Source organism: Mytilus edulis, chromosome 9 (assembly GCF_963676685.1).
Source record: "Mytilus edulis chromosome 9, xbMytEdul2.2, whole genome shotgun sequence".
In the NCBI taxonomy this organism is placed as follows: domain Eukaryota; kingdom Metazoa; phylum Mollusca; class Bivalvia; order Mytilida; family Mytilidae; genus Mytilus; species Mytilus edulis.
In genome coordinates, this window is record NC_092352.1 from 7,854,386 (window position 1) to 7,998,564 (window position 144,179).

Below are 144,179 nucleotides of genomic sequence, written 5' to 3' on the forward strand. Positions count from 1 at the left end.
ACAATACATAAACACTTGATACATTTCGATATATAACATGTATTTGTTTGCAAATTATGCTGAGTACTATCAATTGAAAATGATAAATATTACTCACAGCAATGGAAAATAGATTGCGTGTTTTGTTGATCTTAGTGTTTCACATTTTTTATGTCGGTACCATTTGTAGCCGACTATACTGTATGGGTTTTGAAAGCCGTACGATGACCAATAATTGGTCACATATTCCTCATTTGAAATCTGTTAGATATTTGTCCCATTGTCAATCACACCGAATATTTTCGATCATTAATAATGTCATACTAACAGTACGTGTAGATTTTCAATCCATTTCCCCATCAAATATATATATAAATAAAAGATATGGATGAATCAGGATTATTAACACTCGTCTATCCGTGACAACGTTTATGTGTTTTTAAGAATGGTTGTGTTACAAGTCATTAATAAAAAATGACAAAATCTAACCAAAAAGCTCGTTGTTCGATCACATCTAGATTTTCAAATAAAATGTTATGCATAGCAGTCTACTAATAAAAAAAATCTTCTTAAGTTCAATATATCGTTATCAACCAAAACATTCAGATTCTGTCACACTACCGAAAAATAATTAACAACTCGAGATATATGATTTGGGAAACTATTCAATGTGAAGTCTACTGAGTAATATCAAATAACAAGTTGTAACTATTGAGATTGGATGAACACAACGGGTTAACCAGTAGAATATGTTCCTCTAATGATTATAGAAAACTATTCATGTCTGTTAGATTTGTTTTTGTTAACTGTTTTGTTTTTAATCTGGTCGTTGGTTTTCTTATATAAATTGTTTCAAATAATTTTAGATAGATGGCTTTTGTAGCTTACTATATTATGATGGTTTTCTAAAGTTGCTTTCGTCATTTTGGCCTACTTATTTTTTTGTGATCCAAATTATTAATTATAAGTGTAGAATACATTCGGTGTATTAAAGTTGACGTCGAGCACACATGTATTCTGATAACAGATCTGTATAATTGATATCTTCAGCGTACATATAAATATTTATTTATCAATAACTATGTGTCATTTATTCATTAGTCATTTATTTATCCAAAATATCCCTTTACATAATTACCAAAGAGGATTGAAAGGATTTTTAAAGTCTATATATAAATGAAGATTTTTATGTTTTCTGGATTTACCTTCATAAGGAATGCACAAACTTAAAAAAATATGAAAACTAGGGATTTATAGAAACTTAGGATTCTAAAAGGTTATCAATTTAACACTGTAAAACATTGTTTGAATATTGTTTTTATTGGAATAAATTTGAATATTGTTTTTATTGGAATACATTTGAATATTGTTTTTATTGGAATAAATATTGATTTTGTAATCAGTAAATTAAAACCATACTAAATTTATTGTTATACACATTTGCACTTTCACGGTTCTACAATCATCTGTCGATACCTATAGTTTGGCACCGGACAATTTCATGTTTTCTTTGACTGTTGATGTCTTTACACTAAATGCATTTGATGTTGACTGTGTACTTATAAATATTCTAGTCTAAGATAAATGATTGTTTTTATTAGTTATTATTTGCTTCGAACTAGCTGTGTGAATTGCGAGTACTCTCAAACTTGTACTTCGCACTTATATTTTGCTTTTAAAATATACAATTATGCTGCCACGTCCGGCCTGCTATTATTATATGTTATTTTGCTTTGTATCAATATAATGAGTTTAACCCTTTTCAACTGATTTGATAGTTTGTTCCTATGTTGTGCTGTAACACAAACATGTTCATTCCCACTTAAAAATCACTTTATTTGCCTGTCCCAAGTTAGTCTATTATTATAGGCTACACGACCTTTGGTTATTTTCGTCGTTGAGTTAATGTCTCACTGATGTACATCCAATTTCTATCCATTACTATATTTTTGACAGAGTCATGTAAAAGTGCATTTGGTAAAGGTACCGAACTGTAATTGTTGCAACGTAACATTAAATTGCTTTCGTAACATTAATAATAATCCATTCAGCCAAAAAGAAACAATCGTCGAAGTTTAACGGTGACAGTTTGTTTCTGCGTTCTTGATGAGTGCCTCTCGGACGGATTCAATTTATAATGTGCTACTTTCATTTTACACAAAAATAATTTTAATCGGTTAAACTGAAACGTTCATGACTTATAAACATTTTTACTCTAAAGATATTCACGAACGTCAGTCGGATAACCGAGAGATTGGTCGGTTAATCTATATTGAGTATGCGGCTATATCTGCGGGTTGGCTAAAGTCTGTTAATCAGGTGTTATCGAGAAAATTATTGCAAGTTTGGTATGTTTTATTGTATAACTTTTAAAATATATTTTTATCATAAAAAGTATTCATGTCTGACAAAACAGTTCAGTGTACAGAATCCAATGGTGTAATTTTTTTTTCTAGCTTCGATAAACGATCTATGAAATAAAACTGAGGATTACTCATTAATAAATTTATACACATTTTACACACACAAAATGTACAAAAATTACAAGTTGGTTGAATTTACTTACATGCAATATTTTGAACATCGAAAAAAGACAAACATTATGTTTGTTAACCATATTAATATCATTGTATGAAAAATCTACACGAAAATCTGTATTTTGGTGACAGTAATCTTTTTTTTTTAATTAAAAACCTGGTCTGTTAATGGGTCGGATGTATAAAAACCGGTCTTTTAATGGTCTGTTAAGAGTTATGAATGACAAGAACTGTATAATTTGATTGCTATATGGGGTGTTTTGGGATCAAATAAGTAGGCTCAAGAGGAGTGGCTAAAATATACGGAAACAAGACATGAACAATGAAACATAAATTAAGACAACGGAAATTGAAATTTGATAAAAATGGTTTCAAAAAGTGTAATATTAAAGTAATATTAATTTCATCCAAGAATGGGCGCATATATTATGTGGATTCTGTTGTGTTGTTATGAATGACATCAATTTGCGATCAACATTGGTAACCAGTATATAAATCAGAGATAAACGTTGTAATTTTACTAAACAACAGTAAGTAAAATATATTGGGATGCTAAAATATAATGAATAGAGAAAGAATAATGAGTAAAATAAATAAAATGTAGAGAAAGAGACATTACAATTTAAAGAATACAGAAATAAACTACACCCCCAATCCGGATCCTCATGGTATACACGAGAATCTGGATGGAGACGCAGAATATAGAATAATAGATATGGACAGTAAAGAGTGATGCATTGCTAAAAAAAAAGACAGAAACAAAATTGTTTAAGAATACAGACACGAAACACCCCTTTTCCATATTAGACCCTCGAAGATGATTGTTATAACAGTTTTGGCATTTATTCCACATCTCCTTATTTTTAGATTAATATTTGTACGATATTTATGTATATGCTTTGCAATTTTATCAATGTATATCACTTTATTTTACTTAAGACTGATCTGATAGCTCAGTAATTATTGTAAAGTGCAAACAAAACAAAATTTCAGGAACGGGGGGGGGGAGTGAAACAGTAACGGATTGCGTTGTACTCAAATTGGTGACAAATGCTAGAAGTTTATAGTCTGAAGTTCTCCTCTGCACTTATGTAGAAAGGAATTAAACAGAATAAAATTAATTTAAACTTAAGATAACAAAATGTAGCTGCATTCGCTCTTTTCCATTTACTTCTTTGGAACGATTTGTAAACAAACAACATATGATTAAGTAATAGAACAAAAGAACCAATTCGATGATGCGGAGGAATTAGGGTTTAACTTCCAGTGGCAAATATCATGTGACTATGAGAACGACAACACGTTATGTGTACCCTGTGTTGTATTAAACAGACACGTTCAGTCGGATTTAAGAACGTGCTACTTTGAACAGACACAAAAATTAAGGCTGATTGAAAACGTTAATAATAAATGCATGCATATTCCAGCGGCCAATCCATATCACGCTATATTGAAGTGACACACCCTTCAATAAAATGCAAAGAAATTCAAAATAAAATGTTCTCACAAGAAGGATACTGTTGCACCGTATTGTAATTTTTTTTACTCAAGTACTTTTCATTCTGAACTTTTTCAATGGGAAAATATAAAGGTAGCAAAACTATTGTCGTGGCTAAATAACTCTTAACTGACACAATTTTTTGTCCGACCCATTAACAGACTTGTTTCCCCTAATATTCACTGAAATGTGCTATTACTCACGTTGTATTACAATTATGAAATATTTACTAATGTCAATTTATTTTTTAGAACCAAAATACTATTTTGTGTACTTTAAATGATATCTAAAATTGTTTGTTTCGCCTTTTATTAAAAAAATTCTATGCGTATAAGCATAAATACCACATACTTGCGCGACGCCTTTTAGTTTTACTGAAAATTGCGAAGACTATAAAATGTTTTTACAGCGGGAAAATGTTCTATGATAGATATAATTTTGTCAGACACTTTTCTTTTTTGATTTGGTTCTTATAATATGCCAAAAATCTGTATATTTAACAGAGTTTAACATAAAATTGTGCGTTTTACTCTTAACAGACCAACCGCCTATATAGCCGCATACTCAATATAGAATAACCAACCATTCTCTCGGTAAGCCGAGTGTCGGCCGTGATATTATGTGTAAATCGTGTAATCGTTAGTAATCTAAACGGAGTAAGACTAAAACAGACTGGGTATTTTATGCTTCAGATCGCTTGATATCTAAATATTATAATAAAAACAAAAGTTTTTTTAACTCTGGGGAACGAAATACAACTCTTATTTTCTTTAAGAACATATATAAATAAGTGAAGTCATTTCGTTCTTAATATGTAAATTCTGGATAGTTCAGGTTTATTATACAGTTTATCTCAAACACATACACTAGGCGATATGTTGGTTTTAAAGTAATACATCTATGTTAGATATATGAAGGTGTAGGAACACTTCTTATATCAAATGTATATATTATTTATTAAGTTGTTACAGTTCGGGTTTATAAAAACAACAACAATACGAATATAATTTATTCAGCTATTCAACGACATCACTACTGATAATTCATTTCACATCTTGTTCAGCAAGTCAAAGACAAGACTATACAACAGAGAACTTATATTGGTAAAATCAAAATTTAACGATAGCTACTACGGATAGGGCAAAATAGAAAAAAACCACTTAAGTTATTAATAACTTGTCTCATTTATGGTTATATGACATTCAACATACGAGAAATTATATACAAAACTTTAGATTATTTTATGAAGGGATGAAATTTTGTTACTTATATTCATTAAAAAGCGAAATATTCAGAAGAGCAAAAGATAACAAACACGAACTAATAAAGAAAACAATACATATCCACATGAAACGGATATCGACTTGTGATTGGATTCCGTACTTAATAACATAGTCTTATATATACAGCCATTTACCACCATCCTTCCGAGTTTCCTAGCTTCTGACTTGATTTATCCGATGAAAAACGTATACTTTCAATATTAATTGATATATCCTCATTCCATAGGTATTTGTTTTGCCTTTCTTTCTCTTTAACATCCTTTGATTCTGATTTATAGGATGCCATAACTGACCCCGACGGATTTATCAAAGACACTCAATAGGATATCTGTAAAGCCATATTGTGATTCAATAAGTTTGTTTCGAACTGACATTATTCCGACATTCAATGTTGCATTCAACATTGTCATCAAAATCTATAATAAAAATAATACAAATGGAAATTAATAAACTATACCAGTGACCGGTTTTACAACTGAATGGAAAGTAACCAAGGTATTTGTTTATGGAAATAATTATAGTGGTCGGTATTACAAGAGCATTTAGTCTTTAATAAATAATGACAACATTTAATCTAACAATTTTAATTTTTTCACTCGAAATCTGTTTTAAGACAAAATTAGCTCGGTGTTAATTTCTAATAAGAAAAACAGTCCACTAATGGAAAAGCATCTGCAGTTCAACATATGGATATCAACAAAAAGCATTTAAATTCTACCACACTACATAACTATAACTATCAACTCGAGAAAGTTGAGTTTTCAAACTATATATTGTGAGGTTTACCAAGTACTATTCAATAACAAGTTGTAACTATATTGAGATTGGAAGAATTCGATGGGCTGAGACTGAGAATATATATTCCTCAAATGATTATACGAAATATTTTTTTAAATATATGATTTCGCTTTTTTTTCTATAAATACACTTTATCCTATACCTTATCGAAAAACAAAATAAAAATATGGGGTCACTGCCTTCGAAAGAATAGATATAGGAAGATGTGGTGTGAGTGCCAATGAAACAACTCTCCATACAAATAACAATTTAAAACGTAAACCATTATAGGTTAAAGTACGGCCTTCAACACGGAGCATTGGCTCACACCGAACAACAAGCTATAAAGGGCCCCAAAATTACTAGTGTAAAACCATTCAAACGGGAAAACCAACGGTCTAATCTATCTAAGCATGCATTTTTGTTAAGTTACTTTTTTTCTGTTGAACTGATAGGAGAAAAAACGGTAATATTAAAATAAAAAATGAACTAACCTACAGAAATTGCTTAAATTTTACAATAGTTTAGTTTAAGTACAGCTTATGTGAAAATAATGATAAAAATTATAGGTCACCGATGAATTAAAAAACACATTTCAACTTTAATACAAAAAAATGGCATTTTCACCAAAGGCAGATAAATTGGAGTTTTTTCAATGATATAAACATTTTAAAAGTCATCTGGTGCCAAAAGATATTGATTTTGGTAGATTTTGTACCTTTTGTACCATATCATAGTGTAACAACTAATAATGTAATAAATAAAATTTGTAATGAAAAAGAAAAGTGTCCATTTTTTTGTTAATTTTTTGTACTTTCGAGCCTACTTAAGCGCTAAAAAAAAACAGGTTCAATCCACCGTTTTCTTCATTCGAAAATGCCTGTACCAAATCAGGAATATTACAGTTGTTGTCCATACGTTTAATGTGTTTTATTATTTGTTTTTGCCATTTGATTAGGGCCCCAAAATTACTAGTGTAAAACCATTCAAACGGGAAAACCAACGGTCTAATCTATCTAAGCAATAAATAAAGCCATTAGTTTTCTCAATTGAATTGTTTCATACTTTTTTCATGTCCTTTTATAGTAGACTACATGATAGGGGTTTTGTCCATTATCTATGGTCGTACGATTGCCTATAGTTGACCACATTCACTTCATTTTGCAATTGGGTGGATGATTGTCTCATTGGCAATCATACCACATCTGAGTGTTTTTATACAGAAACATTTTAATGTTTTATCGCCATAGGAGTACCATATAAAGGCGAAAATGCATTTAAATAAAAAAAATTAAAAAAACATAATTGCATGTGTTATTAAACTCATCATAGATACCCGGATCAAAATTGTGTATGTCACACATGTGTTTCACCTATAAAAGACTCACCGGTGGTGTTCAAATAAAAAAAATGAAAAGCAAAATTAAGTTCAAAATTGAAGAGGATGAGGACCAAATATTCCAAAAGGTTTTGCCCAAAATCACCTATGGTAATCTATTCCTGTGGTATAAAATCCTTGGCATTTCGAAAAATTTATAGTTTTATTCTTGTATCATGGCATAACATTAATTTCCTGTCAATTATTGATGACTACAGCACCTTTGATTATTTTCGTCGTTGAACTAATGTCTCACTGATGTACACCCCATTTCTATTCATTACTAGGTTGCACTTTGTAAATACAGCTGATTCTCAAAACACGCCTCTTTTGGGGAGTAATTGAATATTCATAGAAAATTGATTTTGTTTACATACTGGTTCCCAGTTATGCTCTCTGTGTTCCATATCGCAGAGACAGAACTTGGGAATGTTACCAGTAAATAAACACGTGCATATTGTTTACATTGAAATCTGTGGTAACCTTTCATTCGAGGTAGGGGTAGTTAAGAAAATTAGTGTAAGTTTAAACTCTGAGAAGTTCAGGGCATATAAACGTTGAAAATATGCCGCACAGCCCTATATTTTGACCTTTGAAAAAAAAATGTGGTGCATATGAACTTTCAATTCTAGGATAAGATTTTTTTCAAAACTTCATAGTAAAAGTGGTACAGTTTTAGCCGTAAAAGGAGTTCCTATGGGAAATTGCATTGTCAATATTTACAGAAATGCAACCTACTATATTTTTGACAGAGAAATGACCAAGTGCATTGGATAAAGGTGCTTATCTGTAATTGTTGCAACGTAATAAAATTTGCTTGTATAGATTCTGCGTACTGACGTTGTTTATCATCTTAACAACGTGTTATATTGTTCTTTCATTTGTCTTTGTTCTATTATTAATATTACTTTTACTTTTGGATTATTTACTGTGATATCCATTTAACGTGGCTCGGTACTTATACATCCCGTCAATGTGTTTGTATTATCTTCCATTTTTACTGGTGTGTTTTGTATATGCCACTTTTTGTGTTTCTTTGGTTCTAATGGCATGACTCTGTACTTTAATAGATCCTGTCAGTGTGTTATAATATGTCATTATGTTATATTTCTATATAAATTTAAAAATACGTTGAACCACAAACGTCAAAATTATTTAATCACGTAGTGGAATGAACCATTTGTAGATGCTACCCTGTATGCTATCATTGCCCATATCAAATTATAAAATTGTTTGTATAAACGTTGAACGACAAAAATATGTGACGCATAAAATTTTCTGACTTCAGACACGCAAAGCAATTGTTTCTTTTAAAGTTGTAACACGATGATGAGTGCTGTACCCATATTTTGACTATTTTATTTATTATGTATTCACGCATCACTGTAAATATAACGGAACTTGATAAGACTGTCATACAAAGTGAGAGGTTTAGCGCTATAAAACCAGGTTTAATCTTTCATTTTCTACATTTGAAAATGCCTGTACCAAGTCAGGAATATGACAGTTGTTGTCCATTCGTTTTTGATGTGTTTTGTAATTTGAATTTTGCCATGATTAGGGACTTTCCGATTTGATTTTCCTCTGAGTTCAGTATTTTTGTGCTTTAACTTTTTTGTAACTTCACTAATAATCCATACATCAATAAAGAGACAATCGTCGAAGTTTAACGGTGGTATGTTGTTTCTGCTTTCTTTCTTTCTTGATTAATTTTTGGTGTTTTAACGCCACTTTTAAGCACCGCATTTAGGCTATTTCGTAGGGGCCAGTTATTATTGGTGGAGGAAGCCGGAGTGCCCAGAGAAAACCACCGACCTTCAAAAGGAAAATTGACAATCCTATTCAATTAAGATTGGAGTCGAGTGCACCCACAATAGCGGGTATCAAACTCGAAATGTCAGTGTTGACTAACCAGTGATTTCAATACATTAGTAACTACTTAGCTCATTCGGTCACCAAGGCCCCTCACTTTCTTGTAGAGCACTCTTCGGATGGATACAATTTATAATGTGCTACTTCTATTTTATACAAAAATACCTTTAATCAGTTACAATTAAACGTTCATGACTTACAAACATTTTTTATTTGAAAGTTATTATGTGAAAATCGTGAAATCGTCGAATCTCAACTGAGTAAGACTAAAACAGAATGGGGATTATATGCTTCAGATCGCTTGATATCTAAATTTTAAAATAAAAACCAAAGTTTTCCTAACTCTTGGGAACGAAATAAAACTCCCATTTTCTGCAAGAACAAATAGCAATAAGTCAAATCGTTTCTTTCTTAATATGTAAATTCTGGATAATTCAGGTTTATTATACAGTTTATCTAAAACACATAAACTTGACCATATGTTAGTTTTAAAGTAATACATCTATGTTAGATATATGAAGATAATTTGTGTTTTGATGAAAACATATGCAACTATAAGACCACTTCTTATTGTATATGTATGTATTATTTATTAAGTTGTTTGAGTTCGGGTTTATAAAAAACAACAACAATGCGAATATAATTTTATTCAGTTATTCAATGAAATCACTACTGTTAATTCAATTCACAACTGTTTAAGCAAGTCACAGACAAGACTATACAACAGAGAACGTATACTGGTAAAATCCAAATTTAACAATAGCTACCAAGGATAGGGCAAAATAGACAAAAAATAACATTTACATTATTAATAACTTGTCTCATTTATAGTTATATGACATTAAACCTACGAGGAATTATATACAAAACTTTTTATTATTACATTGTTTGTATAAAATAAGGGTTAAGGCATATCATTTAGAATTCATATGAACTCATCGTTCAGTTACAGATTACTAAAGGGCACATGTTTTTTTTCTGCTTCAAAGGCACTGACTGAAAAAAAACACCATACTATATAAAACAACACTGCTATATAGCTCTTTAATAGTAAAAACAGTTTAATTGTAGTTATCTCAATATACTTTCGTTGATAAATTATTCAAACTTCAGTTCACCTTAACTTTGTAATGGCTTCAAAAACGTGTCTACTCATTTGCAGCAGAATATGTTTTGCAGGGAAAGGAAGCAAAATGATTACAGACAAGAAAATTTCAAACGTTTTTTTTTTAACACACAAGCATAGATAATATTATGAAAAGAGGAAATTGTGTTTTTTATATTCATTAAGAAGCGAAATATTCTGAATAGCAAAAGACAACTAACACTTAAACTAATAAAGAAAACAATATATGTCCACATAAAATTGATTACGTTGTGTTATTCTACTGAACTCAATGGAAATTAAGATAGTCTTATATATAAAGCCCTTTACCACCATCCATCTTGGTTTTCTCCTAGCTTCTGCTTAGATTTATCTGTAGAAAAGCGTATACTTTCAATATCAATTGATGTATCCTCATTCCAAAGGTATTTGTTTTGCTTGTCTTTCTCTTTAACATCTTTTGGTTTATACGATGCCATAACTGACCCGACGGTTTCACCAAAGACACTTAATAGGATATCTGTAAAGCCGTATTGTGATTCAATGTGTTTTTGTCGAACTGATGTTATTCCGACATTTAATGTAGCATTCAACATGGTCATCAAAATCCATAGTAAAAATAATACAAATAGAAAATAATAAACCCTACCAAGGACCGGTTCGATGGAAAACAAATCATTTATGCTGTTTCTACCAATTATAGCATTGATCAAAGTTGTCGATGACACGAACAAGTCTTTGTATGTTTCCAAATATCTACCGAAAAAGAGATGTCCGGATAAAATAAATGCAGTATATACCAAAAATGAAATAACGAAACATCCACAAAGATCTCGGCTAACATTGGAAAGTACATTCCCCATTTGATTTATTCTTTCATTGTAGCTAAGAATTCTCATGACTCGGAACGTTGTCAGACATATTGTGAATGCCAGGAAAACATTAAATATCTCATCCCATGATGCTATGTGACTGAAGTTTACAAATTTGTTTTTATTTTTCTCAAATTCGTCCATTGCAGCATTGATCATAATCCATCTTACAATGTACATTATACTACATATAAAAAATAAAATTATTATTAACATGTCAAGGATGTGCCATAAATCTCTATAAGACTTTCTCCAATGCTGACAAAGGAACACGATTTTCCTTATTGCGAAAACAACCATACCGATCACAAGAATTATTTCACATATAAAAACGAACAGACCAAGACTTCCAATATGCTGATACGGCCTGAACGGTTGAATTGTAAAACTTGTGATTACGCCTCCAGTTTCTGGGAATTCGCTCAAAAATGTTACATAAGTAAACACATTATCATTGGCGTTGTACAATGTAAACTCTGTAAATATAGCTCTCGTCTGACGGTCTATCCAGGTGTATTTGTATAAATCCCCGAGAATTACTCGTGAAATGTTGTAATTGACAACAAATTCTGCTATATACCCCCCTCCACTGTAATAAGAATGTAACCCATTGACAGGTAATCCCCATATGTCAGCAGACGATACAAACTTCCATGCAGCAAACGACATATTGTAGACGGATTGACCTCTAACACATGGAGGTGACTCCCATCCAACACAGTAGCTGTGATCGTCTTCTGAGTGGATAGAATACTTCTCAAAACAAGTAGTAATATTATCCCATAATTGTGTCTTGCATGATTCTTAAAAAAAATATATTCAATATATTTTAGCACTAATAGTTTAAAGCAAATAATGATAAATTGTCTAATATGAAAGTTTTGACGTCTTTTCTTATATATCAATACTTTGTCGTCGAATACATCAACATTAATACGTTAAGTAAAAGATATTTGACGGCCTGTTGAATATTCACATTACGCTTTTCCATGCTATAAAAATTTACTTTAAAGTCCCCATTTTCCAGACATTTATAAAAAAGCAATGCTTGTTTAATTTCTATAGCTAATACGCCCAATTTAGTATCGAGTTCTTTTCAAATTTTACACCTTATTTCAAAATTAATAAATAGTATTTCATAATCCTTTGTTATCCATTCGTTTGATGTGTTTGAGCTCTTGATTTTGCCATTTGATTATGGACTTTTCTTTTTGATTTTCCTTGGAGTTTAGTATTTTTGTGATTTTACTTTAAACATAACAAACGGAATTTTTAATCAACACTGCAACTAAAACCCACCTCGAATCCCTTAAATATTATTTATTATAAATTTTTATTACAAAGTTTAAAGAAATAAGATGCAACACACATTTTGTCTTAAAGCTAACGATATTTAACGAACACTTATGATGCAAACAAAATGCATAGATGTGAAAAAGTTGAACTAAACTTAGGTACCGTTAAAATTACCATGTGTATTCCTACTAATTCACTGAATCAGCAGTTTTGCTTCTAAGCAGAGGATAATTTATATTTTCAAAATTAAAATCGTCTCGATTGTCACAGACTTTTGTTTTAAGATGACAACTATAGTCAAATTTGACTAAACAGTCATTGATACCATAGTACATAGTAGAAAAACCTTGATTATATCATGGTAATGGAAAAGCTCATTTCTTAAATGTTTTTTTTATTCACAACTTGCCTATTAACTATAACATTTCCGATTTTTCTCTATTTATGTGACCCCATACATCCTTAAGTATATAATGTAGAAGAGGGAGAATGAACAGAGTATTGCGAAATTTCTTAATTCTTATTGTAATAATTTCGGTTTTTTTTTTTATTAAAATCAGTTGTCAGTACACTGTTCTCCCAGCTTGTAAAATTATCCGAAAAATCCAAAATCCACAATCTATTATATAATTTATTGACACACTAATGTTCTCGTAGTGTTCGATTCTCATTTTTCATTTAATTCGGTAGAAATTGTCCAATTCAAACGTTTGCATTTGGAATACAGAATTGACAAATATTTGAAGAGCTAAAATGTCCTGTACCAAGTCAGGAAAATGGCTATTGTTATATTATAGTTCGTTATGTGTGTGTTATATTTTAATGTTGTGTTTCAGTTGTGTCGTAGTTCTCCTCTTATATTTGATGTGTTTCCCTCAGTTTTGGTTTGTAACCCGTTTTCTCAATCGATTTATGAATACGAACAGCGGTATACTACTGTTGGTTTTTTTCATAACACAAAAAAAATAATGGATGTAACAGATAGCAAAAACGTTTGAATTGGGGATTGATTGTAACGATGTCAAACCTGAACACCTCTAATTATTCAAATATATACAAAGCTCATGGCTCAAGCAAAGCCATTGCAGAATGCATAAAATATTAATATATTTAGTAAATACAAGTCTTTCTTACCTTCAACTGTCCTAACTTGTCTCAGTCTCATAGGTCCAATTCGAACATTATCTTGATCTTGCAAAAACAACCTTTCATTGGCAGTCAGATGGTATCCATTAATTTGGTATCGAGGAAAAAGAAATGGAATAAGTGTCTGATCAACCCAGGCATAGAAATCTGATGCGGTTTTTACCTGAAATTTACAAGCACTTTAAAAGTTTGTCATAAGTTAATCATTGGTTATTGACTGTCATGACCTTTGATCATTCATGTAATGAAATTTGGCTTAGTAGTCTTTCCAATAGGTAGTCAGCAACATTTTCGGTCACAATGATACTGAAAAAATTATTGATACTGGAGGAAACAAATTTTGAAAAACCAAGAGAACAAAAAGAAATAGCCAAATCTGCACAAAGAAACTAAATTATTTTTGAAAAAGATACAGTTTTAATTTGATGATTTCCAAATTTAAGTTACAACCAATTTCAACAAACCAATACACGTATTTCTATACAAATACATACTTGACTGTTGATACACTATCTAACAGCAGATGTTTGACCATTTTAAAAACAAATCTTTTATCTCGGTTCTACCTCTTCCGACAAGAACATTTCTCTTGTTTAAAAGAACATATTACGGAACTTTTAGACTTGGTGTTATCTTCATTATGACATTTCTATCTAAAAAATGAACACCAATTTATTGGCTCAAAAATATTGTTATAATACAATGGAAGCATTATAATACCTGATTGAACATAACTGTTCCGTCCCCAGCTGATACATTGAGTGGTGTAACAAGTTGTTGTTGTAGATGTTGGTTGATGTTGTACCACCCAGTATCCCTGTTACTGAAACTGACGCAATACAAAACAGCCAGGAAGATCATATACAAAACTAGCTCAATGAATTTCTTTTGGATTGTTAGTCGTTGCTGTCTTTCTTCCTTCATTTTTGCAATTACTTCCGATTTCTGTGGAACAATATTCTTTTTGTAGATGTCTAATAAGATAAGAATAAAATAAAAAATAGTGTCAGTGAACCTAGTTTTCTCCGGAGTAAAGCATAGCGAATTATATACATTATTATAACTATACGTTTACAAGTTATTCACATCCATTCATCATAACATAAAGAGATTGGTTTTTTTAAGGTTTATGTACCCTTCTGTAGCCATTTTTGTACGAACTTTTCAAACTTCAATTGTATCAAAACTACAGATATAATGAATAATAGAGATAGGCCATTTTGTACATATTCCAAGGGGAAACTTGATGCATAGCATTATTTTTTACTGTTCCATTGCATTTAATAGAAAAAAGAGGACTTTGTGGCAAATAAATCAAAATTTTTATAGAAAATTCACAGCCTTTATCCTTGTACTCTCATATTTGGCAATTTGATGACTGATATATATAGGATTATTGCATGCAGTGCTAGCATTGATTTCCTTAAAACAAGTTTATAAATGTAGTTATTGGTTAACACAAGTATAAATTATGGCCAAAATCAAGTACACCTTTTAGGGTGCGCTCGACTTTAGTGACTCAGCACGAGGTGTTTTGGAATTTACAGGTTACTTAGAACTTTTTGTAAAAAATAAACACTAGCACATCATAGAAAATCAAGTGAGTAATTTATGTTTCAAATTTTATAACAAAAATCTGTGTATTAAAGGCTGTGGATTTTCTATAAAAATCTTGATTTATTTGCCACAAAGTCCTCTTTTTCTATCAAATGCAATGAAACAGTAAAAAATAATGCTTTGCATCAAGTTTCCCCTTGGAACATGTACTAAATGGTCTATCTCTATTATTTATTATATCTTGAGTTTTGATACAATTGAGGTTTGAAAAATTCGTACAAAAATGGCTACAGAAGGGTACATAAACCTTAAATCAAAATATATTAATTAATATGTATAAGCAATCACAATAATTGATGCATAGATATATCTATATTTATTCCGATGTGCATGTGTGTTTTTCTATGATGTGCTCGCTATCATTATTTACAAAACGTCATAAACAACTTGTAATTCAAAACACTTCGTGTTGGGTCACTAAAGTCGAGCGCACCCTACTTGAAATTGTCCATACTTATGTTTGTTGTAACCCATATCTAAATCTATAAACTTGTTCTAAGAAAATCATTGTTAGCACTTCATGCAATAATCCTCTATCTATTAAGCACCAAATTGCAGAATACGAGAGTACAAGGGAAAAGACCGTGGATTTTCTATAAAATTTCAAATTGTTTAGCATTAAATAATGACAAGGGTACATGTACATAATCCTTAAGTTATTTCAAAGACAAACAACGTCATGTAGCAACTGAATCGGTACGACGCAAGGTAGTGAGGAATTTTCCCTCACGTAAAGCTTTAATTGTTTGTGTGCGTTAAGCTTCACTTGTCTGTCCTTTTTTTATTTATTAGTTGTTGCAAAGTTCATACAAAATGTTTGTTACGTCACTGATGAAACCTTTGAAGCAGTAGTATTTATAATGTTATTACCTAGCAGATATGTCACTGGTGTTGCCGTGTGTCTTTTACTCTCCAAAAGAACCTTTTCTCTGTCGTATTTGATATAACTTTCGTTGTGACTTTTGAAAATCCAGGATAATATGACTGATATTACTATTATCTGTAAGCACATGAACATAAGTCTTATGATGCTTGACAATCCGATTGATTTTTTCGCCATATACTTGTCTGTATTTTGGAAACTTAACACTGAGGATTCAGAATTTTCAATTACTTAACTTTTACGGGAGAATAATAATACTATTTTTTAAGATAAAGCTCATTATAGATTTGTTCCCTGTGTATCTAGTTTAAGTAATTATTACGTCATAATTTTAATGTATTGTTTTATTTCGTAATAAAATCCAAAACTTCCGTCCTGAAAATCTAAAATAATCAAGAATTTGTTATGTCAATGCGTTTTGGTTAATTATTTCCTTCACAGTATATAGATTATTTACTTTCATTTTGCTGTGACAAATACATTGTACTTGATATTCTTACCTTAATATCTCATTTATTGTTTTAAAATTTTATATATATATTGATTTCGTTAATTATTACCTGAATGATTGTTTACGATTTTGAACTACTCTGTTTCACATATTTGTAAAATACCTTAAGTGGATCAACAACGAACATTGATTCGAAGAACGACAAGAAGAAGGAAAGCAGCCATTGCTCTGACTTTGTTTTTCCCCACTCCATACTGTAGAGAATAAGAAAAAATCCAGACACTATCACTGCCGCCGTCACCATAAACCATGCAATATATCTACACCAAAATGGGAGGGATGCATTAACACCATGTACTATTAAGTCGTCTGTTCGCTTCTCATTCACTTGTTTTTGCGGAGGTTCTGACTTCTCATTGCGTGCCTTGGCGTCTCTATTTCTACTCATTTGTCGACATTTTGAATTTTTGTACAAGTACGTCACCAAAAATATTGGAGGAGCAGCTATTAGCGCACTTATAAATGAAATATATATTCCAGACAATGAAAGTTCAATCGGTCCCACTGCAAAGCTACCTCCGGTATCCTGCCCATAAAACATAGCATTAGAAATCATTGTCAAAAATAACAATGTCAAACAGCATGCCAAACGTTCTATACGAGTAAAATTACTGTCTTCTGGTCTGATGGCCACCGACAGCCACATATGTTTATCTACTGTGTTTTCTCGCGTCCGTTCGTAGAACAGAGACGAAAAACTACTTGTCTCTGAATTATTAGTAAGAGGAATTGAACAGTCGATGCATCCGTCATCATGGTCCAAAGACAGCCATTGATTGCACATGAAAAGGTACCTTAGAAATAATAGTAAACATATCACATCTGAGTTTACCATGTTTACTTGTAAATTTACTGTTATGGAATGACAACCGAACTGTCCATGAAACTGTCACATTACTTTTTATGTATAGGGAATCCATTGTTTGAAACTTCTGTCCTTTCATGTTCAAATTATATTATTGCTTTCGGGTTTTTTTCTGTATATTGGAGAAAGTATTGTTGTTCACTTTCTACATGTTTAGTGGTCTTTTAAATTGGTACCAATTTTTCAATTATATATAACTCGGTCAGTTTGCTACTGCAATATTGCAAATTGTTTAGGGCATCATCTACCTAGCAGCCATTTATTATTATTTATCTGAAATACTCAAAATTTTTGTGTTCAATCAATCTTATTAGATTTTGGTATCACATAAACAAGACGAGTGCCACATGTGGAGCAGGAACTGCATACCTTTCCGGAGCACCTGAGATCACCCCTAGTTTTTGGTGGGGTTCGTGTTGCTTATTCTTTAGTTTTCTATGTTGTGTCATCTGTACTATTGTTTGTCTGTTTGTCTTTTTCATTTTTAGCCATGGCGTTGTCAGTTTATTTTCGATTTATGAGTTTGACTGCCCTCTGGTATTTCTCGTCCCTCATTTAAATACATACGGACGGTAACAAATGTAAACGACGAAAATAAATAAAATTTGTAGGAAGTTCGCAATAACATCAAATTAAATTTCGATCAATTTGTAAAAAGAGTTATCCATTTTATTATCTGGAATAAGAAAATTTAGAGTTTCCAAAAATCAAATAACATAACTCTGGAACGTTTAAAGGGGAACTGAAAACAATAGAATTTTACTCGTGTTTAGCGATCGAAATCATTTAATTTAAAACATGAATTGGAAAAAGCTTAGATTGATGGCAGGTTAGAGAGATGGTTGTGCACTCACATTTTTTATGTGCCTATCCCTAGTCAAGTGCCTGTTTTTCATTGGATATCTTTGGTTCGTATTTGTATTTCGTAAACTGTTTTGTTATAAATTATTTTTTCTTAATTGATTTGCTTGATATTTCTCATATATGGGTCATTTATAGCCGACCATATGGTACAGGTTTTTTCTTATTTCAGAAAGCCGTACGGTTGCTTAATATAATTGCTTACATCAACTTCATTTGAACTTTGGTGGATATTTGTCTCATTGGCAATCAAACAAAATCTCCTTACTTTTATATATTTGAATTGTTGAATCGCGGAGTCAAATATCGGTCAATGTACAATACACAAAGATAGTTATTAAGATACATAATGAGCACCATATTAAAGTCCTCTATTTTAAAAACTATATCATTGAGGTTCTATATCTAAAAATAATGAAAAATAGTTTCATTTTAATATACCTTACAATTGAATTAGATTTTTTTTCTTCATTTTTCAACAACGTTCACTGTACTCTTGTTGAACATTTTCAATGTTACTAGAACACACCCGTGATATCGCGGGTCCGTGACTGTATTAAAGTATATAACTATGCGCAAGCCTTATCTTAGTATAAGTACTGTCATCTGATAAAGTCATGCCGATTATAAGATACACAATTTTCTCTGCTTTCAAATCTTTCTGTTTGAACCCGTCGAACTGGAACTTATCAATTATTGGTAATATTAATTATTTGGAAAACAAAAGGTCCTGGAATGGAGTATTTTTTAATCAACAGCATTGTCCTATATTAGTTATAAATAAAGTTGAATTCTTTGATTCGCTGTTTTACGTCATGCCCGCTAACAAATTGAAACTTATTTTTAGTCCAGATTTTTAGTATTCGTATTGTTATCTTAGAAAGTCTTATGGATTAAAATACTACAATAGGTAACAATTTGACAATTTAGTAGTGTCAACCCTGTGTTATGACCCGTGTATATAGCATATTAATCCTGAATACACCGTTTGGTGGTGCGCCTGTCAGATGCGGAACGTACAGATAAGGTAATAGGTAACAGGTGATTATACTATTGGTCTCGGTATCGGACTCGACCCAGAACTTCCTAATTATTTGCAATATTAATTACGTGGAAAACAAAAGGGCCTGGAGTGGTGTAATTTTTAATCTACACCTTTGTACTATATTAGTTGTATATAAAGTTGAATTCTTTGATTCGTCGTTTTTACGTTATGACGGCTGACAAATTGGACCTCGCAATTTTGGTATTATTGATTTAATGTACCTTTCGTCTGTTTGTAAATCCTCTATTGTAATCTTATTAAGATACCATGATGCAGCGTTTCCTTGTCCACTGTTGTCATGCCAAATCCTTAATGCAGATGGATCATTAATTTTACTGGTTGCACTCATTACAAATTTTCTAATACTCCCAACTCCAAAGCCCTAAAACATTGTGAACTAGTTATAGAATTATAATTGGTTACCAATTTATCAGAAAATCAGCAATGGACAGGAATTTGCAATAGCAATTTGATAAAAAGAAAATAACTAGCAAAACTAAAGTAAAAAATGAAAATTTTAAAATTTGTATTCACCATGTTCTTTAATTTCTGAAAACTTTTGGTGGCTAGCTAGAAATGTTTGCCACGCTCATAAAATTTCAAATTGCACTATTTGTAAAACGACAACAGACATCTCACGTCTTTGAAATGTAAGAGGAAATGAAACCTAAAATACAACAAAGGCAACAGTAGTATAGTCAAAAATCGATTAAACAAAAATAAATCCGGGTCACCAAAATCAAGGATAACACATCAACTATAAGTGTCTGTTTATTGTAATAAACGTAGGGTTTTACACATGTTCCATAGTTTAATGTTGTTGAGTACATGTATGTATGATTATTGCTATTTTACGAAATTTTCCTATCATCTTACTGACTGATAATTTTCTTTCTCATTGGAGTCGAGTGATATGAAAAAATGTTGCCAGAAACAAAAGGGACACGTGGCGTTGTCAAGGAAATTGACATGAACTTGAAAACATCGTCATACCCAAAAAAAAAAAAGAAGAGATAAACAGTTTATCATTGGTCATCTCAACGCGATTGCTTTTCTCGCTCTCGGCGTCAAGCGAGAAAATCATCCCAATGAGATGGCAAACGATAATTTTTAAGTATACACTTTTTACTTGATATAACATGTTTTATGCTTACTTCATGTTTGCCGTCGTCTAAGGTTCTAGTCTCTGTAGAGACATGTTTCTTGGTGGCAGGATCACCATCAATTATCTGAAAATGAACATTGGACTTTGTTCCAGCATGCCTATGTAGACCTGTGTACACAGTCAGAATGTAGAGATATTCATCATACGGTCCATTATCTATAAGGTAGGATAAAGCCCACTGTAAGTAAAATGAAATGAAAATACATTTCAAAAAAGTTAAAAAATGTCACCGGTATGGTCTACAATTATCCATCAATAAACAATAATTTTCCTTATCTATTACATTTTTTATTCAACAGAAAGTTTGTTTTTTCTGCTTTTCTCAAAATTACTGTCTAATTTGCTAGAAATTACGCTTTCTGATCCCTCTGTTTGCTTTAGATAAAAGTAACAGTAGTATACCGCGAGCTGTTCAATAGTCATTATTCAAAATCAAATTGTAGACTAGCAATGTCAAGGTCAATCATTTCTTTCAGAATCAAGATATAAAGACAACTGTAATGTTTTACCTCGCCAATTAGTCCTTTCAGAATCTAAAGGACTACGGGTGATATCATTGTTCGTACACCAAAATTAAAATGACTTGCGTCATTTGTTTAATTTCCATTGTTTAGAACGTTTTAAACCAATCACAACGTCTTGGTGTACGATTTCGAAAAAAATGCAACAGATTCTTAAACGGCGAATTATGAAAAGTGAGCGAAGTTAAGTATAACAAAGGAAAGAAATACTGCTTCTGTTGCGTCATTCGATAAGACATTTTTGTGATTTTACTTTTAACTCACATTGAAAAGCTGAACACGTGTCATATTTCATTAGATTTAAGAAAATAATAATTTACCCTGTGGTGATCCGCTCTGTCTTGCCTATATGCCCATACACAAATCAAAAAGTAAACAAGTATTAGAGATATAACAGTTGCAAAAACGCCAGAGTTGTTTTTCAAATCGATTTTGTTGAATACGCTACCAAAGTCAATGGTATTTGGTGGAACATAAAATGTTGTGGCGAAACTGTTTCCTGGTGGATTGGAGCATTCACATACTGTCTCGTTAATTGTCGACGATGACGAAAGCTAAAACGAGAACACACGTTTAATTATAAACTATCAGAATACTGGAAACAAGGATTATCTTATGGTTATATTTGATTAAAAAACTAAAAATGTGTGTATGACTGGTATTTTCTTCAAGAACAGGTTAAACACTTTGACATGGCTTTTACTAACTGTAAGAATTCTTCGAAATAAAATTTACTTAATATTTATCATAATGTTATATGCTGCCAATTTAAAGATGTTTACCATACTTTCTCATATATACATTTAAATGATCTGAATATCTAGCTATAGATTACATGGTATTGTTGAGTGCTTTAGAATAGTAAGCACTATCATAATTCAATGTAAATATTCCTCGTCAGGAATCTCGTTAGTTGTTGTCTATATTTTTATTTCAGTGTTTTACTTCCTTGAGGTGTATTGAAGACTGTTATTGGTCTCTTAAATATAAATCGATATGACTTGTATTTTGCGTTGTGGCAAAAATGACAATACTGTAGAGGTTTATATGTTCCTTTCATAATGGTTTAATATTGACATGCTTCAAATAAAAATTCTTCTTTATAAACCATATATATAATACATTGTGTCAATGATTGTGCAACAATTGAGAATTCCAATGACCATTAGTTCATGTGGTGTATTGAAGACTGTTATTTATCTCTTAAATATATACATCTATATGACTTGTATTTTGCGTTGTTGCCAAAATGACATAAACCTCGTCTTTATTTTATATCAAAACCATGAAAATACGTTACAAACGTATATTGCAATTTTGATTTAGGATTTTGGTAAACCATAGAAGTATAAAATGCATTAACCTGGTTCACATGATAATGTAGACAATGTAATTGTGACATGAAAACCTATCTATTTGTTGTATTCGTCAGTATCACTAACCAGCAATTAGTAATGAACAATTCTTACCTTGCAAGATGATTTATCCCATTTCTCATTTACAGTATCCCAAACCCGACAACCTGCCGTGGCGCCAATCATTTCATATTCTACAATGGTTGTAGTTAACGCTCGCCGTTTTCGTGTTGATAGGTCACTTTCTGGAGCTTCTAAAACACGCAATTAAACTCAAAAGTAATACACAAAAGTAGAAAACTATGAAACACCGCACCGAGGGTATCACCAGCCCAGTAGTCAACACTTCGGTGTTGACATGAATATCAATAATGTGGTCATTTTTTTTTTTATAAATTTCCTGTTAACAAAAGTTTAAATTTTTGAAAAACTAAGGATTTTCTTATTCCAGGCATAGATTTCCTTAGTATTTGGCACAACTTTTTGGAATTTTGGATCCTCAATGCTCTTCAACTTTGTAATTGTTTGGCTTATTAATATTTTGATATGAGCGTCACTGATGAGTCTTATGTAGACGAAACGCGCGTCTGGCGTACTAAATTATAATCCTGGTACCTTTGATAACTACTTAAAAAAGGCGAACAGCCAATTTTTGTCATTTAGCCATTTGTTGTCAAATTTAATGTTAACAATAATTCAGAACGAATAATGTGTTTTTTATAAGAGGTTAGATCTATTTTGTTCTTCTTATACTAAATTTTATTTTCACATATTTGTTCCTAATGTGTTGACTGGTTATGCTGCATGTCAGGAAGACGTTGTATGTTTGTTCTTACGTCGTTTTAAAGTAAAAATGTGGAATGTTATTTACATATGGATTTTTAACCGCCCTTATTTGATACTTTGTGATCGTTTGCTGGTGTTTTACCTTTTTCACCATTACTGTCTACTTCCTCCAATGTACGATCTCTTAATCGTCTGTTTGCTTTACATAAGTACAATAGTAGTACACCGCTGTTCAATAGCCATAAATTAATTGAGCGAAAAAAAATCCGGATAGAAAACTGAAAACCAAGGGAAACACATCAACTATATAAGAAAACAACAGAAGAGCAGAAACAATGAAGTGCAACACAACAAACACAAACATATATAGAAACTGACTATTTGATAACAACTGCCATATTCCTGACTTGGTATTGAATATTCTAGGAATAACGTTTTTGTTAAACCTGTTTATATGGCTTTAGAAACCTCCTGCTCATATGGAAATGTTTAAAATACCACTTAAGTACAGATAAACCCCGAGTTACTCGACTAAACTGACAAATACGACATATCGGAAATATATATAAAAAGTAATTTTTTTTGTAAAAATTAGGCCATTAGTTTTCTCGTTTGAATTGTTTTACATTGTCATATCGAGGCCTTTTATAGCTTCCTATGCGGTATGGTCTTTGCTCCTTGTTGAAGGCCATACGGTGACCTATAGTTGTTAATGTCTATGTCATTTTGGTCTCTTGTTGACAGTTGTCTCATTGTCATCATACCACATCTTCTTCTTTTTTATTTATACCATACATGATAAGACAAAACACGATATCCGCCAACACTTGTAAACGAAACATCATAACTAAATACATAGATGCTGGATCAATTAAACATTGATGATGGAAATGTAATGGGGAATATGTCAAAGATACAACAAACCGACAAAGAGCAGATAACAGTCGCAGGCCACCAATGGGTCTTCAAGGCAGTGAAAAAATCCCGCACCCGGAGGAAGGCCTCAGCTGGCTCCTAAACAAAAATGTGTACTAGTTCAGGTAAAGGGGACACAATTAACTCCAAAATATATAAATGAAATAAAATTCAAAAAAAAAAACCAACTAGACTAACAAAGTCCAGAAGCTCCTGACCTAACAAATGCGCTAAGGTTACTACCACTGGGTCGATGCCTCTGCCGGTGGACTATAAGTCCCCGAGGGCATTACCAACCCAGTAGCCAGTACTTTCGGTACTGGCATGAAAATACGGATTTTTTGTGTTATTAAAATTTGCTGCTACAAAATGATAGAAATTATTATAAATTTAGGAATGTATCTCCCTCATGCAAAGCTCTGATTTCTTTCACGGATTTGGCTATACTTTTGGGACCTTTTGGATTATAGCTCTTCATCTTTTATATAAGCTTTGGATTTCAAATATTTTGGCCACGCGCATCACTGAAGAAACATGTATTGTCGAAATGCGTATCTGGTGCAAGAAAATTAGTACCGTTAATTATATTAAACATAGTGAGATCTTAACCCACTTCCGATACCTCTAGCCAATGTAGAATTTAAAAAAATACATACAGCAATATGCAAAGTAAAACGCAGTTTAAAAGAAGTTCGAGTAATATATCACTCCTTGAAAATAAATGTGCAATAAATAAATACATCCATACCTAAATATACACGAACTCCGATATATACATTAAACGGTTGTGTGTAGAGTCCATCATCAAACACAATTTGTATTTCGTCAGTCGACACCCAGTCAACTGGTTCTATGGATTTCTTCAGGTCATACGTGTCTTCTGTTGGAGGAGTTTTACTCTGAATATATACAGTGTGGCTCAGGTGATCAACAGCTTTTGTAATACTAAATATAAGGTTGTCTGAAGGTGTTTTCCAGAACATTTTATACAACAGCATCTGTGATGTTGGTTCAGTTTTATCAATTGGAATTGCGATTTGAATAGATTTCTTTGCTGGTAAATTATTCTGTAGTTTGATTTTGGATGGTATTACAGCGTTATTTGTGTTATCATTACCAACTGATACAGATACTGTTTTAGATGTTATGAATTTCGATTCCTCATCCCATGAATATGGTGTATGATCATATACTGTAACCTATAATGGAAAAAAATGTATGATACTCAATAATTAATTACTGACTAAACTTATATAAAGTACATCCACGTACATTAGCGTTGACAGACAAAAATCGCAATTGAGTTGGCTGGCATTGCCCGTATCACCACCAGAAAGCCTCACTTCATTCGACAGATAGAAATAATAGTGTATCAGCTTTCCTGGCAAATTAAGACTAAGATACTATATAGTTTCTATAGTTTATAATTTGAATGCACTCTATAATCATTTAATGACAATACCTCAAAGTTTGGTACGAAAGTCCGAATCTTGTGGAATAGGACCCACATTTTTTTAGGTTTCGATACATAGGATTTTTGGGTTTGATTTGTACTGGTGAACAACGAATTAAGATGTTAAATGATTTACAAATTTGTACAGACTTCTATGCAGACTGCGGCAAATCTGTGAATTCAAATACCAACAAAATTTAAATTCTACCTCAATCCAATGATAAACTAAATGAGTATATATATGTGTGTCTCAAAAAAGATGATGAAAAGATATTGTGACTATACACACTTATTGTATATCTACTTTGATAAATGTTTTAAACTTTTTATCATAATACCTGTACGTTCTGTTCTTCGAGAGACCTTGACTTGGATTCAGTAAAACTCAACTTTACGTTATCATGATTTAATCCATCCTTGATCAAGTCACCAATCAGCTTTTTGTCCTGAGAACAGTCAATGTTTCCCATTTTGGTACTTACAGGCATTTGTTTACGATAGTTCAACATTTGTAATACCTTTCCAAGCTGTGAAATACTTTCTAACAACACGGTTATTTCAGTTTTCACCTGTAAAAATTATATCTAAGGATTAAAAGAACCACGTCACCCTAACGAACTATTAGAAAATTTTAGTACGATATGTAAATATCAAACTATACAACGTTTCAAAATCTAATATAAAGTTAATCTTATTTTTTACTAATTTTGAGATTTCTCTTTTCAACAGTTTAATTGACTGATATGGGTTTTTTTTTCTATCTAATTTTTTAACATTTCGGTTACAAAGCAGGTACCACACATGGAGCAAAATATGCCTCCTCTGATAGAGTACCGTATATTAACTGACGTTTGAATGAAGTGCCCGTTACCTTTCTGTTTAGTTTTGTTTCGTGATAAGCAATTGTTTGTTTCTTTCCTTAATTTTGATTGTGCAGTAGGTATCTTCAAACCTATTTTGTATGAAAATGACGACAAAGATAGGTTTTGTTCTCACAGCGTAGCACTACATATATTTTGACGCATGGGTATTATAAACTGTTTACTTCCCTTAAGTTCGAAACGGCAGATCTCCTTATCTACAATTTCGTTACTTTTCTCGTGGTCTTGCTTGTGCATATCTTATGCAATATCTCTACCTTTTTAACATTCTCATTCCTAATTAAAATTGTGTGGTACACATCGTAAAGTCTACATTTTATATTATAATAAAACTGAAAAGCGGGATGTAACAAATGCTTATAATTATCATCTGAGATGTGTCATTAGGTCTCTCATTTAAAATCATACATATCTCCTTATATTTATATAGTAATTACTTTAACTTACAACATCATTTCCTATTTCAGCATCCAATTCATTCTTTAGAGCAATCTGTGAGGCAATAAATGCTCTTTCAGCAGGAGTAAGATCAGCATCATTAGGTTCAGCGAATTCTTGTCTGCTGGAGATATCCGACATTATAGTATATATGTCTAACTGGCTTGGTGTGTCAGCTGCAGTCTTGGGTAAAATGGCCTCTAATGCATTATTAAGGACTCTTAAAACAGCTATAACAGTAAGTTATAAGTTAATTTCAATAATATTCAAGTTAAGTGATTGATTGAAACTAGTGGTATGCATAATAAATATCAAAGGTACCAGGATTTTAATTTAATACGCCAGACGCGAGTTTCATCTACATATGACTCATCAGTAACGATCATATCAAAATAGATGTAAAGTCAATCAAGTACCAAGTTTAATCATATAAGAGGTCATCCAATAGTTATCAAAGGTACCAGGATTATAATTAAGTACGCCAAGTCATGGATATTACAAATAAATCAACCGAATCATCAGGGAGATTATAAATCAAATTCTGCTACATGTAAGGCAACTATTACTGACTTTCATACCTCAAATTATAGATTTTGGATTTTAGTTCATCTTCCATTAAACAGAACACGTCAAGGAGCGATACTTTTGATGGGCAAATACACCAATATTTATTTGCGACTACTTTTGTTGCTTTAAGTTAAATTATCGGGTCTAGGGATTTTACTTTTCAAGCTAAATGAACTCGCAAAAGACCCTTGTACACTTGTTTCGAATTTATTTTTAGTTTAGTGTCATTTTAAACAAATATTGCTTTGAAAAGTCAATAATCCGGCTAAGTTCCAATGTCAAAGAAGGCGACATTAGTTTACCTGTCTTTTCATGATTTCTACAATGAAATTATAGTATGCCATTATGGTTTAGTAAAATAGGGGCGAAAGATACTAGAGGAACAGTCAAACTCATAAATCGAAAATAAACTGAAAACGGCATGGCTATAAATGAAAAAGAAAAACAGACAAATAATAGTAAACAAGAAACAACATCACTTAAGACTTTTCAGTAAAACGTTAAATCCTGCCACAGTTACCTTGACATGTTATAATATAATCTTCATACTTTGGATAAGTGTCATTGTCAGCTAACTTAATCAGCTTGTCCAGAAGTAACATATTTCCTTTGAACGCAATAGACTGAAAACATAAAATGTAGTTTGTGTACTGTAATATCGATCGGGAATTGTAGTGACACCATTTCCCTCCCTTTCAACTTGTTTAAATTGCCTGAACTGCACGATTGCATGAATTTCACCCTAAAATATACTCATCTCTTTACTCTGTTGCAAGGGTAATGTTCCAATCTAATTAAAAACAGATCTCTCATCGCTCCCGTTTTCTAATATGTCGCATGGGAGATCTAATGAAACCCGCTTTGAGGTCACATGTGAGTGACCTCGTAGGTGTGTCTTTTTCGGCCAATGAAATTGAGTCTTCCATGATCATGAAAGTTTATCATAAGGCAAAGGGATGTAACTCATTTTATTTACGACGAAATTGTCAGTCAAAATAATTCATAAACTTTTTTGATTGGCTTATAAATAGGTCGTCAACTCATTTGCATATCGTTATAAATTCATAACTTCTAGTTCACTCACATGTGACCTCAAAGCGGGTTTCGTTAGATCTCCAACGCGACATATCAGAAAACGGGAGCGATGAGATATCGGTTTTTAATTAGATTGGTTATAACGATCAATCACGCATTTTTATTTTCTTTCATTTTTACTAATATGCTTTGTCTTAATGCCTTTTTGTTTTTCTTTGCTGCATGTTTGTTTGTTTCTATAGTGATTACGATTATATCACAGTTTTGACTGCTATATCGCTATTTTTGACCTTGTTACCTTTTATGTCTGTTTTGTTCATACATTGTTGTCAATATAATGGAATTGTTTGCGACAGTCATTCAAGTGAGAGGTTTAGCTAGCTATGAAACCAGGTTTAATCCCCCATTGTCTACATGAAAAAAAAATCTGTACAAAGTCCGGAATATAACAGCTGATATCCATTCATTTAATATGTTTCAGTTTTTGATTTTGCCTTTTGATTTCGGCGTTTCCGTTTCGAAATTTTCTCTGAGTAAAGAATTTTAGTTCTTTTCTTTTCATAACTTATGTATATTTTCTTTGAACTTCTTTATCAGCATTGCAATTATTGAAACAGAAGAAATACAACCTTAACTTCGAATGTGTTTTCCAACTAACTTACCGCAGTGTTGTTGATAGTGAAATCTTTATTGTCAATTATTGTTCCAATACTGTAAGCAACTTGATCTAAATCCACAGAAGACGATCCACCAACTAAATCAGAGGCTTCAAATAATATAGTAGAAAAGTTCAGTAGTTTCTAAAAAATGTAATATTTAGAATTGATTATTCATCATACTGATAATTTGAAATCATACATATGAGAAATATATCAGTCATTTCTGTCGTTCGGTTGCTGTATTATTATTGAATACTTCACCTATCTTTTAAAGGCGCACTAACTGTCAAATTCGTGTTTACCGATTTTAATCAAATTCTCATAGTTGATTTATAACAATGTAAAACATTTTTTCAAACTATTAAAAGTCTAAATAAAACAATAAACAAGACATAGGCATGAAAAATTCGTTTCGTGTGTATTTGAGTCTAGACGCCATCTAGTTATTTATCGAGTTGACCTCTATAGTCATCGGATGACCATATAAGCGATGTAAACATAAATATAGATATAATTAGATTAAGCTAACACGTGCTGTTGAATTATTCTAGGTCTATTTAATTTCATATTATAGATAAAAAATAAATGTTTTTCATCGTTTTTACCTATTTTAGAATGTTTATTTGTGGATTGAATCAGCCAATCAAAAGATGTACATTTGCTTCTCTTTCAATGTTGACATTCTCTTCCTTAAATAACTTTACACATACAATTCACGTGTTATCCATCTCAAGATAATGGGTTAAATTAAAGTTCACATGAATACGGATTCAATGAGGTCGAATTATTCACTTGCAAGTAAATAATTCATAACCAATGTTTTTTGGCTTATTTTGACAAAATTGAACCTTATTAGCTACTAAAAAGGAATTAATATTTTACTATTTGTATTTCATTACTGATTGAGCAAAACAAAATAATATATTAGGTTTTTCATATATCTCGTAGCTAGTGCCTCTTTAAATACTTAAAATTATATTCATATCATGAAATACTACTGATTGTATAAGACAGATCTTGTTACATCTAAATCAGTACGGGATTCATTTCATGACTGGAATTCTTTTTGAAATAGCTAATGAACACCAGTGGGATTTGAGAGCAAAGCGAATTTGATAAAAGGAAAAACGGAAAATTGCAAACATAGTCCTGGCAAAAAGTTTCTGGTTAGAAATCTTCTTAAATAAATGGCGTACAAGGAGATGCTTAATACGTTGATACATTATATCAAAGCTTCTTTCGAAGGTTATTTGATTCCTTAGGTTTGATTTCGAAATTGTACCATAATGTCTTCTTTTTTCCAAATAAAAAGAGGTTTGAACATAGGTAAAGTTGTGTTGCCTAAATTCACCGATGCACCGGGCTACCCTAGCTCCGGGAGATCTATGAGAGAAAACTAAATCACTCGGTAGTCATTTGTTAACGATTAAACACATGTTTTCGATATTTATCTGAAATAAGTCATTTGAATTTTGAACCCTAATGGATAGTTTTAATATCTCCTTTTCTTGTATTAGTAAACATTTTATCTCACCTGCATTATTTCATTGTGAAGTGAAACATTTCCATAATCCGGATGTTGATACATATCCCATAATTCATCAAATGTTTTGGTGATATTTGACCCATCGTCACGTGTTTCTATACCAATACTTCCCCAATCAGCTGGATCGGTATCAAAGATAGTCCCATTCGATTTGAAAGTCTTAGAAGAAAACTAATATTGATAAATGATTACTGTGGTAAGTTTGCTTTAAATGTGTTGTATTATCAAATATGGTTTATTTTTATTATAAATATAAGATTTCTTTGTTAATTTTATTCCTAATATTTTAAAAATATGTATACAAGTTGGTATTCGGTATTGCATGAGATGGTGTACGTCTTGGTACTGTTTATGGAGTTCTTCCAATTTACAGCATTTAATATTAAAGTGGCCAACAGTATGATTTCTTAACTAGCAAAATGAGTTCTGTTAGTCAGATTCATGCAATTTTGAGAATCTTTTGCATATTATTCATATTATTATTATTTAATGTGTTTTGTGAAACGTGTACCTGTTTATTGTAATATTTCGGTGGGATTGTTTGTTGTGCGCACTTTTTTATCGGAAAACCAACGTAGTGGGGAAAAAATAGAAAGTATGCTATTCTTATGATTGAATATTTGTTTTATGTTGCCTAACATCCAGATGCAAACATTTAATCCACGTTCGGAATGAAAGTCTTCTATGATCACAACTTAGTGTCAATAAAATGGAATTCTATGCAATTGCCATACAAGATGTTTACCTTGTTTAATTCACAATTTTCTACATAAAGAAATGCTTGGAAGCCAGAAATATGATCGTTGTTTTACATTCTATCGATGTATTTGAGCTTTTGAGTTTGTCATTAGATATGAAGGACTTTCTGTTTCTATATTTCATTGGAGTTCGGTATTTTTGCTATTCAAAAAAGGCAACAGTAGTATGCCGCTGTTCAAAAGTCACAAATCAATTTACAGAATATCAAATTAAGGGTACAAACTTAAACCGAGGAAAACACATCAACTATAAAACAACAAAACGCTGAAGCAAGCAACAAAGAACAAACGATACATCAGACTCGGACTTCTCTTGAACTGAATTTTAATGTGCGTATTGTTATGCGTTTACTTTTCTACATTGGCTCAAGGTATAGGGGGAGGACTGAGATCTCATAAACATGTTTATCCCCGCCGCATTTTTGCGCCTGTCCCAAGTCAGGAGCCTCTGGCCTTTGTTAGTCTTGTATTATTTTAATTTTAGTTTCTTGTGTACAATTTGGAAATTAGTATGGCGTTCATTTTCACTGAACTAGTATATATTTGTTTATGGGCCTGCTGAAGGACGCCTTATGGTATGAGTGTACGGACCAGTAACATGTGAACATTTGCCTGAATTTGGCATCACATTTCATTGAAGTAAAACTTTGATGTTGAAATATTAATTTACACTGTCAACAAAAGAGAGATAACAGTGTTGGTTTCTTTTCATAAATATAAAACGTAAATCTACTGTCACAAATTATTGTTAACTTAGCATCATCAAGGATAGTAAATAGGCTAATTAACTCTTCTACGATAAACTAATGACGTATGGCAAGTATTTTGTATTAACAATCTTGGAAAATTTGGTTATTTATTTCAACAAACCAATTCTTTCATAGGTGTTCCAGCTACTTCTGTATTCATGGCTACTTGTTTGACATTTCCAATCTTCCGGTAATATTCAATGTTATCAGATGAAGAATACAGATATGCTGCCACACTGGGTTCATCATCAGTTATATAGCCAGGTAGAATCTAAAAAAAAACAGTTCATTTTCATCACACAAGTATATATAATGTTTGATAATATGTTAATTGATTTTGAAATGCTTTACTAAATGCGACGCAATAGGAATTGGAAATGAATTTCCAGAACACAAACCAAGTTTGTTAGTACATGTTGTGTTATTGAATCTTTTTAGTGAAACGCTTTATTGAAACTTTATGTATTTTTTCTATTTTTTAAATCTTAAAACAGGTATTTTTTATTCCTAATAAGTGTTCATTCTAATTGAAAGGTATCCAATCGTATCAGAAACGCGGTTGCAATACGTATCCCGGGATATACTAAAATAATATGACCACGGGTAGAGGTTCATGTATTTTTATGGAGACAAATGCACAACAAACTTGGGAATTTCGGAAAAACTGATAAATTTGAAACTGGTTTGATTTAAAATGCGTTACTAAATTTGCTAATTGCAAAAATGGGACAAAGGGATAGTCCGATAGAGACATATTAGGTTCCAAATATTAAGTTCATAATTTGCAAACGAGAATACTTGAAGTTGATGATTAAGTATTAAATGTAAAACACTAATAGTATTGCACAAAACATCGCCAACACAAATCCTGACAAAAATAGTTTAAGTCTCTATGAAATAAAAAATATTAATAAGCACCATTCAATTTAAACTCTGGATCAAAGGTTGTTTTCGGATATAAAAGATACGTATACTTCAACGTAGCTGGTACTAGTGGATAACCTGACCGACCTTTATTTATGTTAGTATAGAATAAAAGGAGTCAAAATGTTATCAACATACCGGACCTACGTTGACCGTACATTCTGTATAATCAACGAATATGTCGTAGATTTGTACTTTAACTGTAACATTGTAATCGTCTTTCTCTTTACCAGGTTTAAGTCGTATATAATTATCTTCTTCCGCTTAAATGAAATAAAACCTGTAAGTTACTGATACAACTACACTATTGTTATATGTCTTGAAGAAACGCATTGCATTAAACAAAAACTAATACACCAACAATAATATTATAAATATGCTGAACGTGTTGAGTTTGGTGGCTTCATATTTCAACAGTCATACGGTATTTTAATTGGTAATTTTGCACCCTCACTGGCCAAATTTGGTTTCTTCTTATATGAAGCAGAAATAATACATAACCTTCTCATTGAAAAGAAATTATCCTGCAAAGTTCTTTAATTTACCTTCACAATATATTGATGATGTCTTATCACTCAATAAGCTTAATTAAGTGAGTGTTTGCAACTCATTTATCCCGGTCAAAACGAGACTTACGATGTTACCGTAACTTAAAGGTTTGGTATTTAATATTTGTTATATGGTGTGTTAGTGACCTAATACGATACGTATGGGGTCAGCAAATTCCATATTGGGTTAGAGCAAAGCAAGTTGGATCGGTTCAAGCTCAACTACCTCTCTTGGTATAAAGTAAAATCACAAAAATACTGAACTCAGGGGAAAATAAATTTGGGAAGTCCATAATCGCATGGCAAAATCAAATAACAAAACACATCAAAAACGAATGGACAAAAACTGTCATATTCCTGATTTGGTACAGGCATTTCAAAATGTAGAAAATGGTGGATTGAACCTGGTTGTATAGCGTTAATATTTTACTTTAGACTGATTCAAGATTGATTCAAAGCATTCACATCTGACTTAATCGATCAACATTTTTACATCAATTATTATAGGTCTGGTATTTAATTTGAATTTTCAGCTGTAATTTTGATCATATTTAGCACTTACTTCCGTAATAAAGTAAAATTTCCTTTCCATCTGATGTCAGCTCTACTATTCTAAAGTTTATCTGTTCTTTCCAATCATAGTTAGAATCTTTGTAACTTCTGTAACCCTCGTCCTTCCATCCATCTGTTGTAACTTTCTTTTCTCCTAAATAAAGAAAAGATTGAAAATAACCGATAAGTCCATCGCCATCCTACACGTTTGTTTAAACTTTGTTTTTACTCCCATAAAAGGAAATTGTTGTTTCTTATTTATTATTTATAACTGTTGATGTAAATGTTCTTTGGTTTTATGAGTCTTTGTTTACAGCTTGGTTTTGTTTGGGATTGTCTCTTATCTCAGAGAAAACCATATAAAATGGTGCAGGGGCAAAGTTGTACAAACGCCATCACGAGTTGGTTGACCGTTATGGAATAACCGTTTCACAAATGATATCGGATATGTTCCTTATGTCGTAACTACAATCCCCTTCCCTTTCATGAATATGACCTACCGAATTAGACTATTTACCGGATTTGTAATCACTTAAACAACACGACGGGTGCCACATGTGGAGCAGGATCTGCTTACCCTTCCGGAGCACCTGAGATCACCCCTAGTTTTTGGTGGGGTTCGTGTTGTTTATCTTTAGTTTTCTATGTTGTGTCGTGTGTACTATTGTTTTTCTGTTTGTCTTTTTTTATTTTTAGCCATGGCGTTGTCAGTTTGTTTTAGATTTATGAGTTTGACTGTCCCTTTGGTATCTTTCGTCCCTCTTTTATATAAATTGGACTGTTAGTTGCCGCATGATGAAATTTTAAAATGGAAAAAAAAAATGTTTTTGCAAGGAGTCCATTCACATTACCCCAGTCTGCATCCTCAGCTTCACAAGATCCACCATAAGGAAGTATATTGGTCTTGACTATCCAGATACTGGTACTTATCTCTCCTGATGCTAGCTCCATAAAACTCTCGATAAGGTATCCAGTGTTCTCTGTTAAAGCATTGGCTTTCATAACAAATTGATTTGTGTTCAACTCTGAAAATTTTAAAAATAAAACTAAATTAACTAAATTAGACTTTTCTCCTTTGCATAAATTATACGATAGTTTGCTAATTTTTTCAAACTTTGAAGATCTTATAAAACATTTTTTACGAAATAAGTGCGGAAGAATCGTGCTAAAATATTTTGTGAATCTAGTTAACTATTAATCTACTATGATCGCTAAACATTTATTACTACCATCTCGTGGATAGCCATTTAGTAGCTTACTAATTACCAGATAACATCCAGGATTGCCAATTACTATTATTTGTAGATGTTTTAGTGCTTAGATCGAAATTTTTAACATTCCACCAAAATTTGTTTTCTATCTGCTGTTGAAAGGTACATGAAGAACAAGTAGCTCGTAGCGACAGTAAAGATGTCAGGGATGTTTTCTCCATACAGTTCAACCTGCATCTGAAATCGTTAATCAAATATTTATACTTCTTTATAAAGCACAAAAATGTCAGTATTCACCTCAGAAGCTAACAAAACCTTCAAATAGACTTATTAAGAAGGGATATAGTTACGATGCTGTTGTCAGGTTATTAAAGATTGCATATTTTGGCGTTAATATTGATTCACTTATATGGTCTTTGCATCGGAACTAAACACTATTAATAAACCAGTTGTTGGCATGACACGGGTTATGTTCTTCTCATATATGTTATGATGGTATGATACTAAACCCCTCATGGGGAGGATTGTGCCTGATATTCATATGATGAATACATAATTTTTCAATCAGTTTAATTGAAGTCCGGAGCTGGCATGTCAGTTAACTGCTAGTAGTCTGATGTTATTTATGTATTATTGTTATTTTGTTTATTTTCTTTGGTTACATCTTCTGACATCAGACTCGGACTTCTATTGAACTGAATTTTAATGTGCGTATTGTTATGCGTTTACTTTTCAGCATTGGCTAGAGGTACAGGGGGGGTTGAGATCTCACAAACATGTTTAACCCCGCCGCATTTTTGCGCCTGTCCCAAGTCAGGAGCCTCTGGCCTTTGTTAGTCTTGTATTATTTTAACTTTTAGTTTCTTGTGTACAATTTGGAGTTTAGTATGGTGTTCATTATCACTGAACCAGTATATTTTTGTTAAGGGACCAGCTGAGGGACGCATCCGGGTGCAAAATTTCTCGTTGCATTGAAGACCTGTTGGTGACCTTCAGCTGTTGTCTGCTCTCTGGTCGGGTTGTTGTCTCTTTGGCACATTCCCCATTTCCATTCTCAATTTTTTCTCCCAAAATTCAGCCAATTAAATTATATACGTTGTCAAAATGCAATTGATAACTGTCTATAGTTTTAATAAATTTAATCCAATAGGAATAGTCGATTATTATCGATCGATGACAATATCATTCACATGGTAATTATAATATAAACCTAAATAATCTGATCGGCTGAAGCCTAGAATAACGTTTCACGAAGGTATTTATGAAATGGACGAACAGATGATTACATGCTCTATGTCTTTTAACAAAGTGGCAATTTATCGTCTATACTTTTCATCTTATTTTTTTTTGTACTTCAATACCACAAAAAAGTATTTGAAAAACAAAATAAACTGAAACACCACAAGAAACGAAAACACTTTCATATAAAAAAAAAAAAAGATGTGGTATGGTTGTCAATGAGAAAAGTTGAAACTCTTCACCAAAATCCGAATGACATAAAAGCAACTTTATTTATGAATTAACTGTTTGCAAAATTTTGAAATTTTGTTAAATATTCATGCTTTTCTACCTCAGGCATAGATTACCTTAGCTGTATTTGGCAAAGGTAAATTAGTAATTTTGGTCCTCTATGCTCTTCACTTTCGTACTTTATTTGGCCTTTTTAACTTTTTTGGATTCGAGCGTCACTGATGAGTCTTTTGTAGACGAAACGCGCGTCTGGTGTATAAATTATATAATTTAGTCCTGGTATCTATGATAAGTTTATTTTCAACGATGATCAGATTCCATACAACAATTCTATCGGATGCCTTATGATCATGTGTTCGTGTGGTATAAAATTGTTAAATATTCGAACCAGTGCAGATTATTTCGTTCATTTGTACTTAATAATCTTTAAAAAAATTTAATTGAAAACAAAAAGATTTCTTAAAACGTCCAAAAAGCATTTCAGCTACTAAACCTGTCACTCACCAGAGGTCGTCTATGTCCGATTATAATCTGACAATGAAGAGGTTGGTACGTTTAATGAAGTCCAGACATCGGCCTACTGTTAGACAATATGTTGTCGTCTGTATATCTAAACGTTTGTAGGTTTTTAATTTTTTTTAGCTTTTTGTTGTCATGCTTCTTATATTATCTTTATTCATTCGTTTGTTATTCGCCAAGCATAAGTCATGCTTTGACAAAAGATTAAAACAACAAAAAACAATAACAAATTAAAAACGTTGACGCGAAACACGAATACAAATCTCAACATGTATGTTTACAATGAAATGAAATACAGAAGTCAAGTTTGGGTTTTATTTCTAATGTTGGGGGTCTCTTCACGATGATACCTTTCCTTAAGTCATACTCACTCTATTTTAACCTCCTGTACATTTCCCGGTATTGACTGAGCATGCTGTATAAAGTAACTGATAGAATGGTCGTATTCCACTCTTATATAAAGTAGAAACCCCATTCCGTCTAAAACATCCTGTGACGTGACAGTTAGATTTCCATGTCCGTTATCAGAACCATTGAAAAGCGGACAGCTGCTAGCTTCAAATATCTCGTCCCCTAACCATTTCAAGTAGAACAGTTCCTGCTCTTTCATATCGTGCCATCTCATGGAATCTATTGTAATAAACCCGTCAAATATGTCTCCTAAATAGTCTAAAAGACATTTTCCCGAATCGTCAATTTTGAGTTGGAAAAACGCTTCTATACCTATTATGTCTACTAATTCTATTGCTCTCATGATGTGTGGCTGAATTATTTTGAAATCACTAATCAAAGTGAGTAAGTTATCTGATATAGACTTTGACAGTGCCGCATTCTCAAGCCAATGATTTAAATCTTCAAAAAACGTAGCATTAGCGCTTGGCGGTAATCCCGGTAAACCACCGACTTGAAACAAACTGCTGAGTGTTAATGAACTCTCCGAGAGATATTTAAAAAAGTCAATCGTGTCCAGTCGAAATATTTCAGAGTCTTCGTCGTACAATGATGCAAGAAATTCTAACATTTCGTTCTTCACAAGAATACTTTGTGTTTCAACAGGAATTACAGATGCTGTACTTAGTTCTCGTCTTGGGTTTAACTCCATTTCATACATATAGTCTATATCATAAAACTTTGTGAGAGGTTTTAATTCATACAGGGGAGCCAATGTCGTTGTCAGTATATCACTAGAGTTGTTATATGATACTGTGGTAGTGAAATCACCCAAAGTTTTGTTTTCAGGTAATTGACTGTATACCTCCGTACTAATATCATGGCTAGGTGCCTGGCTTGTGTATCTATCAAGTTCAGTTTTTACATAAATATGTCCTCCTAGTAAACATGTAGTGTTTGCATTTCTTAGGCTTTTAACAACTGAATATAAGGTAGACCCGTTGATGAAAGCGACTTCGTCGTCTATATACTGTATATAACTAGTTTCGTACCATTTCTTTTTATATACTTCTGATGAGTCGTTAAATGCAGTAACAGGATCAAGATTAAACTGTAGTAAATTGTATAAGTTGTCCGTCATAAAACTGAGACATTTCCATTGGAAGGTTAGTCCCGTGGGATTACCGGGACCTTTATCTACACTGTACGACACTGAGTTGGCATCGAAATCCAAATCTCCTTCTCCAATGGTCCTTCCGTCGCCACCTTTTATGAAGGCGTGTGGTGGTGGATGGGTTATCTGAACAAACATTGATTCTTCCATCCAGAAGGCCATTGCCTCATCAGGGTATCCGATTCTTGCATACAAACGATAAAAACCTATTTCAAGTTCTCCTGGTTTAAAAACGAACTTTAGATTCCATTGTGTTTCTCCAATCTGTGTTTCTGTGGTTTCGTTATTTATTTTATATAATTCGTAATAAGTGTGGATAATGGTTTCCGGTGCACATTTGTTTAGAGTACGTAAATATATGTCTACTTTTGATGACGTATAAATCACCATTGGAGATTCAAGGCGTAAAAATTTCTTACTAAACATCGGATAATTAAAACAAGGAGGTACAACTGAAGATATAAAAAAGATCACATTAAAAGGACATATTATATTCACAACCCTTGTAATTTGTATGCTGTCTTTTAGTAAGTTTGTTCGTATGTTATCCTTTTTGTTTTTCATGGTGTCAGATGTTTATCCCCGTCAATTTTTAATTCGGCCGTTTTTAAAGTCAGTAGCCATTCATTTATAGTAGTAGTAGTAATGTTGCTTTCTGGCACACATTTGTATTATTTTGTTTTTTTGTTATTTTGTTGTCTTTTTTTTTTTTTTGGTTGTGCGATGAATTATTGTACTACACAGGTAAATTTCACTCACATGGATTTCACGTGAATTTAAATTCGTGTGAATCTTACAAGCAAATCAACTGAATTCTATCTCATCCGAACTTATACGTGAAACTCACATATAATCAGTTTATGCGAAAAAAAACTCATCATAAATACCAGAATTTGAATCTGAGTCCCAGCTCGAAAAATGACAATGACTGGACACGATTAAATCCATAAGTTTTTTTGTTTTATAATCATGTTTGCTTCATCTGGTTAATTTAAGTTTACTGCCAGAAAATGTGTGTCATGATGTAGACTTAATGTGCTCCATTTCTATTGTTGATTTTTTCCTTCATCGTTATGATCCACATACAATAGCAAAACATCATAAAGATCAAACAGTAATACGACTTAAAGTCCATCAATTATCAGACAAAAAGTATAATCCATGTTTGTTTTTAAAATATCAAATAAAATTGACCTTTTTCAAACTATTTTACTAAAAACCGAAACAAAATGTTGTAAATATAATGGAATAATATGCGACTGTTATAACTGGATCTTCCATCACTGTATTGGATACATAAACTACATAAGTGTCTTTACAAACAACGGTATATTGCTGGGTCTTCCAAGTGCTTCACGAAACCTCTTTCTAAATTATTTTAAAACATCTATTTTATCTGCAATCAAAGACGGGCTTCAAAGTTATTGTGACCACAGATCTTTTAGAGTACATACAATCTAACTCTCTTTCATCTTGTAATAGTATCAAAACATTTGACTTTTCTACTCTTTGCGCAAGTTAAAACACATTCCAAACTAAAACACAAATTGAAAGAATTGGTATTGCTTTGCTTCATAAAAAAGAATGGCCAACGGAAATACAAGTCTTAGGGAGGGAGAAATCCTACTTTGTAAAGAATCCCTCTGATTCAAACAAAACATTCTCTGAAACTAACATTATCAAGATGCTTGATTTCTTGTTTGACAACATATTTGTTACGTTCGGAGGACGTGTTTTTCAACAGACTGTCGGAAGTAGCAACATTCTAGAAGCACCTGCACAGGGGGTATATATCTCCCAATTGATAAGATATTCCCGTGCTTACATTTCCTATTATGATTCTCTTGATAGATGGTTGTTGCTCACAAGGAAGCTATTAAACCAAGAGTTCAAAATGGTGATGTTGAAATCATCCCTTCGTAAATTTTACGAACGCCATCACGAGTTGGTTGACCGTTATAGAATAACTGTTTCGCAAATGATATCGGATATGTTCCTTATGTCGTAACTACAATCCCCTTCTCTTTCATGAATGTGACCTATCGATTTAGACTATTTACCGGATTTGTTATCACATAAGCAACATGACGGGTGCCACATGTTGAGCAGAATCTGCTTACCCTTCCGGAGCACCTGAGATCACCCCTAGCTTTTAGTGGGGTTCGTGTTGCTTATTCTTTAGTTTTCTATGCTGTGTCATGTGTACTATTGTTTGTCTGTTTGTCTTTTTCATTTTTAGCCATGGCGTTGTCAGTTTATTTTCAATTTACGAGTTTGACAGTCCCTTTGGTATCTTTCGTCCCTCTTTTATGCAAGAAAGAGGTTTGGCTAGCTGTCGAACCAGGTTGGATTTACCATGTTCTACATTGGGAAATGCCTGTTGCAAGTCAGTAATATGTCAGTTGTTTACCATTCGTATTAGGATTTATAATTTTGCCATTTGATAGATTTTTGTTTAGAATATCCTTGGAGTTTGGTAGTTATATTCTTATATCACCCAACGTATCAACACAATTTATAATATAAAATAAACATCATTTTCTTTCCTACTATTTAATGACTTTTCATTAATGACACGTTGATTCATTTTTATGGAGTTTAAATATGATGAGATGATTGTCTATGAGGCTTCCCTATACTGATTAAACGTGTTTTAATAATGACATTTTAACGAACGTAGCAAAACCATTACATTATTTTTTTCTCACTTTCCATGTACTGATTTTTATTGTTATGAAGAGTAATTGTTTTAGAGGGACTCCTTGGTGTTTTTCCATATAATACAATGTAAAATATTTTGCCCCATAACACCCATTTATTTTTTCATATAAGTCTTAATAGCTCATGAAAGGTCATTTACCAAAATTTTAGAAGATTCTTAATTTTCTTTCTTTTGTTTTGAGACCTAGTAATACCAACGCAAATATAAGGTTAAAGTCCGAGTCAGCCTTTTCCCGCCATATTTTAAATCTCAAATATCTCGAAAAAGAGGTCCTTGTTAGCTTATTTTTATCATTAATTGATGCTCTACCAGCGTATAGTATCAATTTTAACTTCTTGATTTATTCATTTTCACCTGACCTCACCTAAGTACATCCTTAAAGTGCATTTCACAGTTGTCGTCAACTTTGTGCACGCCATCTTACCTCTACAGTTTTCATTTACCATACTATCACCGATACAGTAGTCTCCATCACATATAGGACTGGGAGCTGTACAATGTCGATAACGTTCATGGGTACCAGTTCCAAAACCACTGACCCCTAGTGGCATATGACAACTACCCCAAGATCCCCATTCTGTCCATTGTCCTACTATTGGTACTGATGATAAAAGTGAAGATAAACTATATCAATCGTATTTATCATAATATGAATATACAGTCTTAAATTTATTCACTACAATTGTCTCCGTCATATAAACCTACCAATATGCCAGAAATGGTTTTCTTCCAGACTCGTTTCACAATCTTCCGTTATAACTTATCGGCCGTTGTGATTGTGCAATCATTTCCCGTCACAACTAACCATCACCTGTCGCGAGTTTGCAGTTGTTCTCCGTTATAACTAACCGTTATTCCTAGTGAGTGTGCAATAATTTTCAGAACAAACTTGCCGTCATTCGTCATTCAAATGCAATAATTTCCCGCTATAACTAACTCATTAACTGTCATCCATCGCGATCGTGAATGTGCAATCGTAATTTTTAATTATTATGTCTGTTTAGTTCGCACATCATTGTAAATACAACGGAATTTGACGAGACTATGGACTTTCCGATTTGATTTTCCTCTGAGTTCTGTATTTTTGTGATTTTACTTTTTCCTGTTATAACTACAGTCATCCCTCGTGAGTGTGCAATCATTTTCCGAAACAACTTGCCGTCGTCCAGCATTAAAATGCAATTATTTCCCGCTATGACTAATCGTCATCAGTCGTGAATTTGTAATCGTTTCCTTTTACAACTAATCGTCATCAGTCGTGACTAATCATTTCCCACTATAACTAACCACAACCCCTCGTGAGTGTGCAATCATTTCCCGTTATAACTTACCGTCATCCCTCGTGAGTGTGCAATCATTTCCCACTATAACTAACCGTCATCAGTAGTGAGTGTGCAATCATTTCCCCTTATAACTATAACCGTCATCCGTCGTGAGTGTGCAATCATTTCCCCTTATAACTAACCGTCATCCCTCGTGAGTGTGCAATCATTTCCCACTATAACTAACCGTCATCCCGTGTGAGTGTGCAATCATTCCCCGTTATAACTGACCATCATCCCTCGTGAATGTGCAATCGTTTTCCGAATTAACTAACCGTCATCCGTCTTAGATTTGTTTGGTTTATTCATTCAAATGTACGTTCCCTAATTACCTACCACAGTCCTTAGTTAGTGTGTCCCTCCCGCGATCGCTACAATCTTTCCCGCCATTACATGGTGTAGGATCATGACATGTTCTGTATCTCGAGGTTGTTCCATAACAATCATTTGAACAATCGTCCCATTCGCCCCATGCCGTGTAACCGCCATCTACTTTAACTATCAAAATATCATAGTAATGTAATGTCACATAGTATAACCAGTTTCTATCAGTAAAGTAATGTAATGTCACATAGTATAACCAGTTTGTATATCTATCAGTAAAGTAATGTAATGTCACATAGTTTGATTTCGTTCATTTCTAAAATTAGTTTTTATGTTTGACTTCTGTTTGAATTTAAGATCTGTATTGATTTTTACATAAACAATGTTTAGTTAATCCGTACCCTAACTAAGTTTTTATTATTATCACAGTGTAGATACTATTCTGTACGCTATCCGGGAGTCGCGATTTTCGAAGCGAGAACTTTTTGGATCACATTTTAAATTTGATGGGTATACTGAATTAAACGTTAAGTTGATCATCTGTTCATTGCTTAGTGATTAATTCAGGCGACATCGATATTCTCAAATGGTTTAGAATTAAATTCCGCACATTCATTATTCGTATCTTTGCCTTAATCAAGAGATTTTCAAGTGCATCACTAAGAAAAATCAGTCGGCAAACCTAAAAACAATCTTTTTATCCTCTTAGTGTACAAATTAACGTAAAAACCTGACTTAATTAACTAAATGAAGTATATTTCAAGTAATGGTAAAAGTTTCAACCAGATCTTTAAAGCCAGAAATAAGAAAATTACACTTGTTTGAATTTCTCACTGTACGATCAGTCTCGCTTGTATATTTTAAAACTGTATGATCAGTCTTTATGTCACTGTATTCTAGTGGTGGTTTCAAAGTTATTTACGATACATTAGAAGGTGGCATTTTTCTAAGTAACACAAATGTATTTCAATACATTCACATCCTGAAAACTTATGAAACATTTTTTAGCTTGATAGGGTGTACTCGACTTACTACATTAAGTATAAGGATGTTTAAATGTTGCTAAAATAAGAGGAAGGTTTGATGTATACTGGTATATAAGTTTCAGAAATGTCCTCCGTTATACTTAAAATTGTACAAACACACAGATTTAGTTGTTATATAAAAATGTATGTATTTACACACATTCGAGGCCGTACTGTAGCCTATAATTGATCACAGTTCCTTCATTTTATTTAAGATGTAGAGCTGTCTCTTTGACACTCAATTGTACACCACTTTGTCAAGCGGGGGTTATAGTGATAAAGAAGTCCGTCTTTTCGTTCGTTCGTTGGACCGGTACAATATGTTTCGCCGGTTTTGTAAGCGCATCTCCTCATAAGGTAGCACTCCACAGTTAGAAAATAAAATTAAAAATGAGCCACAAAATGTTTTGTCATCTCCTATTCCTGGATTTCTAATACATTAACCTAACTGTTTGTGTTGTACATGTGCATATGTATGTAATCAGTATATTTCATAGATTTGATTTTCAAAAGTTAAAAGAGTGAAAATTAATTCCTTGTATGTGTATCCATGGCAACATTCTGCATTTATTTACCATAAAATATTGCAAAAAGGGGGGTGGACATGTCACATACCCCCCCAAAATTTTGATCAAACTAGAATTTCAATGCCTTTGAGTGATACCTTTTTAGAAATTGTTTTCATAAATCTTCCTAATGATCAAATAAAAAATGGGTGTCTTTCGCCTCATTTTTTCGTAAAATCCAATCACAAAGTTCGTGCGATAAAAAGTTGGAAAAAAACATTGCAATAATTGCCGGACCAATGTATGGTAGGGACATGCAAATACGGACTGTCATACAGAAAACAGCCTATATTACATACATTACATAATCATGATGTTCATATAAACCCAATACAAAGGCTATTTTAATACTCAGCTATCCAAAAATGAATTTTATTGCACACTAGCTCTCATATTTAAAAAATCCACAGGGGCCCAAATGCAAAACTACACACCTAACTGTGGAGTGCTACCTTAAGGTGAAATTTTTCCCCTACTGCCTCAATTTTTATTATATTTTCTGTGTTCTACTAGCTGTTACGATGAAAATGGTACCTTAGTTTTTAAAATTGGTTCAGTAATAAAGATTTTATGAAGGTTAGCAGTTGATGTTGAAACGCGACAAAAAGTGATTTAAATATAAATGCTGGATCATAGTGAAAAACTTCAAGTCTGTCTCATTTTTGGGGTAAATTTCTAAAATTGTTCCCATTATCTTATTTAAAATCATAAAATTACCTTCAAAGAGGACAAATTGTACAATTTTCAGGTATTTGAAAGCACTTATAGGTCAATTTTGCTGTAAATAGTATACTGAACCTTGGTTTAGAAGCTCTCAAGCAGGGTATAAATTTCTAGCAGTACTGGCATCATAAAATTTAATTAATGCCAAATTATAATATAAAATCCTGCTAAAAATGTTTATTTGACTTATTCGCAATCAAAAATATAAAGCGATACATTCTGAGGATATCATATAAAGCGCAATATTTGATTACAATGGTGAAGCTAACTGAGTACAAATTTAAGACCGCAACATGTCTAAGTGTCAAAATGTGTATGTTTGGTTGCTAAGGACAGTAAACAATAAAATAAACATAAATTGCATTCCTAGCAGATATTTTACCTTCAGAACTAAAACAAGAACATAAAAGACTAAAGATTTGTGGTAAATTTTATCTTAAAAAGTTCTTTTCTGTGCTTTCTGATGTGCCATAAGGTAGCACTCCACAGTTAGAAAATAAAATTAAAAATGAGCCACAAAATGTTTTGTCATCTCCTATTCCTGGATTTCTAATACATTAACCTAACTGTTTGTGTTGTACATGTGCATATGTATGTAATCAGTATATTTCATAGATTTGATTTTCAAAAGTTAAAAGAGTGAAAATTAATTCCTTGTATGTGTATCCATGGCAACATTCTGCATTTATTTACCATAAAATATTGCAAAAAGGGGGGTGGACATGTCACATACCCCCCCAAAATTTTGATCAAACTAGAATTTCAATGCCTTTGAGTGATACCTTTTTAGAAATTGTTTTCATAAATCTTCCTAATGATCAAATAAAAAATGGGTGTCTTTCGCCTCATTTTTTCGTAAAATCCAATCACAAAGTTCGTGCGATAAAAAGTTGGAAAAAAACATTGCAATAATTGCCGGACCAATGTATGGTAGGGACATGCAAATACGGACTGTCATACAGAAAACAGCCTATATTACATACATTACATAATCATGATGTTCATATAAACCCAATACAAAGGCTATTTTAATACTCAGCTATCCAAAAATGAATTTTATTGCACACTAGCTCTCATATTTAAAAAATCCACAGGGGCCCAAATGCGAAACTACACACCTAACTGTGGAGTGCTACCTAAACCACTTAATATACATTGGGGGTTCCGGCCATTTTTAAATGGAGAGGGGGTCCAATCCAGGAGAAAGGGGGATTCCAAATATATGTTCCCATACAAATGCATTGATAGTTAAAAAATGGTTTTGAATCCGTCACTGATATAACTATTAATTAATCTTATTGGGTTTTCTTATCATAAATGATAATGACTGTATTGTGCACCGTCTATTTCGAATTTTAGTAAAAATCTTTTATGGGGTTACTTTATATAAGATACGGACTTGAACATTGCATTATATGGGGGCACCCATCATGTATTTCCAACACCTCCTAAACCAATCATTAAAGTTTTCTGAAATTGCTCCATTTTTACTCGATTAATGCATTATGGACCTTCTATTTCTGTAAACTTAACAAAATTATATCACATGAATTATCCCCCTACGCAAAGCTGTCTTTATCCATTTTTTGTTATTTTAAAAGAGACAGGCTTGATTTATGTTATCATCAATTGGTCAACGGCGGACGGTGTAAATAATCTTTAAAAATGTAATAGCTAAACAGATAACTGTAAAGATACACTATTACAACGTCCACAAACGAATCATGTATTACTTTTTAGGCATTTGATTTTAAATAAGACTGATGGAACAAAAATACAATTATTTTGCCGTCTAAAAAATTCATCAGAAATATATTTGTATTGTCTGATGAAAGTATTTACACGTTATAGAACCCTGGATAGTTCATCATATCACATATATACACGTATATACCTTCAAATTGCTGTTGTTTTTTCTTCAAAATCACGACTGGTCATACAGTCAAAAAATCTGAAATCGCTTCTAGAATACAGTCAGTTCTAGACTGATCGTACAGTAATTTATTTTGGGATCCTCAAGGAAAACATATTTTTTATGGAAAATACGAATATTTTACTTAAATACGAAAAGAATATTGAAACAGTATATATTTAACTGTAAACTGATGCAAATATTTGCAATAAAAGATTATTTGCTTTGTACTACGAGAGCAAAATTGTCCATCGATTTCACTTTTTTCTACCAAGTTGATGTGATGCACACGTATATTTTATATTCTAATGCATGTTTTTGTTACAGTTACTTATATTTATGATGCTATATTTACCTTGAAGATGTTCAAAGCACTTTGTAGATATAGGAGTAAACAAATGATGAGAAAAGTTACCGTAGGCAAAACCGTCCTGTTAGCCAGTTGGAAATCATCGCTTCGAAAATCGCGACTTCCGGATAGCGTTTAGAATAGTATCTACACTGTGATTATGGTGTATTGAGTATGGTGTATTGTTGAAGGTCGTGCGTTGATCTTTGATTGTGAGATGTTCACTGCTTTGTCCTTATGCTATTTATTGATTTGATATCGCATTGGCGTTTATTACATACCGTTGCTTGACACATTATATGACTACCCTTTTTTAAGAGCGAATGTTTAAGAATTAATTCGTTCATATCTTGCTCTATGCTCATTTAAACATGGGTAGGCATACGTTTTCTTAACTGAATTTCTGCATATTTTTTTCATTTCGGGGCGGATCTTTCTCATTGTTGAAGGCCGTACGGTCCCTTTTTTTCAATTTGTCAATATATGTGTAACGAGCGTAAGCGAGGTGTAAAATGTTGACAAATATAATGCTTTTCCAAGTCAAAATTAGCTTAGAGCATGACATGATAGAATTTTCGATTCTAATTCGTATGATAATAATTTTAAAAAAATGAACAGATACTTGTATTAAAATGTACTTTTAGAATTATTTTTATCTTATTTCCTAGCGATCAACACCAACACGAATGTCCATTTTGATCGCCAACAATGTTCAAAGTCTAACGCTTAAAGTTTTACCGTTAAGGTGGTATGGGAGTCTAAAATAAAAATGATAGAATTTGTTCATACTTTGCCAAAACGTCAATCTAATTAAAAACCGATCTCTCATCGCTCCTGTTTCTGATATGTCGCGTGGGAGATCTAATTAAAAACCGATCTCTCATCGCTCCTGTTTCTGATATGTCGCGTGGGAGATCTAACGAAACCCGCTTTGAGGTCACATGTGAGTGACCTCGTAGGTGTGTCTTTTTCGACCAATGAAATTGAGTCTTCCACGATCTTGGAAGTTTAACGTAACATTTTATTTACGACGAAATCGTCAGTCAAAATAATTCATAAACTTTTTTGATTGGCTTATTAATAGGTCGTCAACTCATTTGCATATCTTTATAAATTCATAACTTTTAGTTCACTCACATGTGACCTCAAAGCCGGTTTCGTTAGATCTCCCACGCGACATATCAGAAACAGGAGCGATGAGAGATCGGTTTTTAATTAGATTGCCAAAACGTTGTATCTATTGATACATGTTGAAAAATATAATAAAAATAATAGTTCACCGCGCATTATCTCAAGCTACAGGACGGGACAAAATGACACATTTTGTATGGATTATACAGGAAAAAACACCATTTTGTGATTAGAAACTAAACAAAATGATAGAATTGTGAAATACTTCAGGAAAAGATAGCTTTCAGACACTGCTTTGAGAATATCAAATTTAAAGAAAATATAGGGTCACCGTACGTTTTTTCCGGCTAAAATACAAAATAGGAAAATTCCATACAGAATCTATCAGAAAATGCACCTTTTTAGAGTTACCTCCCCTTAAAATGCCAATTTAAAAAAAAAAAAAAAAAAAAAAAAAAAAAAACAATTAACATTTGCAAAAATATCAATATTTAGAAGTTATATTCTTATAAATTGGTACTTTTGAATGAAAATGTACATTAAACATCTGCATTCCTGCATCAAATTTTGCTAACTTCATGGAAAATCTGGACCTTTGATTCTCTGTTTTTTACAATCCAAGATGGAGGAAGACACCCATACCACCTTAAATGACGTTGTGGTATCAAATATCTCTTTGTTGTTAGATCGCTGTCTTATTTACGAATGTTCATTTATATGTGCAAAATATAACAGCATTGTACCATTAGACAACCAGATAGTACTTTTGTCTGATATATAAATAATGCTTACCAAAACAAGTACCAATTATAGTTTATTAAACTTATTAAAAAATATTGTCATGTATTTTCAAAATTACAATAACTGAAATTTTACTACACAATTTCAGATGACAATACCTGTAGTTAAAAAACAATCTCTAGATTCTGAAAAACTTCTAACTTCCTCTCCCTTTTTGTTTGTCTCTCTTCCATTCCTTGACTGCGTCCCCAAACATGTTTTGTCTAGACTTCCGTGCTTACGTTGACAATTACCCCATTCGTCCCATGTGATTGTGGATTCTTTACTAAATGCCTGACCTAAAACAAAAATGATGCGATACACAACCTTATTTAAAACGTGTTTTTCTTTCAAATAACACACAACAGCAGTACAAAATCATTTATTTAAATGTGAATGTCTCTGTACATCAATATCTTCTGCAAAATACTACGGAAGCGTATTAGTGCCACACAAATTTTTTAATATTTCTTCCTATGTTTGCGTTGTAACACAGGCGATATAACGCAAACCTTTGCGGTATAACGCAGACTTTTGCGATATAATGCAAACCTTTGCGATATATAACGCAAACATCTTGATTTCAATAATTCATTAAGTTTTGTATACGTGTCCGTCTGTCACTAATTTCGGTTGTGATTACTAGTATATAAGAAAAAAAACATGACAATACCTGTAGTTAAAAAACAATCTCTAGATTCTGAAAAACTCCTAATTTCCTCTCCCTTTTTGTTAAATAAATACATGGCCAAATTTATAATAAATATGCATAGGAATAAGGGAATACTTGAAGAGCTATTATATATAAACTAAGAATGATTTGTGCATTAGAAAAGTATCAGTCTATAGAAGAAGCGATTCGATAAAAACTTTCTTATATCAACGAGCGATATTGTCTTATATCAACGAGTTGCATCGTGGGAAATTTCAGACGAATGTTCCCATTTGTACGAAGAGAGGCATATTTCTCGGCATAAAGTAATGACTCTTTTCTTAAAACAGGGTGACATTTAACACGACATACGTCTGGTGTATAATTTCCATGAATTATTTTATGTAATAACAAGCAAGGTGTATTGACATCGTTTTAACCACGTTTTTCAGCAGGACAATGTCCTTTGTCACGTGGCACACATTTCGATGACCTTTTTGGAGAATAACCATATTCATGTGTTGCCTTGGCCAGCAATGTTTCCAGATTTATCACCAATTGAACATCTTTGGGACGAACTTGGACGACGTATCAGAAATAGCCAAAATCCACCGGAAACGCTAGCCCAACTCCAAACAGCACTTTTCAGGGAATGAAACAACATCCCTCAAGATTTTATTCGACGTCTTATTGATTCCATGCGACGGAGGTGTCAGGAGGTCATAAATGCAAGAGGTGGTCATACAAGGTATTGACATGTTAACCCGAATTCTTTACTCGTCCTGTAAAAATTGTCCGAAAATGTGCAATATTGTTTTCAATAAAAAAAAAAATCTTCTAATTGTTCTTCTCAAAATCATGTTAGCTAATTATAAAAAATTTAAATGATTTTATAAGCATGTAACGTTTTTTTTTTTTTTTTTTGCCTAGTATATATATACTAGTAGTATTTTTAGGTCTTTATAGTTTGCTGTTCGGTGTGAGCCAATGCTCCGTACACGTGTTGAAGATGGTGATTTTCATATTGGCATTCATACATTTACCACATCTTCTTATATTTATTATTCTGCCTATTATTAGTCAATGATCTGTTCTAAATCTTCAAGCATTTGACTTTCCAATGAGTACAAAGAAGGTGATAAATTTTAATATATACAGTCTCCTCCTTTAATAACTGTTGTTTCCTTTGAGTCTTAAATAAGAAATAAGATAAAACAAATGTTCCGTTATAACGCAAACATAAGAAGAAACATTAAAAAGAAAGTTGTGTGACGCTAATACACTTCCGTAGGATACAATTTCATTATCGTGATCGATAAAATACAAAGGTTGTAGCATCTATCACACTAATATCTAGTCAGTGATTAAATATGGTGCTCATCGAAACATAACACAGTTTCATATTGAAAGTATGTTTTTTGTTGCGTTTATTCTCTGTGTTTGTAAGTAAGAGTTGTTTAATGCAACTGAAAATGGTAATGGGGAATATGTCAGAGCGACAACAACCCGACAAAAAAGCATATTACAGTCGAAGACTACTAATGGGTCTTCAACACAGCGAGAAAATCCCGCACCCGGATGTGGGCATCAGCTGGCCCTTAAATAAAACTATGTACTATTTCATTGAAAATGGCTAGAGTCTCCAGAGTTGGAACAGGTTCAAAAATGCGAAGGGTAAAACTTTGACATTTTAGTGAGAATTCAAATATCTCCGTATAACTCTAGCCAATATAGAATAAAAACACAGAGTAGTTTAAAAGAAGTCCGATGTCAGAATAGGTAATAAATGAAACTAAGCAAAATAACAATGATACATGAATTGATATAGACTATCAGCAGTAACGGACATGTCATGACAGTGGCGGATCCAAAGGGGGGTCCGGGAAGTGGCGGATCCAGGGGGGGGGGGGGGGGGTTCCGGGGGTTGGAACCCCCCTTTTTTTTGGCCGATCAATGCATTTGAATGGGAGCATATAGTTGGAACCCCCCCCTTTTTACTCTTGGTTGGGAACACCCCCTTTTTAAAATGGCTGGATCCGCCACTGTCCGGGGGTTGGAACCCCCTTTTTAGACGATCAATGCTTTTAAATGGGAACATACGGGTGGACCCTCACTTTAAATATGGCTTAATCCGCCCCTGCAACATGTTGAAAAGTTGCGAAAATTAGTATTGTACTCAAAAAGTAAAATAAGATATCTTTGAGTGAAATAATGTTTTTTGAATGATAATAAACCGACATAATTTTTAAAACTTTTATACCTTGTCTATTGATATTTTAAAATCTAATTCATTTGAAAAGTGAGCTAAAATTATCCACACTTTACCTTGTGTCTTTTTCTTTCACAATGTAGTAACTATCTAGAATTTATTTTTTTGTTATTGTTTTCTGATTGATTTTGTTAAGGATGTACTTAGGTGAGGTTTTAGAATTTGTGTCAAATGTTCGGATTCCTTGGTTTTTTACATACAATACAATATAAAATATTTTGCCCCATATAACACCCATTTACTTTTTCATATAAGACTTAACAGTCATGAAAGGTCATTTACCAAAATTTTAGAAGCTTGTTGATTTTCATTCTATTGTTTTGAGACCCAAATAATACCAATGCAAATATAAGGTGAAAGTCTGAGTCAGCCTTTTCCCGCCATTTTTTTAAATCTCAAATATCTCGAAAAGGAGATCCATGACCTATCAATATTTAAGATTATCTTTATCCTTAATTGATGCTCTACTAACTTATAGTATCAGTTTAAATTTCTTAATTTATGATTTTTTACCTAACCTCACCTAAGTACATCCTTAAGGCGGGTGAGGCATGACGAGTAAAATTTTTTTTTTTTTTTTAAATTTAACAGATTATGATTATTCATGTGTATCCGAATGCAAATATTTATAAGAACTATAGAACGATGATTTAAAAGGTTAATTTTAAATACTCGATAATAAATAATCCTTATTTACGTTAGTGTGATTTTTGTGGTATTTTTGGGAACGTCGAAGAACTTAATGAAATGGCCATGACATAATGTAGTTAAAACTGACACCGGTAAATCATAAGTATGTAAATTTACTAATCTTAAAAGTGTAAACAAAGTAATAATAAACCAATAACAAAGTTTTCAATAGTTGATTGAATTATTTTACCAGATTAAACAAGCAATATTGATTTGCAATATTTCAATTGAGAGATTCCAACAACACACTCAACTTTTTATAACATCTTTAATTATTTAGATTTTTTATGTTTCAATTTCCAGATAAAAGAGCTTATAAAAGAAACATTTTGAAACAAATATTTAATTGATATTTTGATAAACTGAATGTACTGAAGTGTTTAAGGTTAGATAATATGAGATTTTCTGTATTGATATAGGGTTTTTTTTAATCACAACGAGAGATCTTTTAACTGTTGCAAGGTTTTAAGTTTGAAGTTTTTTCAAGATTGTCTCTTGATTTTAAGGGAGTACAGTTATATATAGACATCCCCTATCATAACATTAGTTTGATCATCATGGATTTGCGGACTGTTGGTGAAAATCTCTGTTAGAGATCACAATTCAATTCAATTCAATTTAATGTTTTATCAAAGACCCATCTCTCATCAAAACAATCAATATATAAACATTGTAAAAAAGAATACTAAATAAATGAGAGCCATTCTATACTGTAAAAAAAGAGACAATTAAACTGCATATATATATATATGATATACTGAACAATATCAAATAAAATGCTATTTACAATATATAAAATTTCTATTTTGAAATCAAACAACAGGTTTTGGCACACACATGTATCATATATTGTTTTTATATCGGTAAATTAAAAAAACTTATTTTTGGCAATAATCAAAATATTAAGTTATTAAAGGTACTCAGATTATAATTTAGTACGCCAGACGCGCATCTTCTACATGAGACTCATCAGTGACGCTCATATCAAAACATTTCTAAAACCAAACAAGTACAAAGTTGAAGAGCATTGAGGATTCAAAATTCCAAAAAGTTGTGCCAACTAACATTACCTTTGTTATTTTTTTTATTTCTTATTATCGTAATAACGTCCTTATATTCTAGTAAATAGATATGTCATCGAATTAGACCAGAGAAGATTTTATTTTAGACGAGTACAACGTTTGGTACCTTAAATGGAACATGTATTAACTGCCATAGCAGAACATCTGAATTTTCGTTCGATTTTGCACTGATTTGAGTTTCTCAAACTATCAGTTTTTAGTTTTCGTGGACTTATATTTCATAACATCGTTTCGTCAATTTTGCATGATGTTGTCTATAAGGGTTGTAATTTTGGACATGCACGTCAATCGGGAATAACAATGTATACTCAATGTATAACTTAATTTTCATGCATACGTAAAAGCGCAAAACAGTGCAAACCATTTTAATTTATAATTTTAGCAAAAGTATTCAAAAGTTAATATTCCTAAATAAATAGAAATATATTTTTTGTTAGCGACTTTTCCAAATGCTGAAACTGAAAATCGTCATATTTGGAAGAAGCGATCTCATTAGCAATCCAGTATCCAAGGAAATTGCTAACAATGATTTACGTTATTGTCTTTATATTTATTATAGTTCTCCTCAAATTTTGAATGTATATTTTTCACGCAGAAAATTAAGCGGCACATCGTTTTTATTACTGATCGAGTATTTCGTATTTTCTTTTAATTCCAGTGGTTCCTTTAAAATTCAAATATGGACATTGACACAAAACATGAACAATCAGAGATCTGTGGTTAAAATACTTACTTATAATCAGTAGAAACCAGTAAATTGTCCTCATCATGTAGTTATTACATTATACAAAAAAATGACATCAACTTTTCGTCACCTTTAAGGGAATAACAGAGCTGCTTTTAACACTTTGCTGTAGATATTAAAACTTAGAAAACAAATATACTTGAGTTTCTTCTATCCAATGATAATAGGATATCAAATTGACGTTGGAAATTATAGAACAGATAATTGAAAACCAATCCCAGATACCATTTAAACAAAACAAATGTCCATAAAACTATTACCCATCAAGTAAAATTAAAATATTGTAACTATTACAGCAAATATAACTACTACTTAAGAACGAATTATTTCTTCGAGTGGCAACCCTTTTAGACTTGAAACTTTTACATTTTTGAATCCGCCATATTGGTCTTGTGAAAGCGTGCAAGAGGTCAAGGTTTCAAACCTCTAGCGGATCAAACCAAATACTGTACTTATTGTTTCTGTCTTTAGCGAAATTTGCGTCCCATTTATAATTATCATTTAATGACATTATAATCTGTAATTTGTCAACATTCTATGCCCGTTATAATCTATAATTTGATGACATCATTAGCTTGTTATTATCTGAAATTTGAACACATTCTTTGCCCTTGATATTTTGCAGTCTGTTGTTATTGCCCCTAATCTATAGCTGCAACTTTATCTATCCACAACAAACCTCTGAAATGGGTTCAAGGAGGCGTCATGAACTTGCACTGAGGTGTGTGCTTTTTGTAACGATAAAGTTTATATTAATATGAAATATTTTATGAAATGAGTTAAAAGGACTGTGACAGCTTTTTCTTTTTTTTTTAAATGTTGGAATGCAATTGTCCCATTACAATGTTTATCGTGTCTTCTTGTTTCATTCTATCTCCCTTTGTGTCGTTAAGGCCTAGAAAAATAAAATATATATATTATACCCGTCACGAGGGAATTTGAAAACAAGATGGTGAAAGTTTGTTATTCTAAAGAATTGCTGAATTTCAAATTTATTCCCTTGATTAATCAAAGTGATGGATATCACTCATGGAAAGATTAGAAGAGTAGTTTGAATAATTTCATATCAAGGTATGGTGGGGAAAAAAGAACATTAATAAAGCACTTTTGCTGAAATTTACATTAACCATGTTAACAACAGGTCTTTAGAAGGAAAAGTGCTTTTCCAGTATGAGGATAGAATGAAGTCAAATTACAGCGGTTTCCATAGAGTGTGTAGCGAAAGGTAATATCTTTGGTTAGCTTGCTTGTTAGCTGAACCGTAAAGTCATCATTAGGTCAGGTATACTACCCTTCTTTCGAAGTAGCATAGTCCAGCATACAGATAGATTGTTTTTCTGTAGGACTGGTCTATTCTTATCTGTCTGACTAGTCTATTCTTAAAGTAGGGAACCTTATATAATAATGACTTCACGATTCAGCTAACAAGCAGGCTAACCAAGCATATTACCTTTGGCTACATACTCAATGGAATCCGCTGAAATAATATTGGTCTTAATTCACAAAATTTTATTTAAACTGCAGTTTATATCTTATCCAAATAATGATGCCTGTTCTGAAAATGTTTCAAAATAAATCAAAAATTGCAAATAAAAAATTCTTCTAGTAAATGTTACCAACTATCCTTTAAAACATAAAATCTAGACCAACAGCTAAGAACTTTAGTGTCAACAAAAATAATCTAAAAATGTTGTTTTGGGGCATTTTGTAAGTTGAAACATAGATTATATGACATTAAAGATTAAAAGTTGTAGAGTGCTTTTTGGTCAATTTTTAAAATATTTTTTCAACACAGGCATTGGAAAGGTACTTTTTCAACGTAAACAAATTAAAAAACTTATTTTATTGAAATGTGGTTTCTTTCTTGATTGCAAAAATATATATTCACTTCTAATAAAAATTCAAATGACTAAAATAGACACAATGATTGATGGGGAATAAACTAATATACAATGGTTTGTTATAATTAAATGTTTTTAAATTTTAAAACTGTTTCAAGCCAATTCCTGATAAAAAAAATAAGTGAACTAATCTTAATTGTTGATTAACTACAGATGTCAGATTATTGGAAATTTATCAAGTAAAGTTTATGCCTAATTATGTTAATATATTTATCATTTATCTTTCAGACATAATTTATAGAATCACTTTATGTAATGTAGATCAAAAGTAATAGGCAATAAATAAATCTATCATCCTTATATATATCAAACATCTAATATATACATTTGTGTATTCAATTATGAGGTCAAATATTTGTGTATTGGAGGGTCTATATAATTACGTAAGACTGAGGTTGATAAGTAATGTGGTCAATTTGATTGACAGTTTAGGAGGTGGGGTTTTATAATTTAAGATCTACATTGTCTCTGATTGTTTGGTGATAATGACAGTTGTCAATCATACTAATATGATATCAATACCCAATTACCTAATCAAAAATGTTTTTAAAAAAAAGCCTGCACATCAACACACCTTAATGACATACATGAACTGCTAAAGACATATACCCTTTTTTCAGTTTATGTGTGTATATTGTGCACATACATGAGAACTATAGGGAACTATATTTCAGTGTGAATACATTAAGTAACAGTAGCTAACCTGTCATGTTCTTAGGTAGGCCGGTGCCTAAGTAAAGATTTAGAACAAGTTCTAACTAGGACTGAGTGGTTAGATTATCATTACCTCTGACGTAGAATCGCGCGTATGCTGTCAGACTGAAACTTCACACAGTTTTGATTTTATGTTCAAATTGAGTGTTTTTCTAACATTTAAAAATATCAAATACATTCCTTGTGGTTTTTTTTTAATACATTCAAATATGATGTCCAACATTACTTTTGATGTACGCTATAACTTTTCAGTCGTACTATCTTACTGCGGTGAAGAGGCTGATATCAATACAAATTAACAAAAGGTGAACTCTGTGTTCTGCCACAATGTAAGTTATTCCCCTTAGAAATCTAATAAAACCAAACATAAACTCAAAACACCATCAAAACAATTTAAACGCATATTGTTTTCAAATCAAATAGTCCGTTTCTATGTTTGTTGGCGTGTGTATTCCTAGGTAGTTCAGTGTTTCTGTTATTCCATTGTTTCCCTCTTATAGTTGATGTGTTTCCCCGAAGGACTTTCTATACTATTTAGTATAGAAGGTCCCTGGTTTTCTTCGGTTTTCGTTTGTGACGTGGATTTGTTTTAACTTCATCGTTCGATAACTATTTATCTGTAGTATACTACTGCTTTTTTAAACAACCAATGCTGTCTTTTGTTATCCATTAAATCTTACAGTTTGATTTAATTCTGAATCTTAGACAAAACTGTGTATAACAATGTCAATGACATGTAGAAAGTCTTCAACACCATTTAATCAGCTATTAAAATTAATCACACGTGATTTGTCTTTTGATAATAGATAAGTGGAACCGAACGTCTAAGTTTTAAATAAAATTATTTGCATACATTAACGTAGTACCTTTATAAATCAAAATTTATAAGATACGCCACTTTGTAATTTAAAATGAAATAGCAATACAAAGTGGCAATATAATCATTTTCAAACAACTGATAAGAAACTCTGATATCATTTTGTTTCCATGATAACTAATTGTTGTAGAAGATCTTTATTCAAATTAAGTACATCGGTGTCTTTGTTTGCCTGTAACTGCCCTTTTGACTGATAAAAGCAAGAAGAATATTTTTTTCCAACAAATTTAGAAAGTTTGCATCACACAACTTCGAAACTCATAAATGAACCAAAATAAAAAAAAATATTCGAGTACTTCTCATTTTACCAATGTGTCCATCAGTTAATTTAGTTATTAACCCTCATCCAATTGAAGATTTAAACAAAAACATCTTACAAGTAAGGAACCTTAATTTAATTTTCAAACTAAACAAAAACAAATGTTACTTTGTACTTTTTTTGACTTTAGAACTTTTATATCTGAGCGTCACTGGTGAGTCTTGTGTGGACGAGGCGCGTTTCTGGCGTATTGAATTTTAAACCTGATGTCTTTTATTAGCTTTTATTCATGTTCTCCTATTTATTTGTATTGTAGTCCTGTAATATAATGTTGTCATTTGAATGTTATATTTAACATTGCCATTAAAGTGCGAGGTTTGGCATGCCACAAAACCAGGTTCAACCCACCATTTTTTTTCTTTAAAAATGTCCTGTACCAAGTCAAGAATATGGTCATTGTTATAGTATAGTTCGTGTCTGTGTGTGTTACATTTTAACTTTGTGTTTCCGTTGTGTCGTTTATTTTCCCTTGTATTTGAGTGTGAATTCACATTACTATAAGACGTGTCACGGTACTTTTCTATCCTAAATTCATGTGTTTGGTTTTGATGCTATATTTGATATTCTCATCGGATTTTGTCTAATGTTTAGTCCGTTTCTGTGTGTGTTACATTTTTATGTTGTGTCGTTGTTCTCTTATATTTAATGTGTTTCCCTCAGTTTTAGTTTGTGACCCCGATTTTGTTTTTTGTCCATAGATTTACGAGTTTTGAACAGCGGTATACTACTGGTGCCTTTGTTTACGGCGGATCATGACATATGACACATGAAACTATCTCATTTTAATATAACAATTTAAAAAAAAAGATAAAATAAATAAATGCAAAAATCATGTAGAAATATCAACGTTGTTCCTATCATTATACATTTAACTTAATTGATCAGTATTGGTAATCTTCAATACATCAACTCTTCACCTGAATAGAGAACTTCAATTTGGTATTCATTATCTATGTTGAAACTAGAAATTAGATATGGCTGCTCTTTATTTCAAAAATGATACTGAAAAGATGCAAGTCATGCGTCTGTGATACATTAAGTCGCATCAATAATAGAGCAAACTACACAATGACGATACTGAATAATAGGCATACCAACCAAATGTTCCAATTGACTAAAACAATAATGCATGCAATGACGAAAGATGTTTGACTATATTGACGAAGATGTAAGGCGTACTATGCTTACATATACGGAACTGCACATCAGGAGCAGTGTTTTTTCACACATCCAGAGCTCCTAAGGTCAACACCGAGGTATTTGATGGAGTTATTGTTACTCAGTATTTAGTTATCTATGTTGCGTTTTGAGTTCTAATTATGGTATCTATTTTAAGTGTTTGTATACCCTTATTTTCCTTTTGTTGTTTTTACTTTTTGTTATTACATTTAAACCTCAACTCAATAAGAGATTTTCAATTTTTTATGATTATTAATCAATAGTTTTATGTCGTGTTTACGTGCTTTAATAACAAAAAAATATGAACATTATATTGGTTAGAATTGAGTTATTTCAATTAAAAGACAATTTTCTAAAAGTCCAATTTTATTTTTATAAATACATGTAGCAGTAATTTCGGATCAACTTTAATAAAATGTTAAAAAAAAATCGAAAAAAGGGTTTCTTCTATTATTGGCCTAGGTTTATACTGTCCTACTAGCATGACTCTTAGATACCTTTAGCACGATGTGTTTTACAGTTTTTCCGTTTGACCGTTTCTGGTTTTTTTCGCCGAATACCTCTGATGAGTTATAACATGTATGTATTTTTATTGTGACCACAGCAGAGTATAACAGGGACAACCCTTTTCCTACTACCACTTTTATTTTCCTAAAGGAGTGTTTTATTTTTTATCAAACCAAGTTAATGGTACAAAGCAATTTTTACATATGATAACATACAGATTCTGCTGTGGTCATGATGACAATATATGCATGCTAAGGTTTCAAAACAGCAAATAAAATATTTGAAAAAAATCGTATTTTAAATAAAGCACTTTTTATGTTATCAATTTCAGTATAAATAAAACACTTGTTATGTTAACAATTTCAGAACGAATAAAACACTTGTTATGTTATCAATGTAAGCATGAATAAAACAATGGTTAAGTTATCAATTTCAATATACTACATATAAATTCGTCGTTTTCGTCGTTTCGTTTTAACTGTTTCTTTCTTGTTATCCCTATTTCTGGTCTCCTTCATGGTTTCTTTGTTTGTTGCTCCGGTTATAGATCGTATAATTTCTATTTCTTTTGGGGTATCTTTATATAATTTGTAACCCCGCATATTGTCCCTTTCTTTCGCTTGTTTTGATTCAGTTTTACCGTGTGGTATAACTGATCCAACAGTTTCTCTGAAGAATGCTAATAAAAGATTTATAAAACCGTATTGTGATTGAACTGCCTGATTCCGCACTGATGTTATACCCACATTTAATGTAGCATTCAACATGGTCATCAAAATCCATAATAAAAATAATACAAAAAAGAAATAGTATACCCTACCAATAACTGGTTCAATTGAAAACAGATCATTTATGCTATTTCTACCAATTATAGCATTGACTAAAGTTGTCGATGACACGAATAAGTTTTTGTAGGTTTCTAAATGTCGTCCGAACAATAGATGTCCAGATATAATGAATGCTGCATATACAAGAAAAAACATTATAAAACATCCACACAGATCTCGACCAGCATTGGAAAGAACAGTTCCCAGTTGGTTTATTCTATCATTGTAGCTTAGAATTCTCATGATTCGGAATGTTGTCAAAGATATTGTGAATGCCAGAAAAACATTAAATAACTCATCCCATGAAGCTATATGACTGAAGTTTACAAATTTGTTTTTATTTTTCTCAAATTCATCCATTGCTGCATTGATCATTATCCATCTGCCGATATACATAATACAACAGATGAAAAATAAAATAGTGATCATAACATCTAGTATGTGCCATAATTCTCTAAAAGTCCTTTTCCCATGTCGGCGAATGTACATGATTTTACTAACTGCAAATACCACCATTCCAATCAAAAGAATTACTTCACATATAAAAACAAACAAACCAAGACTTCCTACATGCTGATACGGCCTGAACGGTTGGAATGAATAACTTGTAATTACGCCTCCAGTTTCCGGGAATTCAATCAAGAAGGTTACATAGGTAAACACATTATCATTGGCGTTGTACAAGGTAAACTCGGTAAAAACAGCTCTCGTTTGGCGGTTTATCCAGGTGTACTTGTATAAATCGCTTAGAACTAATCGTGAAATGTTGTAATTGACAACAAATTCGGCTATATATCCCCCTCCACTGTAATAACAATGTAACCCATTGACCGGAAGTCCCCAGATCTCCGCAGACGTCACAAACGTCCATGCAGCAAACGTTACTTTGTAAACTGATTGACCTCTAACACATGGAGGTGACTCCCATCCAACACAGTAGCTGTGATCGTCTTCTCGGTAGATAGAATACTTGTCGTAACAAGTTAAATTCTCCCATAAACGTGTCTTACATGGTTCTATAAAGGAGAAAATATGTAGTGATCAAATATTCCAATTTACTGCGAGTACTTTCAAATCGTACTTTCTTGTTAATTTGACCTGTTGATACAATAATTTGTAATGCTTTTTTATATATTAATATGGATCATTGAAGACTCATCGGTGGCATTCGGCTGTAATCTGCTTAAGGGTCGGGTTGTTGTTGCTTTGACACATTCCCCATTTCCTTTTTCAATTTTATCTTGTCTATATACCAGTTTTGATTATTTGGAATATCTACTAATTTTCACTTCTTTAAACATATTTGTATGAACTTCAAGATTACTCTCCTTAAATCTGTACAGGGAAGTGTTATCTAGCTCTAATTGTATAGTTTCATTGTTGATATTCACCCCATATGTATCTAGTCTTAAATTAGGTATTTATTTCACAGAACTTTCTTGGTATTCCTAATTATTGGAAAATTTTATATACACAGAAGTATTATACCTAAAACGACAAAGTTATTTTTCATTTACCTGTGTATTTTATGAAAACAGTTTTTTTTTCAAAAGTGATTATTTTCTCAGGGTTATTAAGTATTTCGCGGTGATGTCTTGTCATGGCTTTGTTTGGACTTGTTTGTTTGCTATTTGGCCTTGAATGTTTGTCCCTAATATTGTATTAACTATGTATTTGCATTCATGTATCGCAGATCAAATTTATAAGTTCATAGTGTGTTAATTTACGTTTTTTGTATTGAATTAAGCCTTCCAATTGATATTTTATCGTCTGTTTTTCTTTGTTGTGATGTTATACTATTGTTTCAGAAAAAGGGAGAAGGTTTGGTACTATTAAAACGTTCAATCCCGCTGCAAATGTTTGCACCTGTCCGAAGCTAGGAATCTGATTTTCTGTGTTTTATTCGCATCCGATACATTATTAATGTGTCTACTCATATTGAGTGTAGCGTTGCGTTGTGTTTTGTACTATACAACGGAACATATATGAGCTATGCGCCCGATATTGCCATAAGTTGGACAAGAAAAATATATCTGTTGACGAAAAAACGTTGACATGCGTACTAAGTGTATGCTTTCCAAATGGACTGATTGTCATTTCGGAGCACCGTATAAAAAAAAGATGTGTTATGCTTGCCAATGAGACAACTATCCACAAAAGACCAAAATAACACAAACATTAACAACTATAGGTCACCGTACGGCCTTTAACAATGAGCAAAGCCCATACCGCATAGTGAGCGATAAAGGGCCCCGAGTAGACAATGTAAAACAATTCAAACAAGAAAACTAACGGCCTTATTTATGTAAAATAATGAACGAAAAACAAATATGTAACACATAAACAAACGACAACCACTGAATTACAGGCTCCTGACTTGGGACAGGCACATACATAAATAATGTGGCGGGGTTAAACATTATGCGGGATCCCAACCATCCCCTAACCTGGGACAGTAGTATAACAGTACAACATAAGAACAAACTATAAAAATCATCTGAAAAAGGCTTAGCTCATCAGAAGGACAAAAATACAAGTGGACGTGGCCCGGTAATCTTCTGTTATTCTTGTTATTGTTGTTCTGTCTTTAGTTTTATGTGGAGAGTCATTTCATCCTAACTTTTTTTTATCAACAATTGATTTTGTTTTATTTAACTTTTGTTTATTCACCCTCTTTTTACAATTAACTTCAAAATTTAGGGAAACACTGATTGTACATAACCTTCGTAGTCAGAGTTAATCATAAAAATAACAAATACGGATAAAATGCCATAAAATTTTTGAACTTATTCAGTTGATTATATAGTGGTTTGTTTTACATTCCTGTCTATAAGATAGAATTAAAACATCTTTTAAAACAACTCTTCCCCTCCATGAATTAAATTTAAAAATATCACATTTGCAGATTCGATTCTCGAAAAAAACTTACCAATTACTTTTGATTTATTTTTGTATGTTTAATATTTGGAAAATAAGGTACTAATTTCTATATATGCATCATCAGTTAAAAGATTACAATAAAGATTTCAACACGATGGGTGCCACATGTGGAACAGGATCTGCGTACCCTTCTGGAGCACCTGAGATCATCCCCCAGTTTTTGGCTGGGTTCGTGTTGCTTAGTCTTTAGTTTTCTTTGTTGTATCTTATGTGCTGTTGTTTGTCCTGTCATTTTGTTTTAAGCCATGGCAATGTCAGATTTTTTCGATCTATGAGTTTGACTGTCCCTCTGGTATATTTTATCCCTCTACAATAAGATATTACGCCTGGTTTTAATATTTAGTTAACAAGAATAACTAATCGCCTAGTCTTGGATGTCAAAAAATCAATAATTGATTAAATAATAATTTTGGAAATGTTAGTAATTATCTTGCCTAAACTATAAGTAAATAAACATTAGTTTGTACCTTCAACTGCCCGAACCTGTCTAAGTCTCATTGGGCCTACACGAAAATTAACTTCATCTTGTACAAACAATCTTTCATTGGAATTTAGTTTGTCTCCATTGGCACGGTTTTGTGGAAACAGAAATGGTATGAGGGTCTGATCAAGCCAGGAATACAAATCAGACGTAGTTTTTACCTGGAAACGAACACAACATATTAAATGTCATCAAATATTAAAAGTTAAAATTCAACTCTAATGTTCGCCATTATAGTTAAGCTAAACTAAGATATCCTTTATCTTCCAAGTAACTAAATAACACTATATAAATTGTGAATTTCAAATTAGTATTGTCTTTGCGAATTAAAATATTTTAGCTGAATAAAGGGAACTTTACGTGCAACCTATTGTTTAAAGTCACTCATGAATGATCAAATGTACCATATAAAAATGATAACAACAATACCTGGTCATATCTAATTGTCGTATCTCCGACTGACACATTGAGTGGTGTAACCAGTTGTTGGTTGAGATGTTGTTTGATGTTATACCATGTCGAATCTCTGTTACTGAAACTGACGCAATACAAAACAGCAAGGAATATCATATATAGCACTAGTTCAATAAACATCTCTTGGCTTTTAAGTCGTTTCTTTCTTTCTTCTTTCATTTTTTTAATTTCTTTTGATTGCAGGGGAACAATGTTCTTCTTGAATAAATCTAATAAAAGAAAAGGGAAGTTTAAATTAAGACTAGATAAAGGCAACAGTAGTATACCGCTGTTCAAACTCATAAATCCATGGACAAAAAACAAAATCGGGGTAACAAACTAAAACTGAAGGAAACGCATTAAATGTAAGAGGAGAACAACGACACAACACTACAATGTAACACACACAGAAACGGACCAAGCATCAGACGAAATCCCACGAGAAAAACAAATATAACATCAAAACCAAATACATGAATTTGGGATAGACAAGTACCGTGACACGTCTTATCGCAATGTGAATTTACACTCAAAACTAAGAGAAAACAAACGACGCAACGTTAAAATGTAACACATACAGAAACGAACTATAATATAACAATGGCCATATTCCTCACCTGGTACAGGACATTTTTAAAGCAAAAATGGCGGGTTGAACCTGGTTTTGTGGCATGCCAAACCTCCCCTTTTATAGCCATGTGAAATATAACATTCAAAGGACAACTCAACACCACAGGACTACAATATAAATAAATTGGAGAATACAATTGACAAAGAAACACACGAACAACAGCCAGAAAAGGCAACAAGTTGAATAGACCAAGCTATTGTTAGGATTAAACATTTAAATGGTTACATTATCTAAATGGACTAAAAATATTAATATATATGAATCAATCTCCTCGTGACGAGCTTGTCATAGACATACAACTTAGCGTTTAATTTCAAATAAGACATTTTAAATAGAGGATGCATATTTACACAAGTAGTGAACAATTATGAGTATACATGTTGTTTACTGCAAATTTGTGCATTGTTTGATTTATATATTATAAATTTTTCCGTTAGTTGTTTCAAAAGTCAGCTTTTAATTTTTTTTTCTTTACACAGCATATCAGTCATTACAATAGCGAAATCACCAAATACATTATATACGTTAATAATACGAATTTATATATATTACCTAAAAGATATGTCACCGGTGTACATGCGTGTCGTTTAGTTTCAAACAGAACTTTTTCTCTATCGTATTTAACGTATTTTTCTCTGTGACTTTTAATAATCCCGGATAACAAGACTGATATTACTATAATCTATAAATAAACAATCATATAAATCTTAACAAATAAGAGTTGAAACGTATACTGTGGATTCATTTATTTTCGTGGGTACCAATTTTCGTAGATTGGTGAAAATTTGCATTATCGTGGATGTTTTATTTCGTGGTTTCACCAATCCCTGTATACAACGTCTATTGAATAAATGTATTCATTGACTATTTGACTTTGTGGTTCATCTGTACCAACGAAACCCACGAAAATTGGTATCCGACGAATAATAATGAATCCACAGTATTCACAAGAATATTTCCATTCGTGGCTTCTAGATATTTAATGGTTGGGTGTTCCTGATCAAGGTAAAGTCTTAAAAGCGATTAAAAGATACATCAACATATAAAATGTTATTCTAGTATTGCATCAACAAAACCCTTTTCAGGTTTTAATTTCTGAACGTTTGAGTTAAAATAATACTTTTAACCATGTTGAAAGAGAGCATAAAATACATGCCTTTTTATGATATTTATATGAATCGGTTCCGTGTGTCTTTCGATTTAAAAAAAACTATTTAAATTTAATTTCGTTAAAAATATGTAGCTTTGATTGTAACGTAAAAATAATAGTTTTATACTGAAAACAATAAACATATGTCTGATTTCAGTTAATTTTTTTTTTTGTCTCTTATTTTAATGTAGCGATTTTTGTTTCATTTCGAATCAATCCCATCCGTTTTACATTTCGCACTCATTTATCTAATTTTTCAGCGTAATCGCAGTAACTCAACCTTGTTTCTTCATTTCCCGACATAAATGTAGTCATTTCTATTATTTACTTCTGATTATAATCTTAAATGTTTAAAACTAATAGATTTTACATTGTTAACTAATACCTTCAGCGGATCCACCACAAACATTGATTCAAAGAACGACAAAAAGAAGGAAAGCAGCCATTGCTCGGATTTGCTTTTTCCCCACTCCATACTGTAGAGAATAAGAAAAAATCCAGACACAAACACTGCCGTAGTCACAATAAACCATGCAATATATCTACACCAGAATGGGAGAAATGTGTCAGTGACATTCAATGTTAAATCCTTATTTAGTTGGTCATTTTGTAAATTCAGTGGAAGTTCTGACCTTCCGTTTTGTGTCTCTGTGGCCTTTTTGCTTCCTTGTTTTCGACAACTCGAATTTCTGTACATGTATGCAACCAGGAATACTGGAGGCGTAGCTATAAGCGCACCAATGAATGAAATATATATTCCTGACAGAGAAAACTCTATAGGTCCTAATGATATTCGTCCTCCGGTATCCTGTCCATAAAACATAGCGTTCGAAATCATTGTCAAAAATAACAATGTTAAACAGCATGCCAAACGTTCTAGTCGCGTAAAATTACTATCTTCTGGTCTGACCGCTACTGAGAGCCACATATGTTTATCTACTGTGTTTTCCCGCGTTTTCTCGTAAAACAGAAATGAAAATCTGAATTTTTCTGCACTGTTAGTTACAGGTATACAACAGCTTATGCATCCATCATCGTGGTCCAAAGACAACCATTGGTTGCATATAAAGAGGTACCTATTAAATCATAATTATAATACTAAGTGTATCACCTTGAAGAATGTATTGTAGGTTAATGATCGTGATATTTGAAAAATCGAGAAAATGCCTTTTAACATTTCGATACACCTTGATATTCATAATACTGTGACATCATAGGTCTTATGAGACTGTAAATGTCTAGTTAACATTCTCACATGAGGCAATATTATAGGATTATCATTATTAATAATAATAGAACTTTATGCTAGTGTCATACAAGTGAGAGGCTATATATCAAGGTTTCATCCACCATTTTCTACTTAATAAAATGCCTGTCTCAAGTCAGGAATATTATGACAGTTGTTATCCATTTGTTTGATGTACTTGTTCTAAGGATATAGCCATTAGACTACGGACTTTCCGTTTTTAATACTCTTTGAAGTTCGGTATTGTTGTTATTTTACATTTTCTTAATGTTGAATAAACCATTTTTATAATGTGCGATACTAAAATTTATCCAACAGTTGCACATTTTGACAATTACTGCCTTTTTGGTGATGCATTTAGTGAGCATCCTGATGTTATGCTAGTATCGATGACAAATAAGCAGAAAGGAAATGTTTTTTGTCAATTTCATTTTAACTACAAATATCAACTGATATTGGTCTATCTTGCAGCACACAATTAACTTACACATTTTACATTTGTATGACAAAAATAAGTATCAGTATATACAAGACTTTTCAATATGTGTCATTCATTATTTTCAAAATTACATATATCCATGCCTTCAATTGATTTACCTATTAGTAAAGATACGAAAGATATATCTTGCATAATGCCATTAACTGTGTGGTTATGTATTCATTCGTTTGAAGTGGTTGAGCTTTTGATTTTACAATTTACTTAAGGACTTTCGTTTTGAACCTTCCTCGTAGTTCGTTATTCATTTTATTTTACTTTACACAATGTTATCATATCAAACGATATCATCAGAGCTGATATTTTTGTTTTCATATGACTTTCATATTTTGCTATACTATGTATTCAGGAAGAAGTCTTGAGAGGTCTGTAAGAAATACCTTTCATCTGTTTGTATATCATCTAATATTATCTTGTTTAGGTACCATGATGCAGCGTTCCCTTGTCCACTGTTATCATGCCAAATCCTTAATACAGACGGATCTTTAATTTTTCTTGGCACACTCATTACAAATTTTCTTATGCTTCCAACATCAAAATCCTTTTAAATGAGAAATAGATGTAAACATGTGCTTTGATTTTGAATTATTAAAAAAGTACAGTGACTCATTGTTTATTTTAGATTTCCTATTGTATTTGTAAAACAGATGATATATTTCCTTGTACTTTGCAAAACAATTTATTTTTGAATGGTTTCAGAAAAACCAATGCCTTAAAAATGTAATTGTTTAGGAATATTTGAAAATTATTTTTTCAATCCTAACTAATGGTCTGCTTCTAAAAGAAAAGTTATTTAGTTTTTCAGTTAATTTTTTCTCTTTAGAGATTTCTAAAGATTCTATGAACTTATTTGATTGCACATTCACCTCATTTAATTATTTCTTCAAATTGTTACATCCGTTGATTCTATACATTTTGTACCTCCATGGCTAACATATAACCGATGCATATCAATCGAAACAACACCTTAAATTGTCTACGTGATATAATGTTTTGGAATTTATCATTTCACTCTCCGCGATAGGATAAATAATAACCTGTATATGTAAAACAAATTCGTAAAAAGGGGGTTACGAAAAATAATGAATCCGAAATCAATTTACAATTAAAGATTCAAACGAACAAAGGGCATTTTTTGTTAGATCAGACTTAAGTAAAAGCAAAGTTGTTCTTCAACTTTGGTTTTCATGTGGTTTTCATTTTGTTATTCCTCGACGGACATCGAACAAGTTTGTGAAAAAGGTAACACTCGTCTATAGCAGACGAAATCAAGGTTGATAATTTTACAGAGTGTGATTTTCACTCTAACACTTCATCAAATGTCAGTACGCTGTTGTTTAATTATCATCAATACCTTATGGTTCAAGGGAGCGCTATGTTATAAGAAGGAAAATTAAAAAGAAAAGAAAGTCATAAATTAAGATATTTTGATAATAACGACAACAAAACGACGGAAATGATGTAGAAATAAGTATCGACAAATCCTCGGGCTCAGCGGGCGTATAGGGAAAACGGTACTATTTATTCATGTTATTCTGCATAGGCGACAATATTAACATTTTCTAAATTAACCACTTTTTAAGGTAAAAACCTGGATAAAACAGTTATATGTTGTGTTAGTTCTTTATTATTGTGTTTTAAAAATTAAAGCCAAATAGTATCATGACCAACTTCTAACGGAGCTTGTTTATGTTATCCATGCCCACCGTCATTTTGCACCAAATTTATGAAATTTTGCAAGTCTTTTCGAACAAATTCTCTACTTTTATTAAATTTTTAATTTATATTGTAAATATACACACTGCAGTTATTCATAGATAAATAAAAACTATATTGTAACCTTACATCCAATTACAGCGCTCCTAATTTGACTTCCTTCACCTGCCTTGGGTACACAAAAGGCCAACCTAATGCTGGGAAAATTTGATACTACCGTTTTCCCTTAATTAAAGACATGTTGCTAATACTATCATATGTAACTATGGGTTGGCTGGGATTATGAGGGTAAGTGAAAATAGAAAAATGCTGCATGTCCAATGAAATTATATATTAGTTAAAGAATAATATAAACAATTTGCATAAAGTGAAAAAAATTTTTTAAAGTACATACAAATAATGCAGATCAATTTAATAATATAAATAAAAGCCTTAAGGTTGCACTTTGTAAATACAGCTGTTGCTTAAAACACGCCTCTTTTGGTGAGAAATTGAATATTCATAGAAAATTTATTTTGTTTACATACTGGTTCCCAGTTATGCTCTCTGTGTTCCATATCGCAGATACAGAACTTGGGAATGTTACCAGTAAATAAACACGTGCATATTGTTTACATTGAAATCTGTGGTAACCTTTCATTCGAGGTAGGGGTAGTTAAGAAAATTAGTGTTAGTTTAAACTCTGAGAAGTTCAGGGCATATAAACGTTGAAAATATGCCGCACAGCCCCATATTTTGACCTTTGAAAACAATTGTGGTGCATATGAACTTTCAATTCTAGGATAAGATTTTTTTTCAAATTTTCATAGTAAAAGTGGTACAGTATTAGCCGTAAAAGGAGTTCCTGTGGGAAATTGCATTGTCAATATTTACAGAAATGCAACTTATAGTATTTTTTTAATTTTGAAAATTTCAAAAACTTAATCGATATACTAACATATCTAGATGTATTGGTTCAAAAATATGAAAAATTATACACAATTACAATAGTAGCTCATGATATGTTCCAAATCATAGGTATACAGTATTTCAGATCTCAAACCTTAAAGATAAAAATTGAGGAATAATGATACATGGACAAGACCAATACTCAAAAAGAATTAAACTAACTTGGTTAGTTCCGTCGTCTAAGATTCGAATTTCAGAAGAGACAGTTTTCCTGGTTTTTGGATCACCTTCAATTATGAGAAAATTAACATTGGACTTTGTTCCAGCATGCCTATGCAGACCTGTGTACACAGTTAGAATGTAGAGGTATTCATCATACGGTCCATTGTCAATAAGGTAAGATAAAGCCCACTGTATAAAAAATGAAAGACATTTTAAAATGTGAAATGCTGAAACTCCAACAAATCTCATAATATTTTATATACCTCTATTTAGTTATCGAAGGTACCAGGATTATAATTTGTAATACGCCAGACCTGCAAGACTCATTTGTGGTCTCAATCATTTCAAAGCAATTCTTCGTTTCTTTTTTCTTTTCTTTTTCATTGATCACAAATCGAGTATGTAGTTTTCTGAAGTTTGATATGTTGAATTAAGGTTTTGTATTTTGAGTGATGCTTGTATCCCGGAGAGGCTTTCTTTGTGTATATTTGAAATTGATTTGTCACGTCTTAATCGATTAACGATTTGAACATTTTTTAACTAGTTTTTTCCTGTTTCTCTTATTCTATTCGTGTTCGTTTATAGTTTTCGATAGTTTGTTTATAAGTTGTGCTGTTTCACCACTGCCGAAGGTGAGAGGAGGAGTAGGGTTTGTGCCTTCAAACATATATTTATTTATAATAATTTTTCCTTAAAAAAAATCAGATTCCAAATTGATTGAAAACAAATCTGTTTAAGAAGAAGACAAAAAAAATCTTAATGCACATTTTCCTCAAACTGAAGAAATTGATAGTATTGTAAAACCAAATTGAATTGTATGCGTCTTGCGCGAACAAAAAAAATATAACCCTCCTTAAGTTAAATGGTTGCTACCTTAATCACGCCACAGTCTTGACGCGTCTACCCCAAGACAAAAGTGTGTAGATCAGTGGTTGTCGTTTGTTAATGTCTGTCATATTTTTTTGTAAATTGTTTTGTTATAAAATATTCCGTTAGGTTTTTCGTTTGAAATGATTTAAATTGAGGTGTCGATTATATGATATGAGTTGTCTCATTGTGGAAGCCGTTAAGTGCTCTATAATTGCGTACATCCACTTCATTTGATCTCAAGTGAAGTCATATACAACATCTCTTTATATTCATTCTATCGTTTATAATTTATAATTTCTTCTTTGTACCTCATTAAAACATAAATTAAGTGTTGGTTTGAACGTTTTCAATGGTGGTAAATCAAACAAATCGCTTCAAATGCAACTATTTTTATTTAGTGTTATTTTTGTTCATTAACGTAAACCATTAAGTTTGCTATACATTTACATGGGGTATCGATAATTGTTATCAAAGACAACAGGATATATTTTTTTCAGATATTTCCTTCATTTCTACTAAGCTTATTCCTTTGACAAAGTTCAGAATTATGTGCAAATGTGATTAATCAATTTCTTATAATTTTAGAAATTCAACCAAAAAGTTCTGTAAACATCAGTTAAAACTTAAAATAAAATACCCTCAAATGATCTGTTCTGTCTTGCCGAAATGCCCATACACAAATCAAAAGGTAAATTATAACTAGAGATACTACAGTTGCAAACACTGCCGCATTATTTTTCAGATCAAATTTGTTGAATACACTACCAAAGTCAATGGTGTTTGGTGGAACGTAAAATGTTGTGGCGAAACTGTTTCCTGGTGGATTTAAGCATTCACATACCGTCTCGTTAATTGTCGACGATGACGAAACCTGAAATAAAAATCAAATTGTTTATTAAATTGAAAACATGCAAATTAGCGCAGGTTATAATTGAACGATGATTAAGCTACCAACATAGGAACGGTATAACAGCTAATTTCTATTTGTATCATGTAATGTACTTCGCTTCTCATATAACCAATCTTTGGATCTGTACTATTTTTAACAATAAAGGCATGTTTAATACTTGTAAATAAGTTATCTAGTATGAAAATGACGTGGATGTTAACTGCTATACCGTAGGGCCCTTATCAACATTGAGGGGAAAAAAAATTTTGTCAACTTATATCTGTAAATATATATATTACATGAATTAAGGGCGTCCATTAAAAAAAATGTAAAACAATTCACACTAGGAAAACAACGGTCTAATAAATGACAAAAAAAATGTATAAATATAGGAAGATGTGGTATGAGTGCCAATGGACAAATCTCCATACAAATATATAACAATTTACAAAAGTAAACCATTATAGGTCGATGTTCGGCCTTCAACACGTAGTCTTGGCTCACACCAAGAATAGATTGTAAACACAAACATCAACCGCCGCCATTGCATAAAGGTTTCTGACTTAAGACGGGGATATAGAGCATATGGAGGAGTTAAACACGCCTTTGACTGCTTAATCACTCTACTCACCTAGAATGGTAATGTAACAGCATTATTATTAATTGTGTTTTGGACTGGTATTTCAGAAAAACAGCATGTTTATGACCAATTTTATATTTATTGTACGTTTATTTATAAATTCTGAAAATCGAAATTAAAAGTTTAATCTCAAGAATATAAAACAGATTAATCCCCCTGTTTAATGGCGTATCCAAATGTAAGACACTTTGTCAATAGTTGTCTTTATAATATCGAAAAGGTTTTTGTGCCTTCAACTTTGTATTTGACAGATTTTTGATGGTTTATTCAATGAATATGGCATAATGTATTAATTTTTCAATACCGTATATTAACCTCCTCTAAAGATATAGCGTGTTCTCTTTTGTATTGTTTCATTGATTTTCTAATGACAAAAATAATATACATTATAACATACTGTGCATGACGATTTATCCCACTTCTCATTAGTAGTATCCCATACCCTACAGCCTGTTGTGGCGCCAGTGATTTCATATTCTACAATGGTTGTTGATAAAGATCGTCGTTTCCGTAATGATGTATTTGTCGATAAGGCCTCTAAAAACATAGAAATATAATTCATAAAATCACAAACTAAGAATATCAAATAGTATCCAGTTGTCGTGAAGTGTTTACCTTTCAATGCACTTGGTAGTTTGTGGTTGCTGTTACTTCGCTCGATGTATTAAAAAAGCCATAATTTGAACAGTAACTCTAAGAGTTTACCACCTAGTTCAACCTTCGGTTTTCTGATATATTTTATAGCCGGTTTGATGTCAGTTTTGTGGGTCTTGATTTTAGTTGTCTCCATATGATAGGCCAATGTTATCTTGTTGATTTATGTCTACCCGATTGCTTCTATGGACTTTCATTTAATGTTTGTCCTTCCTTAATTGTTTGAATATGAAATTGAAACATTAAATTGAACGCATTCATACCTAAATATACAAGAACTCCAATATAGACATTTGCGGGTTCTGTGTAAAGTCCACCTCCTACTGTGATTTTTATTTCGTCACTTGTCAACCAGTCACCTTGATCTATCTGTTTTATCCAATCATATGTGTCGTCTGTTGGTGGATGCTTTCTCCGAACATAAACAGTGTGATTCAGGTGATTCACGGCATTCATGATGCTAAATATCAGGTTGTCTGAAGATGTTTTCCAGTACATTTTGTACAGCAACATCTGTGATGTCCCTTCACTTTGATCGATTGGAATTGCGATTTGTATAGATTTCCTTGATAATAATTCATCATTATTTTGCAGCTTCATTTTAGATAGTATTGCAGCATTAGTTATGTTATCATTACCCACTGATACAGTTACGGTTTTAGATGTTATGTATTTTGATTCACTATCCCAGGAAAATGGCGTATGATCATATAATGTTACCTATGAAGAAAAATTAATCATTTACTATGCAATTAAAAGTAATATACAAATCTTTAACAAAAATGATACACATTTATATTTAAGTAAATGAAAAAATTGTATGACAAGAATAGTATATCTAATTTGATAAGTAGGCACAGAAATTAACTCTGGACTCTTTTTAACGCAAAAAACCTCCACGTGATCATAGTCCACTTTATTGTATAACCCCTCCATCAAAATGTTCGAGTACGGAGTCAATGAGCATATTTCAAAAGTGTAATGACGAAATGTAAGATATTATTTTCCAAAATGTGAATCGTAACAAATGTAGGTTTTACTGATTAATAGTATAATTGAAGCAATGTCGATTACAGCTTGAACGTTTGTTTTCCCGATGGATAAAGGTCTTTGAATAAACTGTGTTTTTGTTTTTAATGAATTATGTAGAAAATTTCGTTTGAATTGATTTACATCTGTCAATTTGGGGTCTTTTACAACTGACTTTGCGGTATGGGCTTTCCTCATTGTTATAAGATATATGATAACCTATCGTTTTCAATAATTGTGTAATTTTGTCTCATTGTCAATTATACCATATCTTCTTTTTTATCATATCATTTTGATTTTTTTCATTGAAATCAGTAAGTCCTTTCTCTTTTAGATTTATTCTCATCAAGGCGGATGATAACATTATTGAATTGTCGACATTTTACATCTGGCAGATTCTACAAAATTTTTAAATATTTCAAATATACCTGATAATTGTTACGTGCAAAACAGGAGACTTGCTCTGTCAATGCTCATGGAGTTTGTTGGAGATTCATGCATCAGGTAATAGTTTTTACCTTGATTTGATTCTTCCTTCTCAATTTACCAAATTTGAATTCTGTCGTTTTTAAATAAAATGAGATTGATAAGTACCTGTATATTCTGTTCATCCGTTGACGTGGACGTCGATTCAACAAAGTCTAATTCTACATTGTTATGATGAAATCCATGCTGAATTAAATCACCAATAAGCTTCTTGTCCTCAGTAGAATTAATATGACCACTTTGGGTGTATACAGGCATTTGTTTACGATAGTTCAACATTTGTAATATCTTTCCCAAATGTGAAATACTGTTTAACAACACCGTGATCTCGTTCCTAACCTGAAAATTTCCAATGAAGAGAAATCAGTTTGTTTTATATCATGTTGAAATCATACAATTGTTTTGCATATTTACTATAGCCGTGAATGGAGGTCATCATAGTTTGATGATAATTCATAATTTACACGTTATGTTTCCACGTTCTTTGCCGTTAGTCGATTAAATATTTCTGAGATTATGACCAACTTCCTCTCTTTTCCTTAAATATAAAAAAATTATAGGATATACATCGTTTTACTTTAGACATGTATATTACAATAATAAATGTTGAAAAAAATTATTGACAATGTTTACTAACATATAGTTAAGAAATACTTTTGAACATACTACATCATTTTTTATTTCAACATCCAGTTCATTCTTCATAGCATTTTGTGAAGCAATGAATGCTCTTTCCGCAGCAGTCAGATCGGCATCATTCGGTTCAGTAAATTCTTGTCTGCTAGAGATGTCTGACATTATTGAATAGATGTCTAACTGGCTTGGTGTTTCCACTGACATCTTAGGTAATATGGCCTCCAATGCATTGTTCAGTACTCTTAAACTGGCTATAATAGAATGTGACATATGCGTTCAAACGTAATGTGAATTTAGCCAATTACAATAGAGCAAATTCAGATATATAAAACCATAAGTTTAACTTATTAACTGATAACGAATATATCGAAGCAAACATTGGCACTCCACCTGCTTTATTTTAGATAGAGAACAATTAAATCAAATATCGAACTTAAAATGTACATAACTAGAAAAATTGACATCCGTAACTTATTTTATTTCTGATAAACTCATCATAGATACAAGGATTAAAATTTTATATTTACGCCAGACACGCGTTTCGTCTACAAAAGACTCATCAGTGACGCTCGAATTAAAAAATGTTTATAAGTCCAAATAAAGTACGAAGTTGAAGAGCATTGAGGACCAAAAATTTCTATACAGTTAAGGTCATCTATTCCTGAGGTAGAAAACAAGTCATTCGTGTTTGAAATGAAATTAATGTCTCCGGTTGTGATATGGCCTCCAATGCATTGTTCAGTACTCTTAAACTGGCTATAATAGAATGTGACATATGCGTTCAAACGTAATGTGAATTTAGCCAATTACAATAGAGCAAATTCAGATATAAAACCATAAGTTTAACTTATTAACTGATAACGAATATATCGAAGCAAACATTGGCACTCCACCTGCTTCATTTTTAATATAGAGAACAATTAAATCAAATATCGAACTTAAAATGTACATAACTAGAAAAATTGACATCCGTAACTTATTTTATTTCTGATAAACTCATCATAGATACAAGGATTAAAATTTTATATTTACGCCAGACACGCGTTTCGTCTACAAAAGACTCATCAGTGACGCTCGAATTAAAAAATGTTTATAAGTCCAAATAAAGTACGAAGTTGAAGAGCATTGAGGACCAAAAATTTCTATACAGTTAAGGTCATCTATTCCTGAGGTAGAAAACAAGTCATCCGTAACTTATTTTATTTCTGATAAACTCATCATAGATACAAGGATTAAAATTTTATATTTACGCCAGACACGCGTTTCGTCTACAAAAGACTCATCAGTGACGCTCGAATTAAAAAATGTTTATAAGTCCAAATAAAGTACGAAGTTGAAGAGCATTGAGGACCAAAAATTTCTATACAGTTAAGGTCATCTATTCCTGAGGTAGAAAACAAGTCATCCGTAACTTATTTTATTTCTGATAAACTCATCATAGATACAAGGATTAAAATTTTATATTTACGCCAGACACGCGTTTCGTCTACAAAAGACTCATCAGTGACGCTCGAATTAAAAAATGTTTATAAGTCCAAATAAAGTACGAAGTTGAAGAGCATTGAGGACCAAAAATTTCTATACAGTTAAGGTCATCTATTCCTGAGGTAGAAAACAAGTCATTCGTGTTTGAAATGAAATTAATGTCTCCGGTTGTGAGAATTGTAATATTGAGACTAAATCGTTCTTGAAACTGCCGTTTTTCTTAAACTAATTTAAAAATGTCCTGTTCAAAAACATTTGATAAAACTTTCATTGAACGGTTGACATCTTTAACATAATTCCAAAGTCATTATCTATATGCAGCAATTTGTTGTTTTATTAAGCTTTTTCAAGCTTCATCAATAAAGTATTATACATAATGTTTAAAGATAATGTAGTCTTATATTGGATACTGGTTTTTAAATTTAATAACACTGATATATCACCTTCACAAGTAGTAATATAGTCCTCATATTTGGGATAAGTCTCATTGTTAGCTAGCAGCACCAGCTTTTCCAAAAGGACCAGATTGCCGTTGAACGCATTTGACTGAAAATATAAAACGTACTTGTCAAATGCACTGTATATCGTTAAAATGATAGTATGTCTCTTTGCTTTCATTTACTAGTATTTCGTGTGATGTTCATGATTTTTTAAATTTCGCCGAAGAAGATAAAAGTCAATCATTAGTATCCTAATGTTTTATCCTTCAATGAACATTTCAATTTATATATATAAGTAGTGTTGCTCATTATTGAATATTATTGGAACATCAAACACCTCTATCACCTATACATATAGCCTGAAATAACTTACCGCAGTTTCATTACTAGCAAAGTTCTTGTTATCAAGTACAGTACCAATACTGTGAGCAACTTGGTCTAAATTCACAGTAGATGTGCCATCAACAGATTCAGAGACATTACTTAATATGTTAGAGAAGTTCATCAGTTGCTGAAAGAAAATATCAATTTTTTGCTATATTGGGTGTCAGTTTCAGTTGAATGTAATATATGTGTACAACATATTCATAGTATTCAACGAAATAAAGACTGTAATATGAGACAAATTGTATACACGAATAGAGTATAGAAATAAGTAAAAGTTCTTGGGTCACTGTCTCAATAAAAAATGTAAACCGGGAAATTGTCGAACCGTCTTTATTTCGCGATTCATTTACACAATCTACATTCGCACCGTTTTGAATGTGCGATTTCCCTGTGACCTATATAATATTTTCAACTAATATTTAGAAAGTGAACAGCTTTACATTTTTCATGAATCAAGTGATAAAATAAATAAGAAATATTTGTTTTCTGTTCATTAATGTTAAAGTAGATGAACTGTTGTGTCACGTTCTCGTCACGTTTTCTCCTAAAAATATATAGGAAGTACACCACTAATTTATGGTCCCATTGCTTTCTATGTTAAATTCCTCAATTTCAAACAGGCACACCTCTTTCATTTTAAGTTCAAATAAAGTGGCAATCATTGCATGTCAAAGCAACACTTTATGGTGTCTTCTACTGAAAAAGTCAACATACCTTTGATGGCATATAAGAAATAACTGGTTCCCGGAACTTCGGATGTACCAAAACAGGTACTTCAGATCTGATAAACAGACCAAATGTACCCTCTTTTTAAAATTTGGTGCAGATTTTTTAATATTTAAAATTAAAAGTCCAAAAGTGTTCTACAATGATCACCAGTTCTTCAGCTTTCATTTGATGCAAAAAAAATACCTAAATATCCTACATAGTTTGAAAGTTACACTCATGCGTAGGAACTATTTTGTGTTAAATATGTACTACTTTCTGGTATGTGCTTTCTGGCCGCGAAAATAGCGAAAATAAATTGCCGCGAAGTTTTCCTATTGTATAATCCACAGGTATTTTTTCATCAATAGTACACTGTTATTTTCACAAATGAAACTGCTTAAAGATTTAATACAAGTGGATCTGCGAGAAGTATTTGAATGATAATGAACGCGTGGATGTTATTATAATATGTATTTTTATGTTACCTGTATGATTTCAATTTGTGCTGAATCTTCTTCATAGTCAGGATTTAGGTACATTTCCCATAATTCATCAAACGTTTGTATAATTTGAGAACCATTGGCACTTGTTTCAATACCTATATTCACCCATTCAGCTGGACCAGTATCAACAACAGTGGCATTCAAAGTCTTGGAAGAAAGAAAATATTGATTACCAAATTAAAACCATCATCGATTTTTTTTTTATTGCATATGAAGATTAATCAGTTTTCGAGATACAAAAATTCCTTTAATATTCTAATCGACATCTGTAGAATGACAAGAGAGACATACAAGCATAATAAAACAACTCGGTACTGGAACAATGTTTACCTCTATGATAACGATACATAAGTATAACATATATACCTAACTTTAAGATCAATTCCAAAAGGGGAAGTCCATAAAACTGACAAAGTCAAACGTTATCAACAAAACGTGTTAAAACAATCTGTAAGATTCCTGACTAGGAACATGCATTTTGTAAAGGTATATAGAACAATTATTTTCATCCATCATTCAAAAACTGTGGAACAAACACCACAGACATACAGTACAACTGACAAACAAACATCCAAATTAATCAATCGAAGACGAAAACAAAATAAGTGTTGTAATATATAGTAAATCAACTTATTGTAGCTACTAGGCTTAAATTCGTGTACTCCAGACGCACATTTCGTCAGTGACGCTCGAATAAATAAAAATGTAAGAAGGCAAGTTTGACAAAGACGCCAACAATTTGTTTTTATATAGATGACAGTATATATCGTATATTGTATACTCTTCCTCGTTAAAGTTGAAATTTAGTAAAACATAAATACATGAGTAAACAAAATTGATACAACCCTGGGAAACCTATATCGTCTGAATCTCACCCTACATGGACCTGCATCAGTAAAGCGGATTATCAAAAAACCGACAGCGACATACATGACAACTAAGTCAGGTTAAAAGTCTTACGACCAAACGATACTTAATTAATGGCACAAAGACAAACAAAAGAAAACTGTAGAAGAGGAACGAACGATACCAGAGGGACAGTCAGACTTAAAGATCGAAAATAAACTTACAACATCATGGCTAAAAATGAAAAAGACACACAAACAAATAATAGTACATATGATACACCATAGAAAACTAAAGTTTCAGCAACACGAACCTAACCAAAACTTAGGGGTGGTCTCAGGTGCTCAGGTGCTGAAGGGTATGCAGATCCTGCTTCACATGTAGCACAAGTCGTATTGCTCGTGTTATTACAAAACCGGTAAATAGTCTGATTTGGTAGGTCGCATTCATAAAAAGGGAAGGTGATTGTATGTGAGACGTTAGGAACATATCCGATATCATCTGTGAAACGGTTATTTCATAATGGTTAACCAACTCGTGATGGCGTCCGTAAAATATACGAAGGGATGATTTCAATTCACCATTTGGAACTCTTGCTTTAATGTAAGTAGCAACCCTCTATCAAGTAAATCATGATAGGAAATACAAGCACGGGATAATCGTATCAATTGGGGATATATACTCCGTATGCAGGCGCTGCTGGAATATTGTTATTTAAAAATAGAAAGTTCACAATATGGAAGCTGGAATCATCTCTTTTGTCGTAAAATTTTGTTTTCAACCGACCTTCATTTTCAATTTCTAGATGTTAGTCAAGATATTTGACCGACTTAACTGTATCTGCAAACAATTTAAACAAAGAATACATTACTCCAGCACCTGGAATACCATCTTGTGTTGTCTAAGATAAATGATCGAGAAAAACAACATACGTACAAGCAAAGCAATGAAAAAAATGATTTAGTATAACAAGCTGATGATTTTGTTGACCAGATACACTTTTTGTCTACCCATGACTCATAAGCGACGCTTCAATCAAAACAGTTAGAAAGCAAAATTGACAAACTCAAAAAATGATTGTGCAAAATCTGGCAATTAATGCGTGTGCTATAGAACAATAGTACTCCGTGTGAACTAGACATTTTATGACCGGATGATTATCAAAAATTGTATCAATGATATTTCATGTCAGCACGCGAGTACTGGCTCATCACAGATATCAGGCTTATAATTATGCATGCACGATTTGTCTAACTCGCCAGTGACGCTCAGACATAAAAAGTTCGTAACCCTGATTGAAGAGTATAGAACACAAAATAATGTCGTATCAAATAAGGCCAACTGAAACAAAGCCCTCGCTGAATCTTTTCATTGTTCCACTGATCGGCTTAAAACAGGAATCAAAGAAAACACCCAAAAAATTCTTTCACGAAACATGTTTTAAAATGTGTCTGTTTTAAAACAATTTAAATTTCCACTCTACATGTATCATTTTTGAGTTGTGAAGTGGCTTCTAAAACCAAATATTAAAAAATCAATTATATTATCGTACCAAATCCTTGATAGGTGTTGCAGCTACTTCTGTATTCAAAGCCACCTGTTTGATGTTTCCAATCTCCCAGTAATACTCAATGTTATCAGACGAAGACTTGAGATAGTGTGACACACTGATTTCATCATCACTTATATAATCGGGTAGTATCTGAAACATACGTAATTTTAAAACATGGCAATAATTGTAAGCAACAAATTGAATGCAACACTGTTTGTAATTTGAAACATTGTTTAAGTAGCAAATACGAAAAAAATAAAATTTAGTATGTACAACAAGTGCAATTTTCAAATATGCTTTTTAAACATCAAGTATTACTGGGAGATTGGAAACATCAAATATTCTTATTTATTTAAATATCAATTTGCATATCTTTTATTTGAAACAAGCTTCTTTAAAATAGATTCTTTTTATTTTCTTATGCATATACATTTTATATTGATTTTTCATTATTTTGATGGAGTTATTGAGTCAATTTGTCGGGTTACAGTAGATACTATCGTCAAATTATAAATCTACGTATCACCACATGGTTATTTTGACATTCAAGTCTAGATATAATATACATACCGGACCCACGTTTATTGTACATTCTGCATAGTCAATAAATATATCGTAGATGTGTGCCTTTATTGTAACATTGTAATCGTCTACTTCTAAACCAGGGTTAATTCTTATAAAGTTACTTTCTTCAGCTGAAATGAAAGAATGTATATCTATACATGCAACACCATAATATATAATCACATTATTTTCCAAACTCCTTATGCAACAATAATATTGGCGATACTAATTATACTGCACCCTATTTCTACAATTAATATCTAATTGAGATCCCTGAGTTATTTTACCTCGATTTATGTATATATATGCAGAAACCATGTCAGAAGTTTTGCTTTTTATAATTAGCGTGTCACATTTTTATTGATTTGATTAAGTGCTGGACTGGTGTAAAGTTTTCAATTCGAACTAATGTCCCTCTTATTATTTTGTGTTTTGTTGTATTGCTGTCTCTTTGACATATACCTTTATTAATTGTGACAACAAATGTGGTCCTTGATAAATCTATATTTTTTTCAAAATTGCTTGGTTGATTTCATGTATATTGAACAGACAGAATTAACATTGAAAGGGGTGACGTGTAGTTACTCAGGACTATTATCTAGCTTTCAGTAGAAACTCACCTGAATTCTCTTTGGAAAAAAATATTGGCTAGTTTTCAGTTACTTGATGTATAAGGCAGTGACATAATCTATATTTTAATTATTTGTAAAAGAAAACAAATTGCACTTACATCCGTAATATAGTAGAGTTTCTTTTCCTTGTGATGTCAGCTGTACTATTCTAAAGTTTAACTGTTCTTTCCAGTCAAAATTAGAGTCGGTAGAACTTCTGTAACCTTCGTCATTCCATCCATCAGTACTTACTTTCGTTTCTCCTAAATCAAGAAGAGGATAAAACGATATTTAATTTAAGCAGTAGTTTTAAAAACGCCTTTATCCAAGACATTTTTTAAAAGTCGCTAAGTTGCAATATGAAGCAACTGTTTGTGTAATTAACTTTTAAATGTATACATGATACTAAGTGGTGTTCTTGATAATATAATAATTTATTTTGCAAAAAATATTTGTATCAATTGAGCAACAAGTGTGAAATACGTGCTATAATCAATTAACAGAAGGAGTGGTTTTATTGTCGAAATGATCTTTATATTAATTCTTCATGTATCAATATGTTCTGAGTGTTCTTGCATTTATTTGAAATGTATTCCTGTCACATAAAGTTGTCATTCCAGCCTTACCTTTAACATTGACATATAAGGCACAAGGAGGTTTTTCTAGCCATTTAACAAGGTTCAACTCATCATATTTAAGATTACCAGTTAAAAGTCAGAAATATGCAGTTGTTATCAAATTATATAGTTCTGTTTGTGCTTTTATAGCAGGTTTCTGTTATTTTGTTTTTTATGCCCCATTTATTATACCCCATTTATGGGCATCATGTTTTCTTGTCTGTCCGTCCGTCCGTTCGTTCGTCTGTTCGTCATTCCGTCCGTCTGTCCCGCTTCAGGTTAAAGTTTTTGGCCGAAATAGTTTTTGATGGATTTGAAGTCAAATATACTTGAAACTTAGTACATATATTTCCCATGATATGATCTTTCACATTTTGATACCAATTTCTACCACATTTTCACGGTCCATTGAACATAGAAAATGATAGTGTGGATTGGAATCCGTCGCTATATTTGATGTGTTTCCCTCGGTGTTTGCTTTGTCACCCTGATTTGTTTTCGTTTTATCGCTTTATGAACAGCGGTATACTTCTGTTGCTTTTATTAATTTTTGGATTGTCTTACCCCAATCTGCATCCAATACTTCACATGATCCGCCATAAGGTAGTATGTTGGTCGTGATTACCCAAACACTGGTACTAATCGCTCCTGACGCTAGCTTCATAAAAGCCTCTATAAGGTACCCTGTACTCTCGTTAAACACATTTGCTTTTATAACGAATTCGTTCGTATTCAACTCTGAAAATATTTGAAAAAACTTACTATAACCATATCTCTACTGGTGTAATGCGGGACATCCTTACGTGACTGCGCTCAGTAAGGCAAAAGTAAGATATCCTGTTTATTTTGTTGTTGTCCTTTACAACGTTATTATAAATTTCTGTACTTTTTCCTTAAGTGATTGTCCACTAATCAAATTAGTAAATTTTGCATCGACACATGGGCATTTACCTATCCCCGCTTAAGAACTCTTGTAATATGTCACGTTATAATGCTTTTGTTTTATAGGGGAATATGGTTTTGATTAAAACTCTTAGTATTATTGATGATCGATCTAAAATAGTCTTGTTTAATATATTTTTAAGTAATCAAGTTGATTCCAAGATAGGATTATTGTATAAACACGATTTCCTCTAATTGTTTGAGATTGGAATATAATTTATACTTTATCATATGTTTAGTAGTAAATACAGTAGTTTTGCATATGTGGCATACCCTTTATCACACCCCTACCCTTTATCGCATACCCTGTATCACACCCCTACTTTTTTTTTTTTTTTTTTTTTTTACATAAAGTCAGTTTTGGTTTGTTTTTTTTGCTTAAGAAAAATTTTCCTCAAAATAGGTAAATTTTTTGAATGACGTCATTGTTTGGTATGTGACGTCACGAGCGTCGAGTTTTTATATTGTATGTGACGTCACGAACGTCAAGTTTTTTGGCACATTAAATGCAACTATGAAAAATACAAAACACACAAATTAATACAATAATAAACAAAATATTTTTAAAACAACAGCACGCAAATTGTAAGGTAACCCAGGTGCTTCGGATAAGTAATTGAGCAGTTCTTTTAAGGCCTTTGAAACAAGACAAAAGTAGAACTGAATGTAACCAAGTGCTATGGATCAGAAAACAGTTCATATAATATAATACTCTTCTGTTGAAATATATGATAAAGTGTATAATACATGGCAAAATCCGTATCACATGCCGTATCACCCTCGACCAATATCATCCCTCGGGCCTAAAGGCCCTTGGGCTGATATTGATGTCTCGGGATGATACGACATATGATACGGATTTTACCATGTATTATTCTCTATATAACAGTACCAATTTGTCTGCATTATATGAGTATTTCGACAATAAATGTATCTTCAGTGATATTCGAGGCAAATTTTGATTCATACACTCATTAAAAAAAGAATAGCAAAAGCCAGGGAAGGAATCAGATTTTTTTTTGTTTTGCATGTGATTTCCAAGATTTTGATGAAACAATATCCTTATTTTCATGACAGTACCGACACATTAACTAATAAGCTACTGATACTCTAGGATATTTAGAGTGTCTACATGTTATTTTGTATTTGACTTGTATACGTTTGTCTCTTTTTGGATCTCTTTCTTTTTTGTTGGCATGGTTGGTTGTTTTATAGTGATTTAGATTATTAAAAAATGTTGATTGCTGTTTATCAATTTGTGCAAAATTTATGTCTGTTTGTTTTGTTCCCACATAGTTGACAATATAATGCAATTATATGCGATAGTCATACATTCAAGAGGTTAGCTACAAAACCCAGGCTTAATCCACAATTTTCTACATACACAAATGCGTGTACCTAGTTAGGAAAATTTCAGTTGTTACTCATGTGTTTGGTTTGTTTCAGCTTTTCATTTTTCCATTCGATAAGGGACTTTTTGTTTTGAAATTTTCTTGGAGTTCGGTAATTTTTACATGTTTGGTAATTCGAGAAAAAATTCGGGTTATTTTCGCTTGATAGGCCCCTAATGTATGTAGATATAAGAAGATGTGGCATGAGTTACAATGCTCATACATAAGAAATTAAAGTAAAGGACGCGCGACAAATGTGAACAATGAGAAATACGATACTAGAACTCATATTTACCAGATAACATCCAGGATTGCCAGTAACTATTGTTTGAAGAGGTTTTACTGTAAAGATCGAAATTTTTAACATTCCACCAAAATGTGTTTCCTTTCTGTTGCTGGAATGTACATGCAGAACAAGTAGCTCGCAATGATAAAATAGATGTCAGTGCTGTTTTCTTCATACAGTTCAACCTGCATCTAAAATAGTTAAGTATTTTTTTAACATAACGACAGTAAAGATGTCAGACCAGTTTTTTTAATACAATTGAACCTGTGTTTAAATAGTTAATTTTAAGTTAATCGTTATCACAGTATACATGTCATAGCTGAACCTTCAATAGTGAATTATGTGCTAATCGTGACAAAGGTATGGTTGTCAAAGATTGTCTTAACTTGCATCTGACATAGGTAAGTAAATGTGTATCGTAGCTTGTAAGTCAAAACTCAGTTTTCCGCAAGCAGTTTTATTTGTATCTATCTACAAAAGGTTTGTCAATCATGGACCTGATATTTACAATTCCATAAGGGAAATTGATTACTTATAGAAACTAAACATGTTTTGATACTGATTATAGTGTTAAGATGATTGGTTTCTTTAATCATAACATATTTGATACGTTTTGATGATCTTTTTTTTTAAAACTATCGCCAGTCTAGTCCGACTGAAATCTTCACTTCCTTCAAAGCTGACGTTTCCTATCATGGTTCCTTGATATATGATTGATACTTACACAGCAGCTATCAACCAAAGATATAAAATGACTGAATAAATAGTCAACGATTAATCTTACAGGGAGATGGATCATGTAATATGATTCTGTACACTACAAAATATAATACATAACAAGTCAAAAAGGGTACAACATCACCATTAAATAATTGCTAATTTTACAGTTATTTAATGGTGATGTTGTGCTCTCTTTGACTTGTTATATATATATATACATATATATATACAATTCGTCGAAACATCAACCCAAAAATGTTAAATCTATAAATTTGCTTTCGTAATTTTTTTGTTCTTCCCTCACCGGGATTCGAACCCATGCTACTGAGATATCGTGACACCAAATCGCCTGCACTGTAGTCGTCCCGCTAGACCACACGACCACCTGGGCTTCATAAAACTGAAGCTTTCGATGGACGGGTATTACCTTTCCACGTCAGTTTTAATCTAGCGACGTACTACAGTACATGATAAATAAGGCATGAAGACGTATATATATAATTCTAATGCAATTATTTTGTAACAATTGTTCTGATTGGATAACAGTAAGCGTAAAATTCTCTATCTCCTTGTCTGTAACTAAGGAAGCCGACATTTTGAATTTCGGAATATATTGACATGTTATTTTTACAATAATAAACAAAAAACTCACTTGTTGCGCCTAAAAATCTTCTTTTTATCAAATTTTATTACATTCTGAAGCGGCACAGAAGCCAGAAAACGGCCGGTGTTTATGTTTGACGCCGGAAGCATACCTATGACGTCACCTAGTGTAGGGACCAAAGAACATAACATCTTTTCGCGGAATTTTCTTTAATGAACATTTTACACTGATATAATGATTGAAATTTAATTATAAACTTGTTTTGCATTAGAATAGAGATAACTGTATTATATTTGAAGCTTTGCGGACGTCCATCGGTAGTTTTACTGTCGCAAATACCCGTTTACCTGTCTCCGCTCCGCGTCGCCAGGTAAACTAAATTTGCGACAGTAAAACTACCGATGGACGTCCTTAAAGCTTCAAATACAATACAGTTATCTCTTAAATTTTCATAGATGACATCAGATATGTATAAATTGTCGAATTCTGACGAAGTTCGTCATCTGTTCTTCAATTTAGACCTTATAATTTAAATTTAATTAACCAGAGTGTATAAATTTGTACTTCAAAATATCTCTATTTTGATTATACTCACTCTAAATCAAGAGAAGGAGCGTTTCCAGGGATTGACTGTACATGTTGTATAAAGTAACTAACAGACTGTTCAAATTCTACTCTCACATAAAGAAGAAATCCCATTCCTTCTAAAACATTCTGTGACGTAACAAACAGATTTGCATTTCCATTAAAAGCATTGAATAAATGACAGTTTCCAGACGTGAACAACTCTTCTTCCAACCAATGTAAGTAGTATTGTTCCTGCTCTTTCATTTTTTGCCAACTGATCGAATTTATTGTAATGAACCCTTCAAATATCTCTCCTAGATATTCTAATAGACATTTCCCCGTATCGTCAATTTTTAATAGAAGAAACGATTCTATTTCCATAATTTCGGTTAGTTCAATTGCGTCCATTATAATTTGTTTAACTAACTTAAAATTATCCAAAAGGTCTATTAAGCCATATGTGATAGACTCTGACACATCAGCGTCCTGCAACCATTCATACAAATTTTCAAAGAAAGTAGCGTTGGCGCTTGCAGGTAGTCCTGGTAATGTATTGAGTTGATACAAACTATGTAATGTTAATGAACTGTCTGACAGACCTTCAAAAAAGTCAATCGTGTCTTTCTGTCGAAACATTTCAGAATCTTCATCGTATAAATATTCAAAAAATTCTAACATTTCATTTTTCACGAGAATACTTTGTGCTTGGACAGGTATGACATACGCTGTACTTAGTTCTTGGATTGGATTAAACTCCATTTCGTACATATAGTCTATATCATAAAATCTATTTAACTGATGAAGATCATACCATGGTGCTACTGTGGTCAATATTTCGACGCTTCCATTTAAAGTTTCATTTGAAACTGTATCAATGTATTTGTAAAGTTCAGTTTTTATATAAATATTTCTTCCTAATAAACAACTCGCGTTTGCTGCTCTCTGATTTTGAACAACTACATTCAAGGTAGACCCGTCGATGAAGGCGACTTTGTTTTCTATATATGGTATAAAATTAGTTTCGTACCATTTCCTTTTATATACTTTTGTGTCGTTAAATGCTACCACAGGATCAATATTAAACTGTAGTAAATTTAATAAATTTTTCGTCACAAAATTAATGCATTTCCATTGAAACAAAAGCCCAGTTGGATCACCGGGGCCGTTTGTTAAACTATACGACTCTGAGTGTGCATCAAATTCTAAGTTTCCTTCTCCAACCGTTCTCCCATCACCTCCTTTTATAAAGGCGTGTGGTGGTGGATGCTCTATCTTGATAAACATTGACTCTTCCATCCAAAATTCCATATTTCTCGTGGGATATCCTATTTTTGCATATAAGCGATAAACACCTAAATCCAGTTTTCCTGGACTAAACATAAACTTTATGTCCCATTGCGTTTCTCCAATCTGAATCTCTGTGGTTTCATTGTGTATTTTATATAACTCGTAATACGTGTAAATAATTGTTTCCGGTGCACATTTGTTTTTAGTAAGTAAATATATGTCTACTTTTGCTGACGTATATATCACCATAGGAGATTCGAGGAGTAGAAATTTATCACTGAACATGGGGTAGTTAAAACAAGGAGGTACAACTAAAATATATAATAAATACACTTAGACAAGATGTTTTCTAATTCTTAAACAAACGAACACATCTATTGAGTTATCGCTAAATGTCAAGTCCAAAGTCTGCAGTAGTTCAGTGGTTGTCTTATGTCCATGTTTGTCATATTTGTTTTTCGAAAATTTTTGTTATAGATTAGACCGGGTTTTTTTTTTCTTAATTGATTTTTTTTTTATCTTTTTCGTGTTGATGTTATTAAAACCAACTATTCAGTTTTTTTTTCTCTCATTGATGAAGGTCTTACAGTTGCCTAGTATTACTTACATCTACATTATTAAACTTTGTTGGATACTTGTCTAAATGGCAAGCATACCACATCTTCTAACTTGTATGACCATTGTATTGGATAAAAAATCTCTATAAATAATTCATGTTTTTTTCGTTCGATAATAAGGTTGTTTGTATGGTATAAACATTACAAAAAAGTGCATTTTGTTCCCTTTTCTAACACTGCGGAGTAAATTATATATATGTAAGCCTCAAATCTATGTCCGGCCTCAAATCTATGTCCTTTCCGCAAATCTATGTCCTTTTTAATATTGCATCATAGACGTTCCAAATCTATGTCCTTTCTTGTCTCAAATCTATGTCCTGTATTGTCTCACATCTATGTCTTTTATTTACTCAAATCTATGGCCATTTATGGCTCAAATCTATGTTCCTTCATCGACATAAAACATAACAAAACGTCATCAAGTAAACAATGAAAATTTAACAATTACAGGAGTAAGTACGGCCTTCAACACGGAGCATTAACTCACACCGAACAAACATAGTACAAGTGGTTTATATGACAAAAGCAAGGTTAACATTTTATCTATTAATACACATGGTTTAAAATTGCTTTATGTTTTGTCTTTAAAACTGGAGGAAAATCTGTTATGAATAGCGGACTGATGGAATATTTTCAAAAACGTCAACTAGAGATTTATCCTCTTGAAATGTTTTCTGACAATTATCAGGATATCTTTACTCCTACTATTGTGGAATATTTACAACTCAAAACAAATCAAGCCGTGAACAAAGGGACTGCAGTGTTTACATCTGGTTTCTGGAGAGAAGGAATATGCCAAAACATAAAGAATGATTCTTCTCTGGGAATTATTTTCGTTATTAAAGACATTATTACAAGTTTAACATTTGAAGACCAAACAATTGAAATATGTTCTTTTGTGATTCACAAATATTTCAATTAAAAATATAAAAAAAACGTTTTATTTTTAGCAATTTAGAATGATTTTTTGATACTAGTATTCAAGGAAAAACATAGATAAAGTGGTACAAATGTCAATGAAACAGCGATATGAACAAATTCAAAGACAAAACGAAGTAAGTTGAAGTTGCAAACAAATATTCATTCTTTACTGTCTTTTTTAGTAAAATAAATATGGTTTTGTGGTTTCATTCTTAAAGACGGCATACAATAATAACACACGCATGTAAAGATTTTAACCACACACATGAAAAAAACCTTAATAAAACAAAAAGCATATATATTAAGACCGTACTTTAAAGATAATTATAAATACCAGCTAAATAATTTCGCCGGATTTTCTTAGACGTTTACTATACTTCAGCTCTTGCACATACATGGAGAACACATACCAACTTAATGTTATTGGAAATTACTTAATAAAATAAAAAAACCTATAAGGCTGAACTTATTAGACGGGCATACATTTGGGCATGGCGAAACAAATTGGAAAAAAATTAAAACATTACACAGATTTGAGATCTTATCTTTTTATAACGGACACAGATTTGCGATTGACGTCGCGATTGAAAATCGGACACAGATTTGAGGCCGAATCAATTTTTACGGATATAGATTAGCGATTGACGTCACGATGGGGCATAGATTTGAAAAACGGACACAGATTTGAGGTCGTACACAGATCTGAGGTTTACATATATATTACCACTATAAAACAGGAATCAATTTTATACTGAGATCACGCAAAGGTATGACAAACTAGAGTGAATGTAAGGTTCGTATACCACTACAGTATAAGTAAGCATGGCTTACCTCTACAGTTCTCCGTCACCTCATCATCACCGATGCAGTAATCTCCATTACATATAGGACTGGGATCGTTACAAGCTCGATATCGCACATGCGTACCAGTACCATAACCACTACTTCCTGGTGGCATCTGACAATTACCCCAAGATCCCCATTCTCCCCATTGTCCTGCTATTGGACCTAATGAAAAAATTTAAAAAATATAGAAAAATGTAGTAAAATTTTTTATTGGTAATCTATCTGAAGAACGCAAACGTACTATAATTTTTGGTTGTTTAATTTCTCGAAAACGCTTACAGTACTTTCCATGAGTAATAAGCAAATATTTTTTTCGATCATTGCCTCTAGGAAACTTTTCTTTTTCCCCAGTTTTCTATCATCTAGTGTTTCTTTCACGAAAATACTATATTCTGCAAGTACTAACCACAATCTTTTTTGGTCTCTGTTTCGAGACTATTTTGCTTTTCCCGCTACTTTTGTACGCTGTGTTGTTCAACAGTTCGAATCTCTCCCGCTGTTTCAACAATCCTCTATCGAAACAACTTATTACCTACCGCAATCCTTTGTCAGTCTATTTCTGCCTAAAATGCTGCAATCTTTACCGCCATTACAGGGTGTAGGATCATGACATGATCTATATCTCCTAGTTGTTCCATAACACTTATATGAACAATCTCCCCATTCACCCCATGTCGTGTAGCCTCCATCTACCACATCTAAATAAAATTATTATTATATAGATTGAAAAAGTTACGGTGTATCATTGGTTAGAAGGTTATTAGAATTGTCGCTATATATAATTTCTTCAATGCATCCTTTTTTTTTGGGTGGGGGGGGTATATAAATTAATACAGCTTTACACGGGAACCTCTATACTAGAATTTCCAGTAAAAAAGGCTTTCCATAGCTTTGTTTACGTTTGTGTTCGTTTGGTGCTTTTGTCATTGAGTGTATACATTCCGACTATTTCGCTTTGCCCTTGTCTGTAGTGACGATTTCGAAGGGTCATTTTAAAGTAATTTAATTTAGGATGAAACGAGTCTTCTGATTGGCTGACGTTGTTTTGTTTATCAAATCAGGAAAAAATGTTGATGACCGCACAGTCACATGACCAAATTATGTCTATAAGCTACTCCGGCTTAAAATGAGAATTAAATTATAAGGAAAGACTGTAATATTTTTCTGTCTATTCGAAATAACATATAAAAAATAGGTGCACACTTTAAAATAATACGCTACGCGGTTATTCATTGTGGTAATTTATGAATTCAAGACATTTGCGATCACAAAGCTTCTTAAAGCCATAAATAATTTGGTTTTTACAAAAATTTGATTTTGAAGTTCAGCTGTTACCGAAAGAACAATACATGAATAACAAATTGATCATTACATTCTATTTTTTTTTTTTAATATAAAAAGTTAACACTTTGCAGCAGTATGATTTTATAATCCATAATCTAAAGCTTGCCTAAATTATGCATTGCTTTACAAAATGGAAACTTTTAACATTGTGAGACATGTATATTTCACAGACTGTTGTATACAGTGTATTATTTAAGTCTGGGAAAACATGGTTAGTTTACTAGGCTTTGATCTTCTCTTGGGTGTTTTTATCGTTTATTTGATGGGATTTTGTTTGTTGTTTGTTCTTTATGTGCTTCGTACCAATTTTGATGAGGCAAGCGCTATGCAAATTATTTTTACTAATTGTTAAATGTTGTGTTCTAATGTCAATGGTTCCAGGTTGAGATAGGATTGAACACTGGCATTCATTTTTAAGGAGCAACAGTCTATGAGTGTCTAATAAAATTTGGGAGCTGTTATTTAGTGGTTACTGTTGTCAATCGTAATGTTTGTTTCCTTTTGTTCAAATCGAATATAACCAGGACTTTGGTTTTCTCTTTTTAATTGTTTTAAGTTTTTCATGTCTGTGCCTTTAAGAATACATATGTTGCATAGGTGTGTCACATAGTTGTAGGCAGTATGGATAACTAGATTTGTCTCGTCTACATCATCATTATTTAGACAAATTCGATAATACTTTGAGAATTTCAAATCCTACAGAATATTTCAGGAATAATCTACGAACTGGTATTTGGGATTGAGTATTTTTTTAAATATGTAATTGAAAATACACGTTCCACCAATTTTACATGCATTATATTCGACTGTGTATTATTGGTAACTTTCCTACAATCATATTTAAGAAATTCAAACAATCACATTGTCTCTTTTAATAAATGTTACATCTGCCTATACGTCACATTTCGTTTTGTATAGTTAATTTTATGTTTCACCAAAGGAAATTTGGCATTAAATACACAATCATTCAAATGAACCTTTTGTGCATACATTTATAGTCCTTTTCTTTATTTCTATAGACCAGAAGACCCGAATGCACTGATCTTAATTTCTGAGTCTCTTGTTCAAAATGCGATAAAAACTTAGTATTGCCGAAGACCTGTAATGGCTTCCTAGGAATGTTCGCTTTCCCCCCTTTTTTTTTTGTAAATCTTTTAATTGTATAATTATAAGCCATCTGTAGTTTAAGACAACTTAAACTTGTCAATGGTAAATCTAAGAAAACTCAAGAGAGAACATTTTCCCGCCAAAATTTCAATGGCTAATATCTTGAAACAAGAACATTGACCTAGATATTTGTTTTTACTTTGTTAGTACCTTTGACATGGGGTTTTTATGTACATGAAATTGAGCTGCCTCACTGTGGATAATTACATACTTCATAAAAGATAAACTTACTATTTGTTATAAAACAACCTCTGCTTTCTGACACAGATACCGGATTTTCTCCTATTGTCTGTCCATTCCGTGACTGTGTACCCCTACAGTTCTGATCTATGTTTCCTGAAATTTTGCCACAAGAACTCCAAGACCCCCATGTAGTTTCGGCTTCTATAACAACTGTAAGGCCTAAAATGAAAAAGATGTGATACCTAAGGTTTCATATACTTTAGTTTGTAAAATATATTGAAATGATGCGTGGTTTGTGCGGAGAAGGATCTGCCTACCATTTGGAGACATAGGTTACATCTCAGTATTCTCTTATTTTTGGTCGTGTTCGGGTTTTTTTTTCCCCTTCTTTTTATTATAGAGTTGTTCGTTTGCCGTCGACATTTCAGATTGAGTATTCCTTTCGTAAGTCACATAAGGTAGACCAAATTCAGTTAAAGAATCAAAAGTATGCTAAAGGCCGATACATGCTGATGAAGATGGACATCCATTGATATAAAATCTGCTTTCGTAGCTAGTACATAAGTACATAAATACATAAGTACTAGCTACTGCACTCATCAAGTAAAAGAGTACTTATACATATTTTTCAAATCAATTTCGTTTGACATTTTATGAAAGTTTATTCAGGAAATTGTTTGCGGTTTCTTCCTACAAAATACGTTCAGCTTGCATTGTAACGTAAAATAAGATGTTAGTGTTAACATAATAGAATTCAATCCATCAAAATAATTAACAAAAGAGCCATTAAAAATTACATAACAAAAATATTGTTTGTTATATAATACCTACTCTCCATTAATAATTTATACTCTATCATAGTACTGTTTGTGACTAGGACACTTTTATAATTGGCAGCATGTATATATCCTTCATTTTATGGTGATTTGAAAACAAAACCAAAGAATTGTCTTGCGTCATACTACAGCCATGTCTAGTTTATGTTTGCCATTGTTACAGGATCACCACAACAGACATGTGTAATTGTGTGTATCGGTTTATGTCTGCCATTTTAATAGGATCTCCACATGACGTCATTCAACAAACATGTTTAATTGTGTTTATCGGTTTATGCCTGCCATTGTTACAAGATCTCTACAACAAACATGTTTATTTGTGTGTATAATAATAATAATAATAATAAATTCTTTATTTAAAGAGGGTAACTCAATTAGAAATAGTCTAATTTTCATTGAGGCCCTCAAACAAAATACATGCATACAGTTAACATTCATACATGCATACAGTTAACATTCATACATGCATACATTAAATTACAATATATATTACTAGTATATACACAATTTAATCATTGAAATATACAAAGGGTAATAAATGACAATATTTGATATACTTTTCAAGAAAATGATTATAACTATGTTTCTTGAATAATTCCTCATTAGGACATTTTTTTATTTCGAGTGGTAAATTATTCCATACTTTGGTTGCAGAATAATGAAAAGATTTTTTATAAAAATTAGTATTTGATCTTGAAACAAAAAGATCATTATTAGAGACAGATCGTAAGTTGTGGCGTTGCACATCATCAATATTTAGCATTGCTAAGTAATCAGGTGTTAGCCCATTTACAATTTTATACATTAGAATTGATTGTTGGTATTTTATTCTTTTGGTAAAAGATAGCCATTTTAAAGAAGAAAACATGAAATTAGACGGAATAGAAATATCGCATTCCAGTATAATTCTTGCTACTCTTTTTTGAAGTTGATTCTATCTGAATCTTTTTGTAATAAATTTCCCCAAACTGAACTACAATAGTCTATATATGGTAGAATATATGCATTGTACAATAGTTGCCTTGTGTGTATTGGCAAATATATCAGTTTATGTCTGCCATTGTTACAGGATCTCCACATGACGTCATACAACAAACATGTTTAATAGTGTGTATCGGTTTATGTCTGCCATTGTTACATGATCTCCACATGACGTCATACAAAAACATGTTTAATAGTGTGTATCCAGTTGGGAAGCAAGTCCCTGGAAACGTCCGTTGTCGTCAAGCTTTATGAGCAACAATAGCAGGGGGAATTAATTAGGTGGCACTACAGTCGTCCGTAACGTCAAAAAGTCCGCCAAATCAATCGGCTAAAAGATTGACGTTTAAAGTATTTTTTGCAACTTGTCATGCTTTTATTATAATTAAATTTTAAAATTTGTAGGTTTTGTGACCAATATAATTTCTTTACGACATACAAACATTACAAACATAAGTTGTTATTGCTTTTCCTTTATCCTGTCCGTTCTAAAAAAAAAAATGGCCATCTTTTTTGTTTGCCAAAACATTTTTTTTCTAACTTGACGTTTGACTATCCAAATACAGAAAAGAACGGTTATAATCTTAAATGAAACCGGGAAACCTATTTCAAATTTATACACTTTTTGAAGCCTTCATTTTTTACTTTTATACATAAATTTTAGTGACCACCAGCCATGTCAATTTGTATCTGGTTTTAGCTACGTTTCACTACTTCAAAACAGTGAAGTTTAGCTTCTTTTCATTGTACCTGTTTCAAAGTGCTCTAAAATACTGATTTTATTAAAGACATGAATGAAATTTTGATTATAAGTTGTGGATTTTCACAATTCCATACGATAACTGTATTTTAAAGTAACTTAAACCCCTTTTGATCCCCTACACAAATTGACGGTGACATTGTTTTCTTTTTTCAACATACGTCATGTAACGTTTATAACAAAATATGTGTCAGGGTCATGTACATAGTAAAAAATTACACATTGGAAAAAGTGAAACAACAAGCAAAGATCTTCTTTAATGCGTTTAAAGCTAAACGTCTTTGAAAATTATGACAGATCTGACAAATTATTGATAGCCTACTGTATGGATGGACAAAAGCACAAAAATAGCAATAGAAAATGCATTGCAAAATAAATTCTGTAGGAAAAAAACATATGAAAAAAGAAAATGAAGGTCAGTTAATTATATTTATATTTTATAAAATGAAATCTTGCTTATATTATTATCTCTGTACTTAGTTAGCTACAGTAATAAGAGCAAAAACTAGCTTATCAAGCCAAACAAGAAGCTAATTCATAGAGATGTGTTCTTACAAAATTGAATTTATTCAAATGGCAAATTCTTGTCAAATTTAATCATCATTGATCATTGTCGAATTAAATGCACAAGATTTGTCCCACCAATTTCATTTCATTTCCAATTACTAGTATTCAGGTAAAGTATATATACAATACTTTGTTTATAAATATGTAAGCAGCTGATACAGCAACCTGTTCCAGAGAAGAAGCCTCATTATTTCCAAAAAGTTTACTTTTATAATCTATAAAATACCCTGAGAAATAAGACAAAGGGCTACTGTGCAAGCTAATCTAATAATTTAATTTTACAATAATAATGATTCTGAAATTCAAAATGGTGTCACTTTCATTTATTATTTAAAGCATAGATATTTTTACAGAATTTTTGTCAATATTTTAGGTATAAAATTTATAAATCCCTTTTAGAAATGTAGATATTTTCTAGGCAGTATTTTAATGTTCAACTAAGAAACATAGGCTTGAGTTTAAAGGCTCTCTTAATTTGAGGAAAATTATCGTGACTCTTGGTCACACTTTATAGAATATAAAACATATATGATCAGTACTATTTATTATATCAATTTTCAGAAAGATTATTCAAATTGTATAAAATATGTTTTATTGCATTAAATATTATCAGAAGTTTTTAAAAAAAATTCTGCTAGGAATGATCCCACATATAAAAGTACACAGTATATTTCATCAGCCAGATCTAATTTCTTTTAATATAGCTTGGTTTTTAGTTTTACATGTAGGTGCCATTATCCACATTTCTGAATTGGTTTTTTTTACCAATTATTTTGTCTTTTAATTTTTACATTTAGTCCTTCTCTGAAAAATAGCTTTATATTATAATAACATAGTTGTAAATCGAGTTTCGTTTATTTTCTTTCTAATTTTTGTAAAGTAAACTCCTTTTTTTATGCATTTTGAAGGGTTTTTATTTTTGACTTGTGATATTAAAGGGAGATAACCACTTGCACAAATCGGCATAAAACCACCGCTTCGTTTTGAAAATAACTTGACGTTTGCGTATCCAACATTCTATTGCCAAGAAAGTCATATCGAGTGTTTGTCTTTATGAGATGCTTTATTAAATTTAAATTCAGCTCATCATTTTTAGTTTCCTCGTAAATATTTAGATTTTTCGATCAGGAGAATTGACAATTTTCGCCCAAACTCCAAGTTTGAAGTTAAAGTAAAGAATAAACACAACGAACGGTGTTCTTACTTTATTATTCAAGAAAAATGATCCATTATCTTTAGACAATTATCGTCCAATATCATTATTAAATGTAGATTTGAAAATACTATCTCATGTTTTAGCACAGAGACTAAAAAAACTTCTTCCTAAATTAATTAATGAAGATCAAACTGGATATGTAAGAAAACGATTTATTGGATTTAATTTACGGCAAATTCAAGATATAATGGACTATGCAGAATCAAACGGAATAGATGGGGCTATAATATTTGTTGATTTTACAAAAGCTTTTGATTCTTTGGAATGGGAATTTATGTTAGGTGTTCTAAAACATTTTGGTTTTAATGAATCATTCATATCATGGGTGGAAACATTATATAAGGGAATACAGACGTGTGTAATAAATAATGGATGGGTATCCGAAATTTTTGAAAACTCTAGAGGAATCCGTCAAGGGTGTCCTTTATCGGCTTTACTTTTTGTTTTATCGGTCGAAATTATGGCCGAGCGATTGAGGTAAACCTCAGACATTAAAGGTTTTCGTATTACTATAGATAATAAAACACATAGCATCAAAATATCATAATTAGCTGATGATACAACTCTGTTTTGTAGTTCAAAATCAGATATATCTAAAGCTATGAATATAATTGAAACATTTGGCTCTTTCTCAGGGTTGAAGCTAAACCGTAATAAAACAGAAGGAATTTGGATTGGGGCGCTTAAAAACAGCGTAGATAAGATTGAGCGTATGGCTGGACAGACAAACCTGTCAAAGCTTTAGGCATTTATTTTGGTCACGATAGACTTCAATGTGAAAAGTTAAATTGGGAACCTAAAATAGATAACATGAAATCATTAATTAAAACATGGGAAAAAAGAAAATTAACAATGGTTGGGAAAATATTGATCATAAAATCTTTAATATTACCAAAATTTACATTTTTGGCTACTTCGTGCAAAGTTCCAGATATTTACTTGAAAAAAATTGAAAGCTGCTGTTTCAAATATATTTGGGAAGGAAAAAATGACAAAGTAAAAAGAAACACACTTATTGGCGAATACCAAAAAGGGGGGTTAAGAATGATCGATTTTGACAGTTATTTTACAGCACTGAAAGCCTCATTAGTCTCTAAATTAACAACAACCAATATGCCGAACTGGAAGATTATTCCTACTAAATATTTTAACAATCTTGGTAAAAACTTTCTTGTTTTTAACATGAATTTAGATAATATTAAATCAATAGATGGACTTGCAAAAATACCCGATTTTTATTTACAAGTAATTTCAAGTTGGGTTAAAACAGGAGGAGGTTTATCAACATTTTCTAATCACTTTTCTAATATTAGAAAACAGATTATTTGGTGAAATAAATATATTAAATGTCGCAACAAATGCTTGTTTTTCCCGAGCTTGGTTAAAAGTGGATTGGTTTATATTAACGACATATTCGATCGTGAAGGAAATTTATCCGAAAGTTTTATTTTAAAAAAGTTAATTAATAAAACAAACTGGATTGCAGAGTTTAAGATGTTAAAATCCTGCATCCCAAAAGAATGGATGCATGTTTAAAAAAAAGAAAACTCCATTAAGAGTATAATCAATATATATAAGGTTAAATTAAGATGGCAAAATAAACAAATTGAAACAAAAGATATCAACAATAAAATACTATATAAAACTTTAGTAGATAAACAATATATAAAGCCAATCGGTATCAATATTTGGACAAGATATTTAAAATTAGAATACATACCACAGATGTCATTTGTATACGATTTTATATTTAAAATTTTAAAGGAAAATAAGTTAAAAAATTTTCAGATGGTAACTGCTTCACTATATTATTCCTAAAAAGCAGCTACTATTAAAGTGGAAAATATCTGAGAACGATAAATGCAATTGTTGTAAAACAAAAGAAGAAGATTATTTGCATTTCTTTATTACATGTTCATTTTTGAAAGATTTTTGGGAGAAAGTACATTATCTTCTAGCAAAAATGAATTTTCAAAATAAGATATTAGCAAAACATATAGTATTTGGATACAAAATATCATATCAAGGGTATAACGGTTTTAATTATTTCTTGACAATTATAGGTTTTTGTATTTACAAGTCGTACTATGTATCCGAGCAAAAACTGAAATTTTTAGATGTGTATGCTATGTTTATAAAGGATTTACGAAGGTTTATGAATGAGAACAAAACAGTATCTCAAAAAGATTAATATATTTGATGGGGAAAAAAAATAATGTTTTATTATATTTTATTATATTCTGTGTATTTTCCTGGATACTCAGAAAGTAATTCACAGGGATACTTTATTGAAGCTTGGACAATGGAGTAAAGGTGTAACGATTACGTGACTATTGTTGCTGATAAACTTGGGGTCAAACCGTGACCTGCTTTCCAACTGTATCGGTTTATGCCTGCCATTGTTACAGGATCTCCACATGACGTCATACAACAAACATGTTTAATAGTGTGTATTATAGGATTAAACACATTTTTTCTAGAGGTTATTGATGTGTAAACCAGGGCGATTAACTCATAAACTGATAGGACTTTTATGTTAAGTTTGTGAGTTAAAGCCCCGGTTTACACATCAATAACCTCTAGAAAAAATGTGTTAAATTCTTATAATTGTAAATGCTACTATAATAACCATCAAATGCACAATTGACATGTCGTAACTAGGAGTTGGCCGCCATATTGACTTTCTAAAATCCATAAATGTTCGAAAAAATGCAACGGAATCTTAAATAAAATAGCACCTACCTCCAAAACTTCAAATTAATGAGATATAATATTCGGATTTGAAGCGTACAAGTAACGAAATAATCTTTCCAATGAAAGTGTTCATTCGTACGACGTCGTGTTTTGCCATGACGTAAATTCGCCAAATCATTCATGAAAGTTCACGGGATTTTATTTGAATTTTAAATTTATACATTTTCGTAGCTTTAGTGTATTTATTTTATTTATTTTTTGTCATATATGCACTAAAATAGACACAACTGTTATGCATTTGTTTTGTAATCTCTATTTGCCGAAAATCATGGGATCCTAGCTGCAAGCTTGTGTATTGGGCATCAATAGATTACGAAAGTAATTTCGGAAACATGGTTTATCGAAGTGTAAACTTCGAGAAAAATTTTAATTGTCCAATCCAATTCAAGTATTTAACGATATGCAAATCATATTAGAATTATTGGTTTATGTCTGCCATTGTTATAAGATCTCCACAACAGACATATTTAATAATGTGTACCGTTTTTTGTCTGCCATTGATACAGGATCTCCACAACAGACATGATTAATTGTGTGTATCTGTTTATGCCTGCCATTGTTACAGGATCTCCACATGACGTCGTACAACAAACATGTTTAATTGCATGTATCGGTTTATGTCTGCCATTGTTACAGGATCTCCACATGACGTCGTACAACAACATGTTTAATTGCATGTATCGGTTTATGTCTGTCATTGTTACAGGATCTCCACATGACGTCGTACAACAAACATGTTTAATTGCATGTATCGGTTTATGTCTGTCATTGTTACAGGATCTCCACATGACGTCGTACAACAAACATGTTTAATTGCATGTATCGGTTTATGTCTGCCATTGTTACAGGATCTCCACATGACGTCGTACAACAAACATGTTTAATTGCATGTATCGGTTTATGTCTGCCATTGTTATAGGATCTCTACAACATTACTTATAATCGCTGACATTTTCGTAAAGTAAGGGATCCTCGCGTTTAAAATTTAGAAAAAATAACTGTCTCGTGTGGATAAATATCGTATCACACTCGATGCAGTGGTAGAATCTATATTTATTGACTTTCGAAAAACAAATGATATTCACTGAGGCAAACGAACAATAGGTTTTTAAAAGTTAAAGTACGGTAATTGTTTTATTTCATATTCAGAGAGAGAAAAATGTATTTAATGATTTACACAAAAAAAAACAATTGTACTTCAAATAAATTATTTTTATCGTACAAGCACGCGATGTTCGGTGAGCAAATACTTTTTCCTCATGTGAATATGCTGTTTCATTCAAAATATAATGCATATAGAAACCTTTACTGAATTTCAATCAGAATGGGATAAACGCATTTTTGGCGAATTATTTTATGTTTTTTTAAAACATTTTCATTACCATTGTCTTTTAAAAGAGGGACGAAAGATACCAAAGGGGCAGTCAAACTCTAAGTTGACTTACAGATTTATCTTAATCTTTAAGACATTATAAATATCTAATGTAAAAAATATACAGCTTTGATTTCAAAATAACGCTTTTAATCATTCAAATATATTCCCCGCTGTTATTTCATTTGTCTCTTTTAAACTATTTGTTCTTTTGGGTTTTTTTTATGAAATTGTTTTACATCTAAAATATTATTTGCTTTAATTAAAGTAGCATGTAAGTAAATGAATGATCTCACTGAATTTTAAAAAATTCTGCATACAACTATCGTATGAGGAACTGTAAATGAACACCGGAAAGTTATATACATATTTGTGTTTACTTTCTGAGATACAGCAAATAACATATACGGAAAATAGTAGTCATATGTATGTATACAATACATTTTAATATCATAAACAAATGTAGCAGTTTTGACTTAAAATTAAGATTTCTTGAAATCCTGTTCTTCGATTTTTTTTTAAATTTGCACTGAAATTTCTGTTTCATTGATTTGTTGCCGATTTTTTTTTTTTTTTTTTTTTTTAGTATACATAGTTGAATCTTCTGTACTGCATAGAAAACGCGCCAAAAAGGCAAAAATAATCGTGAAGTCGTGGCTAGAAATATAGATTATCTATTGTTTGTGCTTTTTTCACATCTCTTCAGTAGCGTGAGAAAAAAATCTATTCACTAGTGAAATATCTGTTTACGGCAATTGATTGGTCATAATTTAATAATGACATTAAATTTTCTTGATTTGTTCTATCCTATTGTGACGTCAGGAAAAAGGTGACCATGTCTAATGACCTCAAATATAAAGAACACAACTTTCTGCAAATGTTTGAAAAGTCATTGTAAAAACAGATTCTACCACTGTAACTCGTGTATTACTCCAACAGTTAAACTTTTTGATTATCTACAAAGCCTCGCTCTTTAGATATAAAAATTTCACTGTCTCGAGTAGAGAAATATCGTACCACCCTTGTTGCAGTGTTCTCATCTATATTTCTACCACTTCAACAAGTGTGTTACGATATTTCACTAATTTTTATGCACTTTCTACATTTCTAGATCAGAGTGAGACAAACGTTTCTCCTCACTAGTGAAATATAAGTTCTCTGCATATGATTGTTGCAGTAAAGTCACAAAAGGAAATTTAGAAGAATTTAAGAAAAAGTGAAAGAAGTGAAAAAAATAGAGACATCCGATTTAAGAACGATTTTAGATTTAACAGAGACATATATCAATTACCAAGAAGATTTGGAGGACATATAATGGAAAAAAGTGACTTAAGTTTTTTTTCAATTATTTTTTATTGATATTTTTAAGCATCTTATGTATGTTCGTCTTTCTAAAATGCATTCACATTGCTATATATCCAAATGTACAAAGGTTACCTGTTTATTTTTGATAGTCATATGCAGTTCCATATGCTCTGATTGCTTGCAAAATTTTCAAAAAAATCCTCGAGATTGCCAATTTATAAACCTGTTACGATACTTCACATACCCTATTCAATTTTAGAAAATGCAACCCCTTATGAAACATTATAATAGCGTAGATGAAATGTCGTCATTTTTATATATTGTAACCAGTTATAAATCAGTATTCATGATTTTTGTTCGCATAGATATGTACTTTTAAAATTTTATAACCGATGAATTCCACACGTTGCGTACTACTTGTGATAGATGTGTTTTCTTATTATTTCCTTGCAAAGTGGCCAAATTTTCTTTTTCTAATAATACAAATATATTTCCAAAGGTAACAACATAATTGTTTACTGTCTCAGGATGTCGACATCAGAGTGCCTGCAGTCAAAGACTTTGACTCAAAGTAAATTATATAAACCATGATTTCCCAGACAAATGTATCTTTCAGTGCACATGCAATGGGTTTAATGCGAATACGTCATAAACAGTCTGAGAAACCCATTACCTTGTGGTTGAAAGGTACGGAATAGTATAGGCTTAAAACATCACTTGGTCCGAGTTATTATAAAGATAAGATTAAAAAAAACAACACTAAAATCTAAATTCGTAATTAATAAATTTTGTTTATCTGAACATGCCCTCCGTATTCAGTATACTTGAAAATCATCCAAATAAAACGGATCACCTACACAGGCAAATTTCACTCATATTATTTTCACATGAATCTCATATGAAATTCACATGAATTTCACCTCAAACGAGCTTATACGTGGAATCAGTTTTTGTGAGTTTCACTTGAATCTCAGGTCAAAGTCGTGTGAATTTCACAGGAAAATCGCGTAAATGTGGATTTTACATGAATTTTTAGAATAGATAATTCAAATAACATCTAAAAAAAATTAATTGAATCAACAATATGAAAAATATATTTTTTGTTGTTGTAAATTTCACGTGAAATTCATATGAAAAATTTCACATCAGATTCATGTGAATCTCAATTCACGTGATATTCATATGAAAATATGCACGTGAGTTTCATGTATGAGCTCGATTGAGGTGAAACTAACGTGAAATTTTTCATGTAAATTTCATGTGAGATTATACGTGAAACTCACGTGGAATCAGTTTTTGTTAGTTTCACGTGAATCTCATGTGAAACTCATGTGAATTTCACAAGAAAATCGAGTAAATGTGAAATTCGCATGAATTTTTAAAATAGAGTAATTCAAATAACATGTAAATTTTTTAAATTGAATTTACAACATGAAAAACATAATGTTTTTGTTGTTGTAAATTTCACGTGAAATTCTTATGAAAAATTTCACATCAGATTCATGTGAATCTAGACTAAAAACAAGAGAGTTACTTTATCAGCTCAAAATAAATTGTAAAATTCAATCCGTTCCGGATACCATGCAGATTGTCTAATTATCAAAAATAACTAATAAGGTATGGACTTTTATCAGCATTTATTATTTTTAAAGTTGTTAATAAATATCCCATAACATTGTTACATTCTTTAAATACCCACTACAGGTTGCACTTTGTAAATACAGCTGTTTTCAAAACACGCATCTTTTGGGGAGATCTTGAATATTCATAGAAAATTAATTATATTTACGTACTGGTTCCCAGTTATGCGCTCTGTGTTCCATCTCACAGAGACATAACTTGGGAATGTTACCAGAAAATAAACATGTTCATATTGTTTACATTAAAGTCTGTGGTAACCTTTCATTCGAGGTAGGGGTAGTTCAGAAAGTTAGTGTTAGTTTGAACTATGAGAAGTTCAGGGCATATAAACTTCGAAAATAAGCCGCACAGCCCCTTTTTTTTTTGACCTTTGAAAAAAGAACTTTCAATTCTAGGATCAGATTTTTTTCAAACTTCATAGTAAAAGTGGTACAGTTTAAGCCGTAAAAGAGTTCCTATGGGAAATTGCAATGTCAATATTAACAGAAATGCAACCTTAAAGATTTGAGTCGAAAATTACGAAATGGTCTTCTTTTCCTTTGAGTTGCAATGCGATATAGATTTTACTATTTTTTAAGGCCAGACTGTGACCTATGGTTGCTAGATTTTACTATTTGTTAAGGCCAGACTGTGACCTATGGTTGCTAGATTTTACTATTTTTTAAGGCCAGACTGTGACCTTAGGTTACTAAAATTGGAAATCGTAAAACATCCCTTTTTACCTATTTTTGTATTTTTTAGAATAATATTAATTCCTGGGAAATTTGACATACCCTCTCTCAGCAAAGTGAAGAAGTATACACAGTTTTATAAAATACCCAATTACTATCAAAATTTGATAAATTGACAAATTCTTATTTTTTTTTACTGTCATGCAGGAATTGGGTATAATTTCAACAATCTACATTATTCCATCAAATACAATGACTGCTTTTTAAATCCTTATCCATATTTGACACTTTTTTTTTTATTTTTAATACCGATGCTTCTCATTATAAAATATGTCACTTTTTTATATCATCATGAAAAATAAGCTTATTTGCTTTTTTCTTCTTTGTCTACCAAAAAATGAAAAAACTAAAAAAAATTAGAAAGGTGGGTAAAAATACTCACTGAGAATCAGTAGAACCCCATCAACTGTCCACATCGTGTATCTATGATAAGGAAGAGTCCCTACATCACCTTGGTAGGATATACGTTAAAAGCTTATTAACTTGTTGATGTAGATCCAGTAACTTTAAAAGCTAATATTGGATTGGTTATTTGATGACACTTATCCAATAGTTACTGATGTTTTAAATCAATGAGAAAATAATGGACATCATTCATCATACCATAATATAGAATTTACAAAACAATTGGTTAAATACCAAATTGTATTCTACTGTTCTACTGACGGACAAACTTTTTATATTTTTTTTTTTTTTGGTATGCTAACCATTATTGTTTTCATGTTCTATATAAAAATGGGGAGTATTAAATGAGTGCTAATGGGATAACTCTCCATTCAAGTCTCAATGAGTTAAAAGTAAAAAAACAATGTAGGCCAAAGTACGGCCTTTGGCTCTCATCGTCAAGAATTCTAAAAAAGGCCCCAAATTGATCAGTGTATAAAATTTATACAGGAAAATCAACGGCCTAATATATTAAAACGAGAAACACAAATAAATATACCTTATAGTTACTGCTGGTAACTAGAAAATCTGCGTGTTATCAGAAACGGATTAACGTTAACAATTTATTTTGAGTTGATTAGTTTTTAGCCCAGCTAGGTGATCCTTTTTATTGAAAACTAAGATTTGGATCTTATTTTTGTTTTTTCAAGAAGAAATAAAAGATTTAAAAGACACATTTCAAATTAACACGAACGTTGCGAAGTGAAGGAAGAGCAGAAAGCTAATATACCAGATTTTAAGTCAACTGATCAATTTTACAAGTGCGGGACATGTCCATTGTTCACTTCAATGTAAAGTGTTATTGACTGTATATCCATCATATTTGAACAGGAACAAAAGTAATTATTAAATTGATAAAGGTTTATTTTTATCTGCATTAAATCATTTATGTTTATGTTGACTTAGTTTACAGAAGTACATTAAAAACAAGACAATGGAAACGCTTTCTCTGCTGTCCGTTATCGTAATTCTAGAAAAATGAAGCTTTTAACTCTTTTGTGTAGATCTCGTCACAGACAACATAGGATTGGATATTTGATGTTCATTAGTAGTTACTGACTTGTAATACGCTGATGTTTTTACGTCGATTGAAACTATAAAAACATATAACTGGAGCAGATTCCAGACAGCGATTAGTCATTTTTCTAAACGTTTTATCAAAAAGGCAATGATCTATTATATCAAAAGGGCAATGCAAAAACACAAGACGAAATAAACCAAATAACACAGAGTAGTAGAAAAAAAGACAAAATGACTAACAAAAATCTTGAAAAGAACTACATAGAAAAGTAGATCGATAATAGCGATTCCTTTCAAAAACTTTCACTAGTCACACAGGTTATGCAGACGTCTGTTATTTTTACCGCATGCAATTTAGGATGATACGTGTATCCAGTACGGGAAATAATTCGAATTCAGGATCAGGATTTTACTTCAAAACCGTTATCATGAATTAAATTATGAACTGTTTATATGTGATCCTGATTTCTGAATTTGGAATTATAACAAGTTAATATAAAAAAGATGTGGTATGATTGCCAATGAGAATAACTTTCCACAAGAGACCAAAATGACACAAAAATTAACAAATATATGTCACCATACGGCTTTCAACAATGAGCAAAGCCCATACTTTTTCACGTATTATTCATCAGAAATTAAACCGTGTTATTATCATCTAAGAGCATTGTGTAAATAACCTTCACTACTGTTTTAGATACGAAATCCCTACTACACTCCCAAGTTCAAGAAATTAAAACAAAACATGCTGCAAAGAATTTTCGACTAACTGTGCGCCTCTCCTTGTCGATTTCTTCTTATTTTCAAATAGTCGGAGTTCCTTTAGAAACTTGTCAAAAAAACAAGAAGATCAAAGAAGTCAGATCATTTATTTTTACATTAAGATATTGATGATGTGCTTTCCATTCAAAAGTCAAAAACTTTTTTATAAGATCCATTGATATATCCTCCAGAACTAGAAATTAAAGAAACAGCAGACACGGCTTCCTCCGCCTCATTTTAGACATATACATCGAATTCGACATACGTCGTCATCTTAGTTCAATAATAAATGACAAACTATATAAAATGTCAGCAGTGTCTGAGCAGGGATTATGTCAAAGAACGTCTCAGGTTTTTTTTATCAGAGTTCATTGGAAGAGACCAATACCTTGTTGATTAATAGTCCGTATCAACTTCATTTCCCTATTTTTGACATTTTTTTCCTGTTATATTTGTAGATTTTTCCCACACATTGTTGTCAATATAATTGAACTCTATCCGGCTGTATTACAATTGAGAGGTTTAGATGTATTTGGTTTTGATGTTATATTTGTTATGCTCATATGATTTTGTCTAGTGCTTAGTCCGTTTCTGTGTGTGTTATATTTTAATGATGTGTCGTTGTTCTCCTCTAATATTTAATGCGTTTCCCTCAGTTTTAGTTTGTTACCCCAATTTTGTTTTTTGTCCATGGATTGATGAGTTTTGAACAGCGGTATACTACTGTTGCCTTTATTTAGCTAGCTATAAACCCAGATCTAATCCGTCATTTTCTACATAAGAAAATCTGTTCCAATACGACAGATGTTATCAATTCGTTTAATATTTTTGAGCTGTTTATGTTACCATTTGATTAGAGACTCCGTTTTGAATTGTCCTTAAAGTTTGTTAGTTGTTGGTTTTTTTTTTTTACTTTTTTTTAAAGGAACAAAATTGTATTCTCATTTTAGCCTAAAACTTGCAGAGCTTATAAGTAATTCTTTTTACCATGTATGTGCATTTTCAAAACTAGTTTCTCTAAACTGGTTTCATGCTAATGTTGCTCCTATAGTTTTCTATATTTTTAAGATCATTGTATATGTCAATGAGGAAACACATAATTTGTATACTACAGTTATAGATATACATTTTTGTGTCGTTTTCTTTTTTATTTCATTCATATATTGTAATCATTTGAACCAAAAGTAACTTGACTATCCTGGCTGTATTGAGCTTCATTAATTGGCAGTAAAATATTTGAACTTGAACTTGAACTATAAAGGAGTGGACTTATTTCCGAGGTTTTGTTTTGAATCTCTTTGATGGACCCTTCATAATGTGAATGAAAATTGGCAAGTGTAGACTTTGTGAGGAATAGTTAATGTCGATTTGATGAATTAGTGTTCATTGAATTGCTGATATCACTATATGTATCTTAAAATTGTTTAATGTTAGGATAAATACGTTTTCCATACAGGTCATTCCACTCTCTTCCACTTTAAATATTTACTTAGTTAATGTATGAAATATTTATTCAAATATGTTATGCTATCAATTCTAAAGGCATATAATCAACTCAATGTTTTACCAAGAAATTGATTCCGAATAAGTACATGGCCGGTGTAATGTTGACAAAATTACAAAAAGGTTTACAATCAATTTAAAAAAAAGTTCAAAATGGAGGGAGAAAAAAAATAATTTAATTTGTTATTAGGACTCAGAATATGTGCAAAATGTTATTTCAGACACGAGACATTCTATGAAAAGGTTTTCGTTTTTGCTGATACTTGATCTTATTTATAGAAAGCCATTGACAACACCGTAGTCCTTAACTATTTGTATTTTTTACTTATTAATATGGTTGCAAACACCACCAAGATAGAAAATAATGCTCGAATAATTTACAGATACCAGTCATATGTATACGACCAATTTACCAGCCATCTGAATACGACTCACTAATCCGGGGATCAAAAGACGAATAATTTACAGATACCAGTCATATGTATACGACCAATTTACCAGCCATCTGAATACGACTCACTAATCCGGGGATCAAAAGACGAATAATTTACAGATACCAGTCATATGTATACGACCAATTTACCAGCCATCTGAATACGACTCACTAATCCGGGGATCAAAAGACGAATAATTTACAGATACCAGTCATATGTATACGACCAATTTACCAGCCATCTGAATACGACTCACTAATCCGGGGATCAAAAGACGAATAATTTACAGATACCAGTCATATGTATACGACCAATTTACCAGCCATCTGAATACGACTCACTAATCCGGGGATCAAAAGACGAATAATTTACAGATACCAGTCATATGTATACGACCAATTTACCAGCCATCTGAATACGACTCACTAATCCGGGGATCAAAAGACGAATAATTTACAGATACCAGTCATATGTATACGACCAATTTACCAGCCATCTGAATACGACTCACTAATCCGGGGATCAAAAGACGAATAATTTACAGATACCAGTCATATGTATACGACCAATTTACCAGCCATCTGAATACGACTCACTAATCCGGGGATCAAAAGACGAATAATTTACAGATACCAGTCATATGTATACGACCAATTTACCAGCCATCTGAATACGACTCACTAATCCGGGGATCAAAAGACGAATAATTTACAGATACCAGTCATATGTATACGACCAATTTACCAGCCATCTGAATACGACTCACTAATCCGGGGATCAAAAGACGAATAATTTACAGATACCAGTCATATGTATACGACCAATTTACCAGCCATCTGAATACGACTCACTAATCCGGGGATCAAAAGACGAATAATTTACAGATACCAGTCATATGTATACGACCAATTTACCAGCCATCTGAATACGACTCACTAATCCGGGGATCAAAAGACGAATAATTTACAGATACCAGTCATATGTATACGACCAATTTACCAGCCATCTGAATACGACTCACTAATCCGGGGATCAAAAGACGAATAATTTACAGATACCAGTCATATGTATACGACCAATTTACCAGCCATCTGAATACGACTCACTAATCCGGGGATCAAAAGACGAATAATTTACAGATACCAGTCATATGTATACGACCAATTTACCAGCCATCTGAATACGACTCACTAATCCGGGGATCAAAAGACGAATAATTTACAGATACCAGTCATATGTATACGACCAATTTACCAGCCATCTGAATACGACTCACTAATCCGGGGATCAAAAGACGAATAATTTACAGATACCAGTCATATGTATACGACCAATTTACCAGCCATCTGAATACGACTCACTACTCCGGGGATCAAAAGACGAATAATTTACAGATACCAGTCATATGTATACGACCAATTTACCAGCCATCTGAATACGACTCACTACTCCGGGGATCAAAGGACGATGTAACGAAAACTTAAGAGAAAAATAAAAATTGTGTTATAACAAGGACCACTTCAAAAATTAAATTAACAAAAATACTGAATACCGAGGAAAATTCAAAACGGTAAGTCCATATTCAATTTAGGCAGTATCATGTTTAGATTGAATAAGTGGATAATATATTTTTGATGCTATTTTCGAGCAGAAAATCTAAATGGAATAAAACACAGAAATTGATACGAATATATTATGAGACAGATTTTAAAAGTCCTGTCGAGCTATAAAACTTAAAAGAAAGAAATTTTCATTGCGGCTCCTTATTTCAGCAGTTTTTTTTAGGTATTGTTGGTTTTCAATCATATGATATCCTCATAAGAAATACGCGTAGGTGCTCATTGAATTCTGCTACATGTTCATCAAAATAACTGTCTTTACCAGGTAAGAGTAGGATTGAGCACTCACGACCATAATAGTTATCCCGCCACAATATTATTGTATCTATCCTAAGTCATGACCCTGTATTTAGTCGTTGTATGTTGATGTTTATTTGTTTTTTCGTTGATTGTTTCGTAAAAATCGTGCCGTAAGTAAAGGAATAGTCAAACTATTAGGTATGTCATCATGCTATAACCATATCTTCAGTATCGTGTTTGTACATAATCAAACTGATAGATGATTTCGAAATAGTTAATACATCATTTTTTTTATTCAGCTATTGGTAAAGAGAAGTATAAATACTGGTCATGTAACCATGCAAAGCCATATATGACAGTTCTTGTCCATTCGTTTTGATGCGTTTTGTTATTTGATTTTGGCAGGTGATTATGGACTTTCCGAATTGAATTTCCTCTAAGTTCAGTATTTTTGTGATTTTACTTTTTATCTGTTATATTCTTTATTACGTATTCAATCTGATAGATGTTATCAACATAGTCAATGCCTTTGTTTTTCATTCAGTGGTTGTAATTTAACTCTAGAGGATGTATTCCATGTTAATTGATAATTGAACAAATTGTCCATTTCTTTTAAATTAAAAACAAACAACACATTTTATTGATCTGAAACAATATATTTAATATTGAATCTAAATGTATTGTGTTTGTTCAACAGATAAGCGGATAGTTTAATTAACAGATTTTTGTTTAAAACCTAGGCATTTTATAAATTATGTTTTAGTATAACTGAAACATTTTAAAGAAAATACATTTCATTTATTTGTTTAGAAATGTTGGGGTTCTTTACTAGAGATACCACATACTTTAAAAAGAGAGTATAGCTCAAGAAAGAAATAATGTACATACAAAATGTTGTATCTATTAAAGTTTTGAGCTAAAGGTCAATAACTGATACACTTTTTAAATGTTCTTTTGAAAAAAAGTATAATAACAATTGGGATTCCGCTAACATGTTTAACCCGCCACATAATTTATGTATGTGCCTGTCCCAAGTCGGGAGCCTGTAATTCAGGGGTTGTCGTTTGTTTATTTCTTACATTTTCGTTCATTTTTGTTTTACATAAATAAGGCCGTTAGTTTATCTTTTGAATTGTTTTACATTGTCTTATCGGGGCCTTTTATAGCTGACTATGCGGTATGGGCTTTGCTCATTGTTGAAGGCCGTACGGTGACCTATAGTTGTTAATTTCTGTGTCATTTTGGTCTTTTGTGGATAGTTATCTCATTGGCAATCATACCACATCTTCTTTTTTATATCCTAAGAAAATCCAAAACATGAAAGCCCGTAGTTTAGCCGAAAAGGTCCGTTATTAGCCGTAAAACTGTCATCTACTCGTTGTACCTTTTTTTCTCTCTTGTTTTTTTTTTTTCATTTTTAAAAGATAAAGTTCCATTGTAGGATGTTATACTGAAGTACAATGTACGAACCTCGGTTAAAAATGATCAATTAAATTGAAACGGTTTTCAATAAAGGCAACAGTAGTATACAGCTGTTCGAAAGTCATAAATCGGGTAAGAGAAAAACAAATCCGGGTTACAAACTGAAATTCTATAATAGATTTATTGAATCAATGAACGATAGAAGAAAAAAATAGGTAAAGAAAAGAATAAGTTCCGTAGATTAGCAACTTTCCAAGGAAACACTGTCCTAGGTTATCACGGGTAGAAAGGTAGTCATATCGAGGGGCGTTAAGTACAGTGATTTTGTCATAGTTATGGTTAAGTTAGACACGGTTGTGTTAAGAGTTTTTTGACAATCAATGACAAAACATAAACAATCGTTTTTTTCCCTAAAGGAACCCCTGAATGTAAAATAAAGCGGGTAAATATCTTTTTTTACTGCTGATATGTTAGTAAATTAAATTTGTCATTTATATTTATAATTTGACACAGAATAATGCTTGCGTATGTCAAAATTTATAAGTTGTTGTTCGTTACTAATGCATAAAGTACAGTTATTTTTTACTGTCTGTTACATCCCATAGTTCGTGGTCTAGTGGTTAAGACCGATGGCTACAGTGCTGAAGGTTCCGAGTTCGATTCTCACTCGGGGTGCTATAAATATCAGTACATCGGAAGGGTAGTGTTCACCCTCTCACACACATCTCTGGTACCCAGACCGGAGTTTAAACTAGAATTTGTACTTGGGGGGGCTCGGTTGGTCAAAGTTATCCGTTGCTTTGACATGGAGATCAATTTTATGATATCTCTCTGGTTTGTCTGTTTCCACCGAGTGGACATGCGGTTCTCTCCGAGCACTTCGGCTTTCTCCACCATAACAACAGACTTCCCAGTGTCCTAGCACTCCCTTTATGTTGGGTGGGGATTGAATTTTCCTTGTAAAAGCTGTCGTATAAATATACGTTAGTGACACATCTCCATTAATCCCGATACGGAGTGTAAATGGATGCCACTGTACCCTCGCAGCCTTCGAGGGGTTCTTCGAATATCGGAGACATTTACCAGTACATACATACATATGGTATATATCTGCCGTTAATTATTCCTAAAAACATCCAAATTTGCACACAATTTTAGATTACAGAAAATTCTGTGTCATTGTTTGGTTCATTCGTGTCAGGATTTAGTTCATGTCCGACATGGTTCATGTCATTCCTGTCTTGAATGATGGAAGTATTACGATCAAATCAAACAGACATTATGTACAACCATCAAAATACTGTTAAACAATATTTTCGCTGATATTTTTTTTCGTGTTAAACACATTCTATACTATTTTGAGTAAATACAGTGTCGCTATTTTATTATGTTGTTGGTTTGTTCCAAGACGAGTAGATATGAATTTTACATATTTATGATGATCTTCCACTTTACCGCTCGAGAAAAGTAGTTGTCGACAGTATGGCTAAGAAATTATCATTATAATTATCCTAATTATAGAACAAGCACGTATAAAGAAAACTAGAGTAATATATTAATGAATTTTAATTATAGCAAATTTCTTTAAAAGTTGATGTATTCGGAATACACTATGACCTCAGAAAGCATATAGTAATATTCAATAAGAAAATACCGTATGATTTCCAATGAGACAACTATCAACCCACGACCAACTAACGTAAATGGTAGGTCACCATACGGCCTTCAAAAATTAACAAAATTCATACCTCTTAGCAAGTTGTTAAAGACTCATGAAGGCCATACGATGACCTATAGTTGTAAATTGCTGTGTCATTTTGATCTATTGTGGAGAGTTGTCTCATTGGCAATCATACCATATCTTCTTTTTTAGATTAACCAAGTTTAAAATTTCACATTTTTATATCGATATTTTTTTTTAATTCTTGCTTGACCTCCTACATGGAGTTATGAATAAAACATTTAAAGCGCTTTTCTTGATAAATGTTCATCAAGACTGTTAACATTTAAGGTCATCGATGAATAAAAACGTAAAAACATTTGGAGCTATTATGCCATGTTATCTTGCTTTAAAAATATGCAAACAAGAGGTTATTATTTATGTATTACTCGTTATGGGACATTGTGGGAAAAGTACGTGCTAAGTCGGTATTATGAAAATTCTTAATATCACTAAACATCGTATGACATAACAAAAGTAACTGCAAAAATCACGCAAAAATAGATATCTTAAGGATGTTCGCTACTCTGTTAAAAAATAACAAGCTTTTTAAAAGGCTATTATGAATTGATAGTATATTAATAAAGAAACTCAAAAAGTAGAAAAAAATGGAGGGTCCGTGTGCTCATTTTCGAGATATAAGCCATTGAAAATTTGGCGGGAAATAATTCTCTCTAGATTTTTCATATATTTAACATTGGCACCTTATTTGTTTCAAAAACTATGAAAAAATAACAAGAATTTTATAAAATTTTGAAAAATAGCTTCTTAAACTTTATGTAATAAAATTATGAAAAGAAAAGTAGGGGTTAGTGGGGATTTTTTTTTAATGACAATACATGGATAAAACCAGAGAATTCCGAAAATCTGGCAAAAAATCAAAAAATGGAGGAGCAAACATCCTTAATTGAGAAACAGATGAAAACAAAACTAAACAATCATCGGAATTTCTTGAGAATTAATAGTTTATACTGCTGAAGGACATTTGTCATGTGTCATTTAAGAAAGGAAGGTTTTTCAAATTTTAAAATCATACAATCTTATTTTTTGTTCCATACTACTAGTAAGACAATGTGACTATAAGTCTGACAGATGTGGGTGTATGAACCTTGGTGCGTGTATACAGATCATCAATTACCAGAAACAATCAAATCTTAATTGCGGGATGAATATAAAAAAAACGACGAAAATGCTCTTTTATAAACATTACACAAAAATATAGACAATGCGAAACGAATAAAACAATTCATACATTCGTTTTCGGTTTAATAGGTCATTCTTGTAGATTTTTATTAATATGCTGAACTAGAAATTTCTTTGTTAGGTTCATGATACAAAAAACTGTTACACATAGTGATGACATCGTGCATAATGTTCTCGTTTATTTTCTTTCGATTCGATTGTCATCGGTATGTGTATGTATACTAGTCAACAAAAGAAACGTTACACGACTTTTTTTTTGAATTAAAGATAAAGTTTTCCGTTCATGGGACCAATATTGGAGGTATTAATTCTTAATGACCACGGAAATATAAATCCGTAAATAAAAAAATATTTCTTGCTTTCATGACATCATTTGGCGAACTTCAATTTTTTGGATAAAACTTACATAAAACGACAATTTCAAAAACAGAAGTTCCAACTAATGATGCCAACCTCTGATTTAAACGTAAAGACAATGTTTGCCATTAATTCTTTTTTTTTTTAAATCATACAGTTTTTTCGTTTATTTGTAAAGCAAAGTTCGGTCTGACAAGAAATCATTTAAAAGTAAACACTATCAATTGATTTACAATAGACAGTATGTGCAAAGTGAAATTCCAAATACTTTAACAATCTTAAAACTGATACAAAAGGTTCCAAATTTGCAGTGTGTTGTTTTCATATCTAAAGCATTGATTTGAGACGTAAAAACAATTTATTTATTTTTTGCATTTTTTTTAGATTTCAAAAAACACTTTTTTTTTTATTTCAACCCATTATTTACAACATGATCATAACTTGATTAGCATATTGAATATTTCTAAACACATTTGAAAATACATTTTGTATTTTGAAAATAATGCGTCGATTTTTATCCAACTTTCCGCATAAACAATTTGCACCCTATGACCTTTAACACGAAATTTAATTACTTTCCGAATGTTTTGATTTTCATTATCATGGTGCATACATTGCAAATGAAAGCTTTTTAAGATAGTGCATCTCATTTTGCTTTATATTTAAAAAATTTTGATCAATTTTATCCCAAAGTCGTGTATCGTTTCTTTTGTTGACTAGAATATAAAGTCACTTTCAGAATATGCATTTAAATGTTTGAGTTTTTTTTACAGTTATAATGTTTTCATTTGAAAAACAGATAAAACAATAAGTCTCAGATATAATGGACTTTTTCTATCAATTTGCTATTAAGTGAGAGACATGTTTCAAAACTGTTAGTCACATACTGATTATTTAGTTAATAGTTCAAATAAAATGGTATTAGTAAACAAAAAATCATAGTTAATTAAATTCAATGCATTTTATTAATTTTTTTAGCCTGCTACTTAGTTTCATTATCAAAATGGTCGATAAATCAAATATATTTTCCTACCTGACCATCAACTCATTGACTTATATATGTACTTTTTTTATTTATAGACTGTGGTTTCGACATGAAGAGGGTGAACGTGTATTTTTCATGTACTTAAACATGTTTTTAAAAAATCATCAAAGATAGCAAACTTATAACTTTATATACCATATGTGAGTTTTTTTCATTAGTGACGCCTTTGTCAAAAGAGTCAAAATCCAGAACAGCATTGAAGCGATATAAACATATCATCGATAACTGCAATAAGACCATACTACAAACTTAGCATTAAAGTATAAAAGTACATCAGAAAACAGTCACCGAACAAAAAGTATTTGTACTATCTCATATGGAAAAGAACCAGTAAGTGATTTAAGTCATTGAAAAACCTGTTCGTTTTGTTCTATGACAATCCATTTAGAAGCCACACAGTTTTGTCCTTCTTGTGACCAAGAATCACCATACAGTATGTAAGAAAAAATTTTGGTATTAAACAAAGATTATAGTCTTTACCCGTTAGTATTTTCCTTAACATGCAAGTCTCTAACACACTTGACATTGTGGCATCTTAATCAGATATGATGATAGCATCTATCTGTGTGTTTTTAACAGCCTTGACAGACTGTTGAACCCTCTTACGGTTGGCTCAGTGCCCACATTCGTATGGTGAGCGTTTAAATATAAAGCTTGAAAAGAACACTCGCCATTTTTATTTTTTTTATTAGATGTTTTTGTTTGTTGACTATTTTGGTTAGTTTACCTTCTACACATAGGCTGCTTACATGGCCAGGTTGGTCAGCTGTGCAACCCGTTAACCATAATGATGGAGTAGATTAGTCTCGACCATAGTTATAATGATGACAGGAAGCACTACCAGGACCAATGTAATGAGAAAGTAAAATGGCAGTTCATAATCTATTACATAAAATACCGGACCCTCAGACATAGTCGGCATAACACTTCGCCATTCATAATGGGTTTTGGAATGTTTGCTGACGCGGGTATTTTATAATTTAATTGGTAAAGATATGACAAAATAAAGATAATGTTTATTTTGTTGACAGGAACATTGAATCCTTGGTGATTTCTGGGGAGTCTGTGGCACCAACAGACTATCGGCATTCCAATGGGAACGAATTGTGCTTGCATACGGTGTATATATCTCCCAAATGATACGATTGTCCCGTGCTTGCAATTCCCTATCATGATTGTCTTGATAGAGGGTTGTTGCTCACAAGGAAGCTATTAAATCTAGAGTTCCAAATAGTGCAGTTGAAATCATCTCTTTGTAAATAGTTATCAAAGGTAACATGATTATATTTTAATACGCCAGACGCACGTTTCTTCTAAATAAGACTTATCAGTGACGCTCAGATAAAAATAGTTATTAAGCCAAACAGGTACAAAGTTGTAGAGCATTGAGGACCCAGAATTAAAAAATAAAGTTGTTCAAAATACGGCTAAGGTAATTTATTCCTGGGATAAGAAAATCCTTAGTTTTTCGAATAATACAATTAGCCAGACACGCGTTTCTTCTACATAAGACTCATCAGTGACGCCCACATAAAAATAGTTATAAAGCCAAACAAGTAGAAAGTTGAAGAGCATTGAGGACCCAAAATTCTAAAAAATTGTGTGCCAAATAGGGCTAAGGTAATCTATTCCTGGGATTAGAAAATCCTGAGTTTTTCGAATAATTCAATACGCCAGACACGCGTTTCTTCTACATAAGACTCATCAGTGACGCTCAGATAAAAATAGTTATAAAGCCAAACAAGTAGAAAGTTGAAGAGCATTGAGAACCCAAAATTCTAAATAAAAATGTGTGCCAAATACGGCTAAGGTAATCTATTCCTGCAATTAGAAAATCCTGAGTTTTTCGAATAATTCAAAGTTTTGAATTTTACGGACGCCTTCACGAGTTGGTTGACCGTTATTGAATAGACGTATCTCACAAGCAACACGACGGGTGCCACATATGGAGCAGGATATGCTTAACCTTCCGGAGCACCTGAACTCACCACTTGTTTTTGATGGTGTTCATGTTGTTTATTCATAAGTTTTCTTTGTTGTGTCATGTGTACTATTGTTTGTCTGTTTGTCATTTTTCGCCATGGCGTTGTCAGTTTCTTTTCGATTTATGATTTTGACTGTCCCTCTGGTATCTTTCGTCCCTCTTTTGATAAGAATCAGGGTGAAAGGTATAACAAACTTATTATTAAAGGTTAGTAATTTAATCTCATCGAAGATGTCAGTCTTATATTTTGTGGCACTGTATTCAGGTCTGTGAATATTTACTTTATCCGTATATAACATAAAAAACGGTGAATGATCATAAACTGAAACAAGACTTACTTGATAACCATGCTCAAACCTATGATTGCGTTGGATAAAAACCGCAATTTTAATACGTGTGCATGCAAAACAAATGTCTCGGTTGAGGGGTCTCAAAGGTATACTTTAAATACATGCATTTGACAAGCAGGTCGAACAACACTGCTGACTGCCATTGGTAATTGAAAAAGGAACGGATTATCAGATGTAACAAGAAGGATCTTAATTAATAATTTTATACCAAACAGAAAACAAGGTACTTTTTTTTTACTTGGTTTATATACGTTTTGACATTGCATTGGTAAAGAATTCTTTCAATTGATGCTCTCTTATTTATATTTTAACACAAGATTATTAAACATTCCTACTTCGATTGAATCTCTGATTGTGTTTTTTCGTTGTTTATTGTAAAATTTTGCTGCAAGTGATAATGCTACTATACTGGACCAGGTTATACATCTGTTCTTGCGCTCTCAGAAACGTCGGTTGCTGTATGTTGTGTTTTGTGTTTTATGCTTAGCAGTGCTTCATAACTGTTCGATATTTCAAAATATCATGTCAGAAGTTAAAGATGACTATACAAACAATAAAAGTGTATTGACTTGACATATGAAAGATATAAGGATGAGGTAAAGAAACGTGGACATGCGAGGCCTTGTCTAGCATTTTCCAAGTTTCGGGTCGAATCCTTATATCATTGATATGTCCAGTCAATACATAAGTTCCCCAATAAATTCCCCAATACATAAGTGTTGCTGAAAGATCACTGATAAAATTATTGACTTTCATTATTACCGTCCGTATATATGTAAAAATTGATGATAAAATCTGAGGTAGTAGTTAATAAATTAGCGATGTTCAAATCAGTGGCAACATTTGTTAACAAGACAAGACAAGACAAGACAAGTTTATTAATACACTCAGGCACATATTGTGTGCAACAAGAGCAGCATTATGTAGTATACAAAATAAAAAATTGCTCAATAAATATTACAAATAAAAAATTACGCAAATCTTTTATCACTACGGGTGAAAAAGAAGTTTCCAATATCTGTGAAATAAGTTTATGATAGTACTAGCGTAGAATTAATTTTTTTTCAAGATAGATTGTTGATAGAGTTCATGCACTTCGCACTAATTTGTATAGGCCAGGCTTTAAATTACGTATCAGGTTCGTCAGAATTAATTCTATTCCGCTTCAGCATTTCCCGCAGATTTGGTATCGGACGATTCCATGAGTTAAAATCACTGGGTCGGGTCGAATTAATTAATGGACATTTATCCGATAATTTATCGGCTTCAAAAATTTGGCTGTTTCTGTTCGGTATTTCCTTGCGATCCATGTTTTTTGATACTCTGTCATCGTTTGTTTTGTACAATTCTCCTTCTATGAAAAGTTTATCTCTTATCAAAACAGCTTTCTTTCGGTCTTTCTTTGCCTGCTTTAAAACAGGATATACGTTTTTCCTCTTCTTTTCAATTTTTACAGGATATTGTGTGCGGACAGAAATATTTGTCCCCTTTAATTTGTGACAGTTCCTCATGACTAACTGTTTATCTTTCAAAGATACAAACTTAGTCATTATATTTTGTCTTTGCTTTCCGAAACGATGTACAGAAACGAAATTCATATTTTCAACGATTGCGAGTTTTTTGCGGATAAAATCCCTTACAATGTTCTCTGTATCCTCATTTGACTCGTGCTTTAATCCGGATATAATGATATTGTTAGTCATTGATCTCCATTGTAACTCTTCGACATCGCTCTCCATATTTGACAATCGGTCATTGACGCATTTTATATCGAATGTGTTTTCTTTGTTATCTTTTGCTGAACCGATGTTCAAATTTCATTTATCCATTAAAAAGATACAATTAAGAAAAAAACAAGCTCCAATCAGTCCCTATATTGTCACCATAAAAACATTCAATACCAGATTAAGAATTTTTATTTTATTTTCTATAATATATATCACTGAAATGCTAATGCTTAAATAATATATATTTTTTATTACAAATACAACACTTTAAAACAAACAAATACATCATTCATATTCACGAAAAGCAATTTTAAAAAAGAGTATAGAACTGTTACTCTGGAATTTTCATATGTTGTTTAAATTATTATATATTAACAACTTTGGCAGAAATATACCGGTGTTCAAAAGTCATAAATCGATTGAGAGAAAACACATATTTCTAAATAAAATCTTGTAAAGAATACGAATTTGAAAACAAATACAGACATTTTTCAAAAAGAATGATTAAAAGTAGACCTACTTTAACATCATCATAGGAAAAACAATAAAACAATAGTTGATAGGCTTTTAAAAATGTTTGTATAGATATTGAAATAAATCCTTTATAAATTTTGTGCGTCCGAAATACTTTTCTGAATTTACCATCATTAGAAAGGTTCAAATATAATATTTAAAAGCAATTAATGTGTAAATAAGCTGAAACGTATTGAGCTATATAAACAAAAAGGCCTATCCCGAATAGTAACAGTTAGCTATTATGATCAACTATGTCTCAGGAAGTCTAGCAATGTGAGGAGCTGTACGCCCACGATGGTAAAACTCATCTATGGTCAAATTGATGTAAGAGAAATAAGTCATCAGTTTAAAATGAGGAACAAAAATTTAATAAAAAAAATGCCTTTCACAAAAACAACGAGAAAATCATAACAACACAGGTAGTTTCTATAATAAATGCCATCAGAGATGAAGGTTAGGTAAATTTGGACTGCTACCGGCAAATGAGTGTTAGATTGGCGGATAATGTGATATATTTTTTGCAACATTTCACCTACAAACCCCTCAAAGTTAATAATGAGGGTTTAAATTTATTTGCACCATAAAAAGATAGCATGAAATATCGAACAGACACTACAACTATATGTTGCTCTTTCAACACGTCAACCAAACTGATACTTTCACATTAGTTTGTCAGTAATTAATTGGGACATATGGTTTGATCCGCCCCTGACTATATATATATATATAATGTTTGACAAATAGACTCAAATTTCGCATTGAGTGGACATTAATAAGGTCTCTTTATTGTTTTAAAAATGTTTTATGCTATATTATATGAAACCAAATAGTGTTGCCGACATTTTCACGGTTTATAAATCAAACTAACCATGACATAATGTTTACCCATTAGTTTTGTTTAACCTGTCATGCTCAAAATTAACAAATTCAAATATCAGGTCATCTTGTATAAAATGTTTAAGGTCCTTCAATGTACATAATGATACGATATTTTGTTTCGTAACATTTTTTTTTTTCTCTTTTCAGTTTGATTATTAAAAATAACATAAAACATAACACACGCAACATCTGAACAATAAAATTGAGAAAGGAAATGGTGAATATGTCAAAGCGACAACCACCCGACCATAGAGCAAACAACAGCCGAAGGCAACCAATGGGTCTTCAATGTAGCGAGAATTCCCGCACCCGTAGGTGTCCTTCAGCTGGCCCCTAAAATATGCATAATAGTACAGTTATAATGGACGTCATACTAAACTCCGAATTATACACAAGAAACTAAAATTTAAAATCATACAAGACTAACAAAGGCCAGAGGCTCCTGACTTGGGACAGGCGCAAAATTGCGGCGGGGTTAAACATGTTTATGAGATCTCAACCCTCCCCCTATACCTCTAGCCAATGTAGAAAAGTAAAAGAATAACAATACGCACATTAAAATTCAGTTCAAGAGAAGTCCGAGTCTGATGTCAAAAGATGTAACAAAAGAAAATAAATAAAATGACAATAATACATAAATAACAACAGACTACTAGCAGTTAACTGACATGCCAGCTCCAGACCTCAATTAAACTGATTGAAAGATTATGTCTTCATCATATGAATATCAGGTACAATCCCTCCCGTTAGGGGTTTAGTATCATACTATCATAAAATATATGAGAAGAACATAACCCGTGTCATGCCAACAACTGTTTTTTTAAGAAATAAATGTGTTTAGTTCCGATGCAAAGATCCTATCAGTGAATCAATGTTAAAGCCAAAATATGCAATCTTTAATGACCTGACAACAGTATCGTAACTATATCCCCTTTTAATAAGTCTATTTAAAGGTTTTGTTAGTTTCTGAGGAGAATACTGACATTTTTGTGCTTTATAAAGAATATTTCCATAAAATTTTGGATGTGAAATACCTGAACGTATAAGATGTCTGCATGTTGAGTTATATTTACGAATTATTTCCTTATACCGGTGATAAAATTTAGTAAATGTTTTGACCAGTTTGTGATATCGAAAACCCTGGTGTAATAATTTTTCAGTAATACATAAATTTCTCTCGCTAAAATCTAATACATTGTTACATACACGAGCGAATCGTACAAGTTGAGATATATAAACACCATAAGATGGTGACAAGGGAACGTCACCATCTAAAAATGGATAATTAACAATAGGAAATGAAAAATCATCTCTTTTATCATAAATTTTTGTATTAAGCTTCCTGTTTATGATATAGATATAATACATGTTTATAAACCTATGTGTAAATGTATGACGCATGTTTCATCTACAAAAGACTCGTCAATGATGCCCGAATTACATTAGTTCAATGGCCACATATAGTACATGTATATAATTGAAGAGGAAGGAAGTACAAAAATTCAAAATGTTTTTTTCTTACTCTAGCTTAAGTTGTATATTCCTTTGGGAGAAAATCCTATGTTTTTCGAACCAAACATAGTTTTGTGAACACGTACTATGAAGATGTGACCTCTTTCCTAAACGTGAATAAAAATGAGACGATTGCTGTAAGTCAATGAAACAACAACTCTCCGATAAAAATGACATCTAGAAGTTTTTAAAAGTAAACAGGACACATAAAAATATAACAATTAACAATTATCAATCACTGGTGATGTTTCACGCTGTAGTTGGGCACATGAACCTATGCATGGTTGAAATTATTAAACATAATTACAAATGGGCAGCCAAATAATTTAATTCTTTGAAAAAAATCGACTCACAAAGGAAAACTAGCCATATTACACCTATCAACAAGTAAGCACTGTTACTTAAAGCAATCTCAATGTGTTAAACATGTTATAATGTAAAACCATACGGTCGTCATTTTAATTCAAGTTGTACTTATAGAAGATAGTATACAGCAACGTGAAATAAAGGCAACATTAGCATACCGCTGTTCAATATTCATATATCAATTAAGCGAAAACAAATCCGGGTCACGATATTCAACAATTTAATTGATTTGAAAAACTATTTTACCTTTTTTCAACAGACACGGTCATGAGAAAATTAGTTCTTTTTAGACACTACGAATACTACGAAAACCATAAAAACACAGAGTCCATTATGACCTAAACTTCTTGTTCCGGATGTTTGCTTTGCATATATTTGTCTCACAGTATTTATGCAAACGCTACTTGATACATATGGGTTATCTACTACAAAACCTGTTACAAGGGCTGGGTGGGTTTCCAAATTCGTGGTAACGTTCATACTTGTAAAATCCTTAACAATGTTTTCAAAGTCAATTTCAAATGAAAACCCCAAAGAGGAATTGTCTGGATTTATTTTGGTTTTGTAAGGAGTCCAAGAAACAAAATATTACTGTGTTGCGTTATAAAGAAACGTTACAGAACTCGGTTTTTTATTTCCAACAATTGTAATGTTTGGCCTTGCGGAAAATTCGTAAACTTGAAAATTAAACCAAGGAAAATTAGAGATAACATCCCGCCATATTATTTTTGTATGTTTGTAAATATTCAGAAGAATTGCACTATTCAAAATACTTATTATATCATCACAACGATCTTTTGTTCACCTATCAAAAATTTTCTCCAAATGAACATCAAATTCCATGAAATTTCCATTACATTCTTCCAACATATTTGTGGAAGACCCATTATATTCAACTGCTTCAGACGTAATAACTGCTTCGCAACCTGTAACGTACAGACTGAACAGATATTTGTGCATTTTCATGATATTACTTATATTGCAATATTTGTCAGTGTCAATAATCTGTTCAAAAACTTTGGTGTATTTGTTCTCTTTCAAGAGGTCTGCAATAAAACGTAAGCCTGGTTTGATGGTATCAGTACATTTTCGTAGATCGTCTTGTCTTGGCTTCGAATCTGGCTGTCGCAGGAAATTATTGAAATCCTTGAAGCAACTATTTATGTCTACTGAGCGAGTAGTTATTTCGTTTTTGATTGGCAAAAATTCGATTTTACTATGTAAGCTTTTGATTCCCTTTATGATTTCATCTTGATTTTCGGACAAAACATGTAACTTTCTTTTCACGCTTGCTAATTGCTGGGAAGTATCTGTGAACAGTTTCGCTATTTCTCCTATTATAGGAATTGTCTCAACGAATGCAATTATTACATTGGGCGCTGTGATGTCTTTCTCATTTTGTAATGATTCATACAAACTTGTAGCTGTTTCTGATGCAATCCGTAGTGACTGCATATATCTATTTGTGATAGTCGTGTTTTACGGGGGTTCCATAAACGACAAGTCTAGGGTTCTTTGACATCACTTTATTAAGTTAACATAGGAATAAATAAATAACCCTGCAATAACAATAGCATATAGTTATTACAATTATCAATATCACAGTCTTATCAAAGTCTTATACTATAAACATATAAATATTATACTGGCGTAATAACAATGTTACAAGATCGCATATAATATTCTATTCCGTATACAATAAACTATACTGAGTATCAAGAACGCGGTGACATTCACAATATGCAATTCACTCGCAATTATATCTTTCTAAATACAAATGCATGCTTTTGATAAGTCGTATCAAATAGTATATCATTATAATCAACCAAGCGTATTATAAACAAGTCGAATGTACTGTACTTCATAAACGAGTGTCATTCATAAAACCTTTAACATACAAAGGTTATTATCTGTTCACTATAGTATTCTATTAAGTTCGTATGCACTACTGTAATGTATAATATCTATGTAGGTACAATATAATATAATATGACCCTTACCAATCTGTGGAACCAGGTTATATATCTAACATCTACAGTACAACCAGTATGTTACAGGGACATCATAATCTATGTGTCCTGAAAATAATACACAATAGTAAATACTAGGATCTAGGAAAATAGTGATCCCTTACATAAAATACAACATATTAAAGACTGATATAATGAAATCAAGCTATTACACAGAATAACCATATATGACAATATGAATGCAATTGTCAATGTGACGTCATAGATCCATAACCGAAAGGTCAAGGTCACTTTCAAAATCATTCGTAAATCTCCCTTTCTGCATTCAAACTACAGATTCAAATCATGTATTCTCAGATTAATACATCAACTATCTTACTCCTATCATATCTAAGGTCTATGGGCATACTTACCTATAACATACTTAACGGGCAGAATTGTATAGCATGCACTGCATACGCCTTTCATACACCACAAAGAATATAAAAATCTACTTACCAGATATAAAGAATGTAATTTCCAATAACTACAGTTGTTCCAAAGTATGGAAACTTCAGTGAGTAATAACGAGCACTAAATATAATGTCTCTATATAAGTTTCATCACTATATACGGTTTAAACAAGAAGTATATATTAAATATGTATGTCTCCAATTTTCAAGAGTTAACCACCATTACTTCTTTTCCAAAATCTGAGGTGTGTCCAGAATGACCAATAAGAACTGACCATAAAGGTAAACAAGGTGTGACAATTAATTTACTAATGAGTTGGACAGGTAGATACTATTACAACTATGCCCAATGAAGTATGACTGACTAGAACTTTCATACACTTTAAAGTGTGAAGAGATAATGAACTATAAATCAAAAGATCAAATAATCAAAGTAAAGTAATCAAGTCTAATATCTGGCATATGATAAAATGTAAAATACTGACAAATGAAATACGTAAAAATATACTCTGTCACATTCTCCCCCTGCTGCGAGAATGTCTTCCAAGACATAACTGGAATCATAGTGACAATAAACAAAAATATATAACAATGATCTTCCCCCTGTGTGAGGAAAAGACGTCCTCGTCTAATACTGGACAAAACTGAAATACAAAATTCATCTAATCATCTGGCTTAGTGATCAACTTCAACATCGCTCTAGATACTTCATCAGCCATGTTGATAAACATTCCAGAGGATGCTGCAGTCCTAAGGTAGTCAGCACGAACCATCCATTCTGGTTGTGCGCTCTTGGAGACTGGTGGTACAACAAAATCCTTGTACTTGGTTGTAGCTGTTGATGTCTTAGTTCTAGTAGATCGTCTTTGCTGTGGTTCTGGTGTACTAATATTATCATCATCTTCCTCGTCATCATCAATGTTCTCATCTTCCTTGCTATCATCATCTGTTACATCATGTAAAGCATCTGTTGCCAAATCGTATACTTGATCATCTAGTGATGTCTCGTGCTCTGAACCTCCTGATTCCTCAGGCAAAGAAGCGTCCTCCTCTAATTCAGAATGTTCCTCGGTGCGGTCCTGATCGTCATCAGCGTTACCGGGAACAGTAGCCTCCTCCTCAACCGATGCTATTTCATCATCTGCTTGGATAACATCATCCGGCTGAATATCCTGTTGAACTTCTTGTTGAGGCTCTTCAACAACGACATATACCATTGATTCATCCTCACTCTCTGTGTTGGAGTCTGTTGAAACTTCTACTGGAGCAGGTTTCTTCTTAGGTGATGCTGGTTTTCGTTTACTTCTTCTTGGCAAAGGAACTGGTATCTGGTGAGTTGTGTTCTCTTCCACAAGTTCCTCGTTGATGCTTCCAATAGGTAGTAAATGGTTCCTGTGAAGCGTTCGTTTTCTTCCATGACCATTTTCTTTCCTAACTACATAGACAGGTAGTTCTGTATTAGGCTGATCGAGGATTACATATGGTTCTTCTTCCCATTTATCCTGTAACTTGTGGGTTCCATCGAAGGCAAGAATCTTCACAAGTACTCGATCGTCTTTATGTAAAATCGCTCCTTTAACTCTGATGTCATAAGCTTGCTTCTGTTTACCCTGTGATTTTACTGCAGCTGATGATGCAAGTTCGTAAGATTTCTTTAACTTCTGTCTCAGATCTTCAACATACTTCGTCATACTTTTCGGTTCTCTATCACTGTCAATCCCGAAAGCTAAATCTACTGGTAGCTTCGGCTGTCGACCAAACATCAGCTGGAACGGTGTAAAGCCTGTAGTGTCATGCTTGGTCGAGTTGTAGGCATGGACAATAGGACCAATGTAAGACTTCCAGTCTGCTTTCTTGTGTTTCTCCAGAGTTCCAAGCATGTTTATGAGTGTCCTGTTGAATCTCTCGCATTGTCCGTTGCCTTGTGGATGGTATGGCGTTGTACGAGACTTCTTGATGCCAGTGATATCGCATAAATCTTTGACTAGACGACTCTCAAAGTTAGCACCTTGGTCGCTGTGTATTCTTTCTGGAAGTCCATAATGTACCACGTAATTCTTGAAGAATCTTCAGCAGTAGTTCGTGCTGTCATGTTCTTCGTTGGAATGGCCTGTGCGTATCGAGTAAAATGATCTGTGATCACCAATACGTACTGGTATCCGCCCTTGGAAACTTCTAACTTCAGAAAGTCCATGCAGACTATCTCCATGGGTTGAGTAGTTCTTATACTGGTCAATGGAGCTCTGTCGTTGGTTGGAGTCGTACGCCATATACATCTTGGACATCTCTGGATCCACTGCTCAATATCTCTAGTCATACCATACCAAAAGAAACGATCTTTGACTAATGTGGTTGTCCTGTCTCTTCCCTGGTGTCCCATATTGTTATGCAGTGATCTGAGTACTGTTGAGATCTGAGAGGTTGGTAATACAAGTTGATCTTTAGTAGTGTCGTTGTCAATAGTTGTTCTGTATAATACTCCACGCTTGATCTTTAACTTGTCAAAATTATTATACAGCATGTTGTGGAATGGTAACGACGGTACATCTTGCTTTCTGGGTTTCATCTTATTTACTGACTTTGTCTATCCAGTATCTTATTGTAGAATCGTTCATCTGCTCATCTCTGATGTTGATTTGATGTTCTTTGAGCATATCAGGCATGTTGTCTAATTATTATCAGTCCCTACGTGGGCGCCATTGTGATAGTCGTGTTTTACGGGGGTTCCATAAACGACAAGTCTAGGGTTCTTTGACATCACTTTATTAAGTTAACATAGGAATAAATAAATAACCCTGCAATAACAATAGCATATAGTTATTACAATTATCAATATCACAGTCTTATAAAAGTCTTATATTATAAACATATAAATATTATACTGGCGTAATAACAATGTTACAAGATCGCATATAATATTCTATTCCGTATACAATAAACTATACTGAGTATCAAGAACGCGGTGACATTCACAATATGCAATACACTCGCAATTATATCTTTCTAAATACAAATGCATGCTTTTGATAAGTCGTATCAAATAGTATATCATTATAATCAACCAAGCGTATTATAAACAAGTCGAATGTACTGTACTTCATAAACGAGTGTCATTCATAAAACCTTTAACATACAAAGGTTATTATCTGTTCACTATAGTATTCTATTAAGTTCGTATGCACTACTGTAATGTATAATATCTATGTAGGTACAATATAATATAATATGACCCTTACCAATCTGTGGAACCAGGTTATATATCTAACATCTACAGTACAACCAGTATGTTACAGGGACATCATAATCTATGTGTCCTGAAAATAATACACAATAGTAAATACTAGGATCTAGGAAAATAGTGATCCCTTACATAAAATACAACATATTAAAGACTGATATAATGAAATCAAGCTATTACACAGAATAACCATATATGACAATATGAATGCAATTGTCAATGTGACGTCATAGATCCATAACCGAAAGGTCAAGGTCACTTTCAAAATCATTCGTAAATCTCCCTTTCTGCATTCAAACTACAGATTCAAATCATGTATTCTCAGATTAATACATCAACTATCTTACTCCTATCATATCTAAGGTCTATGGGCATACTTACCTATAAACGGGCAGAATTGTATAGCATGCACTGCATACGCCTTTCATACACCACAAAGAATATAAAAATCTACTTACCAGATATAAAGAATGTAATTTCCAATAACTACAGTTGTTCCAAAGTATGGAAACTTCAGTGAGTAATAACGAGCACTAAATATAATGTCTCTATATAAGTTTCATCACTATATACGGTTTAAACAAGAAGTATATATTAAATATGTATGTCTCCAATTTTCAAGAGTTAACCACCATTACTTCTTTTCCAAAATCTGAGGTGTGTCCAGAATGACCAATAAGAACTGACCATAAAGGTAAACAAGGTGTGACAATTAATTTACTAATGAGTTGGACAGGTAGATACTATTACAACTATGCCCAATGAAGTATGACTGACTAGAACTTTCATACACTTTAAAGTGTGAAGAGATAATGAACTATAAATCAAAAGATCAAATAATCAAAGTAAAGTAATCAAGTCTAATATCTGGCATATGATAAAATGTAAAATACTAATAAATGAAATACGTAAAAATATACTCTGTCACATATTCATTGTTCTAGCGGACACTTTTCCGTCAGCAAATACTATAATCGTTGTTAACAGCAGGAAGGACAATCTAGCCTTATAATTGGCAAAAAAAGAAGCATTTGTAGTTTAGACAATGCATTTTTCAAATCATTTAAATGTCCTATTTGAATTGCTTTTAAACATTGTATTTTTTTTTTTTGGGGGGGGGGGGGGGGTGAATAATACAAATCAATAATATTAGATTGTAATCATACCGAAAAATAATAAATATGACATCTAAGTTTTGCAGAACCCATGTGAAACTTCAGATACTTCCCAGTCTAAGCTGAAGCGCAGATAAATACTTTTCTTTCAGGAAATTAAGTAATATGTCGATTATTTCCCCAATTGAAATTCAAACTATGTAACTTTAAGAACCGATATGCATATTACACGATAGAAAAAATAACAAACAACATTAGGTTTTGCGTTACAATACATATTATCTAATAATTTTTTTTACACTGAACGTTAAGCAATCAACAATCAATCAATCTAATAATTTTTAGAATTTGTTGTGCTCTCTTGATATTTCCTTACTTATTTAACAAAACTAACAAAACTTTAAAACGAGTTATGTCCCTTGATATGTCAAGACGTATCACACAATACTCCGTATAAAAAGTGATAAATTTCGTAGTTGAAGCTGAAAATGAACGCCGAAGTGGAAGCGTTGTGTAAGAAAATGACCCAAGATCGCCTATTGAGGCTGATAGAAGGTTTACAAGGTACAGAACCATATACAATTAATAAAGAAGCGACCGTTCATCAAGATGTAAACAATGAAAAAATGGCGACCTATGCCGAAGTAATTTCAGATGCTAATTTAAGTCAGAGTACAAAAATCTGAGCAATCTAACATTGAAAAAAGCACTCACTACAGTAAACAAAAGGAATCAAGTGACCCTAGTGATCATGTAAAGCCAATTTTTTTAAGAGATCAAGATGTGCATGGCTCGGTTTAACCTCCTCGGGCGCAATGGCTAACAAATGTTGAAATTTTCAAATCAATTGGAGCCAAAGTCCCTAAACAGTGTATAAAGGGAATACAGAGAATCAGAGAGATGTGGCGAATATATATGGACAATGAGGGTGACAGACTGTCGTTGTTAGTACAGGGGTTAAACTTGCGTGGCAGGCAAGTACCCTTTCTCTCACAAAACCCTCACAACCCACATACGCTGCAAAAAGACACAATACGCATAAAGGTGAAAAACATCCCCCTTTCTGCGGATGATGGGCAAATACATCGAGCCCTAACCCTTCAAGGCTGTGAAATTCAAGGTTTATTCAGAGAGTACCTTAGAATAGATGGTAAGCAGACAGCTTGTGAAACAGGAGACAGGCTTATTATAAGTAAGACACTAGAGAAACCGATTCCCAGAAACCTTCCGATTGGAAAATATTTTGGGAGAATTTTTCATGCTGGGCAACCAGAATTCCAAAACACCAACACTGAAACAATGGCAGAGAGAACATGTCACAAATGCCTGAAACCAGGCCATATGCTTTTTCAATGTCCCAATGAATGGGTTTGCAAAATATGTAAAGAAAGCGGACACAAAATGATAGACTGCCAACAACATTTTCAGGATGTTGATGAAAGTAGACAGCAACCTGAGAATGACAACAATGCACCCATGGACAACAAAGACCAAGATGAAAATAATGTAGATCATACTGTGTTAGAAGCACCTGTAAAACCACCTACTAAAAACAAATCTGAAAAGAGAAATAACAACAGTAAAACATCAACCAACAAGACAGTTGCACAAAAAAATGGTAAAGATGTAAATACTGACAATGTAGACAAAGCACAACCACCAATAAATAGATTTGTTAGAACACCACATAGGAGAACAGTAAATGCTAGTGACAGATCACCTCCAACACCTACAGAAGCTCTACATGACAAAACTAGTGGAAATATTGGAACTAGAAAAAGTAAAGGATAATTCAAATGTATAGAAATCACAAAACAGTGCCAATTAATTTGTACAATAGTTTTATCATACAAAATTTTAAAAAAAATCTACTAAATGACAAATAAATTGCATCTCAGATCAAGAGTCTACCAATCAAGTAGACAAATCAAATGTAATTGTTTAATCTGCTTCAGTATTATTTTTGTTTTGCTGAAATTTTATCTTATTTTCAATTTATATAAAAAAAAATATAAAAATATATAACAGTTTAAAGCTCTTTGAAAGAGTTAAAATTTGCTATGAAGAAGTGTTTTTCAAATGTGAAGTTGTACAAAAATGTGATATAAATATTAACAAAATTGTGAAAATGGCAAATATTTACATGTGTTTCATATGTGAAATTGTACTAAAAGGTTATATTTGGAAAGAAACTGTGAAATTAACATATGTTTACATATCAATCTTTATCATGTATATAGCTGTAATTCATGTTCATATACTCTTCAATATTGATCAAATGGTGTGTATATGTTTTATACCTATGATACATGTCGTAATACATCAGCTGTTCATTGTTTATATTATAAACATAGTAACTCGGTTTTTACCGGAGCTATATCACTGTGTCTAAACCACACCGGCAAATTACTTAATTTGCAATCTCCGTGTCAATATCTATCTTCCCGTACCTTTCTTTCCGTACAATGTGAACAATTTGACGAGAAATTAAACAATTTCGAGGCAAGGTTCACTCAATTCGTCATTTTGACATGCATTTTGACTTATTTCTCCGTAAATATAGAACGGTTGTAGAAAATATTGCATCTCACAATAGAAAATAGTTGTATATGTATATATATTCTTTGATATCATAAAAAAAATAAAAAAATAAGGAGAAACCTACCTTTCTTTTGTCTATTGGTGTTCCGTCATTGTGCCGGATGTTAGATACCATCGAGTCCGAGCAAATTTTGCCGGTGTGGTTTAGACACAGTGTATATTTAGTAACACGAATTCCACTATCATTATAGTGTGTGATAACATTGTGTGAGGGAATTCGACGTTTGATGTACCACTGTTCACTCCAGTGCAATTTATTACAATACCACAGCATCAATCAGAATTATTTTTTTTGCAGTGTTTTAAGAAATGATTTTGCTTTGTTGTCGCGTATTATTTGTGAAACATTCAATGTTTTAAAAAGGCGAATTTTCTTTATAAAGTCAATGATTATGTTGACTTTTGAAGGCCAAACTTTCTACAGCCTTAAATACGCTAATGAAAGATCCAAAAACTATACCAATACATAACGACATGATTATGAAATTATAACAAATCTATTGGTTAACAAATTTTTACTCGTTATTGCAAAATAATGAACTTAATATATCTGACATTTTCTCCCTACCCAGTTTACCCCTATACATTTTTATGATGTGGACTGGTCATTGTTATTGAATCGTAGGCAATTTGATTGGATTAAGTTGTTATTAGTTTACCTTCAAACTTGTTTATGCTTTTCATACATGACTATTGATTAATTAGAACGTGCATGAATGTGACCGGTAACTAAAATGACCTTCAAACTGGACACTGGACGAGTCAATATTATGTTTTATCAATGAAAGTTAAGGTATGAAAGGTAAGAATTGCCACTTATTCGATTTTCACAAAATTTTCGGAATATACAGTTGGAAAGGTTATTTTTTAAAAGCCTATTGTGAAGAGTAAAGAGAAAGTTTACAAATAATACGTTTTGTTCCATTAAACAAGTCATTTTCGTAAGAGAAATACCGAAATATATTTTACGCACGACTACGGCAGGTAAAATTATTATTTATCATAATAAAAAAAAGCATTTTTCAGTCTCATTGGAATATGTTGATTACAATTAATCCCAAACTTAAGAAGTAAGTAACTAAAGTCAAAATATGTCCGATCTGCCTATTTCTGCACATCAAAAGTCAATACGATCGTTTTAAAGTCAATTTCGTCTACCTCACAAAATCTTGTTAGGCACTATAACGATAAACAGAACAAGACAATTTTCTGTCTTAACATTACATCACTGATGAGATACCTGAAAATCAATAAACAATATAATAGTAATACGATAAAACGAAATAATTACTTACCTGAAGAGTACGTATATTGCCCGGCAGTCTGTATTTGGCCACAACAGCGTACTTTTATATCAGAAAAACAATGGGCTAAGTCTAATCCACCTATAGATAGATACTGTATAACACACGCCTTTTTGCATTGTATTGAATTGAACGAACCATTTACATTAAGTCGTAAGACTAGTAACACTATAAATGGAATTAAATTTTCCACCTTTAAATCGAATCGAGTACACCTTGTCGATAAAGCATATACTTGCGATTTTTTTTCCATTCAAACACATATATTCAATTCGGAATTATTAAACTATCATGCATTAATTCCTGCACTAGCGAATTATCCAAACAGAATTACATCGTGTTTTAAAGTACACATAACATACACGAGGTTCAATACCGGAACAATTGGTTTAAGGTCACACCAGCTGAAAGGTACCTGTTATTATTATTTAGGTTGTATAAATATGTGTAACAACTATATATTATCTAAAATAATCAATATGTATTTCAAATGTGTAGCAATTAAGTGTTATAAAATAGTTATTTCATGTAGTGCGTTTAAATCAAAGAATATTTATAATGTATTTACTATTATAAACTATGACATTTACAAATACAATTAATCTATGTAGTCTCAATGTTAACGGAATTAATTCACGGGAAAAAAGAAATAGGGTTATAGAATGGGTTACGGCTCAAAAAAGCGTTATAACTTTTTTTACAAGAAACTCATTTTGATGAAATTATTGAAAGAGAAATAAATAGTAAAACGGAATATGATACTTTTTGTAGTCATGGTACTTCGGCTAGTAGGGGTGTAGCTATTTTAATTAAGAAATCACTGAGCTACGAACTAATTAATAAATTCATTGATAGCGATGGAAGATTTGTACTTATCAATGTGCAAATAAATAATTCAATTTTTACATTTATTAGTATATATGCACCTAACTGTAAAACATCTAGAAATTCTTTTTTCAAAAGAGTCAGTGATAATTTGAAAGAACAGGGTCTAGGTATACCAATACTTGGAGGCGATTTTAATGAGACACTTAACCCAATTGATAGAAAATCTAAACGTCCATGTAAATTTACGCAACCCGTACACGGTTTAAAAAATTTGATAAAAACTAACAAACTGTCAGATGTTTGGAGAAACTTAAATAAATGTAAACAGCAATTCACATGGAGAAGAAGAGACCAATCACAAGCTAGTAGGATTGACATGATCTTCATGGGGTCAGATTTTTTACCACTTGTAGAATTTTGTAAAATTAAACCGGCTGTTATTCGGTCCACTGATCATCAAAGTGTATTTCTTAAATTTAAACCAGGGGTATCAGAAAGGGGCAATGGGTATTGGAAAATTAATAATTCAGTTTTGCAAGATAAAGATTACCAAGAACTGATTAATAATTTGATAGATACATATGTTTTCGAAAATGAAACCCTAGATTGTAGATTATTATGGGATGGTTTTAAAATCGCGGTAAGGGAAGTAACAACAAATTATTGTAAAAATAAAGCAAAGTTAAACAAGGGGCGAAGACTTACTTTGGAAAAAGATTTGGAAGAAAAAATTAAAATAAGAGACGAGACGCACATAGATGATAATGAAATAGAAAAAGAAATAAATGATATTGAAGAAGAGCTAGGTAAAATATACGAAGAAAAGGCGAAAGGAGCTCAAGTGAGATCTAGAGAAAAATGGGTAGAGTTTGGGGAAAAAAATAATTCTTATTTTCTTGGGTTAGAAAAAAGAAGACAAGTAAAAAAATCTATAAGTAAGTTAAAGGGAGATAATGGGGAAATAATTTCGGATCAAGAGAAGCTCCTTAATAAAATAAAGGATTATTATAAAAAATTGTATAATAAAAATAGTTAAAACAAAGGTTTAACTGAAACATATATCAGTGAAACAAAATTAGAAAATAAAGTTAATGAAAATGATAAACTTTTATGTGATGGAAAAGTTACACTGGAGGAATGCACACACGGTATCTATAAAATGAAATCAAATAAATCTCCAGGTCTTGATGGACTTACGGTAGAATTTTATAGCATGTTTTGGAATAAACTTAAATCATTACTTGTAAATGTCTTAAATACAGGATACGATAGAAACAGTCTTTCATATTCACAACGTACTAGTATATTAACTTTGATATTCAAAAAGGGGGACCCTTTACTTTTGGAAAACTATCGTCCAATATCTCTTCTAAATATAGATTTTAAAATTTTGTCATATGTTCTTGCTCAACGTTTAAAAAAAGTACTTCCAAAAATAATAAATGAGGATCAAACTGGTTATGTTAAAAATAGATTTATTGGGTTTAATCTAAGACAAATCCAAGATGTTATAGACTATGCAGAAACATACAAAATTGAGGGGGCAATTGTTTTTATAGATTTCACGAAAGCATTTGATTCGTTAGAATGGGACTTTATGCTTGGAACTTTGAAACATTTTGGTTTTAATGAATCATTTATTAAGTGGGTTAAAACTATGTATACAGACGTTCAAACATGTGTCATGAATAATGGGTGGGTATCAGAAAATTTCAAAAATTCACGGGGAATTCGACAAGGCTGTCCTTTATCAGCTTTATTGTTTGTTTTGGCGGTTGAAATTATGGCTCTAAAATTGAGAAATAGCAAAGAGGTAAAAGGAATCACTGTTAAATTAGATGGAAGAAGTCATAGTATAAAGATCTCGCAATTAGCAGATGACACAACCTTATTTTGTAAAGATAGACACGATGTAGTATCTGCAATGAATGTAATAGAAATGTTTGGCTCGTTTTCAGGTTTATTGATAAATAGAAATAAAACAGAAGGATTATGGATTGGGAAGTGGAAATCATGTAAAGATAAAATAGCCGGCATTAATTGGGGAGATAAACCAATCAAAGCTTTAGGGGTGTTTTTTGGCCATGATAAAGAGGAATGCAAAAAATTAAATTGGGAATGCAAAATAGAAAAAATGATTAAAATGTTCAAGACGTGGGAAAAAAGAAATCTTTCAATTTTAGGGAAAATACTTATTATAAAAACACTTATCTTGCCTTTATTTACATTCTTGGGAAGCGTTTGCATAATTCCCGAAAATTATATTAAAGAACTAGAAACAAGAAGCTTTAAATATATTTGGGATGGGAAGCCTGACAAAGTAAAAAGAAATCTGATAATACGTCCATATGAAAAAGGGGGCTTACAAATGGTTGATTTTAAAAGTTATTTTTTGTCGCTAAAGGCATCATGGGTATATAGACTTGTTAATGGTAAAATTGCCAATTGGAAGCTTATACCTTTTGAATATCTAAAAGTGTCAAATAATATTTTGTTTATATTCAACATGAATTTAAATGATATAAAACATATAGAATACTTCAAATATGTTCCCGAATTTTATAGGGAAGTAATAAAGGCTTGGATTTTGACTGGGGGTGGGCAAACAAAACAACCAGCCACATATTTTGATATAAGAAAGCAAATAATATGGGGAAATAAATCCATTACATTTCATAATGAACCAATCATCTTTGAAAACTGGATAAAGAGTGATATAATATACTTAAATGACATTCTTGACGAAACTATGTCAATATCAGAAAATAATGTTTTAAAAGAATTAAAGAGTAAGGTAAACTGGATTGCTGAATTTCATAAATTGAAACAATCTATTCCACATAATTGGATTCATATTGTTAAAAAGGAAAATTCTGTTAAAAGTACAGTAAATGTCCAGAGAAATTAGATCACATGGAAAAATCGTTATTTTGAGACTACATGTTTTTCAAATAAAATGTTATATGATTCACTAGTGAGCAATATAAACGAACCATCAATAGGGATAAACAAGTGGCTTAAAGTTTTATCAATGCAAGAAGCTCCAAATATGAGGTCATTGTATAATTTTATTTTTAAACTTTTAACTGAAAATAAATTAAAAATCTTCAGACGGAAATTGCTTCAATTTATTGTACCAACAAAAAAGCTTCTATCACAATGGAAAATAACTAACAATAATATGTGTAATTTTTGTAACCTAGAAGAAGACTATAATCATTATTTTTTTAAGTGTTCTTATTTGACAAGATTTTGGCAACAAATAGATGACCTCCTTATAAGATGTAATATAGATTTTGTGATAAAACTACAACACCTAATATTTGGGTACAAAATCACAGACAACAAGTATTTCTCCATCAATTTTTTAATTACAATACTTAGTTTTTCTATATATAAGACATACTATGTATCTGAACAGAAAACAAAAAAAAATATAGATGTCTACAGAATTTTTGTGAATGAATTTAATAAGAGAGTAGACACAAATAGAGATAAGATGATAAGTCCAATGTTATTGAAAATTAAAAATAACATAACTTATGAATAATTTTATAGTTATGTTATTTTACAGTAACTGTACCTATCTAGCTAATAAAATGTATAAATGTATATCTAATCAGCTGATTATTCCCTGGGTAGTCAGTGGAGTGTAACAGGGTACATCAAGAGAAGCTTGGAATCTTGATAGTTTTTGTAACAAGCAATATTTGATGAATAAAATTATTATGTTGTTAAAAAAAAACAAAAAAACTTTAAACTGCTATTGAATTATAAATCAAGATAACTCACCTTTATTCCAAACATTATTATCGGTATTTCAATACAATGAATGATAAACTGTTAACCTAAAATGAAGAGGAAAATACATTGATTTTTCTATCTTCGTAGTTAAATACATATCACATTTTCAATTGCTTTAATACTTACTTTGCCATCGTAAAGATATACTACTATCCTTTGCTATCAACAAAGTCGTGCTCTCCATGACGAGACAGATAGTAGTATGTAATTATTAATTAGAAAGCAATATAATAACCAACAAAAACTGAACTCCGAGGAAAATTCAAAACGGAATGTCCTTATTCAAATTGCTAAAACAGTTCAACACATCAAACAAATGGATAGCAACTGTCATATTCCTGACTGGGTACAGACATTTGCTTAGGCAGCAAATTGTGGATTAAACTTTGTTTTATAGCTAGTTAAACCTCTCACTTGTATGATAGTCGCATACAATTTCATTATATTGACAACAATGTGTGAACAAAACAATCAGACAAAATATGTAAAAATGTCAAAAATAGGGGTATAGCAGTCAAAATTATGTTATAATCTCAATCACTTAAAAACAAACAAATGTGTAAACAAACATTGACTATGGCACAACAACACGCTCTGTATATTTTCAAACACGTTCTTTCTGTCTCATACTGAAGCGACCTTTTTTTAATTCAATAAATGTAATGTATGTAGACGTGATAAATACGTAACTTAGAATGTGTTGTACAATGCATATTTTAATCTGCATTCTGTAAAAAGTAAGATCACAAAACACTGAACTCCAAAGAAAATTCAAAAACAGAAAGTCCATTATCAAATGGCAAAATCAAATGATAAAACACATCAAACGAATTGACAACAACTATCATATTCTTGACCTGGTACAGGCATTTTCAAATGTAGAAAATGGTGGATTGTACCTGGTTTTTTTTTCGCTAAACCTCTCACGTGTATGACAGTCGTATCACATTCCATTATATTTACTACGATGCGTGAACAAAAAAGAGTACAGTGATATATTTGCAATACATGGTTGTAGAATTTTAACAACTTTAAAGATAATAATAGCTATAAAAAGTCAGAAGAAAGACCGAATATGTTGACTGATTGAGACAGTAAATCATATAAAGCAGGTGATAACGATGGTTAACTAGAGGACGATAAGTCCTGCATACGCACAGGTTGATACATTTACTTTGTTTATTGTTTCATATTAAACGAATGAAAAATTAATATGAATGATATAAATACTGTTTGATGATTTACGTCAATTCGCTGGTTATTTATGTAAGTGTCAAACAACCAATTGAAATCGATCAATTATTTCAAAAATCAATTTTCTAAATTCTTTTTCACCGATTATTGCTTCAAAGATGTCAGATACACGGAACCTGGGAAGGGACATGTAACATATTTTTTTAATCCGTTCCCGGTTCCCGCGGACTATTAATCCGTTATAACGACGTTTGAATCAAATAAATGAGTGTATGTTTCTAGTTGGATTCAAAAGGGTGTATTGAGCACGCCCATGTCTTCCCCCCCCCCCCCCCGCTTGTGGGAAAATTTGATTAAAAAGGGAATCATTGATGCATGACTTGGAGCGTGTCTCCTATTATGGCAGTCAGTGCTCCCAACCTTATAAAACGTTCTAAATCCGCCACTGATGCTGTTTAACGCCATGGAAACAATATTGCAGCTAAATCATGGCGAAAACCAGAATATTGTGTAATGCCAGCTTTTTTTGTTAGCATTTGCACTAGATCAACAAGCTGGGCTAGATATTTATATAGCACACTGGAGTTACTCTCCGCAGTGAGGCATGTTGACTTGGACACATTATTCAGACTTTA

At 32.0% G+C, this 144,179-nt stretch overlaps 3 protein-coding genes across 3 annotated transcripts; all 3 read right to left on the minus strand.

Moving 5' to 3' along the window:
• Positions 1-10,332: 10,332 nt before the first annotated feature.
• On the minus strand, positions 10,333-27,250 carry LOC139487566 (polycystin-1-like protein 2). The gene is made up of 12 exons (XM_071272454.1): positions 27,049-27,250; positions 26,059-26,289; positions 25,016-25,466; positions 22,681-22,820; positions 21,532-21,765; positions 20,680-20,868; positions 19,747-19,907; positions 16,858-17,548; positions 16,231-16,360; positions 14,464-14,717; positions 13,732-13,906; positions 10,333-12,104 (listed from the first exon to the last, which is right to left on the minus strand). Exons 1-12 carry the CDS (start codon positions 27,178-27,180, stop codon positions 10,756-10,758), a joined length of 4,137 nt encoding a protein of 1,378 aa, XP_071128555.1. The 5' UTR covers positions 27,181-27,250; the 3' UTR covers positions 10,333-10,755.
• A 3,575-nt stretch (positions 27,251-30,825) lies between these two features.
• On the minus strand, positions 30,826-39,768 carry LOC139489421 (uncharacterized). The gene is made up of 7 exons (XM_071275741.1): positions 37,949-39,768; positions 35,644-35,825; positions 35,229-35,402; positions 34,388-34,531; positions 33,416-33,540; positions 32,475-32,624; positions 30,826-31,005 (listed from the first exon to the last, which is right to left on the minus strand). The coding sequence occupies exons 1-7, from the start codon at positions 39,703-39,705 to the stop codon at positions 30,826-30,828; spliced, it is 2,712 nt and encodes a 903-aa protein (XP_071131842.1). The 5' UTR covers positions 39,706-39,768.
• A 21,457-nt stretch (positions 39,769-61,225) lies between these two features.
• Positions 61,226-96,631, minus strand: LOC139489422 (uncharacterized). Its single transcript, XM_071275742.1, has 25 exons — positions 96,604-96,631; positions 95,821-95,991; positions 93,615-93,776; positions 93,064-93,240; positions 89,436-91,005; positions 87,526-87,707; positions 85,462-85,635; positions 84,400-84,543; positions 83,676-83,800; positions 83,106-83,255; positions 80,690-80,854; positions 79,483-79,620; positions 79,113-79,215; positions 77,215-77,435; positions 76,657-76,887; positions 75,297-75,753; positions 74,777-74,916; positions 73,488-73,721; positions 71,981-72,169; positions 69,535-69,695; positions 67,798-68,488; positions 66,815-66,944; positions 65,608-65,861; positions 65,165-65,339; positions 61,226-62,773 (listed from the first exon to the last, which is right to left on the minus strand). Exons 1-25 carry the CDS (start codon positions 96,629-96,631, stop codon positions 61,371-61,373), a joined length of 7,575 nt encoding a protein of 2,524 aa, XP_071131843.1. The 3' UTR covers positions 61,226-61,370.
• Positions 96,632-144,179: the final 47,548 nt, after the last annotated feature.

Coding starts and splice junctions, on each gene's coding strand:
- LOC139489421 (XM_071275741.1), bottom strand. CDS start 39,705: ATGAAAAACAAAAAGGATAACATACGAACAAACTTACTAAAAGACAGC. Junction 33,541..34,387: donor AATTTTACTTTATTACGGAA/GTAAGTGCTAAA, acceptor ATTTCATTTAAG/CGGAAGAAGATAATTATATA. Junction 32,625..33,415: donor GTACGGTCAACGTAGGTCCG/GTATGTTGATAA, acceptor GTTTTTTTTTAG/ATTCTACCTGGCTATATAAC.
- LOC139487566 (XM_071272454.1), bottom strand. CDS start 27,180: ATGTCGGATATCTCCAGCAGACAAGAATTCGCTGAACCTAATGATGCT. Junction 26,290..27,048: donor CTGAAATAGGAAATGATGTT/GTAAGTTAAAGT, acceptor TAATTTTTACAG/GTGAAAACTGAAATAACCGT. Junction 19,908..20,679: donor TAGACGACGGCAAACATGAA/GTAAGCATAAAA, acceptor ACAATGTTTTAG/GGCTTTGGAGTTGGGAGTAT.
- LOC139489422 (XM_071275742.1), bottom strand. CDS start 96,631: ATGATAGAGTATAAATTATTAATGGAGA. Junction 91,006..93,063: donor GGTGACGGAGAACTGTAGAG/GTAAGCCATGCT, acceptor TATATATTTTAG/TTGTACCTCCTTGTTTTAAC. Junction 74,917..75,296: donor TGGAGTTCTTGTATATTTAG/GTATGAATGCGT, acceptor CTATGTTTTTAG/AGGCCTTATCGACAAATACA.